At 38.8% G+C, this 119,393-nt stretch overlaps 1 protein-coding gene across 2 annotated transcripts; it reads right to left on the bottom strand.

Annotated features, from left to right (window-relative positions):
- Positions 1 to 12,205: 12,205 nt before the first annotated feature.
- Positions 12,206 to 71,764, bottom strand: LOC132776998 (melanopsin-like). 2 transcript variants are annotated; one of them, XM_060779222.2, is made up of 11 exons: positions 71,472 to 71,764; positions 45,927 to 46,063; positions 36,816 to 36,949; positions 33,780 to 33,983; positions 26,635 to 26,806; positions 23,875 to 24,033; positions 22,971 to 23,078; positions 19,386 to 19,560; positions 16,765 to 16,785; positions 14,338 to 14,490; positions 12,206 to 13,588 (listed from the first exon to the last, which is right to left on the bottom strand). In XM_060779222.2, exons 1-11 carry the CDS (start codon positions 71,499 to 71,501, stop codon positions 13,190 to 13,192), a joined length of 1,692 nt encoding a protein of 563 aa, XP_060635205.2. In that variant the 5' UTR covers positions 71,502 to 71,764; the 3' UTR covers positions 12,206 to 13,189. The 2 variants fall into 2 exon arrangements, with proteins under 2 accessions (XP_060635205.2, XP_060635206.2); XM_060779223.2 differs by lacking the exon at positions 16,765 to 16,785.
- Positions 71,765 to 119,393: the final 47,629 nt, after the last annotated feature.

Here is a 119,393-nt window from a genome sequence, read left to right as displayed (position 1 = left end):
GATATGTATGCACACATTTAAGAAAAGGAGAGTATAAGGTATTTTCTGAAGAAGTGTGTAGAGATGCAGAACGAAAGCAACAAAATGATTTCATTGTCAAAGAAAGCTACCTAACTCTATTGTTTGCAGGTCACAACCTGGCAGCAGCTCTTAGTATCCTCCACCTTGTGCGACTGTGGAGCAGAACAGACAACTCCGTATCTGTATGCTTGTTCGCAGTGTCCTGCCTCATGTACAAAATAACTGTTTAATGCTACAGACAATGTAGTCACTATTGCCCGTTTTTGGTCAAAAGATATTTAGCCGGTTGTGCTCCTTCTATTTTTATCAGTTTTATACTAATTTAGTTCTAACGCAGAAATATTTGATTTATGTTCTTCCCTCTATTATCCCCCACTCTTCTCATTCTACTGCCACTGTCACCTACATGAGCATAGTCACTCTGACCAATAGTGTAAATTATATCTGAAGTGGTTAAGATCCTTTCATAAAAGTCCCCAGACAAATTGAATCGAATCATGTCTCTGAAGTAGTCTAATACGGTAGCCTTCTTTTGTTTTTAAGATATGAGTTTTTATGTGGACATGCAAAATTGGATCTTCTTTGTCTTGCCTGAGGAAGGTTGAGAATTGAATTCAGATTCTATGATTATTTAGATCAGAATGAAGAACCCAGTAAGATTAAGAAAGCTATCAGTCAGATATTTTAGGTACCTCCCAGACAATACTTAATATTTCTCTATTTTAAAAAACCTAGAATTAATTTTTTTTCAAATTGAATCTGATTAAATTAGATATTTAGATTTTTGGTGAAATTCTGAAAAACTTTGCACCACTTTATAACTGATTAGCAAATGTTGGCTTTCATGAGAGCTGTCTTTGGTCTTTTTTGCATGGATATTTGTGTGAAGTAAATTTGACATATGAGTCATATATTTGTTTTATTCAAGCCATAAGTGAAATTGTCCACATTAAGTAGAAATGCAGCTAAGCTGCCTAGTAGAGAGGTAGACAGTAATGGAGAAAAGGTTATAGACCATTTCCCCCATACAGACCTTTGGAAAGAGCCAACGTACTGGAAACAAACTATAAACAAAACAGAAGCTATGCCCTTCCCAACTGACCTTTCCTAATAGAAAGCTCTGGAACGGTAGTTCATCCCTCCTAGATCTGGAACGGTAGTTCATCCCTCCTAACACAAAAGGAGTCCTTGAAACCATGAAAGGTAAAAACAATAACATTGTACCTGGATTATAAGATTTGGGAAGACCATCCTGATGATTGACACGGCTCTTGTTTGGAAAGAAAGAGGACACGGCAGTAATAAATGAACCATGACTGCATTGTTTATCTTATAATTTTATAGCAGCTTTGTTAACTTGGAAAGAATTTTTAGAATGATTGACATACTGCAGCTAGTCTCTTTGTCTTCCAAGTCTTCTCTTGTTTCTGTTTGACTCATAATTAACTTTTTGTTTATTCCATGCTTAATCCATAGGTCAGTCTCGTGCAACTGGTGCCACAGAGATCAATGCATCCACAACGGTCTTGTGTTTGCCAGTAGACTCCAGTCAAAACAAACTGCTGCAGCCTCTCCTGGCTTGTGTGCTTTTTGCCATCTTGATCACATACTGATATACCTCAACCACATGTTTCATGATCCCCCACCCCAAATCCTGTTGCAGCTTTATGTCTTCATAGGTTTACTTATAGTTGAGCTGCTGTTATGTCACTGTGTAGCAAGAGCTGGCAAAGTGCCCAATTTGTATAGATGTGCAATGCATTCAGACTGAGTATGCACACTGAATATTCTTGCCAGTGTACTTCGTATCCCTTCACAATTTAGTAAAAGGGTTTCTTAGCACTTCTTCTATTTGGCTAGGTTTATATAAAGTTACATAATATAAGAGGTCATATAGGATTCTGGTATTTACCTGTGAGATATTGAAGGTTATGAGTACACTTCCATGGTCATTATTCATTCACTTGAGAGTAAGCCTCAACAAACACAATGAGTAAATATTTACACAATTGGCCTGTTTATTAGGTGCTGTTTACTGTGTGGGTCTTTAAGTCTTGTTAATAAACTTTGGATGATCCCTGAATGAAATTTGCCACTCTTAAACTCTGCCCAGCTTTGCCACCTGAGATAATCCTGGCTCATGATTGATCTGCCCTCAGGCACATGGAGTTACTGAAAACAGTTGGTTTGAATTGTCCTGATAGCAGCATTCAAGGCACACCCTTTACTCACATCTGACTCTGCCACTCCCAGATTTCTGTGTTCATCAGGAACCCGAGCTGGTCAAATCCCAATGCTTTATAAAGATTTGAAATAATGAGTGCCAAGTTAAGAAAGCTCTGGTGCCTCTGTTGCTGGTACCCACACCCAGAATTTTTATTCAGGGTGAAACGAGTCCTTAGTGATTTGAGTCCCAAAACATAAACAAACAGAAAAGACACTCCCATGGCTAACATTTCAAATATAGGAATCATCTTTCTTGCCTTGCCAAAGAGTAATCTAAGTGAATCAAAGTTATTATGGGCTCCTAGAGATCATGTATAGTGGAGATGTGAAAACAATCAAAGGTTGGTTCATGTGACTATTAATGTACCTTGTATCTTTGATAACCTACATGACTCCTGTGGTCCCAATTACAGGTATGTTTACTCGATCCTAATGACATGTGATGGGCAAGTCCATTCTTCTTTGTAAAAAGTAGTAGCAGGACATAAAAACCGCAAGAAGAGGATTGAGAAAGAATTCCTATTTTATTGTAATTTATTGAAGAGCTATATTTTTATATATATATATCTTATACAGTTTTAATTGTATGCTGTATGATGTCTGATGGTTTGATTTATATTACCAGCCAATGTCTTTTAATCTGTTTCAGTTTAGATGCATAATTGTTTTAATGTTGAGTTGATGGCATTGAACATTTGCCAATTTTATATTTTATGTTTGGAAGCTGCCCTGAGTCCCTTCGGGATGAGAGGGTGGGTTAAAAATAAAATAAAATAATATTTTAGCAAAACATGCAAAATGATAATAAACTCATAATGAGGGAACATTATGAGAAGATAAACTCTCTCAACTTGTGATATGGGTATGGGCCCTTCCATACAGCCCTATATTCCAGAATATCAAGGCAGAAAATCCCACAATATCTGCTCTGAACTGGGCTATCTGAGTCCACACTCAGATATGTGGGATTTCCTGCCTTGATATTCTGGAATATAGGGCTATGTGGAAGGGCCTAGAGTTGATCCCAGCTCTGCTGTCACATTTTTTATCTGCTTTTAAAATCTTCTGGTTCACACTTCCTCTTTCATTCTGGCTTATTTAACTTGCTGCAAACTAAATTCCTAGTGGAAAAGTAATTTGCATTGAGTTAACTCAGCAGGAGGGAGAGGAGCTGAGTGTGTGAAATCTTGCCAGTTTATTCAGGCAAAAGCAAACTGCTGCATGTTCTTCTTGACTATGTTTCCTGTTGCATTAATAGCTTTTGCAACTTTGCCCATGGTGCTTGGAACATTTGCTTGTACTTTTCATCTGTGAAATGGAGCTCCTGGTGGTACAATGGATTAAACCCTTGTGCTGGCAGGACTGCTGACCGAAAGGTCAGCGGTTCAAATCTGGGGAGCAGGGTGAGCTCCTGTCTGTTAGCGCCAGCTTCTCATGCTGGGACATGAGTGAAGCCTCCCACAGGATGGTAAAATATCTGGGTGTCCCCTGGGCAACACCTTTGCAGACAGCCAATTCTCTCACACCAGAAGCAGTTTCTCAAGCCGCTCCTGACACAAAAAAAAAAATCTGTGAAATGTTGGTAGGTATGAGAAGCCACGATGAGAAATTATTATGCAGTTCCTCAACTTGTATCGCACACTCTTAAGCGTCTGCTTCTTATTTTACCAGTCTACCTATGTGCCTCGTTTCCAAAACAAGATCAACAATAAAAACCTAAGTAGGAATACCTGTCTCTCATATGCTATTTGTTCCTGGGTGAAAACAGCCCTATGAATAAATAACATAAAACATCATGAAAAATAAATATCAACCACAAGCTAAACTTACTGTATATTTATATCCAACAATTAAATGGCTGTTGAAATAAAAATTGCAGCAACATACTGCATGGTGTTCATATGGTACATTTCCTAACGTGTTTCATAGCTATAAACACAGTAATCCTAACTGCCATCCTGTAAAAAAAAAAAGGCAGTACTCTAAAGATACATTCTAAAAATAGTAGCGTATTCCCTATCATAAGTTTAAGTAGTACAGTCAGTTCAGTGTACCAGGATTCTGTTACCTCATCTTATTGCCTCATTTTAGAACAGGGTTGAATATTGGGCTACACTTTACACTAATCAAGGTTGTGTGTGTGTGTATGTGTCAGGAGTGACTTGAGAAACTGCAAGCCGCTCCTGGTGTGAGAGAATTGGCTATCTGCAAAGACATTGCCCAGGGGATGCCTGAATGTTTGATGTTTTACCATCCTTGTGGGAGGCTTTTCTCATGTCCCTGCATGGGGAGCTGGAGTTGACAGAGGGAGCTCAAACCACTCTCCTCGGATTTGAACTGCTTGCCCATCGTTCAGCACTCCTGCCGGCACAAGGGTTTAACCAGTTGTGCCACCGGGGGTAACTAATCAAGCAGAAAGCAAAGAAATTTTTGCAGGTGAGAATATAACTGTTAAGGTAACATTAACAAGTAGTGACAGCTAGGTCTTTATTACACCAGTCTGTAGTGTCATTGCAATGATGTCATTTAAGCAAATGGAAAGATACTGTATTGGAATGATCACTTTTACACCTCACTGATACTGTGCTATGCTGGCATTTTGGTAATGTGAATCGAATCCCCACTATCAGTCTTTTAGACAGCTCACTTTCTACCCATATTAACTCTATCCAGGTGTGCTGTTTTTCTATTTTTCCGCAACTGCACAGTCATGCAATTTCAGTGTTCTTGCGTGGTATTCCTCTGCTTCGCAATATCGGGACTGCAAGTGGAAGGAAACCATCCCACAAGAAATAGTGGCAGAGCAACATGATATTGGATTAATTTATAGTTTTTTTTTCCCCTGTCAATGAAAAGAGATGATCCAGTCATGATTTTAGTGCAATGCAACTATGGGAAATGCATGATGTTGCGTGATAAGCTCCGACCAAAGTTGTTTTTAACCTGCCATCATTGTGTGTTATCGGCCCTGTGAGATAAAGTCTTTTGCAAGGTTTTTTCCCTCTATGCTTGTGTTCTTCACCAGCTATAGGTCAATATTCACAAGTTTAATTTCACTTTCTTCCAACCACTTCTCATAATTCCTTAATCAGAATTTCTCTCTCTCTCTCTGATGGGTATTTCCTTCTAATAGAACTGTCTTCTCACATCCATTGGCTAATAATTACAGAAACCAGTTTCTATGACAGGCTAATGCCATCTGGCTGTATGTGTTGAAACAGCAGCAAAAGGAAACTGGGAAGCAAAAGGCAGCAAACCCATTACAAACAAAATTACTTTGGTTATTCTTGTTATCTCTGCTATTTTTGGTAGAAGTCCAGCCACTTAACATCTCAGCACAAGAGAGATGGGTATCACTGTATCATCATTGTATATTATCCACTCTAACGTATGGCAATCTTCCTTCCCGAGTCAATATGCCATCATGCCCTTGTCAGGAGTTCAGGAGTGAAAGAAACCCACAATTGTTGTGCTATGGGATTCCAACACTGGGGCTCTCTCCTTGAAGCAGAGATGAACCCTGAAACCCATCCAATGTTGTTGAACTGGAACGCCCGGCATTTTTCACCATTAGCCGTATTTGGCAAGAACGATTGGAAACTGCTGCTCAACCATACCTGGAGAGATGCTCAATCCACACTCCTGCATTACAGCAATAGCTCATTTAAACAAATGGACATCTGTAGAGGATTGTGTCTTCCAGGCTAAGATCTGGAAATAATATTAAAATGACTGTAATCTAACCCTTTGCCTCTCTCTCTTGCCAGACGTTTGCACAGGCATTTTTGAGAGATTCAGCCTGCACTAGTAAGTGTGGACTTGCATATGTTTATAGGTGGATACACGCCATGATAGAGTAGTTTGTATAATCTCAATTGCAGTATTGTTCAGTCAAATCAATTTTGACTGTTGCAAACATTCTCAAGTGTAGAACAATGTTTGGAGAAATAAAGTGCAATATATGTGTGTTAACTACGCTTTGCTTTGTTGTGTTCAAGAGATTCCAACTATCCATCTTGCTAACTTCCCCTTCACCCAAATGCGCCACATAACATGCACGACAAGTAACTGAAAAAGCTTTTTAAAACTTTTGTTCTACCTGTGTGAGATTGGTTATACTTATGTGAGATTGTCAGCTTAATTTAGATTAATATCTCTTTCACTGAGTTCTGGTCTGTTCCATTTACATTTTTTTTTTGAAACTATCAGCACTTCCAGACAAAGTTTATATTATCCTAGCTCATTTATAGAATTTTATGTGGGGTGCAAATATTATTGTCTTCCACTTGTCACTTTCCTACATCTGGGGAAGGCCTGCTCTCGGTCCCACCGCCATCGCAGTCGCGTTTGGTGGGGACGAGAGACACAGCCTTCTCTGTGGTGGCCCTTTGGCTGTGGAACTCCCTCCCTAATGAGGTTAGATGTGCCCCCTTCCTCCTGACCTTCCAGAAGAAAGCTAAATCCTGACTATGGGATCAAGCATTTGCAGAATAGACTGGTGAAAATAAGACTTTATTTGACCACAATGGACTGATTTGGATGACGATTTTAACCTGGTAAACTGTTTTAATGTATATTTATAGCTGTTTTAATATATATGATTGTATTTTATGATATGTTTTATATTGTGCTGGCACTGAATGGTTGCCTGCTGGAAGCCGTCCTGAGTCCCTCTTCAGAGGTTGAGAAGGACAGAGTATACATGTTTTAAATAAAAAATAAAAGTAAATAAATTTTTTATCTGCTCCTTCCCACTACAAAAAAATAATAATTAGAATATATAAAAGCGTGAAGAAAGGAAAGGAATCTTCTTTTGATTGGAGGAATGACCCTTCTTTGAATAACCCTTGTTGCATTGGTCTTCATGATGTAACACAGGAGTTGGATTATCCATGCATATAACAGCTCAAGCAAACAGACAGCTATGGCAACATCTCCCTCCACTGGTTTTCACTGTTCACGTGAAATGGAAGGCAGCATTGTGCATTAGAATACAAACTGTTTATGATTTTTGTCAGATGTCTGAGAAATATGTTTCAATGTTTTCAAAATATTTTAGAGAATGAGAGAGAAATGAAATGACCAGCAAGATTGGTACTCTCAGAGCAAAACCAGAATTAAAACAAACTCATTTATGACATCTAGTGGCTAAGTCATTTCAAGCTTTATTATGCATCCTGATGACATAATTCAGTGGAAAAGAGAGGAATGCTCTGTGAAGTGGAATTCATTAGGAAAGGGGGAAGACCAATAACACAGATGGATTGGCTCAATAAATAAAGCCACGGGCCAGAACTTGCAAGGCCTGACTAGGACTGTTGATGAAAAGAAATAATGGAGGTCTGTCATTCACAGGGTTGCCATAAATTGAAACTGAACTGACAGCAAAAAATTACAATCCTATAAAGACTAACTGAGCAGATAAGATATACAGTTCTGGCCCTGCTTACTTGTCCAAACGTATCTCCCACTACATCCCACTAAAGTTTAAGATCATCCGGGGAGACCCTGCTCTCGCTCCTGTCAGCATCACAAATATGTCTGGCAGGGACGAGAGACAGGGCCTTCTCGGCTGTAGCCCCCCACCTGTGGAACTCGCTTCCCAATGAGGTAAGATCGGCTTTATTCCTCCTGTCTTTTAAGAAGAAATTGAAGTCGTGGTTCTAGGACCAGGCTTTGGGACAGCAGGCATAAATAGCGCTTGGGATATAGAATAAAACTGTTTTTATTGTTTTAATTAATGTTCTATTTATTGTTTTAATTGTTGTTATATTGCTCTGTTATATTTAATGGCATCAAATTATGCCAAATGTAAGCTGTCCTGAGTCCCCCTTCGGGGGTTGAGAAGGACGGGGTAGAAATGCTGGAAATAAATAATAAATAAGTGTATAAGTATTGTTAAGTACCTGAAGCAGAAGACAGAGGAAGCTTGTTTTCTGCTTCTCTGGAGACTAAATCACAAACCAGTGGATATAAACCACAAAAATAGATTCCATCTAGACATTAGTACCTTTTACACTTAAATTGCTGTTTGATGGTGAAATAGGTTGCCTTGGAGGGTGTTTGGATGGTTGTCTTTCAGGAATTACTTGTGTTTTTTCTGCACAGCAAGGCAGAATAATGATGTTTTAATAATTGTCATCATCAATATTATCATGTATTTATTTATACCCTGTTTTCCTCTCTTGAGTGAAACTCAAAGGGGTTGGACTAGTTGCAACTTGTGATCCCTTACAGCTCTATTATTCTATGATTTGATAAACATTAATGATCCAAACTTTCCTTTCTGTCATATTTAGGCATCAACTAAACTGTTCTCAGACCAACATTATGGGCAGTACAGTAAGACCTGCATAGCTGTGGAACCCATTTATGTAGTTTCACTTATCTGTGCCTGAAGAAAAAAGTATTTTGATGAATTTGCTAGTTCCACCAGTTAATTTTTTGGGATACCTCCCCCCGAATGTACCATAGAGTTGCATTGGCTGACCAAGCAAATTCCTAGAGAGGATACCTTTCTAGGTATTCCTAGGTTCTCCAGAAGAATTCTATAGTATGCCAGGACCAGAAGTTATGTTATTAAATGGTGTTCAGTCGCACCCATAATTTCAAATAACCACAATCTGGCCTGGACCCTATATCCATCAGATACAAGGGTTTTAATGTATTTGAAAAAGGTGAGAACTATTATGTAAAGGTGTGTTCTTTGCAATACTGCATATTCATACTATATTTTCATTATATTAAATCTCAAGTGTTGTTAGGAGGAAGCTTCCTTCTGTACCACAGATTGTAAAAATATTAGGACAAGCTGTGGTATACAATATAGAACATGCAAACGTAACATGCACTATGTTATATTGTCCTGGTACATTCCCAAAGTACATTTTGGAGGAGCAATTAGATACAATTTATAGTAGGGCAACACATGTAAACATGTATGGTATGGCTTGCTAGGGAACAATTATCTGATTTTCACCACATAGGGGATAGCAGGTGGGAATGCTATATTCACTTTTCTTAGGGCTTACATCCAATTATCCATCTCCCTCCCACTCTTCACAACCTGGTGTTTGATAGCAAATATGAACCAGATGGTAAAAAAGTGTGATGCTTTCAGAGAAGAATGATAGCTATAGGTAGGAGAATCATGTAGGGAATGAGAATTCAGACTCCAATTGTATGATTGGCTGTATAATTTTGCTCCTTATACACTGTTGTCAGAATGCCCACTAACTAATGCAAGGATGGAGAATTTGGGGTAGTCCAGATGTTGCTGAATTAACTTCCATCATCCCTTTCCCTGGGCTATACTAAGTAGAGCTGTTAGGATCCACAATCCAACATCTGGAAAGTAAATTTTCCCCAATTTTATGCACACTATCAGAGTGTGGATTAACTGATGAGAGATTTTAGCCTGGAAGATGACAAAGAGTATGTCCTTTTCCTGTAAATTGGAATAAAGATACCGTAGCTATATTTCACAAAGGTCATGCAAAGACCAGTAAGATGAGAGCAAAGGTATGCAGACTTGCAAGATTGCATGGAAAGCTTTTTGGCTTTATGGGCTGTTTGCCATATCACAGTAACTGAAGTCAATAGAGTAGATTTTCTACAGCTACATACTGTAGTTAATACACATGACCAAAATGATAACAAAGCAAAGCGAACAGATCTGAGTTTGAGGAGAGACTTTGTAATCTTTGGCACCATTTAACCAGTCATCAGTGAATGCACCTTTACTGTATTTGACATCAGAAATCTAGGCTTGGTTGCCTTTTGGTGAAACATTGGGGAATTTCTTGGAACATAATACTTATCTTATTGTACTTATTCTGCTTTCCAGGGAACTTTTTCTAGCACATATTTCAGAAGGCCTTGTGTTTAATTGAAAATATGTGTTACTGACACACACACACACACACCCAGCTATGTTCTACTGAAAATGTAAATGGCCAAGAAAAGAGTTCAAATTCTCAGTCAGCCATGGATTTTTCTTCTGCATGGCTATGCAAGTTCTACTCTCTCAACCACAAAGGAAGCAATGCAAACCCACTCTGAACAAATCTTGCTTAGAACTCTTATGATAGATTTGCTTGAGGATCACCGGACATCAGAAATTATTTGAATACCTGCAAAGACGGTGAAAATCAACTTTTTGGACATCCAGTTGAAAGTGTCGAAAGATTCTAGGTGGGGTCATGTTTCATCTTGAGTTCAATGTCTACACATTGACCCACAGACAAGCATTATACATTCATGATACCACATTGACATCCACGGATTTGATAGTTATATATGTGTGGTGCTGGAGTCAATGTGTATGCAAAGGTTTGAAATAAGCCGTAGAATGGCTCTGATCCAAACAAATCCAGATCAGCTGTCCAAGCTTATCCATGATCAATTCTCTTTAATTAATCTTCCTCTGTCTCATCCCTACTTACAAGGGATGATGCAATCAGTTTCAACCTCCAGGGAACTCTTTAGGAAGGATTTCCTCATCAGCATTTAAAAACAAAATTAAATTAGGTTTTGTAGTTGGCTTATACCACTATAACAGCAGGATAAATAGAGGACAGAATCATTGGCAAGACAGGAGCAGACAGAAACAAAAAAGGGCTAGTGATGTTTTCTTACCATTTAAGGTGGAATGGATTAGAGACAACAAATGTTTATTAGGAGCATCCTTGAATGTTTGCCAAAGCAGACATTCCCCATCTGTCCTTGCTTCCTCTTCCTTTTGGGTATGAGGAGTCAGGTGTACATCTGACTCCTTTGGGCTCCGCTGCCGGCATACTACCACCACAGAGCCCCACAGTGTCCTGCTGATAGTAGCCCTGCATCATGTGATGGACTTGGAGGGGGACTCCGTGCCAGCAGAGTAGAGAAGCAGGGAGAAGACGCCGATTTTCTCCGTATGATAAGGTTAACAGGGAGGTATATCGGCAATGGCAACTACATCTCTTCAATCCATGGCAAGATGCGAAGGATGGATTTTCCATATACCAGTTGAGCATCCCCTATCCAGAATTCCATCTGATGGTTTAATGTCCAGAAACTTTTTTTGATGCATAAAATTTTTAAAAATATTGTATAAAATTTTCTTCAGTCTAGACGTAGAACTTATTCATGAATTTCACATTTAGGCTTGAGTCACATCTCCAAGATATCTCATTATTACATTGATACAAATATAGATATCATTTTTAAAAAATCCTAAATCCAAATATTTTAGTGAATGGATATTTAACCTGTTCTTTCTTTTCTGCCTCCTTGAATACTAAGATGATTTTCTTTTTCAAAGAATAGATTTTGTGATGATATGCATTTCTCATTTTTACTATTATGGCTGCATTTCAACCAAGACAATCCATGTCAAAGCAGATTAGGAGGAAATGCAACTCTTTCAAATGACATTTTCTTTCAGCCTTCAAATTTCTAGCACTGCAGAAAGTGAGACACTGAAAATCATTCACACTTAGACTTCATATATTTGCTTTCTTCACACTCTCTTGGTTAGTTTGCCTGGCACTTTTGTTTGGATACCTAACCTGTATTTCTAAATGTTCAGCTGAAGCTGTAAGTTGACAAAATGCTAAAAATTTGGAAACTGAAATATTTAATTCAGGGACAGCAGAATTCTTATGCAGGGGTGGGGGCAATCTGTTCAACCTTGGCTTGCACCACAGTTTGGGCATTATATCACATTTCTCAACCCATTCAGAGGCATTCGTTCTAAACCATGCCATGCTCAATTCACTCCCACTTCCAATTTTTAAAATGTTAGAATTGCACCTAATTGCAGCTATTTTGCTTCTTCTTCTTCTTCTTCTTGCAACTTCCAAGAAATGCATAGACTGTTGTCACAGCTTTGCCTCTTACAACAAAACATGCACACAATAGGTTTTAACCTCCTAAGGGAAACATGAAAAGCTTGCAATCAACCCCAAAGAGACAGTTATGTTATAACAGTTAAGTGTTTTTATTGTCATTAGTGAATAAAGCCTTAAGTGAGAATTCAACAGTGATTTCATTACTGTTCCCACATACTGTGAACCACAATCTAAGATTGTTTTATCCCCTACCAGTGTTAGTATTCCATTGGGAAACCACGGGGTGGGAGACTGCACTGGTTTTGCTGAAGTCCTACTTTCCCTTATTTCTGCTAAGGAAAAAAGAAGCATTTAAGTATCAGTGATTTTTATTTGTAGATGTGAGAGATATTAAACTATATATTGCCTGTCTAGAGTTATGTACTTTTCCTTCCTGGTAACAATTCTATCAGATTAGGTTTATTATCCAGTGACAAGCTAGGAACTTTGTGCTAAATAAGTCATTTCAAGTGACTACCTGAGGTTTACCTATTCTCTTGCTATAGCCATTCTTCCTTCTCCTAGTCACAGCCTCAGAATGGGTGACAAATAGCCCATTCTTACTAAGTTCATAAGATCCTGGTTACTAAGCAATGGCACATTGTATTCTTCATCCATATTTACTTGGATTCATAATCTTCCACTTGGGGAATAAAATGGGGAGTGGGCAACTACTGGAGATGGTATGTTTAAAAACATGGAGTAAGGTACATTTCCAAATCTTTCATGAACTAATTTTTGCATTTGTAGACACGTCAGGGCATATCCTTCTTTGACATTCCAGAGATGACACTGCACATGATTTATCAACGATGGAAAGATCTGTTCCAAATACATATGTTGTGAAGTACTAGGTAGTTTGAGTGGCAGATTCTTATTACTTAAGCAACATATACTTTGGGCCTTCAGCATCTATTATTGTAGTTGACTTTTGCAAAATTCAGGAACGTCCTATAGACTGTGTAAAAATATATAAAAGTTCTCTGTTTAATCTACAAGGCTCTTTCAGTTTGTTTTTGGTATATTAATGCAAAGAAGCAGCCAAATCAGATAATTGCTGTCTTCTGTATTTATGACAGAAGCTTCTCAATTGCTTCAAGGAGTTCAGTAGAGGAACTAAGTCTTCCTATGTCCAGGAGGTGATTCTTCCCTTGAGAAAAAAATAAATCTATATTTTCATCTTGTGCATTTTCTGGTTCGGCTTGCCCCTCAGAGAGAGTGGTCTCTGAGGTAGGAATTATAACAATTTGTGGAAGAATAGGGCTTGTGAAGGAATCCAGGCTTCCATTTATTTGGTTTTCTTGGCCTTCCAATTGAGAAGTATCAGTACTTTCTCCTGTGCTGCTACCATTCAAGCCAAATGGAAGAGAAGATGTTTTCAAGGAACTGCTTAGGAGCAACAGTTCTGAGCTGTTCCCTCTGAAGGATTGTGCATGTGATTCTTCTAGACTGATGGAGGACAGAGCAATCTATGGAGAAAGGCAGAAGGAGGAAATTAACATTCCATAAACTTCTTCAGCAAGAATCACACACTCTGAGTTGCCATGTTTTTTACATACCAACTATCTCTAATCCCTGAATTAAGACTCTTAGTTACAAGTTTTAGGCTTCTAGGGTGGTTTGACTACTGGCTGTGGTTATGCACCATTTACTATAGAATTATCCAAATTGGATTTATAGGGTGTGTATGTATTAATGTCATTACCAGAAGCTTCCATATTGGAGAAAGGAAGACTTCTGACAATGACACTGAACTTGTGGCTAACTGGCCACCAGTCCTCTTCTGCATCAGCAAAGGATGCAGTCAGTACTCACCATCTTAAGTTTCATGCCAAAGGTCTCCCACTGTTAGTAGGAAATGGGAATGTCTTTCTCATCTTCCTCCTCAAAGACAAGATATTTTAGCTTTTTAAAGGTTGAGCCCACAATTTTGTATCAGTTTTTGAAGTGGGATTAAAGCAGATGGAGGCGATGTAATACTGAGATGGGGAAGAGGAAAATACAGAGAGCAAATGGCTCATTGCTGCAACCTGAGTTGCATTTTGCAGGATCCAGCTTGCCTTTCAGATGGGATAATTCTTTTATTCTTTTGGGCAGGACAAGACAAAACCATGTTCAAATCTATAATGGTGAAGACAATTGTGATCATACAGGCATAAATCAAGGAAGATTTGTCCCTTTATTATAAGGAGTATTAGAAACTGATGCTGTTTTTAACCTTTTTTCTTGCTGGTACATTGCAGTAATTTGTCTTGAGAAGCAACCCACTCTCTTCTTCTGCTACTCCTTTGGCTGAAAAAGAATTACTTCGGTAGGCTTGCAACATCTTGTGGCCTGACTCAACAGGGTCAAGCTCTACATCACACCAAGTCTAAAAAAAAATGAAATGATTATTAAAGTAAACAATTAAGATGCAATAAGGTTGCACTATTTTTTGTACTGTGACTGAACTACCGATCATGAACTAGTAACTAAGGAAACACAGAACCAGCAATTTGGAGATTTTAACATCATGCCAAGAGCCTATAGAGTTATCTTTAAAAGGAAGGAATATAACAGCACACTAAAGTCAACTATAACTAGATAAGAGTAGAATAGAATTCATACATCAGAGAAGCATTCTTCCATTGCAGTTTTGAATGGCTTCAGCATGTCACTATATTAATTTTTCTTAAAAATAATTGTACGAGTAAGAAAGTGTGTCTGTTGCTGGATGCAGGAAATTCAAAAGTACAACCAACACAACAAATGCCCATTTAGACTTTTTTTTTTGCATACTTCCTGAAGAGATCTTGTAGCACCTTTGAGGCTGAGAAAAAGAAGTTTGTAGCACAAGCTTTCATAGACTAGATTTATTTCATCAGGTGCAAGTAAACCCAGTCTATGAAAACTGCACTACAAACTTATTTCTCACGATGGATCTAAAATATTAAATCTATTTGCATATTGAGGCACATTAACATAATAACATCTCTGCATACTTCTTAACACATTAGCAACCACTGGGAACATTGGCTTATATAATAAGCGCTAATTGTTAGAAACAGAGGAAGCTGCCTTGTGCTGAATTAGAGCATTTGGGCTATTTAGCTCACTTTTGGATACTGGCACCAGATGTATAAAGATCATAAATGTCTAAACTGAGCCATGATCTTTCTTCCAATAGGAAGAACATGGAATGCTTGACTTAGAAAGCAGTGGTCTACTTCCAAATGCTGGTTCCATCTAACACAAAACCATGGAATCAATTAGAGTCTGTCAAACCAACTCCCATGTAAACTACACTGATTTAATTGGATGTACATAAAGACTGATTTAATGAATCATTGGTTCAATGCATCTACTCTAGTTGGGATTGGGAAGAACACCAATAAAAACAAAACAGCACGATCAGATACAAACACTCAAAATCACAGTCATGTGGTTCAAAGAGGCTTACTTCCAAATACATGGAAATAAGATGTTAGACTCAATCTGTTTTCTGCCATTTCAGAAGCAAGGATAAGAAAAGGCTAAAGCTATTAAACATCAATTGGACTGAAAGAAAGTATGTTTTAAACGGATTCATTAAATGCCATTAAGTGTACTTTAACACACCTGAAAATCTGGTGTTTTCTTTTTAATTTAGAAAAGACTTCTGAGTGAGATTTTAGAAAGACAGACAAAAAAAGGTAAATGCCTGTTTCCTTTCTGGTTATTGTTCAAACATCCCATATTTATTACTGGAAATTGGTTTCAGAGTGGAAACTAAAGGTTGAACATCCCTTATCTTGAACTCCAATATTTAAAATATTCAGAAATTGTCCACGTGGGTGAGCCTTTTGTGTTCTGATCTATGGAATGTATGCAAATTCTGTTTCCTGCACAAAAGTATTAAAATATTATACATAAAATTGTTTTCCTGAAAAGTATACGAGATGTATGTGAAACACAAATGAATTTCACATTAAGGCATAATGAGATATCCAAGATATAGTTGGCCCTCTCTTTGCTGTGGTTAGAGGCAAAGATACCCATAAAAGAGAAAAACTGCAAATAAAGAAATTGCTATTTTCTTTTACATGAGGGAACAACTCTCTAAGAATTTCGAGACCTTCTAGCATGTCTCTAAGGTCAACCTCTGTTGGAAGAATAACACTGGAAAAAATAAAGATGCTTACAAGAAGTGTCCTGTCTAGAAATCTCTGGGTCCTTCAGCATAATTGCGGAAAGCTGATCATAGGATCACTATGGTGGTCCTAGAGATTCCCAGAGAGAACATTTTAATCAAATTTATGAGTAATCAAATCCACAAAAATCAAATCCACATATGTGGAGGGAGAGGTCTATATACAAACACTTCCAGGCCCAATAAGAGATACTCAACCTGTACTTAGCCATGCTTCTCTCACCAATCATTTCAGATAAGAGATACTCAACCTGTACTTAGCCACACTTCTCTCACCAGTTCCTAAGGTGAGATTAATCACTGTAGATAACTGACTGGTTTTTGCTGCCTGAGTACCACTACATAGGATCTCCCATTCATTATATTTAGAGAATCTAACCAGGTTGGCAATGGAAAACATATGAAGGCAGCAGGCTAGTTTAGACTGTAAAGAGCAGGCCATGTGGTCCTGTCCTACAGCTCCTATCCATTACTCACCTGGTTTTTGGTTTCCGCTTGCTAAAAAACAAAACAAAAGCAAACCCTGAAATGCAGCAACATCAACAGATGACTAAATCAGTCAAGGGCTATGCATTATACCTTCTTCATGTAACTGGGGACAGAGATTGTTGGACTGCAAACCTTAGTTAGCATAGCCAATGGTGAGTTTTAGTCCAAAAGCAGCTGGACATCTACATGGCATCCACCGTGACCTATATGCACACATGTGTTCCCAACCTGCCCATTTAGTTTAATCAGAAGCACTTGAAGTTTTGCATACAAAGGAATAAAATGCCAAGTGTTCCCCACTCCATAAAAAAAAGCAAGGAACATTTTCCTAGAGGGAGATTGCTTTGTATGTTGGAGAAACATCTGAAACAAATGCTGTGTTAAGGAAAAATTTAATCAGCAACTCTATGCAGGAAGCAGTTTAGAACCCAGTTTTTATGACAAAGTGGTATCCCATTTACAATTATGGGGAAAATTATTGTATTTTTGGCAAGAAAATTCAAATATTTTTCCATGTGACCAACCTCTTTTAGGCAGACACAGCTGTGATAATATTAAAAAACCTAGCTGTATTAATAAGGGCTCCTGCAGCTGTGATAAATCCTCACTATATTAGTCTTTTTGAAAGACAATATTTTATATTTCTATTGTATCAGTAAATGCTGAAGAGATTTTTTGCTTCAATTGGTATATTTAAACAGTGTTTCTCAAAACTCTGCTTCTCCAGGTGTTTTGGACTTCAGTTCCCAGAAATCCCATCCAGTTTACAATTTTTAGGAATTGTGGGAGTTGAAGTCCAAAACGTCTGGAGGAGTACAGTTTGAGAAACACTGCTTTAGAGTCTAGGATTGAGAAGCTTTGATTGTTACTATCTACCTCAGCAATTCCCAAGCTCTAGTCCTCCAGGTACTTTCCACTTCAGCTCCCAGAATCATCAGTTTCTTTGGCAATGATCAGAGATTCTGGGAGCTAAAGTACAAAACACCTGGAAGACCAGTGTTGAAGAAATACTGATCTACATTATAATCCTCCACTCAACTACACACACTGCAACTGAAGCACCCTAATCTGTCTTTACTCACAGTGCAGAATAATTTAAAAATCTATTCATTATACATGAACTAGCCATATGTTTAACATTTTTTCAAAGATTTTTTTTTGCTTCGTTCTGCTTGTGCATTTTCTTTCATGTACTCAGTTTTCCTCTTTATAAAGTGTCAGCTGTATTTATACAATAGTCTTTTCTCCTTCCTTGATGAACTTCCACTGTGGTATTTTACTGGTAATTCAGTAAAGGCCAGGCACAGCTTCCAGCAGAATCAAGCTGGTTGGAGGGGTTGAATGAATGGTTGTTCTGACAAACATTTAACCAGTTTCCTCCCAAAATGAAGCAAAATATTAGCTTTTAAAAATACATGCCAGATGATTGAATGCTAAAGGGAAAGAAGGTTAAGCCAATGCAAAATATTATGGTAGAAATGTCTATTTGTATTTAATCAGGATTAGATCAACTGAGGTGAGATACGTTTTAGCAAGCCCGCAATCCAATTCCAACAGTGGCCAACAAGATAGTTCTTGAAATCCCATGAACAGGGCACAAGCTGGACAGCATTCATCTACTGTTCTCTAGCATCATAAGACATAACACTTATACTCCATGAATTTGTTAAATCTCCTCTTAAAAGCCATTTAGGTTGGCATCCATTCCTTCTAGTTAGTTGTAAATGTCATATTAAACTATGCAATATGTGAAATTCCTCCCTTCTGAATCATCCTGTACTCGGTTTCAATTAAGTTCAAGATTCAAATATTATGAAGATGGACAAAATGTTTTTGGGATGCTATCTTCCCACTTTCTTCATATTGTGCAAAATAACTTTATACATTTCTAATTTGTCCCAGAGTAGTTCAGTGGTTTGAGCATTGGATTATGACTCTAAAAACTTGGGTTGAAATCCTCACTTGTCCATGAAAACCCTGAATAGGTGGTACTGGACAATTCACACACAATTCAATCAACCTCAGAAAAAGGCAAAACCAAACCCACTCTGAACAAATATTGCCAAGAAAACACATTAATAGAGCCACCTTAAGGTTGCCATAAGTTGGAAATGACTTGAAGGTACACAGTAACCACAATTATGTTCTAGACAAGTTGCATGTATTTTTGTTTCTGGAAGAGTCATAGGCAATTGAAGAACAAACTTGCCCACATTAGAGAAATATACCAGCACCAGTTTTTATATGGCATTTTCTTTTTTGTTGGTTTTGTGTGTCTCTGACTTATGGTGATTCTATTATAAAGTTATCTTGACAAGACTTACTGCCTTCCTCTGAGGCTGAGAAAATATGTCTTGCCAAAGTCCATGGCTGAATGGAGTATCAAACCTTGGTCTCCTAAGTCCAATGCTCAGCACTACTGGGAGTTGAGGCCTTGAGGATTGTATAATTTTAACTTGTTTAACTTTCCATCTTTTGTTGGACTGTAGCTTCCAGCCTTCATTGGCACTGGTTTGGCTAGGCTAGATAGAGCTTATGGGAATTGACTTTCAGTAACATTTATTCTGCACATGATTTTGGCACTCCACCTTTATGGAAACCAAACTTACTGCTTCTTTAGCAGAAATGGAGGAAATATAACTGCTTTTGTTCCTGGAGCTGAAAGAGTGACGGCTAGATACAGAAGCCCGGAATGATGAATCACTTATAGAACTTGTTGAAAGATCACTTTTAGATATCGGTATAAGAAACCTCAAGCAAGGAACAGCACTTCGAATGGTTCTTCTGTAAAGCATAAGAAATAACAAAGAGTAACTCAAAAATATACATAAGACAATGCAGTTGCCGGAGAGATTAGAGAATCTATTGTAAGATATATATTTTAATATTTTAATATGGGATAAGAGTAGGGACTCATATCCCATAAGAACTAGCCAAAGTTGGGAAAAGTATGGTTTGGACTATGACTCCTTGAACCTTCCACTGGTCATGTTTGCTGAGCGATTCTAATTCAAAAATTGCAGCAGTGATGTACCTGCCATGACAAATACTTGTTTGGTTGTAATGCTTTGGTGAATCCCACATACCCAACAGTTGCTGGAGGAAAATGAATTTTCCCATACAATGTATATCAGGCCTGGCCAGGAGGGCTGGGGCAGGAAGGGGGAGGGCTGGGCACATGCTGGGTGGGGTGGGCCCAGGAGGGGGCAATGCAGGGCCTGGGTTATCCCCAGGTTGTCCTCCCAACATAAGGATGGGGCTGTTCACCCTATCCTTAATGCTGGGAGGAAGGTGGGACACATGGCGACTGCACTGATCTCCCTCAAATCCCCCTCCCCATCCTCGTTCCCTAATCCTCGAGTTGTCCTCTTGGCATTATGCTGGAGGAGAGCAAGATGGGCAGTGGTTGAGAGTGCTCCGGAGGGCTCTCAGTCATTGTGTGCCTTCTTTGAGCTGACCTCCTGTCATAAAGATGGGGCTGCTCATGCCATCCTTATGCTGGGAGGAGGTTGAGTGGCTGAGAGTGCTTCAGTGGTCTTTCAGCTGCTATGTGCCTTCTTTTTGGCATAAGAATGTGGTGGGTTGCTGTTTCCTTCTGCCAAATGGACAGGGAAAATGAGGAGAGCCTGAGGTAAGCACCCAGGGGGCTGCATCTGCCCCTCAGCCTTAGGTTGCTCATGCCTGATGCATATGAACTAGGGCTGGTGTCTAGAACGTTAGTAGGGTGTTAAAGAAAAATGGCTATGAATTAGAAAAGCCAATTAGATCTAGAAAGTGCCTACTTGTGATGGATGAGAACTGCTAGAAACTGGATATTTTAAAAATGCAGATCAAACACAGCTTCCTGCACTTTTGGATTCTCCTTGTGATCATTCTTGGACACAATCATGATGTGGGCCTAGCTTTCCAGATTTATTACTGGAGTCCATCTTGCTTGTTATGTAGATATTTGTCTTTTTATGAATGAAGTGAGTGGAAGGTTTAATATATTGGAGCAACAGAGACCCAAGGAGGAGGCAAATGCCTCAAATTCGTCATGTTTTTCCTTAGTCTGCAGTGTTGAAGAACCAAGAGGGGAAAAGGAGGATAAGTGAAAAAAATTCCAAGCAAATGAAAAAACCTGTCTGCTGTATCTGTATCTATAAGGCAATGCTACAAGCTTTATACTGCTTTCTAAGATTGTCTTTCTAATAAGCCACAAATGTCTAATTATCTATATGTTGATAGTTTATGCTGCCACCTTGTGGTAAAGTCACATATCAATCTTTTAAAAATGTACAGCATTTCCATTTACTAAAATCAGTAATTTATGCACCAATTAGGATCCACAATGTAATTATGTGTGCTTTAGTCTAGCTATTGTAGACATAATAGACAACATTGCTATTTATAAATGATAGTTTCTGAAAAATTGTGAAAATTTCGTATTTTTTCTTTCTTATACAAATTCTGTCAAACACAAAACCAATCCTACTAAAAATAAATGGCAAGAAGTACAAAGTCATTTTTTTAAAATTCCAGACTCCAAAAAGTATTATTTAACTTTTGTTTTGATTACATACAGAAACTAAATTATAAAAACATTAGATGATAAAAGCAATCTGAATTTTGTAATATCCTAAATGACCACTCATTGAAAATAATGACTGCAGATAGAAGGTCAGCTGATGCCCTCTCCTTCTTGCCTTGTCCTGTATTCGTGTTGTATTTTGAAATGGTCATATGACTAATCAAATAAATTATATTGTGACGCAGCTGGCTGAGTGTCAGCTGCATTAAGATCACTCTGACCAAAAGGTCATGAGTTCGAAGCTAGCCCGGGTTGGAGTGGGTTTCCAACCAATTGTGTAGCCTGTTGTCGACCTTTGCAACCAGAAAGACAGTTGCATCTGTCTAGTAGGAAAATTAGGTGCCACCTTAAAGTGTGGGGAGGCTAAATTAACTGATTTATGAGGCCATAAAGAAGACTCCAGCAAAGCATTCCAGCAGGGAAGCATGCGGGGAATGCGGAAGTGCTTCATCAGCATCGCAGATGGACGATGAAAGCAACAGCTCCCCTGGCGGCCAGAAAAAAGTTAAATGGCCTCTGTGTATGTCTGTATATGTTTGTACGTCAAAATTGGCATTGAATGTTTGCCATATATGTGTACACTGTAATCCGCCCTGAGTCTCCTGCGGGGTGAGAAGGGCGGAATATAAAAACTGTAAACAAACAAACAAATAAATAAATAAATATAAATATCTCACTCACTGAAAATGGCTGAAAAGCCATTCCCAATTTTTATTGCCATAATAATGATCATGATCATAATAAAATAAAAAAGAAGGAGTCAAAGGACAGTGAACTGAACAATCTGCTATTTGTCACGGCATTCTGTCCTGATGGGAAACATGTTCTCTTTTATATTTTGTTAAGCTTTCTTGCTTGTTTTCATCTTAGCCTTGGAGATAAACCATGATGTAAATAGGAAGTGAATGTGCTCAACACTTCTTTGAGATTAATAGATCTGAGACTAAACAGAATCAATGATGGCATACATAAAACAAAAGCTGGCATTACCTAGCTCAGCAAGGCCTTTGTCAAAGAGATAGGGAATTGTTAGAGATAGGATTTATGTATGAACATGCACATAAACATCATTTCTCCCTTTCAACGATAATGTGCTGCAGTGCTTTTATGATGTTCAGACATAATTGGCACACAGCAACGATTCTGGGACTCAAACCTGTCAGTCATTATTAGTGGATCTCTCTTTTCAGTGTCAATATGATTTGATAATGTATGTTCAGATGTTCACAGTTTCAAGGACACCTGAGTGAATATGTCCAGCCAAAAAGCTATGAAAGCCAAATGCAGAGTACTGACACAAGGCAGGAGAAGGCTGAGAAGTCTACGAACTTTTTGAACTGAAGCAAGATCAAAGCTTGCTTGCGGACTATTGCACAGATTAAGAAAAATCAAAATCACATGTAGACATTTGCCAAGATTCTACATCACCAACTTAGATACTTAACTACGCTAATTGCATAGCAAAGTAGTGTCTCCCAGCCCATTCCTCCCAATCCTCATTTATTAAGCAACAGTCATTGAGATGACAGAAGTCTGTTCTCTTGTTAGCTGTGAAGGTATTTTCTATGGTAAAGGAAACATACATTTCTTTAAAGTCACTGCCATAAGGTTGCATTCACTGTACCTGTATCTTGGGTGAATGATTGCATAGATAATGGGATTGTAGATTGCAGAAGCTTTGGCAATAACAGCAGGCACAGATTTAGAATACGGAGTTAAGGTCCTGGCATAACTGGAAATAAGAACAAGAAAATTATGTTCATGAAACTTTGATTAGCTAGCCATGGAATTCTTTGGATGTGAAGTTTCATAGGTACATCTGTTGTGTGTGTGTGTGTCAGGAGCGACGAGAAACTGCAAGTCTCTTCTGGTTTGAGAGAATTGGCTGTCTGCAAGGACATTGCCCAGGGGATGCCAGGATGTTTTGATATTTTACCATCCTTGTGGGAGGCTTCTCTCATGTCCCTGCATGGGGTGCTGGAGCTGACAAAGGGAGCTCATCTGTCAGCTCTCCCCAGATTCGAACCTTCAACCTATTGGTCTTCAATCCTGCCAGCACAAGGGTTTAACCCACTGCACAACTGGGGCCTCCTGGAGATACATCTGGTAGGAACATGCGAGACATTACACTGGCAGCTACTCTCTTTCTATTACCAGATGAATGCTTTTCTGTTTTGATATGCCGATGCAGTTATTATTTAGATAGGCCTTGAATGATTTACTGAATTTTCTATCTGTTATTATTTTGTATTTTAATGGTATATGTTTTTAACTTCCGTTTTTTAATTGCACAATCACTTTTTGAACTTGTGTATTTTGTGAATTTTTAATTACGTTTATGAAATCCATCTTTTCCATCAAGTTGGAAAAACAACAATCTTGTGTCTGTATTATAGCTAAGTCTAATTTAGAACACAAGTTAAGGCAGCAAGGATTTTTTTCTACATTTCTCAAGAGAACCAAAGTTCCATTGGATTGATTTTATCTGCTTTTGATTAGGATTATTTCATTTGTGGCTGAATACTTACCCTGCCCATGAAATCAGAGTAACACAAGCATATGGAGACCAGGACAAGACATACACCACAATGGCCACAAAGGCAATTTTTGCAAGCTTCCATTCACTTTTTATAGAGTGTGAAACAGAGGATTTCCGGTTATAGGTTGAACCTAATTTTTGAACATTCCTGTGAGATGCAAAGAGAGAGAAATAAAATAAGAGACAGGCAGACAGATCAAATAGGAAAGGAAAACACACAAAAGTAAATATTGTATTTTAGTAAGAATTTTGGCATCTAGCTTGGTGGGACTAGTATCAAAGCCAATGAGCTGTGCAATACTTACTGGGACCAATGCCAGCCTCCTTTCAATTTTTTATGGTCCAGTATTCAAAAATTGGATTAACATCAGGTGGCTATAGTCACAGTTAACATCATTTGCCCCAATTCCTCTATTCTCTGCAATGAGGTAAGATAATTGAGGGCAAGCAGCTTCTTTCTACAACACTGGGCTAGAGGAATAATAGGCGTCCTATTTTCAACATTGCTACCCATTCCTTCTGCTGCTTATAGCACAGTGGAAACTGCTCCTTAAAATATTAGTAAGGTGTTGGATTTGGTTCAGGTTTTCATCCTGACTTTAGGTAAGCTGCACAAGGCATTGAACACTGCCCTGTAAATAAATCCAGAACCTTGGCTAGCTTTCCACTGCTATCATAGCCAACAGCATCTACTGTCACTCGCTTATCCTTATCTACTATCTTGCACATGGAGGAGAGGCTGACCATAGGACAAAGATCCTAACAAATCTGGCCATGGCCCTGAATTTGGTATAGGATGATCATTATGAGTAATACATTCATCCCTACACATTTTTGGGTTAAAACATTCACAGATTTAATTATTCACAGATTACTGTATTTACCCGTACCTTTGCTGTTGTCCTATACATGACAGAAAAGCATGCTCTCTCTAGACATTTGTTGGTCCTCTGGAATGATTCCATGGTCAACTTATTTATGTATGTATTTATTTGCTTCATTTATACCCCGCCTTCCTCACCTCTGTAGCGGACTCAAGGTGGCTTACAACTCCGGCAAGATTCAATGCCGTTTAAAACACAATAATAAAACATATCCCGTCAACTAAAACAATTAAAGCAAATAAACACATAGAATAATAACTGATTAAAAATGTATCAAATACATGGTACCATTCATCTATAATCCTTGCTCATAATCCTTAATCAGACTGTGTCAAAACTGTGCAGGTACAGCTGTACCAGGAGCTCCAATTTTGTTTGCTTTGCATTGAATGTTTGTTTATAGTCCTAAGTTTCAGGGACTCTGCAGATAGGTGGCTTCTTTTGGCTGCAATCATAGTTAGGTTTCCTGATCCCTCCCCCTTTTTGGGTTTTGGAGGGAATAGGAGCCATTTTGGGTCAGTCCACACAGAGAAGCCTTTCATACAGGACATAAAACCAAGAGCTCCTGTAGAAAGCTTTGTCTTCTATGGCTTGGCCGGGAGATATACAGCCTTACAGCTCCTCTGCTGAGGGAATCTGGTGTCACAGCACTTCAGCCAGCCATCACTGAAACCTGAACTCCTTCTTTTTTCCTTGCAGGTCTACAAAGCTCTGCTTGGTAAGGATCACTCGCAGAATCCAGAAGCAGTTGGTACAGGGGCTCCACGCCAACAGAGGCAAAGACAGACTGCCCAGATTAGAAGTTAAGGATTTCCCCATTAGTTGAAATTCAGTTGTGAAGATAGTGCCTGTTCCCAGTGGAAAAGATTGAGAGAGCCAATAGACTATTAAGAAAGCCTTAAAGTACCTGTTTGTTTTCAATAATAAAGAACTTTGTTAAACCGTTGAGCAATCTAAAGACTCTGTTTAAGGAAATCCAAAGGCCTTTAATCTGAGGCAGCCCCAGCATCCCGTTGGGCACACAGAATGTATGTCCTGTCTACAGTCTTATGTACAGGCCCAGCGTGCGACAGCACAGAAACTGTAATAGCTTATTCTTTAAACGCTTGAGTAGAGAGCCATGTCACTAAGCTTTTCCTGAAAACCAGAAGAGATGGGGCCTGCCTGATGTTGCTGGGGAGGGAATTCCACAGCCAGGGAGGCGCCACTGAGAAGGCCCTGTCTCTCGTTCCCACCAATCGCGGTTGTGAAGGAGGTAGGACTGAGCGCAGGGCCTCCCCAGCCGATCTTAAAGCTCTTGTTGGCTCTTTGGAGGAGAGCATATACCAGAATGTATAGATAAGTGTTTCTGATTTTTATTTATATGTGTGCTTTTTTTGACTTTCTTAGGGACCCTCCACCTTTAACCCCAGCAAATGTGGAGTGACTAGTGTAAATGGAATAGGAAAGAGGGTGAAAACAGGGTGAGGCACCAAAATGTATGTTGGCCAGTGATTTACCCTGCATCTTTATGCTTTTATACCAATACAATAATGAATATCCAACTATTTATTACAAAATATGACAACAAAACATGTTTAACAAAAAAATTCCCACTAATATGACATTCTCGATTTAATCTCATCTCATTAAGATAAAATGATAGAAAGTAAAAGCAAACAAAATGGAATCAGTGTCTTGGGCCCCTTCCACACAGCTGAAAAAAATCCCACATTATCTGTTTCGAACTGAAATATATGGCAGTGTGGACTAAGATAATCCAGTTCAAAGCAGATATTGTGGGATTTTCTGTCTTGATATTCTGGGTTATATGTCTGTGTGGAAGGGCCCCTGGAGAATATACTGTCTTTCAGACCTCTGCTTACCTTCCAGTACTTCTTATGGCCAGAAACATGAATATATAGCAGTGGAAGATGATGATGAGGGGGATGAAGAACACGCAGCAACACAACATCATGGTATAACTTCGATTTGATGGAGAATAGGTCACATAGTCCCATGTACAGGATATCATCAAACCCTCTGGTATATACGAACCTAAGAACAATAAACATTCTTATCATAGAGCACACAAATAGAGATGCATGTTAACATCTGACAGTACAGAAGGAAACAGCATTACTACTCCAAATAGTCTTGTGATACCTTTTTCTGAAACAAACATTTGTGAACTAGACACCACTTTGTTAGATACAGTTAAGTGCATATACAGTAACTTGGCCTCATTCTTGTCTCTTCAGAAGGAAAGTGAAATTGCTCCAAAAATAGGGCGCCAAAAACTCAATTTTCATGTTGCCCTTTGCAAAAAAACAAAAAAAGAAAAGAAAAGAAAACACAAAAAACCCCCACTTGAATCCCCTGCACTTAGACTACTACATGCCATGGAAGACTAGGGTATTATTATTATTAGTAGTATTACCCTGCTTTTTCTCTTCAACAAGAAGATTCAAAGCAGCTAAAGCAATATATTCCCCTGATATTTAGTTTATTTAGTGGTGGGTGTCTAACTGAATCCATAGAGCTTTTTGATCATGAGTCTCATAATTATGCATTCCCCTTCTCAGTGTGATTTCCCTTTTCCAAGCCTCCATTTCATAGTTATCAGACTTAGTTTGAAAATATCTGAGACTGATTCTAAATTTATTTTTTAATCAATAGAGGTGCTATTAATTGTTATGTGCTTTATCATTAAGTTTCTGTTGTTTTGTTATCTTCATTTCTGAGCCATCTTGAGATACCATGTTCTTAAAGGAAAGATATAAATAGTCTAAGAGTGCCATCTAGGATCCTTGGAGGCTCTCTTGGGATTCCATACTCCATATAAGTGAAGAGGAAGATCTTCCCTGGAGATCTTTCCTTCGATCTATCATATCTAATTTGTTCATATCCTACTTTTGTCCCAATTCTGGGACACAATGCAGCTTAGAACATGATTAAAAGGCAGAAGTGACTGAAAACAATGTTATAATGAGAATACAATTAAATAAATTAACATAATAAAACAAAAACAAATTGAAAACAATTTGCAGCAATTTAGTAAGCCACTGAGAAAAAGTCCTTGCTAGAATCACAGAGACCCAGAGTAGGTTCATATTGAGAAATATAGTTCTTCAGGTTTTATAGGTCACAATAGCACTCCGAACTGATCTTGGAACTGGAACAATAGTTCTACCATTGGAGCTGTCAAATTCTTAGGTACATTCCTACTCTACTTTTTAAAAAAAAAAAACCAATAATGGTTTGTTTAAATCCAAGTACTAGTCCCAACTCGAGTACAGTTAACTCTCCACATTTGCTGGTCTTAGGGCACATACACTCACAGAAGTGAAATACCATGGATAAAGAAACATGGTCTACTGGATAAGACAGTAATGCTTGATAATGTAGAAGGCAGTGGAAAAAGAGGAATAAAACATTACAGGTATATTGACTCAATTAAGTCACAGCTCTGAATTTGCAAGACCTGTGCAGGACATTAGTAACAAACTCTCTTTGAGGTCGCTTATTCATAGAGTTACTATACATCACATATGTAAGTCTGCAATCCATTATATCATTTTATGAGGTCCTCCAGATGCAGGACTGTATTCCTCATCATTAAACATCATGACTAGGGCTGATGGGAGCTGTGATACAGTAACATCTGGAAGACTGCAGTTGGTTCAGTCCAGTCAGGACAGTGGGGTTTCAATTTAGACGCAAGGCATATAGATATAATGTCTAGCTCTAAAATGTCCCCAATCTCAAAGCTACAAGTGCTGTTGGGTTGCAATTCCCATTATCCCCATCCTACATGGCAGACAATCACAAGTAATGGGAGGCGTCGTTCAATAAAACCTGTGGACTCAACCTGCATAAAAACTAAAGAGCAACAAACACTATGTTATATATATATATGAGTTAGTCCTCTGTATTCATTAATTCTTCCTTCATAGAATCAATGGCCCCTTGAAGACAACCATAAGGCTGATGTAGCCCTCGATGAAAATGTGGGCCACCACAATAAAGTTACACCCCACTGATTCTATGGCTGTGTCTTGAGTTGGGACAAGCAATTGAAGCAAAGTCAAGTTTCTCTTATCCTGTGAAAATGAAAAAGAATAAAATTTGTCTTGTCTGGAGTAAGATCTCTGCTTAAAATGCTTCCTCACAAGTTGTCATAGGATTTCTGTTCTTATACATAAATGATGCAGCAATCCAATTGAGTTCAAAAACATTTACTCCTTGACTGTAGGGTTATTGTTAGTCTGGAAGTTCCTACACGGAGGTTTCTTCCCTCTCTCCACAGGGAGAAGTAGGGGATAGTGTTTGAAATTTCAATAGTTGTGCAATTAAGTTCTGTCCCAGAAACACAAACTATTGATTCTACTGTTTAATGCTGGGACCATTTCACACAATATCGATATAGCACTGTAAATTAAATTCAATGTTCCCATCCTATGAAATTTTGGAATTTAAAGTATAGGAAGGAGTATTAATAATTCTGCACCAGAGAATTCTAGTGCCTGACAAAACGATTAGGTTTCCATAGGATGCACCCACATCAGTTTAAGTGGAATCTTAGTATTATAATTATGTAATATGAAAGGCCCCTGGTATATGTAATGTCACGCAAGTGGTCCTAACATATTAAGAATAAATGTATTATGCATAAGCAATCAGGTAACTGTCAGTTTTCCTCAGGTAACCTTTTTAGTCTTCAGTACTCATGCTGAATTCTTCCTGGGATGCAAGACATACTCTAGAAATGATGGTGGCAAAGAGAAGATATATGGTTAACTTCCTCTACACAGACAAACTTGCTAACCTTTATTAATATAAGTACTTTTTGCAACAGGTAATGACATTTTCAGTAAGTCACTTCTTCTAGTAAGAAATCTCTTCTAAATGGAATTATAAATCAGTGGTTCAAGTTTCTATCAGAAATGAACTTTGAAGCAATTATTCTGGTGAAGCAATTTTAAATAACCAATTAATTTTTTAACAAAACATAAATCTTATTAATATATTTCAAAAGTCTACATACATTTAGTTCAGGGGAGATTAATCTAAGAGAGTCTGTTTCAAATCTTTTTTTTAGATCTGTACAAGGGATGTTGATAACAGGGTTCACCTACAATTATCGGTGAACTACTACCATCATGCTTCACCAATGGCCAGGCTGGCTATGGCAAATGATATACCAATTTATGGAGAGTCACAAATTCCCCAGCTTTGGGGTATACAAATGTAGATTGCAGGAGGAAAAATAAAATGGAGATTGCAAATAACATTAAGAAGCACTGTGTGGTAGTTCTTCCTGATACAATAGAAGCAATTTCTCATGTGCCTTCAAGTCACACACTGACTTATAGCAAGTTCATGAATTTCACAGACTTTTCTGAAGCAAGGAATAGGTTCAGCACTGCTCTTCTCCGAAATGTAGATGACAGCACCAGGTACTCCTTGGTCGTCTCCCTTCTAGGTTCTAACCACCCTTGACTTTGTTTAGCTTCCAAGACAAGATTAAGGAATATATACATTGTTGTTGTTCATTCGTTCAGTCGTCTCCGACTCTTCGTGACCTCATGGACCAGCCTACGCCAGAGCTCCCTGTCGGCCGTTACCACCCCCAGCTCCCTCAAGGTCAGTCCAGTCACTTCAAGGATGCCATCCATCCATCTTGCCCTTGGTCGGCCCCTCTTCCTTTTGCCTTCCACTTTCCCCAGCATAATTGTCTTCTCTAGGCTTTCCTAGAGAATATATACATACTTAAGATTAAATAAACCTTCATATTCCTAGAACAAAGCAGAATGAGGGCACTGCTCTGTGTAAACTGGATGTCTAAAATGGAAGTTTTAAGGTACAGTACTGCAATGATATAAATGATGTCACCAAAGGAAAAAAAATCATTCAGGTGGGAAGAATTGTTTATTTGGGACACAATGACCTTATTTCTCCCCTTTCTCATAACTGTACTCCTGAGTGCTACTATTATTCCTCTACAAAAAATCTATGCCAGGCTTCCTCCCTTAGCCTGACAACCATGTAGACCCCAAGGACTTTTGTGTGACTTCAAGAGTCCATCACAGACCACCACCACCACTTCCAAAAATGTATCCTCAAATGGAATAGGTTGCCTCTATTTGTGTCTCCTGGAAGTGAAATTCACTATTTAAATCAGGGTTGGGGAAAATGGGGCCAAAGCTGTTTTTGCAACTCTCAACTTCTCTTACAACAATTTTTTTTAATGGAGAAAAGAATAAAACTTAAAATATTAATATGAAAAAGGGAAATGAATGAACTATATATATTTTTTTATTTTTGGAAGCCTCCAGGAGCACCAAACCAACCTATAAATATGTTACATTCCTGTACTGTAACAAACAGGATGGCAAGTTGTCATCTAAACCCCAGTATTATGCATAGTGATTCTTGATGCCTGAGACATTAATATGATACAGTTGGTTCATCTTGAACTAATATGAAAGTATGGTTTGACTTGAACTGCCATGAAGAAATCCTGGGAATTGCAGTTTAGGGAGGAATATTTAGAATTTTAAAACAGAGAGTTATAGCAGTTCACCAAATTTCAATTCCACAGAGTGCAGACATTTTACAGTAGCTTACTGCCATTGGTTGATAAGTGCTGTTTTGATTGAGTCTTAAGTTGTTGTCTTATATGCCTATATGTTTATTCAATTGTATTTTATATGTTGTTTTATTTTATGTTCTGTTTTTAGGCACTTTGTGCCATTTGTAAGCCTCCCTTTGGGGAGATGGTGGCGGGATACGAGAATAAAGCTGCTGTTGTTGTTTGATAGACAACAAAATTAGTACTCAGCAAACAAGATTACTATGCTGTATTTGATCACACATCGGACACTTCCCATATGTATAGGACTATGTGATGTATTGGCGAATAATGCATGCAGATCTAAGTAGGGTGGCCTTTTGCAGCTGTCCTGGTGGTTTTTGTTGTTGTTGTTGTTAATGTGAAATTATAGTGTTATTTCTATGACATGTGAAAGAATCTTGTGGGTAAAATGAAATTGTTTCTTTTGAGCTCTAGAGGGAGAAAGGAAATAATATCTTAAATGTCATCAAAATATAGTAAGATGAGCTCCATGGATAAAATGATACATGGCAGATGTTCCTTCTATTCCTTAAGGGGGTTAAATGATGACTTTAAATAGAGCTGAAGAGCTCATTGACAGATCTAGTGCCACAGATCTCATACACTGCCACACCACATTTCATGCTTTCCCAACGTCTCAGAATTTATAGGGAAGAGAAGAGTGAATCCTCCTGAGCTGCTGTTTAAAAAAAATAGTAGAAAACACTGGAGAAAATCCCCTCTTTCAATCTGGGACCAGATGCTTTCATACTGAAAGGGACAGAATTAATGAATCTTCTAGTAAACCCAGCATTCTCCTTTAGCATTAAGCATCCAGAACTGGGCCTTGCCACTAAAAGAGGTAAAGCCAAATATATTTTTTTTGATTTGCCAATTTCTGCTAATATTAGTGGATACCATGCTTAGTCAGTACATAAATCAGAAGCCAGGCTGCAGTGAATGTCTTCAGCATTTTTGGTGGTGATGAAGAGATGTTTAATTTATCTTTTAAACTTTTAATTTTTTAAAATTCATTTTAAAAGGTTTTTAAAGTAGTTGAAATTGTTCTCACATTTTATTTCGAATATTTTTAATGTACTTTATTTGGAAGCCAACTTAGGTCCTGCTCTGGGAGAAAGGCAACATATTAGGTAGATAAATAAGTAGATCTATAAATAGATAGAAGAATTGGAAGAATGGGATGAAAATTAGTATTATGTAAGAAAAAAAAAAGGTATCGATAGCCAGGATATAAATCTAAGACAAAATGTCTCATTCTGCTTAAAATAATCATTTTCACTAATAAAAAGGGACGTAGCTGAAACGTTTAGAGTACAATTCTATACAAGTTTATCATGAAATAAGACTCACTGTACTTAAAGAGACTTGCTTCCACATAAGTCTATAAAAGATTGTAGCCACAGCCTTACAATTTCCTCTTTGCTAGATCAATTAATTTTTTTATCATGTCAGAATCGAATTGGAGTCACTTTTGATGTGACAGAATTGGCCATCTGTAAGGGCATTGCCCAGGGAATGCCCAGATGTGTTACCATCTGGTGAGAGGTTTCTCTCATGTCCCCGCATGGAAAGTTGGAGCTGACAGATGGGAGCTCACCCGATCTCGCACATCCGAACCACCAACCTTCAGGTCAGCAGTTCAGCTGGCACAAGAGTTTAACCCATTGCGCCACCGCGACTCCACTAGCAATTAAATTAATGTGCCTATATAGCGCAATAGATAAAGTTTAAGAGATAAGCTAACAACAGATGTAAAATCTTAACAAAACCTCTTTTTCATATTTATGTGATCCAATTTTATACTTTACAACCACCCCCAAATAACACTAAACAAAACAACAACAAAAATAATCACAAATTATAAAACTTTATTGCTACATTTAAAAAAGCAGGTGTGTGCTATCTGTTATACTTATTACATTATACAGAGAGAATGTTCTGTAGCATTCTAATAGAAAACTACATTTAAAACAAAGATCATGTTTATGCTGTATAACTATTATAAAGCGGCTTGAAAATAACAAATAGAATTATGCATTTTTTCATGTCAGGAGCCACTTAAGAAACTGCAAGTTGCTTCTGGTGTGAGAGAATTGGCCGTCTGCAAGGATGTTGCCCAGGGGGGTGCCCTGATGTTTTACCTATGGGAGGCTTCTCTCATGTCCCTGCATGAGAAGCTGGAGCTGACAGATGGGAGCTCACCTCGCTCCCTGGATTTGAACTGCCGACCTTTTGGTTAGCAGTCTTACTGGCACATGGTTTAACCCAATGTGCTTCTGGGGGCTCCATAAAATTATATTAAAACCAGATATAACAATAGTATAGAATAAACCATGTATGAGTAAGCAGGTGTAATTAGAAATAAAATTCCACAGTATTTAGTAAATAACATACTCCACCCAAAGAGCGGACATACACTCCATCCAAGCGAGTAGAGCCAGACAAAGAAAATGATGATGCAGGTGCGCTTTTTTGATGTCCTTTTTATGGATTGCAGAGGCTTAGTAATCACACAGTAACGATCAACTGAAATAGCCAACAAGGTCATCATCGAGGTTATTCCAAAGAGTGCCCCACAAAAAGCATACAAGTTACAACCTAAAGCAGATAAGGGAGAACATAAGATTTTTTAGTTTTCAAGTTAGGTGGTAGGAAATGAAAGAGAAGAGATCATAAATATACAGTATTTCTGCTGCAAACATATTAAGGGGTTATTTAGTTATAGCGGTGAAAAACATATTATTGTTCAATTTATGATAGGATTCCTTCTATATAAACGACTTTGGAGTTTATTGTACAAACCAGGCAAATTGGAATTACAGCAGGACAGCAGTGTCTTTGGATGGGAAATTGCACTCTTCTTGCTGCTCTCTCAGCAGGTGTAGAAGGATTTATTTTTACAAACACAGTAATACATTAATGATCTCCTTTTGTAAAACAGACACACTGCAGAGACCCCTGGAAATCAACAAAAGAGGACAACTTTTGTGATTGGCTGATTACTGTACTGCTGTAATTGCAATTTGCTAGCCTCGCGTGATACACTCTTTGATCAATGTGGGATTTTTTTTTCTGTGTCAGCAGCAACTTGAGAAACTGCAACTGGTGTGAGAGAATTGGCCACCTGCAAGGTCTTTGCCCAGAGGATTCTTGGATAGTTTACCATTCTGTAGGAGGCTTTTCTCATGTCCCCACATGGCTGGAGCTGACAGATGGGAGCTCACCCCATCTTGCAGATTCGAACCGCTGACTTTCAGGTAAGCAGCTGAGCGAGCACAAGGTTTTAACCCAGTAGTTCTCAACCTGTGGGTCCCCAAGTGTTTTGGCCTACAACTCCCAGAAATCCCAGCCAATTTACCAGCTGTTAGTATTTCTGGGAGTTGAAGCCCAAAACATTTGGGGGGACACAGGTTGAGAAACACTGATTTAACCCATTGTGCCACTGCAACTCTAATTAATGTGGTAATGTTTGTACTATCACACTAAACCAATATATATAGAGTATTTTTAGTGTGCACTGCACCACTGCATAAGTTAGGAAGTACTAACTAATAGTAATTTGACTGGGAACAAGTCAGATTATAAACCATGGTTTGAAGTTATGGCTTGTTCTGAAGCCGATAACCGTAATATCCCAGTGCATATTTAATGTAAACCAAGAGTGGTACATTTGGCTAGATCTACTGATATTTTGTCCCGCAACTCAAGCTCCAGCTGTGAAATAAATGCATTTACAATTAAAGGGATGAACTTAGAAGCAAAAGTCTCCCAACATATTTTGAGTCCAGGAATTTGACTGCAGTAATAATTACTGAACTGAGCACACAGTTCTTTTTAGATGAATAGACTGTTGTTCAAACCTGAGTTTCCAGTAGTCTAATTCAGCTATTGCTGTTTGCTGTTTTTCTTCTTAAATAACTGAACACACTGCAAATCACAGACTGAGCTTCCATTAACCTACTTTCAGCCAACATATAGGATTAAACATATATTTAAACATCAAAGTGTTCTATATCCTACCACAGACTGTGAGCGAGCATGCTTTGTTTATGGAAAAATGCCGCAAAGAAAATTCAATACAATTAAAGTTACATTTTCCCTGGAATGTTGCCTAGTATAGAGACTATAACCATTTTAAAGCAAGCATTTATCATTCTGAAAATGGAAAAATAATCTTAACCTAAGGTTTGATGTTTAACCCCTACACAATTTTAAATATAGTGAAAGTAAAAAAAGCAGTTAGAAATGTTATCAGTTGGCTCTAAAACAAACTCCCCCCAGCCTAGAACTATTGGGCAACAACTCCCACCGTTCCTAATCAGCATAGACAGTCTGGGTGGGCATGATCTAACACAGTGTTTCCCAAACTTTGGTCTTCCGCGTATTTTGGATCATGTCACTGAATTTCTGATCATTGACCAAAGGCAGCTAAGTGGCTCTCGGCTTGTGTGTTCCCAGATGTTTTGGCCTTCAACTCCCAGAAATCCTAACACCTGGTAAACTGGCTGGGATTTCTGGGAATGTTAGGCCAAAACACCTGGGGACCCACAGGGATGGCCCACAAGGTATTTTCCAACTCTATGATTCTATGATATTTGTGGGTTTCCCTTGGAATATCAAAATAATAAAAAAGAAACACATCTCCCTGGTGTCAAACATCAAAGGGTAGAAATAATTCTGTAGTTAGCCTAGCAAAAAGGAAACTCTGTGTCCATCAACACTCATGATAATTAGTTTTGCAGAATTCCCTGTGTTTTTGTTGCTATTGTGTGTCTTCAAGCCATTTCTTACTTATGGCCTTAAGGCAAATCGATCATGAGATTTTCTTGAAATGATTTTTTTCAGAAGGGTTTTATCATTGCCTTCCTCTGACTCTGAAAGAGTGTGATTGCCCAATATCAACTAGTAGCTTTCCATAGCTAAGTGGGGATTCAAGCCCCAGTCTCCAGGATCTTAGTCCAACACTCAAATCACTAGATCAGTAGTTCTCAGCTTGTGTGTCCCTAGATGTTTTGGCCTTCAACTCCCAGAAATCCTAACAGCTGGTAAACTGGCTGGGATTTCTGGGAGTTTTAGGTCAAAACACCTGGGGCCTCACAGGGCGAGAACCACTGCACTAGAACACAGTGTCTCCCTAACTCAGTGTTTCTCAAATTCTGCTCCTCCAGTTGTTAGGAATTGTGGGAGTGCTGCATAACATTTGTTTAAAGCTGGACAAGGATTCCTTTTATTGAAAAGAAGCAGAAGGAGAATCCAAGTTACTGACACAAGGGAAGAGGTGTTAGATAACTGTTAAACATGACCTGCTTGTTGATCATAGCAGCCAATTTTCCAACATTCTTGTCATGCTACAAACTGATAATATCATGTCTAGGACAAATTTCATGCAACCAGGAAATTCCTGGGGAAATCTGAGTATCAGAAAAATACCTATATCTCCAAGTACCCATTCCTTGTGCATGCTGTTGAGAAAACAGATTGGAGCCTGAGTTGCAGACATCAGGAAATCGCTTGCTGCTAAATTCATTATGAAATAGTTTGGTGGAGTCCTCAACCTCTTGTTGCTTAATGAGAGTCATCATGATGTTTAAGATGAGGTTTTGAGAGAGAGACAGAAGGAGAGAAAGAAAGTTACCCAATTAGTTTCTCTTTTATTATACATGTGAAGCTATATTTGAGTATTGAGCAGCCATTTACCAGAACTAAAGAGATACATGAATGTTTCAGAATAAAGGTTATACAAAAAGTAATTATGGGACCATTTTCTCCTTGTTTTACAAGTGGATCCAAGAAACTATGGAATAAGGAATGTCAGTATAGTCCCTTCCCACTGAAAGATAAACTATGCTTGGAAAAATAAGAAACTTCTCTAGGCAATTATAGAGGAAACCTCAACCACATTTGTAGTCATTTTTGAGACACAAATAGCCAGCAAAAATAAAATTAATCAAAAGATTAAAGTTTGACATCTGCTTTAAATATGTTTACCTGCTGAGTTTTTATAGGAAAATGTCACCAAATAAATCTTTTTCTCCTTGTTTTATATCTATGTTATATTTCAACTCTACAAAATGTAGAGTCCCCCTCGGGGGTTGGGAAGGGCGGAGTAGAAATGTTGGAAATAATAAAAAATAATAAATAAATAAATCAAACCCACCAGGAGATAACTGTAAACATTGACTCCAAATATTTCCTGTGCCATGAGTCAATTATATATCACTTCCTATATATAATAAATGATATTCTGTGGGATTACTGGAACACAAAACGATGGAGAAATGAGCCCCAGAATTATTCCCATTGGTGCAAATGGGTGGAATAACAAAACAAACAAACAAACAAAAACAACAGAATTTCGAATTCAAAACAAAACAGACCACTCAAGATAGTTTACAAACTCAGAAGAAAACACTGGAACAGTGATGCTACATTGGCCAGGTTCCAATTGGATACTTAAATTGATGGAAAATATATTTTTTCCATGTACTTTCAACAACTTCAGAAGGCTATGTAAGTGCACAAAGTCTTTTTTCAGGAAAGAAAGGGTTAAACAGAGATGACTGTTTTACAATGATCTTTTGTACAGGAACAAGACAGATGGAAGTTTAAATCAAGAGATGGAAGTTTAAATCTCACAGAGGCTCCTTCCATACAGCTGAATAAAATTGCACATTTTCTGCTTTGAATTGGAATATATGCAGTGTGGACTCAGATAACCCAGTTCAAAGTGGGTAATGTGGGATTTTCTACCTTGATGTACTGGTTATATGGCTGTGTGGAAGGGCCCTTAGTGGACTTATAAGAAAGCGTAAGACTGGTCTAAGATCTACCTGCTAATTCAAAACCTCTAAAAGAAAATCATGCAGTGTCATCAGAAAACATTTTTGTTGGACATAATAAGAGTGGCAGTAATATTCTTTGATCAGATTTGGAGGCAGACTGATGTATTAGCAATATACTGTTAACTGGCCAAGTTAACCCACTTGCCAAATTAACATGGGTTTTAATGTACAAGCCAATTGAAGACTTCTTGAAAGACGGGAAGTTGCTTTTGTACTTTTTGAACAATATGAAAACTAACAATTTAATAATTTGCGGCTGCAGTTAGCTGCAATTTGTAGTAGAATATGTGCAATGTTAAAATACTATCATTTTGAATGTTGGGGGGGGGGGGGAGGCTGGAGGAGATTAAAATGTTGTTTCAGTGTTTAGTGTCCTGATTAGATAGCATGTAATGTTTCAGTTTAGTGTTTTGAGCTTTAGTTTAGCATTAGTCTTAGTTATACATACAGTATATGTCTGTCTATCTACACCTTTGCATGTAACTTCCTGAAAAAAATTATATATGTTGAAGGCATGTGAAATATGTGTGTGATTATTATGTTAAACTTGTTATTACCAAAACCTGCAAGGACTAAATATGTGCAACACTTTTTTTGGCCACAAAATGGCTAATTAATTCCACATTGGTTTTCATGTGGGGTTCCTTCAAAGACTCATTCATAAAATTGATTGGAATGGACAGAAATGCACTGCATAAAAGAAAACAATCTTTTAAAAACCACTAAATCTTTTCTCTGTGTAACTGCATCTGTTGTCTATTCCAAAAGCAAATCTCTGCAAATATTTTTTTAAATTGAAAGGTTAGAAAATTCTCCAGTATTATCTGTACCCATTCTATATCTGCTGAAAAACAGATTCTAGGGGTATGTGAAATGTCAAAAATCCATTACGTTTTGAAATATGAATTTAGTATGTCCCATTTCATTTCATAAGTGTTTCTAAACTATCTGTTTTGTTTTGAATTCAAAATTCTATTATTATTTTGTTTCGTTATTCTGCCCATTTGCACCAATGGGAACAATCTGGGGCTCGTTTCTCCATCATTTTTATGGCAATCAAAATTGAACTTGCTACACTTGTAGGTCATAGTTACTACTGTAAGCTCCCTAGGTTTCAAAATGTTTCACTCATGCACTGATTTGGGGGATTTAAAGTATTTTTTTACAAATAAAATTTTAAAAAACTACAAGAGCTATCACTTTGAATTTCTCTACAAAGGCACAACATAACATGGGCATTACTCCTGCAAAGTATCAGTAAGATTTGCATAACCACTGATCTTTAGGGATTTTTTTTCCAATTTCAGCACCCTGGCCAAGTCACTCTCTCTCAACCACAGACAACTTTTGGCTTTTCCATTTTATATGGCTATCATGATGAAACTTGGCAGTTGCCACGCTTGTAGTACACTAATACTACATTGACCCCAAAATATGGTAATGGAAAAGGACTGGTTGGTTGGTAGACTAGAATTGTCAATTGACCCCAAAATATTTGTAATATAATCCTGCAGCAACACCCTGGCAAGGGATTTTCCTCCCAGAAAACAGAAAATGAAGCAAGCACTGCACTTTGTGGAATTATACCTTTGAACCAAAAATATTTTAATATGGGAAAAGAAAGCCAAGAAAGAGGTTGGCAGTTGCAGCTGCTACTTGGTAGTACGACAATTGCCCCAAAATATGGCAAATGAAAGGAACAGGTAGATTGGTTGGTAGACTAAAATTAAAACAAATTAGAAAACAAAAAAGCAGTTTGTAGAATTAATTAATTTTCAATTAAAGAAATCCAAAGGAAAAAATTGACCCCCACCCCCAAATGAATCCTTACTAAACATGAAAACTCCCATATTTGCAAAGAAAAAGGATCCTAAAAATATCCTAAGCTGTGACAGCAGTAAACTACTGCTGGCTGCTGCTAAAACTTCTCAAAGTATCCTAAGCTGCTAGGCTAAAAAGCATTTGAGAACAGACAAATTGAGCTCCTGCACTACCGCCAATCTTCCTCCCAACTTCCACAATGGCGAAAGAGGGAGTGTGGCTCCTGCATTTAAGGGAAATGCCATCAGCACTTCCTCTCTTCCCTTCTCTCTCAGCCCTGGTAAGTTGCAGAGAGTATGTCATAGCAATTTTAGCTGCACCTGCCAGGAGAGTTTGCTTGCCCTGAAAAACAAGGTGACTCACAGAGACTTACAAACATTAATGAACTTCTTTGTAAATGGGTATTATGATTTATTTGCATTTGGTGGGGTTGTGCCTCTGGCTTCATAAAATCGAGTTGTAGGTACGGATTTACTAAAATGCTTACGACCTGCACTTTAAGATGGTGGCATTCTTATGCTAGTCCCTTGTGTTTACATATTTTGAAGTATTATTGGACAAATGTAACATGGACTAATCCAGAAACTAAAAGAAAGAAGTTCAAAACTGAGTACTGAATCTTCAGGTCATTGGGATAACGCCATCCCTATTTAGCGTGATTAAAAGTCATTATTATCTGACTTATGTTTAGTGATCCATGTAGAATTACTTAACAATTTCCATCCACCTAGAACAGAAAACCAATGCTGGCAACATGCATGGAAAGTTCAACAGGAATTTTCCTGAGACATTGAGTATATGTCCCAAAAGCAATCTGTGCAACTCAAGTGAAAATAATAACCCACAGCTTCTCTTCGAATAAATACTTGTTTTGATAACAACAATATCCGAAGCACAAGTTCTCTCCCTGCATCCCACAATTTTTTAAAAAATGGAATGTGTGACATGCAGCTACTTTAGTCTCTAAGGACTTTTTTATATCTGTCTATCATATTTTCAAAAGTTGTTTTTCTTATTGTTATCATTTTAAAACACTGAAAAACAAGAACTGCCTGAAGGTTTAGAAACTGTATTTAAAGCTGTTATGTAACATAAGAAAAATATGTAAAACCAAGCAAGTTTTTACTTTAAGTGAAGAAATTCAGAACAAACTGAGATATGAATTGTTAAATGTATTGTCGAAAGTTTTCATGGCCAGAATCACTGGGTTGTTGTAGGTTTTTTGGGCTGTATGGCCATGTTTTAGATGCTTCTAGAACATGGCCATACAGCCCAAAAAAACCTACAACAACCCTATGAATTGTTAGTTTGGCTTCACCAATTAAATAATCATACTTATATAAGAAATACAGTAATGAATCCTAATTCACATGTTGCATGAGATCACAGGACTTTGTTTTTAAAATAAAAATTAAATTCTGTTTACAAAGTATCTGTATATACATGTTTTCTTTTCTGACTTCATCTTGCTTACACTAGTAATGTCACACAGATGTGAGATTTTGCATTTAGTGGGATAAATTCCATGTTAGTCTTGAGAATCGACTCACTGAAATTGAATGATAGCCACACAGGGCAGTAAGGAAAACACGTATCCCCTACTGCGATGGGGTTTCCTCAGAGATACCTGTCTCAGCAATCAGACTTCCAAATGAAGGATGTGTTTTCTTTCCTTGTGCAAGCCATAAAAGATGGCACACTGTGCAAAGGATATAAGGTGCTCTGACAAACAGACATCCAGGGGGTATTGACACATTTAAAAGAAACAGAACACTGTCACTCTCCTTTACTCAGATCTGTCTATGGGAAGTGAAATGATCAAAATGCATGGCCTGTGACAAAGAGATTATTGCTAAAACCTCAATAAAATAGAATTCTACTTCATGATTTGTAGGGTAGGGTTGACATTTTTAAAATGGGCTAGAGCTTGATAGGTTTATTTCTTAAATGTTTTGCTTAATACTTCTTTTTTGTAAGCAAAACAGGCAAGAATTTCAGTTAGCAGCTGGTCCAAAAAGGTTAAAATCGTAATGGCATAATGCCCTTTGCCCTGCACTGTCGGCAATAATTTACTTCAATAGGAAGAAGCAAAATAGGAATGTAAACATTTTCATTCTGTGTTGCTGTATTTATGTTTTATTCTGACTAGTATTGGCATGGAGGGTCTATGAGCAACACAGGTCAGTTTTGCAGTAAGAGTTACTCTTACTAATATTGTACACATAGCTGTAGGCTATTTTTTTCTTCTTTTCCAGAATAATAATAAGTAACAAAAACTTTATTTATACCCCACCACTATCTCCCATAGGAACTTGGGTGGGTTACAAAATAGTACACAAAGATGCCATACATAAAATACATAATACATAAAATGAAATACATCAACAAGAAAACAATATTACATTAGATAAACCAGGTATATAAATTGGATAAAACAACCTCTATTCAGAATAGAATCAGTTAAAAGATCCATGTAGGATGACTGCTTTGCAAAGCAACGTGCTCTGGTACATTGTCAAATGGAAGTCTTCACTTTTAAAATTCAACTGGGCCTTTTCATATTTCTATGTTGTTGCTTGTAGATGGGAAGTAATGGGGGCTACAGTGTTCCCTCACTTATCACGGGTGTCAAGTGTTCCCTCACTTATCACGGGTGTCACATTCCAGGACCACCCACAAAAAGGGAAAACCTGTGAAGTAGGGATGCTCTCTCTCTCTCTCTCTCTCTCTCTCTCTCTCTCTCTATATATATATATATATATATATTCCAAGGGTGAGGCAAAAGCAAAAAGGCACTACACTTTTTTTTTTTTGCTAGCAATAAGGAAGGGGCTATAAGGCCGTGATTTACATACGGCATTATATCTCCTCTCTCTCTCTTTTTTTATGATTGGCTGCCTCTCTCCCGAGGGGGAGGGCAATAATAATAATCATCATCATCATCATCTTTATTTATACCCCGCCACCATCTCCCCGATGGGGACTCGGGGCGGCTAAACCCCATTCCACACTCCATCATGCCAGGAAGCAAAACCCCCGTGAAACAGCAAATTGCAAAGTAGTGAGGGAACACTGTATAGGAAAAAAGCACAATGTAGCAATACTGAACTGTTGGCTTGTAGCATACTAAATTCCTGCATTAGGTAACTATATATTGTTCTGTTTTTAACACAAGTCTTCATATAGAGACTTACAATGTTTCAACAATTGCAAACATCATTCAAAGCAGTAACATTAAGGTTTTTTTAATGGAAAACAAATTAGAATGTAGTTAAAAACATTTAGCAGGTAACATTTAGTGGCTAAGGTAAAATATCGCACAGCTCTTCAACAGAAAAAATAAAACAAAAGCAAGAGTAACAGTAAGAGGTCAGCAAAGCTCAATAAAATCGCAGTCCATGTGTCTTTGTGTGGTTCAGATACAGCAAACACACACACGTACACAGCCCTGGGGTATTTTGCAACCCTCAACATACAATCCCAGGCAAAATACATCATCTATTTTCACCAGCAGTTATTTCAAAACACATTGAAAGCAAGTATTTGAAATGGTTTGTTGGGGTGTGCTAATACATTTTGGTCAAATAATGAAATCAAATAATGAAAAACCAGTTGAAGAAAGCTTGTCCTTACTGTAAGTGATTTCTCCTCTCCACTTCCAACTCAAATTCTGTAGCAAAGAATACTGGGTTCTCACTGGAAGTATGACAAATTGGTCACCATACCTTCTGAAATTGCCTGCCATTGTAGGTGGCCTTTGAAATAACTCACTCTGAAACTATTTTGTGCTTGACCGTTCAATTCCAACATTTACAACCAAATGCTAAAAACAGACGGGCAACCAATCAAAAGTAGCATTTCTGTATCTGGAATGTCTAGCCCCAACAGGCATCCAAATGGCTACAGCCTGGGTGAACCAGCCTAAGTTCATAAGACAGATAAGGGGGACTCCAAAATAGAAAATTGTATTTCATATGTAGTGAAGTCCCTTCAAAGCCCAGAAGCCAACTTTCATCTGAACTGTTTGACTTCTTGACCCATATGTGTCTATCTTTATGTGAATGAAATTTCTGCTTCTTTGCTCTTCCCCATCTCAAAATCTCCTCCAGAATTTTCAAAGCCTGCTAAAAGTAGTAGAAAGAAAATGAGAGAGAGAGAGAGAGAGAGAGAGAGAGAGAGAGAGGAGTATACCATCTGCATTTTTATTTTAGCTAAGCCTCTGGAAAACCTCTTCTAACAATTTGATGCAGATGACAGAAAAGTAAAACAGATGTCCAACGCATCCTAAGGGTCAATATATGAGGTATAGCAGTAGTCGCCAGCATGAGCTTCGCAGCTCATCTCTCCAGACAGGAGCCATTTTTACATCATGTCTTTGTAGAGTCTCATCCCAACAAGATGACTCAACATGCAACCAAAGTCAGTGGTATCACTGGGGTTCATTTCTGTCCAACTCCCAAGTTTCTATTCTGCACTTCTCATCCAGGATTCCCCATTGCCCAGCTTTTATATTTGCTTCTTGGAAAATTTCCAGCTCTTTATACTGGCACACAAAAGCTTCAGTTTTCTCCTGACAATCTGCTGTACTCTGAATTCTTGGTACAAGCTCAGCTACTCATGTTCCCTGCAGTATCTTTTCTGCATTCATGATAAACATTCACATTATCCTTTCAAAGCTTCCTTTTGCCATTATAATCATGTATTGCTTTGCCACTGGTAATAATAGAGAAAAGTGTCTGAATGGGCTGTTATGAAAGAATCTTGACATGGGATGCTGTCATGATGCTGCTATGAAAGAGTGTTGACATAGGGTTAAAGTAAGATATACAACATTACTATATTGAAAAAACTTTGAAATGCACGATATCTGAAACCACATGTTCAGTCTTTTTCCACCATTCTGTGCAAAGATAAAAGCTAACACAATTTGCTTGAAGGCTGTGGATTGTGCCATCTTGAGAATCTTTGAAAAAGTAAATGTTTCTTTTCAAATGCCAATTTGACATTCTATTGCCACATTTCAGAAGGACACATGCTATAGCTGTTTGCTAAAGCTAAGCTCATTGAAGTCTGAATTGTAGAGGGCATTGCAGTAGTCCATCTGGGATGTAACCAAGGTGTGGACCACCATGACCAGATGGGATGTAAACAAATTTATGAGGCTGCCTTTTGGGTATTAGGATATAATGTAAATGTATTAATCTATTTGTAATAATAATAATATTATTCTTTTATCCCGCAATCATCTCCCCGAAGGGACTCAGAATAGCTTACACATGGCACAAGGTTCCTTGAAACAGAACATAAAATGAAAACAATTTTAAAATACAAATTAAATAAAATATATAAGCATGAAACAACAACTAACACTCAATTAAAAACAGTGCTCATTACGAATGGAGCAAGCGATCAAACTGAGAATGAGAGAAGTGCAGCACTGTAACCATGAGAAGAGGGCATGGGATAAAGTTTGAGGCTGCATAACAATTGTGCAGGTCAACTAGGGACTAGGCGTTCCCATGAAACATTCTTGTTCCTGCCTTTCACTTACACTTTAGTTCTGAAAAACAAACACAATCCAAACTATTCAGCCACAAAAGCAAAGCTTTCTGCACTGTATCATCCACTCTTAATTCTTCCATACTTTTGGGAACAAAATGAAATATTTGCAGCAAGCAAAACTAATATTATACCTACAATCTGATCAAACTGTATAACTTTCCTAGATTTTTCCTGGGTGATAAAGAACTCCTATATATCAAGGAGATTCCAGATATGAGTACAAAACATCTCTGATGGTAATATAAATGCAGAATCATACCTTCCCATATTTCTTCATGAAACATGGAAACAAGAAACATACCTCAGAAAGTCATACCTGTAAAATGCATAAAGGACTAGAAGGTTTCCAGTAATTCCAATACAGCCGATTACAAGAACACAAGAACCTACGGTGTAAAGAACATGGTCAGGAACATCCACTTTTGTTCTTTGATGAGGTCCCATACTCTGTATCTTGAACAACAACAATAAAAAGGAGAAACAGAACATTAATACAATAATATGGTTTCATTCAAGAAAACTATGAAAGCAAGTAAATACATCATTACATACAAAAACTTTCTGCAGTATTTCTATCAAACAAATGATTGTGTAAGTGTCTTCAAGTTGCCTGTCCATATGAGGCCATCCTATGAATTTCATAGTTTTATTATGTTAGAAGTATTGTAAAATGTGCAAAATTATATTGTTCATTGTATGTATTTGGTTATATTTGTGTAAGTAAGTTTGTGCCTTTAATTGCTGAAATGCTTGTGGTTTGGGTTTGGTCAATTGGGTGCAGGTGGATCTCATTGCTGCTGTTATAATGGTTTGCATCTGCCTGCAGTCTTTAGGTATTGGTCTTGGATTTGGTTGGAGGTTTTTGTTTAGGGTCTGATGTCTGATTTCTGAGTTTCCACTATGAAGCTATAATAAAGTAAGCTTCTGCTGTAGTATTGTTATTTTTTATTTGATATTATAACTCTGCTGACAGGTTATGGGCCCAGAACACTGCATAATCCATGTGTCTGAGGTGATGTTTGTTTTTGAAATATGTGGTGGAACATTAAGAAGTTTTTTGAAGGCATTTTTGAGTCTTCTGCTCCTGGCTGCTTTGGTGAGCAGCGAGGTTTAAAAGTGATAGCTTGCTGCTGAACACTAAACCTTGGAAGATTTGCCTTCAGAGAAATCAAGAAGATTTATGGCTTGCTATGTTGGAGAATTTGCCTTCTACGTGCCTGAGCAGCAAGGGCCAACTATGTTGCTTTCCTGTCTTGCCTTGCACAAAAGGTTTTTTCAGCAAATGTTTCTGAAGCCAAAAGAAGAAGCAAACAGTTTGTGAGTCAGACCCTGTGTTTGAATTCCAGAGAATTACTGCAAGGTTTTGAAAGATATTGGACTGCTAGAAGCCAATTTTACTTGAAGAAGTGAATATAAATTGGCTGGGCTGAAACCCGGGTATACTGGGGGTCCTTTCTTTTTTGGTGCAGTAAGTATTTGTTTCTGGAACTTTGGGACTTTAAAGTGAAATACCAAAATGGCTTTGCCGCCTCTTCAAGTTGGTTCACTCCCTTTTGATAAACTATCTGATAGTAACTGGCTCAGTTGGAGCATCAGATTTAAAGCTTATCTTGTTTCCCAGAATTTATGGGACATAATTGAGAATTTGCCAGCTCAACTAACTCCTGCGGATCAACAAAAAGATGAAAGAGCTTTGGCGCTTCTTCAGTTGTCTGTGTCAGATTCTTTGTTGGTTCACCTTCATAATATTCCTCATGCACAAACTGCGTGGAATCTGTTTAAAGATATGTTTCAAAGACAATCAAGTGGTTCAAAGATAATTCTTATGCGACAGCTGTTTAACCTCAAACATGAGGAGGGCACTCCAGTTCAAACTCATGTTACAAAAGTTGTGGCTCTTTTTTCGGAATTGAGAGCAAGAGACATTATTTTTCCCCCTGAGCAACAAGCGTTAATCTTGATGGGATCTCTATCTCGCCCTTTTAATGCGTTTATGGACTCTCTTCATGGAATTCCAGACAGGGATCTTACGATACCTTTTATTTCGGGGAAAATTATGGAATTTGAAGCTCAACGCAAATTGAGAAGTTTTGCTCCTATGCAGAAGAGTTCAAGTTCTGGGACTGCTTCTAATGACACTGCTTGTGTTGCTAAGCCAAAGTCACAAATTGTGTGCTTTAAATGTAAAAAGAAAGGGCATTATGCTAAGAATTGCAAACAGAATCCAGGACAATGGAGAAACAAGCAAGTGGAGAGACCTAGTTCTTCAAAGGACTTACAGCATGCTTTCCTGGTGACCTCTAAGAAGGATACAATGAACTCTTTCATTATTGACTCAGGCTGTTCTCAGCATTTGGTAAAAACTATAGAACTGTTGACAAATGTGAGAGACTCTGATATAAACTTTATTTCTTTGGCAGATGATAGAAAAGTTAAAGTATTTTCTTGTGGTGATCTTTATATTGACAGTCTGAAATGTACTCTTGAGAATGTGTACTATGTACCAGAAATTATGTATAATATTCTCAGTGTCAACAAACTTTTGGATGAAGGTTTTGAGGTGTCTTTAAAGAAAGAAAAGTCTATGCTAATTGGTCTTCAAGGTAATGAAGTGCAACTGAGACAAGAAAAGGGATTTTTTGTTTTAAAGTCTGCTACAAATGTGTCTGCTTGCATTAAGCAGATACCTGATAATCCCAGGTCATTACACGACAAATGTATTCATGAATTTCACAGGAAAATGGGTCATTTGTCATGGCAGTATCTAAGACAGACAGCTGAGTTGTGTGAGATTCCTATTCAAGGATGTAAGAATTTTCTAGATTGTGAAATTTGTGCAGCAGAAAATCTTAAGAAAGCTCCTATAGCAAAATACAGTGCTAGAGTTTCAAAAAGGGTCTTAGAGCTTGTCCATATTGATGTATCTGGTCCTCATCCTACTTCTGTAGGCAGGTCAAAATATTTTTTGATTTTGGTAGATGATTTTTCAAGGCTGAAGTTCACCTTCTTTCTAAGAACTAAAGGTGAAATTTTTCAAAAAATTTCTGCTTGGCTGAAGCTAATGCAAACACAGTTTCCTGAGTACGCAGTACAAGCTTTTCAGAGTGATCGTGGTGCTGAGTTTATGTCCAAACAAATGCAAAATTTGCTTGAAAAGTTTGGCATAGTTCACAGGTTAACAAATCCTTACTCACCCAGTGAAAATGGGGTTGCAGAAAGGTGGATAGGTGTTGTAAAGGTTGTGGCTAGAAAAATGTTAAGAGATGCTAGTTTATCTGATGGATTGTGGGCTGAAGCCGTGGCAAACGCCACTTTTGTGCTCAATCGTTCTTTTTGCAAAAGTGTCAATAGTATTCCTTATGTGTTGTTTTTTGGAAAAACTCCTGATTTGAGTTCAATCAGAGTTTTTGGAAGTGACTCATATGTCTTAATTCCTTCTCAACAAAGACATAAAAAGGATTCTATTTGGAAGAAATTGAAATATCTAGGCCCTGCTTCTGAGTCAAAAGGTTGGAGATTTTGGTGTGGTAATAATAGGGTGTTAGTTTCTAAAAATGTGAAGTTCCAACAACACAGTGGTTGGGAAAGGATTCATTCAAATAAGGAAGTGTTTCTGCCTTTCAATACTACTCAAATGCACACACCACTAACCACACAGCCAACTACACAGCAAGTTTCACAGCGGCCTGCTACACAAGTGCAATCAGTTTCACAACAGACTGCACAGCAAAATATACAACCAAGCACATCTCAAGATACACAGTTTGGAACACAAGTGCAAGTGAAGCAAGAATCTGTTTCTAGTCAGTTACAAGGCAGTAGTCCTGTAATTAAAAGGACAGAACCTCAGAAGAGAAAAGCTGAAGCTGAATCTTCTAGTTCAGAAAGTACTAGCTCTAGTAATTCAGAAACTGATGAGACTGATGGAGGAGATAGTACTAGGACCATTCCTAGGCGCAGTTCTAGGACAACTAAGGGTATTCCTCCAAAGAGATACCATTGTGAAGTTGTGAAAATACAAGAACATGACTGGTCTGAACCTCAAAGTTATAAAGAGATGTTGAAAAGAGATGAGACTGAGAGAAATCTTTGGTTAAAAGCAATGCAAAGTGAATTTGATGCTTTGAAAGATTTGCAAGTCATGGAGAAGTCTAAAACAGTTGACAATGTAAAGGTTCTAAGTTGTCGTTGGGTTTATAGACGTAAACAAACAAAGGATGGTGGTTTTTTGTACAAAGCCAGGTTAGTTGCTAGAGGTTTTGAACAGATATATGGAGAAAATTTTAATGAGATATTTAGCCCCACAGTGTCTGGGGAAGCACTAAAAATAACCCTTGCAATTGCCAGTAATAGGAATTTAAAAGTTAAACATTTTGATGTGAATACTGCGTATCTTCATGCAGACTTGGAGGAGAAAGTTTATATATCTGCTATCCCAGGTTTTGAATCTGACCTTCCTGAAGGGACTTATCTTCTTAAGAAAAGTCTTTATGGTCTTAAACAAAGTGCACGTAATTGGAACCTACATTTAGACAAAGTGTTGACAAAGTTGAATTTTGTTGCCAATAGTTTTGATCCTTGTTTGTACTCAAAAGGAAGTGGAGACACACAAATGTTTATTGTAATTTATGTGGATGATGTGTTATGTATTGGATCTGAGGAACAAATTCAGGAAGTATTTCAGAATTTGAGCAAAGTATTGAAAATCAAAAATCTTGGAGATGTTAATAGATATCTTGGCATAAATATTGCCAGAAATGAAAGTGGTTTTGAATTAAACCAAACTGACAAGATTTATGATCTTTTGAGAAGAACCAGAATGGAAAATGCAAACACTGTTAATACACCCATGGCTCTTCAGTTTTTACAACATGTAGATGGAGAAGTGTTTGATAACAATTTCATTTTATCGTTCAGTTATTGGCTCTTTATTGTACATTGCAAACAACACAAGGCCTGACATTTCTTTTTCTGTTGGTATCCTAAGTCAAAGGATTCAAAATCCCTCACATACAGACTGGGCTGGAGTAAAAAGAGTTCTGAGATATTTAAAACAAACTGCTGAAAAAGTTTTCAGAATTTGTCCAGATGACAAAAAGTCTTTAGAAATACATTGCGATAGTTCTTTCGCAAATCTAAAGGAAAATAAATCTGTTACTGGATTTGTAATAAAATACGCAAATACACCAGTGTGCTGGAAGAGCAGAAAACAGAACATTGTGGCATTAAGTACTGGAGAAGCTGAATTCTCAGCGTTGTCTGATGCTTTGACATCAGCAGAATGGCTAGAATCTTTGATTAAAAGTCTGAACATTGATTTAGAATTGCCAATACAAGTTTATGTTGATTCTCAAACCTGCATCGCTTTGGGTAAAAGTCAAAATATGAAAACGAAGTCTAGATACATTAATGTTAGATATTCAAATGTGCAACAATTTGTTAAGGACAAAAGAATTGTTCTCAATTATGTTCCTTCAGTTGAAAATGTTGCAGATATTTTGACGAAACCTCTTACTTGTGAAAAACATAACCAGTTTTGTGAAAAATTGAATTTATGAATGTATAAATATGAACTAATATAATTTTGTGGAGGAGTGTTAGAAGTATTGTAAAATGTGCAAAATTATATTGTTCATTGTATGTATTTGGTTATATTTGTGTAAGTAAGTTTGTGCCTTTAATTGCTGAAATGCTTGTGGTTTGGGTTTGGTCAATTGGGTGCAGGTGGATCTCATTGCTGCTGTTATAATGGTTTGCATCTGCCTGCAGTCTTTAGGTCTTGGTCTTGGATTTGGTTGGAGGTTTTTGTTTAGGGTCTGATGTCTGATTTCTGAGTTTCCACTATGAAGCTATAATAAAGTAAGCTTCTGCTGTAGTATTGTTATTTTTTATTTGATATTATAACTCTGCTGACATATTAGACAAGACATATTCAGATATGATAGGCCCTTGACCTTCTCTGAATATAGCCCAAAGAGGCTGTATTCCTTGACCCTAACATCCAAGTACTAACCAGGCTTGACACTACATAGCTTCCAGGATTGGACAGGATATGGTGCCTTCCATTCTTACAGAAACATGGTACTGACTCAAATAGTGTTGTATAATGATATGCCAAGAATCTCCTGAGGTATATAGTTAGGACAGCAGCACAGCTCTTTATTCCTTTAAGGTATGAAGGAGGAAATATCGGGGCTAAGAAGAAAACTATGGGATCTTTTCATGTGGTCATTGCTTTCCGTATATGAAAGGAAAGAGATGAAGGGTTAAGAAAGGAAAGGAATGAAGTAGTATGCAGCTTAAAGAACTGTGAAATTTTGGCCTGGAATAACTCCTAACCAACAACACAGACTAAAGAAAATCTAGTATACTTGTTCAATAGGAATAGATTGGAAACACGATATAAATGAAGTTGGCCTCTTTCCCAAAAAGTAATAATGTAATATGCCTCAAGTCAATTCAATAAATATCTTTAGTTTATTCATTATTTAAAACTTCTGTACACAACATACATGTTTTGTTGGACCTAAATGAGAAGAGTTTGGACCAAAAAAAAAATGTTGCGGTTACTTGTTTAGAATAAGGAAAAACTATTGGCAAGTAAACAGAACAAGCCTGAAAAGGTATATCCAGTATGCCTCGTTCATATGAGTGCACAAATCAGCTTTTCCCAACAGTATAGTCTCCTGGTATTTTGATTTTCCATTCCCATCAGACACAGAAACAATGGTTAATGAGTGGAAATAGTGGGGGCCGTGTTAGTCTAAAACAACTGGAGTGAAAATTGGGGAAATTGGTGTAAACTATTATGTTAATAATAGGGAAATTACTGTACTGTGCTAGTTTGCATGGCTATCATGCTCTACACGAAAGTACTGTATGCCAGGTTTGCATTCTATTCAACAGTTAAATATATGGAGGAGGAGAAAAAAACTGCATAATCAATCAATCAAAAAAATATTGTATCCTGCTCCCTCTCCCCATGGGGACTCAGGGTAGCTAAAAACATGAAAAAAAATGAAGCAAATGGGCAATATAAACAATGAATCATAAAATAAATTATCATAAAGTCAATAAAGCACAAGTAACATGCTATCTCTAATTAATATATAGTCAGCTCTCCACATTTGATGGTTTAGCTTTTGTGATCGTTCATGGATTTCAGTAATATGATCTCTCTAGGTCAATGGTTCTTAACATGTGAGCTCCCAGATGTTTTGGCCTTCAATCCCCAAAAATCCTAACAGCCGGTAAACTGGCTGGGATTTCTGGGAGTTGTAGGCCAAAAGACAAGTTGAGAACCATTGCTCTAGATCCTCCATGGAGATCCTATGGTATAGCTTGGAGGACCAAACTATTCCTAGAGAGAACATTTCTTGCGGAATATCTAGTTTCTCCATTGTGATTCTATGGCCATCTTCCACTGGATGTTGACTATAGAATCATGGTGATGAACCAGTTTTCTTGAGATGTGTTCACTCATGTAAAAAAAAGTATTTTCTTTTGCAATTTTCCCACGTTTGCAGTGGTCCTGTACCCCAATCCCTCAGAAAGTGGAAACATACAGTTTATATCTAAATATATATGATTTCCATGTTTCTTCCTTCTATAATCATTCAGAACATCGATAGACAGAATTAAGCACACAACACATTTTCTTTTCTTGAAAAAAAAGAACTGAACCGTGTTGGGGGGGGGGCGCAGTATGGGATGCAGAGATGGTAAAACATGTAATCAGTTCCATGAACTGCCGCCTTATGCTCAAATGACTGTATTAATGGATATAAGCTTTTGTGTGGACTGTTGCGTGACAGAAAGCTTTACTTTCTCCAGTCTGTCAAAGAATGATTAAAATGAGGAATGCTGTTTTGCTAACAGCTGCACCAAGTGAAATGTTTAGATGCAGTGGCCACCCTCAAGCTTTAAGACCACAAATGGAAAACTCATTATATTCTAGGAATACAATAGTATTAAATCTGAGGCCAGAATGCATGATGTTACCAATTTCACAATTCTTTCTTTTTCAAGTTGTTCTCTTATCATGTAAAGCAGTTCAAGGAGCAGAGTGATTTGAACCAAGGAAAATGTTATCTGGGTTATATGGCCATGTTCTAGAAGCATTATCTCCTGTGTTTTGACTGCATCTGGGGCAAGCATTCTCACGCTTGAACAACCGCTGAGGATGCTTGCCACAGATGCAGGCGAAATGTCAGGAGAGAATCCTTCTAGAACATGGCCATATATAACAATACACAGCAGCTGAGCAGTTGAGGGAGAGAAGATTTTAAAATAAAATTCTTATACGGGAAAATGTATATATGAAATAAATTCCAACCAGTCGTTGCTTCACCAAAATGTAACAATGACACCACCACTATAGACTCACCAGAAATATAGAGGGAGTATGGTTGTTGAACCAACTGTCTTTTTAAAAGTTAGGAACTGGGAAACACCGGAACTGAGAGACTTGAAATGATTCTTCAAAAGATTTCCGCTGTCACCATATTGTTAATAAACAGGCTGTATTTATGTTGAGAGATTTTTCAGTAACACTCTCTGTGTCACTATAGTTTTCTTTGAGGCTGTTAAAAGTTGACTTGAGTAATGCTTTGACCACAAAGGTATTCACACTGAGGTTGGTATAAGTTGATAAAAAAATAACAAGAACATTTATTGAACAGGCTTGAATAATTCAGGTACAAATGCTTATTGGTTTCTGGTTACGTTTAAGTAAAGATCTTCTGGGTTATAAGTCTTAAAGGTTTCAATACAGAAAATGAATCTCTGAAAGTAACTCCCACAAAAATCCCCCTTAGGAATCTAGCCAAATCCCTGAACTAGACTTCCTTAGGAAAGAACAGACCACTAACGGGGTTCTGCTCCACACAATATTCTAGCTATATCTCTCCATAGCAACTCTGAATACTAAACAAAAGACTGACCCAAAGTTCTTCTTCAAAAAAATTCAAACTGCTCTCGAACATCTTCGCTCTACTTTTTACAAGCTCCAACTCCCAACCGGCAATCTGGGAACTCAAGCCTCAGTTTAAAAGTCACTTTTTTCCTTTAGATCACTTAGGCTCCGCCCCATCTTCCTAACCAATCCTAGCCTTCTAATTTTCCCTCCAAGACTAGAACACGTCCCTTTAAGGCAAACCTAACCTAAGATGGCGTCTCCTTGTCTCACTTCTCTAACACAGATGTTGTGCCTTTGCAAGGTCACCTCCCTTAGGCTTAAGGTAGCCTACCAAGGTAAGGGATTCATTACACCACACAAACCCAGTGATTCCGGACATTAAAGCCTTCGACAATAAAATGAGATCTGTTTATTAAGAAAGGGAGTAGGTGTTTATGCACCAAGCTGTCCAAAATAGGAGCATCTGCATCTTTTAACTCATTGAAAAATGTAGGTGGATCTTGATTTTTAAAAATGTCTAGGAAGGAAAGGGTTGAATAGCACTCAGTATCAAACACTTCATATCTCCAGGGGAGAATCATAGCATTACACAGACTATTTAGTTCTACCTGATTACTTCATTTTTCTAAGTGTAAGCAGAATTATGTGGTTTGAAACAATAGGTTCTTGCTTATATAATAAAACAGAGTGACACTAACTTCATGGATAGACAGCAGCAGCTAGGGCAGAGTTTGAAAAACTTTCTTTTAGAGCTACAACTCCCCAGAATCCCCCATGAACCACTGTTCACTTCTGTTTATTAGTATTTACTTCAATTATATGCTGCGTGGTTTTCAAAATGGCTCACAGCAGAATTAGTAAAGTTATCCCTTCACATTTGCAGTTTTGACTTTTGCAAATTTAATTATTCACAGATTTGATTAAAAATGTTCTCTCTAGAAAACTCTCTCTAGAAATCTCTAGTGTGACTCTATGGCAGTGGTTATCAAAGAGTGCTCTGTGGAGCCCTTGGGGCTCAGTGAAACATACTGAGGGGCTCTACGGTTTCCTCCTCCTTCTCCCTCCTCCTCCAAGCTTTCCCTCCTTTTTTCCTGCTCCTCTCCCTACCTCCATCCCCTTGCCCCCAAAAGCCATTTTTCCTCACCTTCCTCACCACCCAGATCCTTTTCCCCTTGCTTCCTTGCTTCCAAGGTTCCGGCCCAATTTACCTATCTGAACATGTCTCCTCCTACCAACCTTCCAGGAATTTAAGATCTTCTGGGGAGGCCTTGCTCTCGGTCCTGCCTGCCTCACAGATGCATTTGGTGGGGATGAGAGACAGGGCCTTCTCAGTGGTGGCCCCTCAGATGTGGAACTCCCTTCCTGGGGAGATTAGATTGGCCCTCTCCCTCCTGACCTTTAGGAAAAGAATGAAAACCTGGCTGTTCGAGCAAGCTTTTGGAACCTCATTGTAACCAGATAACTCAGAATTGTGAATGAATATGGAATGGCTTAACGATGCAAATGGACATGGATTTTAACCCGGAAGTCATTGATTTTTATAGTTTTAAACTGTTTTATCATGAATTTTTTCATGTGATTTAATCTTTTTTAATTGTTGTATTTATGTGTGTTTGACATCTAATGTTGCCAGTCTGTAGACCACCCTGAGTCACCTTTGAGCTGAAAAGGGCAGGATAAAAGTGTAGTAAATAAATAAATGAATATTTCCCTCCCAAGACTCAAGGGGTGCTTTGATTGTGCTTTTCCTGCATGGCAGAAGGGAGTTGAAGTGGATGGCCCCTGGAGTTTGTTGATGGTGTTGGTTGTTGTTGTTATCATCATCATCACAAAGGCTGGGTAGCCATCTGTTGGAGGTGCTTTAATTGTGCTTTTCTGCATGGCAGAAGGGGTTTGGACTGGATGGCCCCTGGGGACTTCCACTGAAATACTGTTAAGTTTATGTTAGTAAAAAGTGTTCTTCATTTTATACTACTACTGCTGCTGCTGCTGCTGCTACTACCACTACTAGTACTACTACTACTACTCTGCCACCATCTCCCCAAAGGGACTCAAGGTGGCTTATATGGGAACTATGCCCAGCAAAACAAAATAAAATGTGGCACAGTTAATATACATTGCATTACAAGAATTAAAACAATAATTTTAAATATTGCATTGTTCTCTGTTTCCTTTTTTTGCACTACAAATGAGTTATGTGCAGTGTACATATGCATTTTTACATTTTTTAAAATTAGTTCACACAAACACTCTCCATCCATCTGCCACTGGTCTGGCACATCTGTCAAATTATATAAATATACATTATATATAATATATAATGTGATATGTAAACATTTCTTGGGGCTCCAAGAAGAAACGTTTGCTTCAAAAATGGCTCTGTGGCTGAAAAAACCTTCTCTGGTTATGCTGGAGGATCTTGGGATTTTGAAAGTGAATACCTCTTGGAATCTCTATGTACTACAATATGATTTAGTGTTTAGCTTCCAATGGTAGATGACCACAGAATACTGCCAGATGATCTAAAAACTCCTAAAGAGGTATTCTCATATATAAAAACATAGTACTGTCGGAACCTTCACAGTACTGTCGAAGGCTTTCAAATAGCAATTTCTTTATTCACAGTTGATCACTTTCATGGTGGTCCTGTGCCCTTAACCCCAGTGGATGTGAGGGTTGGCTGTGATCCAAAAGTTTAATTTTCCAAACACTGTTAGGGTTAGAATTTGTGACAGATGTCAGTATATATCTTATACTGTCAATAATCTTTAATCTCATTGTATATACTAATCTTTTTTCACATGGAATAAAACACATCAGACTGATTCATGATTTTCATTTAAAGATTTAGAATGGTAAAACAACTAGGTTATTAGTTAGCATGTGAACAAAACTACACATGCAAGCAAGATCCACATCACATTAGTATACTCGCACACACAAAATTCACAGTAGCATATTTAGAAATATTAACACATGTTTGAAGAGATCAAAAAACATAAATAGTGAGGAAATACAGCTTGAGACCTTTTGAATACAGTAAGCTGGATCATTAGGGTGATGAAAATAGCAGTTGCAATCGTTTTGTACTTTAATAGTTTGCTTTGTTTTCCATTCCTGGTTTAACAAAGGGATGGGAGAAAATATGCACCAATTGATTCAAGCAACAAGGATGCAGATCTCAAGCTGTACAAAAGATCAAAACTGCAGCTGATCAGATATAAAAGTTTCGCATAAAATGTGTGATATTCTTAGAAAAAAGCATATATGAGCTCTCTCTTCTTCACTGAGAATCGGTATAGTTCAATGAATCAAACGCTGAGCTTGGATACAGTGGAATATGGAGGTATTTATGACAATGGAGTAGTCAAAATGCTCTGGGGTTTTTCCTTTGACCTTCAAAGGAGCTATCCAAAGTACTGAAATAGGTTGTACACCTTGCGTAGCTCCCTTTAAAAGTCAAACTAAGACTTAGCTGGATTCATTGCACTACTGACATGGAAGTCAGGTCTCACACACATGGAAGTCAGTAAAGATGAATGCATTTTTAGAAATGAAGACACTGATATTGGTCTCTGTGCATTGGTCTGCTGTGTTTAACATGTTCATTAATCTGCCATTAGTTTGGAAAGGTGAGATCAAAAACACTCCATAATAAATTACAGTGGGCACTTGGAATATGCTGGAGTTTGGTTTCAGGACCTCCTGTTTGGCATTAAACTCTGTGGATGCTCAAGTCCCATTCTAGTCAAATCGTGTAGCTTATATAAAACTGAAAATCAAAAACTTGCTTTTGGGGGGAGGGGGTTGGGGGGGGGGTTCAAGCCATGGATTGTTCAATCAGTAGATGCAGAATCCATGGATACAGAGGGTTGACTCCTCTGTACACTAATTCCTATCTACAAAACAAGAAGAGTGGAGTCTCTAAGGCAGGGGTCCCCAAACTAAGGCCCTGGGGCTGGATACAACCCTCCAAGTCATTTACCCGGCCCTCACTCAGGGTCAACCTAAGTCTGAAATGACTTGAAAGCACACAACGGCGGCAACAACAACAACAACTCTATCTCATCAGCCAAAAGCAGGTCCACACTTCCCATTGAAATACTAATAAGTTTATATTTGTTAAAATTGCTCTTCATTTTAATTATTGTATTGTTTTAAAGTGTTTTTGCACTACAAATAAGATATGTGCAGTGTGCAGAGGAATTCATTCATATTTTTTCAAATTATAATCCAGCCCTCCAATAGTTTGAGGGGCTGTGACCTGGGCCTCTGTTTAAAATTTTTGAAGACCTCTGCTCTAAGGTATGTAAACCACTATCTCTATTTTGAAGCAAGTAAAGGGATATAACTGATTATAACAACCTATACAATGTAATGCTACCTTTCTGCTTGGCAGTGCACAAAGGGAACAGTTCAATTTAACATCCAATGTTACCCAACAGTAACCCCAGGAACTCTGGTATATTGACTCTCATGAATCAATGTGGGAGTTTCTCCATGAATTCAGCTGTTTATATTTAATAGAACATGACAGCTATAATTGTGGTTTGTACCAAAGCATGAAAGTGCATAGCACTGATCAATACAAATAAAAAGGTACCTACTGATAGAACTTATATTGGTGTTCTGCTGTTTGCTGAGTCTCCCCCCCCCCCCACCCACCCACCCCCACCCCCGTTCTTCCAAAATTTAATCTTTATATTTAGAGGTCTAGGAAAGGGGTGCTCAATGGCATGTCTATAATAAGGCCCCCTCCCCAGTTAAAAGCCTTTAAAAAATCCTCAGCTGTGAGCCACAGTTGTTTGGGGCTCCCTCCAGCTTGGAACAAAAATGCTTTTAGCACTTTTTGACGTTTGGCAAAAGAATAAATGGGAGAAAGAGGGGAAAAACAACTGTAGCAAATTCAATGTTCAAAATGTATTAAGGTAACAGATCCACTGAAATATTCCATGTGATTCCCAAGCCAGTTCCATGTTATACATAGTTTAGAGTAAAATGCTTAACACTGGGGAACAAATGAACATGCTGTTAATTATACAAGACATTCTACCATGACATTACAATGCCAAAGAATTGGCAATTCCAGAACCTACATAGTCAGCTTGGATGAATGAACAGGTAGATAGTAAATAGAAAAGGTCCTGGACAGTTTTGAAATCAAAATACTGCAAGGCCAACAACTGTAAGAAACACTTAACCCAATACAATTGCGCTCATACTTTGTAATTTAATGAGAGTCTTGTGTATGTTTCAACAATTGGAGGGTATAACCCTTTTCTGTCCATTCAGCTTCCATTCACTTTTCAAGACTTTTTTAAAAAAAGATGTCAAACTATTAATTAATCAAGGGAGTTGAGCATTGGACTAGGGTTTAAGTCCAGAGTTGAAATCCCTCTGAGCCATGGAAGCCTACTAGACTACCTTGGATAAATTAGACTGTATTAGTCTCAGAGGAAGGCAAAGACCCTCTGAACAAATCTTGAAAATAGAATCTCATGAGACAATTGCCTTTGGAAATAGAAATGACTTGAAGACACATAGCAACCAACTTTTGATAGGCCACATGAGTAAACAATTCCCTTTTGGCTGGGAATCAAGTGCACCTAGTAGCTTTGATGCAAATCTGCTCAGAACATTATGTTAAATTTGAAAAAGCTGTTCAACAAGCTGAACCCTTTCCCCAAATTGCATTCAGCATTTTGGTGGCTCATTAAAAGTTGAAAGTAAAACTCATAGGAGATCTGTCAAAATGGAAGCCACCAGCCATGACTGGAAAGAGCAGAAACAGCTGGTTATTTTTAGTTTGCTCTGTTCAAGATTTGTCCACATTCAGCAATTGAAATGCAAGCACAGAAACAGATGACTCATTTGAAATTCAGAACAGACCCATTAGATGCACTAGACTGCTATCATCACGTCAGAATGATACTATAAAGTGGTCATAAGAATCCCATCTTTCACTTCAAAAGAAGTGTTTCCAAACTTTGCAGATGCACTAGGAATTGCATTGGAAACAGAAACGATATGGCATTGAAAAGAAAAGTCATCTAAATGTGTAGTACTCTTGTGAGGTGTGTGTGTCTGTGTATAACAATTTCAGGGAACAAACATTGTAAAGGTATGTCAAATAGTTTGACCATATGAAATTATATGAATTTTAAAATTACTTGCAAGCTAGTCATTCCCTGGGGCTTAGTGATCCATAGTATTGAAAGGACCCTTGGTATAACTGTGCATTGTGTCAAAAACCTTCAAATTAAGCCAGTATAATACTATTTATATGAATCAGCAAACATCAAACAACATATTTTCCAAAATGTTACAAATACAGAAAATATCTCCAATGCTAAAATGTACTTTCACCATTTTTAAATGGTCAATATATTTGTACTTTTCATTCCTGTGTACATTTGTACATTTACACATGAATGCTAAATGACTGCTTAAAAAGGTAGGGAAGTGTAATTTGTATTTTGAATCTGAAATATAGCCTTATTGTTCTCTTCAGCTGTGAAAATGCTATTTATACTCTTACATTCCTGGCTGAAATTTAGAATTGTTTACTCTTTTATGCCCTCCGGTCATTACATCTTCCTAACATAATCTCCAACAGAAGGTATGAATTCATGAATTTTTATTATAGTGAAAACAAGCATTTTGTGGTCAGCAAAATGCACTGCAAGTAATTAGGGTCATTTGTTTTCCATGTTTTTGTTCTTTAGACCATGGTCTAAGTATAGCTTGTTAATGAACTATAAACACAAAATCAGAATACATTAGTAGAAATTTAGCAAATATCACATACATGACCTTTTCTATTTGAATGTCAAATACTCAAATCCACATTTCTGCAAATAAAGCGCATGAAGTATGCCAGGAACTCAATGAACATATAATTACAAACTGAGCATAAATATAATTGTGAAATAAATTCAACAAAGTTCAGGAAGTTTTAATTTTCTAGAAAAAAAACTTGGAGCAAAATATCTTATGCCGTAATCCAAACCATTAGATGATATAGATCATGAAGAAAGATTAGCAGCAATGGGGACTTGAACCAGTGCAAGACAACAAATGATGGCACTGAAGGAGCACAACAAAATACCATACTTGATGAATTATATCGTATTGTTGTGGCTGCTACCATATGCACTGCTGTGAAACCGAGGGCCCTTCCCCACAGCCCTATATCCCAGAATATCAAAGCAGAAAATTGCACAATGCCTTCCTTGAACTGGGTTATCTGAGTCCACACTGATATATATTTCAATTCAAAGCAGAGAATGTGGGATTTTATTCAGCTGTGTGAAAGGGGCCTCAGATGTAGGTCAAAAGGAGGGAAGCAACAAGGACTGGGCAGTGAAGCAACAGCATGACCCCAATTCTTTCTCTGTCAACAGCTGGCAAATGCTGAGTAAGTACCTTGCCTTGGTTAGTCAGCGCCAGCACACAGAAGGGCAAATGAGTCCTTGAAGACTGGCTGGAGCTAAGCAAAGATGAACAGAAAGTGGCAGTCAATAGTGACCAAAGCTATAGTCCAGTGGTTCTCAACCTGTGGGTCCCCAGATGTTTTGGCCTTCAACTCCCAGAAATCCTAACAGCTGGTGAACTGGCTGGGATTTCTGGGAGTTGTAGGCCAAAACACCTGGGGACACACAGGTTGAGAACCACTGCTATACCCTAAAGTTGAAAATGGATATAATTTAGAAAGCAGTAACAGATAATCAGTAGGTCTTTGGTTTTCACCAGGTGTGAGACAACCCAATCACATAACTTCCAGAATAAAACAGAGCCTTAAGCAGCAATCTAGTCCTTACTTCTTTTCATTTATTTCAATGAATAAACTACTCCCACTTTATTACTACTAAACTGCTAATACTATTATTCATTTCATTAGTACTTCAAGCATCCTCATAGTAATTCAAAGCGACTAACTCTGTTTAAATCATAACCTACAAGTATCTAAAATAAATCAGAAATGCTAGCTTTTAAAAAGCCAATAAAAATAATATAAACTAGTAGCATAGAGCCCCCAGTGGCACAATGGGTTAAACCTTTGTGCCAGTAGGACTGAAGACCGTCAGGTCAGAGGTTCGAATCCGGGAAGAGCATGGATGAGCTCCCTCTGTCAGCTCCAGCTACCCATGCAGGCATGAGAGAAGCCTCCCACAAGGATGGTAAAACATCAAAAAAAAAAACATTTGGGCATCCCCCTGGGCAATGTCCTTGCAGACTGCAAATTCTCTTACACCAGAAGCGACTTGCAGTTTCCCAAGTCGCTCCTGACATGGAAAAACAAACTAGTAGTATAACCTCATAACATGGGGTCTCAACTTAGAACTTTTTGGGAATTCTAAAGGTAGCAAGAAAAAAAGGAATGAATAGGTACAGAGGCGGCCCTAGGTAATTTTCAACGGTAAGCAAACAGTATTTTGGCGCCCCCCCCCCCCCCAACCAATCATTGATATATATTTTCTGTTTGTCGTGGGAGTTCTGTGTGCCATATTTGGTTCAATTCCATCATTGGTGGAGTTCAGAATGCTCTTTGATTGTAGGTGAACTATACATCCCAGTAACTACACTTGCTGAATTTGCTCCCTTGCCTGGCCCGCTTTGGGTCCGGAGGCATGTGCACCAAAAGTCACCTCTTCTCCTGACTTTCTCCTCAGTCATTGGGACCGACAGAGAGAGAGACAGAGAGAGAGGTGGAGATGCCCACCTTTCAGGAAGGTAGGCGCAAAACAAAGGAGGGAGCGGAGGTGGGAGATACCTCCAGCCGGAGGAGGTCTCTCTCTCTCTCTCTTTCTCTCTCTCTCTCTTCAGCCATTGGGACCAATGCGCCTACCTTCAGGAGAAGAGGCGACTTTTGGTGCGCATGCTGGGGTCTTCAGACACACCTCCGGACCCGAAGCAGGCCAGACGTGGCAGCTCCGCCCCTTGGTCCACCCGCGTATTGGGGAAAGGAGAGGAGGCGGGTGGAGCGCCGGGGGATCGGGAAAGGGAGCCGGTCATGGGGAAGGGATCGAACGCTGAGAACAATTGAGCGCCGGCTCTGCTCGCACACCCGGTGGCCAGGTGGAGCAGGAATGAGAGGGGCTAGGCGAGGCTCAAGGGCCCGGCCCCTTTGGGAAGAGGATCACCTGGCAGCGAGGCAAGAAAGCCGAGGCTCCCCCCGGACTGCTAGGGCTGTTGTAAGCTGAGGGGGCGCTCCTCAAGTCGCGGTCGAGGGGCATTTACAGAGGCGCCTCTGCGCCCCTGGCAAAAAAAAGTGTTCTGCGACCGCTTACTTCGCGTAATGGACGAGCCGCCCCTGAATAGGTAATCTTTGGCAACAGGTAAGGGGTCTACTTGAAAAGCTTAAGCTGCTTGCTCAGGCCATTTGTTCTGCTGGTTGCTAAGTCTAAATATAACAATGATTTAGCACAAGAATTCATTTGCATTGGATTAAAGACAAGGTCTTTAGTCCCAATGGAATCACATGAGTTCTTCTGGATCAGCATTTTATGGATGCTATGAACCAATAAGTCAGTGCATTAAATGGACCAATTATCTGGTGTTCTCTGTAATGTTTAGAAGCTGTTTCTGGCGCTTAACTAAAATCTGCTGTTTCACATTTTCCACCTGTTAGTCTAGAACTGTCATTAGAAGCAACAGGAGTAGTGGTTCATTCAATTTTGCCTGCCAGCTCTTCATATATATGTGGAGAAGACAGTTATCATATATCTCCTTGTTCTTCATTATTTGACTACTCTTCCCATCCTTCCATAGTGGTGTCAAGGTACTTAACCACTCAGAGGCCAAAGTAGCTCATTTTCTATATTTTTCTGTTTTTTAATGATTGCCCATAACAAGGCTATAATGAAAGATGGCATGCAACACTCAAACTAGGTTCAACTGTTGGAATGAGGACTCATTACTAGAATGACAAGTTATCCTCTGGAATTGTGCTATTTGTAAACAACAGGCAAAACATGCATGGCATGAGGCCCACACTTGTAAAGCCTCCTTCCAAAAAAAGCATGGATTTACAAAATACACAAGATGGAAAATCCACTTCAGCCACCCCCCCCCCCCCAGCTTTTCTCTTAATGCAATTACCATAGCAAGTGAATAAAAAAATAACTCAGTTTTTTATATGGTACATGCTGAGAAAAGCGAAGGGATGGATTAGGAACCCCAAATTTTGCATATTCATTATAAAAATGTGGAAGGGAACCATACAAAGGCAATTACTTTTTATATATGCACTGTGTCATCATAACTGCAATATTCTCCTCATCTTCATGTAGAACTTCTTGTTCCACTATGGCCTCTTATAGAATTGTGTATTGTAATACCAATGTATTTGAATAAACAATAAGTATGAAAGGATAGTCACACGTGTCCAAATTATGCTGGATGCAGGGCTAATTAGAATTTTGTGTCCCTTCTTTTGCGACTTTACTCCAATTAGAAGAATGTCTTTAGTGTCCCTCTTACTTTTTCTAGCAATTCTTGAGTGGCTATCATTAAGGTACCCTGAGGAATAATTTTCACTCATTGATGTGTACTTTTCTCTACAATTAGTATTATATTTTGTCTGTAATGTTATAGTATCCACTTAGTTGTGGTAGCTAGAATTCACTGCACAAAAATGCTTTTTTTTTTTTTTTTTGCATCTCTACACACATCTATACAATGAATGCTTTGCATAAAGGAATGACAATTTATCATGAAATATTCTGAAATAGATTATGATACCACCAGAGGTAGTAAGTAAATAGTAGAACAAATGTGAGAAAGAGATATTGACTGGGGAATGCAAAACTCTCTTGTTACAAGAATTCTAGTGGCTGTGTGTCAATTTCTGATAGAGAAGAGAGAAAGAACAGAATTATTATTCTTTCCCATGACACTTAATCATGGTTAATGATAGTATCATTGGTTTCCTCAGCAGATCTTAAAGTGAACCACATGGGAAAAGGATGTTTCTACTGTATATTTAGCTAAGCTATTTGGGGATTTATAATCTAGCTAGCATCTTGCATTCTAATAAGAAGAGAACAGGAAACGGGTGAAGATTTTTTTTGTCTCATCCCAATTTTATGAAGTACCTCTTTCTATGCGAGCAGAAGCTTATGAATATAGTTCAGCTGTGATGTTTTGTTGAGGTTTGCAGAAGTTTGGTCTTAAGATGCTGAAGATGTAGTGAAGATTGTTGTATTCATTACTTCTGCACTTCCCAGGTAACTATCTGGCTGCAGCTCATTAAACCAGCTGAAGTTTCTAAACATGCTTCAAAGAAAGCCTCATATAACCATGTTACAAATAAGCAGAGAACACATCTCACAAACCAAATAATTACTGAATTGTTTTGCACAATGCTCAATCATAACTGATCGCTACAGGAAAAAACTTCCACAACCCCTCGATTTAGACACTTTCCTTTTTACATTAGCAAGAATCCCCCATTTGTACATAATGCTTTGTTCAAACATGTCAAAAAGCAAACCAGGGCCTACTACCTGGCCTGTCAACAAAAGACAGATTAAACGGCCCATGACTCTTTGGGGTTTCACTATTAACAGAATCATAGACTCATAGAATTGGAAGAGACCTTGTGAGCCATCCAGTCCAACCCCCTGCCAAGAAGCAGAAAAATCGCTTTCAAGGCACCCCCGACAGATGGCCACCCAGCCTTGGTTTAAAATTCTTCAAAGAGGAGCCTCCACCACACTCTGTGTCAGAGAGTTCCACTGCTGAACAGCTCTCACAGTTAGGAAGTTCTTCCTCATGTTCAGATGTAATCTCCTTTCTTGGAGTTTGAAGCCATTGTTCCGCGTCCTAGTCTCCAGGGCAGCAGAAAACAAGCTTGCTCCCTCCTCCCTATAACTTCCCCTCACATATTTATACATGACCTTCATTATCAATATAATCTAATTGATATCCGTGCATAAATGCATTAAATATTTAGTTAGCCTCCTTGCAAAAACTACACGTGATAGAGAAAAAATAAACACAGATCTGAATTCAGCACAAAAAAACGCTGTAAGAATGATCTAAAATTATATCTGATGAAAAATACTTGTTGGCTTGTGTTACACCAGTGGTTCTCAACTTGTGGGTCCCCAGGTGTTTTGGCCTACAACTCCCAAAAATCCCAGCCACTTTACCAGCTGTTAGGATTTCTGGGAGTTGAAGGCCAAAACATCTGGGGACCCACAGGTTGAGAACCACTGTGTTACACCAATATGATGCGAAATGTGCAGACTTTACAGTAGTCCACTATAATGTACCATTCATCATATTTTAAAACGTTGATGGGAAAAAATAAAGACATATTTAAAATCAGCATAAAATTGATTTAAACTGTGCTACATTCATTTCTGATAATTACAAAAAGTTTGATTTTGTTGGCTTGTGTTATTATTCCAGCAAATTGGTAGATGCAGAAGAGCTCTGTTATTGGGTTGCTTTTAGCACACAGTGGTTTGTTCAGAAAGGTGAGGAAGAAGGCAATGAATCAAGCCTGCTTCAGATGACCCCACACCAGGTTGATCCTTTGCTCTTGCTTCTTTTCCCTTTCAATGCAATTTAAATAGGCTCTAGATTAAATTCAATGGCCCTTTATTAACCCAATTCTCTATGTCTGGTTTCATTATGCCATAGTTTGTCTTGTTCAACTGCCATGAGAATTAAATGTGATCATTGTAGCAAATGATAGGCTTATGATGCATTGGGTGAAACCATCTAAATTGTTTAAGACTTGATTTAAGAAAGGACTAAAACATCAAGATAATTACTTTGCCCACTGTTGTATATTGCTTGTATTTGTTAAAACAAGTGCTTGTTTTCTCATAGCTTAAAATCTAGACCAGGGGTCCTCAAAACTAAGGCCCGAGGGCCGGATACGACCCTCCAAGGTTATTTACCTGGCCCTCACTCAGGGTCAACCTAAGTCTGGAATGACTTGAAAGCACACAACAACAACAACAACAACAGCAACAGCAACAGCAACAGCAACAACAATCCTATCTTATCAGCCAAAAGCACACAATTCGTAAATGATACAATAATGACAAAAAAGGTTTTTCATTCAGCCAGATTTATAATCCAGTTAAATGAATTGTATGTCATCATCTTGCAACTATTAATGGGATGAATTTCAATTTAAATCCAAATTCTTTGACATAATTGGGGTAGATCTGTTATTGCAAGTTAGAAGATGATCTTGAAGGATTTTAGCCATAGGGATTACAGCAAACAAGTCATGAATTTCAGTTAGCTAACAAACAAACCCAATGATGAAACTGCAGTGTGCAGCCTCACTTTTTAATGATTCAAAAAATCATTACAAATTTTCATGCAAAAGGGAAACTGTAGGTTATTCAAAAAAGGAGTGCATAGATGTTTATCATTCCCTGCTCATGTGTAGAAAAAAAGAATGAGGGAATCACAAAAGCCCAGGGCTCATTACACACCACTTTTAATAATTAAAACTATACCAAGTTTCTAAACCAAATCAGCTGAAAAATTTCTGTCCATTTTTTTGTTCATTTCCAAGATACTATTTTGTGTGTGGGTGTCAGGAGCAACTTGAGAAACTTGTGTGAGTTAATTGAGAGAATTGGCTGCCTGCAAGGACGTTGCCCAGGGGACGCCCAGATGATTTGATGTTTTATCTTTGTGGGATAAGGGGGAGCTGGAACTGACAGAGGGAGTTGGATTTGAACCTCTGACTTGTCGTTTTCAGTCCTGCAGGCACAAGGCTTTAACCCATTGTGCCTCCAGGGGCTCCCCAGATATCATTCTGATAAAGCTTTTATGTTAGAGAAATCAAATCTTTATACAAACATGAGTCACAATCTGATATTATTCCCCCATTTGTATCATTTGTGCATGACTATATGAACACGGAGGTACCTTTCTGTGTTGTTATTAGTCCTCCAGCATGCAGTATTGGTGGGATTGATAATTCTGAATGTTTCAAACACCTGTGTGGGCAAAATACTACTTCTTGCCAATAGTGAGTCAAAAGGTATCAGCATGCAAACAGGTTTGTAAAGGCAATATTTAACATCTATATCAAAAAGCAATTTAATGCACCATGGTACACTTATTAGAAAGATGTAAAATACAAAATGAGTCAGCACAACATAGTGGTTTTGGTATTGGGCCATGATCAGGGGTTAAATCTTTGCTCAGACAAGAATATATATATATCTGCAACTTTTACTAAACCAAACACACTCCACAGACCTTCTTTTGCCCCAAACTAGTTCTTTAGCATACATTAGTCATAAAAATATTGCTCCTTTTAACAGAATTTAGAATTGTTCTAAAATGTAGCTTTTTAAGGAGACAACTTGGGTCATGTGCATATGGGAAATCATCTATTTTGAATTATAAATATCCCCACCCCACCCAACTAGCTGATTTTTATTCAAATAGCCACCTCAGTCAGATAGCTGCTTGAGATATCAACTCAGTGACACCTGTACACAGACACATTGATGCTACATTGCTTCATCATCAACCTACTTTCAACACATCTGAATGCCACTGAAGTTAACATTCAGTCAGTGAAAGACACTGAGATTTGCACTGAAGCCACCCATGACCCATTCACTCCCTAAATTTTCAGGAAAGGATAGATGGTTCCTCATCAGCACAAGGATAAAAGTAGCTGGAATTTCCACATATGTGTGTGTGGGTGTCTTTAAGTCACCTGTTGACTTCTGTGTTTTTCAAAGGGGTTTTTTTTTTTTACAAAGAATGCCCAGAGGTGGATTTGCTAGTACTTTCTTCTGAAATGGAGGCATTTGAGTACTAAGTATCCCAGCCGACCCTACTAAGGGCCCTTCCACACAGCCATATAACCCAGAATATCAAGGCAGAAAATCCCACAATATCTGCTTTGAACTGGGTTATCTGAGTCCACACTATCATATATTCCAGTTCAAAGCAGATAATGTGGATTTTTTATTCAACTGTGTGGAAGGAGCCTTAGTTTCCAAGATCAGACAGGAGCCTCCAGATATTGAGGCCTCATATCAAACTTATACAGCATCTTAAAAGACTGACAAGTCACATAATGTAATGTCAAACACCAGGAAGCTGCAAATTCAAATTCTAGCTTGGGTCAGGTGGTAAATTAGGAGGATAGTGAAGGTGTCTGATCATGTGTAGCCCTGAGCTCTTTGTAGGAAATGCAGAAACATACAAGTCAAGAATACATAACAGATCATGGTTACAGCCCCGTATTTGAGACCAAATCTTATGATGGTCAACTGAACTTACAAGTCAAGAACATAACAGATCATGTTTACAGTCCTTTACCTGAGACCAAACCATATGACACTCAACTGGACTCCGAATAGAAATATAGTGTTCCTCCCTACTTTAGAGGAACATCTTCCCCCCATGTAGACTAGTGCTTTTCAATTGTTGGTCCTACAGGTGTTGAGTGCCTTGAACCCCAAGAAGATGAAACCAGTCCATACTCCAGGAAATAAAGCCCAACTGTTCACTGGAGGGAAGGACATTAGATGAAGCAATTTGGCCACATAATGTGAAGACAGGAAAGCTTGGAGAAGACAATGATACTGGTGAAAATGAAAGGAAAAAGTAAGAGGGGCTGACCAAGGGCAAGATGGATGGATGGGATTCTTGAAGTGACTGGCTTGACTATGAAGGAACTGGGAGTGGCCAGAGTCAACAGGGAGCTCTGGTGTGGTGTGGTCCATGAGGTCACAAAGAGTCGGAAGCAACTGAATGAATCAACAACAACAACAGGTGTTTGAGACTTCAACTCCCAGAAGCTGCATCAAGCTTGGATGACTGTAAGGAATACTGGGAGCTGACATCCAAAACATCTGGGGGACTGTGTTGTTGAAGGCTTTCATGGCCAGAATCACTGGGTTGTTGTTGATTTTTCAAGATGTATAGCCATGTTCCAGAAGTATTATCTCCTGACATTTTGCCTGCATCTATGGCATCTAGAACATGGCCATACAGCCTGAAAAACAACAACCCATCTGGGGAACCACTGGTCTAGGCTTCACACTGGAGAATTAATGCAGTTTGACACACTTTAACAGCTATGACTGAATGGTATGAAATTGTGGGAGTTGTAGCTTTTCAATATATTTAGCCTTCTCTGGGAAATTGTCCTGCTGCCTCCCAGTACTATGAATTTCAGGATTCCATAGCAGTCCATGTGCTCTCAAGCTGCTTCAATGCACCAAAGGGCTTGATATGGGTGCTGCAAAAGTTCCATAGTCTAGACCTGGCATGGGTAAACTTCCAGATGTTTTGGGCTTCAACTCCCATAATTCCTAGCAGCCAATTGTAGGCGTTGAAGTCCAAAACACCTGCAGGGAGGACCCAAGTTGGCTCATGCCTGGTCCAGACAATCCCTCTCCAGCCCTAGCTTCTCTCCCCCAAGGGCTACTCATTGAAGTTCCATGTTTTGGACTTCAACTCCCATCATTCCTAGCAGTAGGTGTTGAAGTCCAAAACACCTGGAGGGAGGATCCAAGCTGGCTCATGCCTGGTCCAGACGCTCCCTCTCCAGCCCTAGCTTCTCTTCTCTCCCCCAAGGGCTACTCACTGAACTTCCATATGTTTTGGACTTCAACTCCAATAATTCCTAGCAGCCAATTGTAGGTGTTGAAGTCCAAAACACCTGGAGGGAGGACCGAAGTTGGCCCATGCCTGGTCTAAACGCTCCCTTCTAGCCGTAGCTTCTCTTCTCTCCCCCAAGGGCTACTCACTGAACTTCCAGATGTTTTCGATTTCAACTCCCATAATTCCTAGCAGCCAATAGTAGGTGTTGAAGCCTAAAACACCTGGAGGGAGGGCCGAAGTTGGCCCATGCCAGGTCTAGACGCTCCCTCTCCAACCCTAGCTTCTCTTTCCAAAGGACCACTGAGCCCACCCTTGGCCTGGGCTCCTTCTCACCTGCTGGGGCCCCTCTGAGGCGTTCGCCATGCCTTGGTCCAGGCGTGGAAGGATCCCTGCGCTCTCACTCTTCGCCCGACTTCATGCTTCCCGGCGGTTCAAAACTCCCGGAGTGATGCGAGCCTCTCCTTGATCTTCGTCTGGAGGAGAGAAGCGCTTGGCTTTGAGGCTTCCCGCCTCGATGGAGAGGAGGCAGGAGGCTCTGTGTCCGCCCAGCCGCCCACGACGGGCTATATAACCTCGCCGGCGCGCGCGGGTCATCCTGATCAATGAGTCCGGCAGGCGCGCGCACGCGTACTCGCTCTGGTTGGGGCTTCCTCCGGGATATTGCCCCCCCTCCTCTTCCTCCTCCTCCTCCTCCTCTTCCTCCTCTCTCCCCACCAGGATAAGCCATTGGGGGCAGAGTCAGCAGGGAGGGAAAGCGAGAGGGCGGAGCAGCCATCACCCTTTCCATAAGCCACAACACACGTCCCTAACCCTAACCCTTTCCCCAGACAGAGCTGGGGTGTTACTCACCGTGATCAAAGTGGCTGTGACACCAGCTCCGGGCGAAGGGTCCCCGCCGGGAAGGAAGGAAGCCAGCCAGCGCGTCAGGGGATGAGATGTAAGCTAGGCTGCTTGTTCTGCTTACTGCAGCCCAGCTTCCCTTTTGCAACACCAGCCCAGCTGGAAGGAACACCAAAGGCCATCCAGGCTGACACTCTCTCTGCATCCCTAGGCTTCATTTCAAGCAGTCTTTCTCAACCTTCCCTTAATACAGTTCCTCAACACAGAAGGAATCCCTCTGGAGCATTGCAGCGCACCCAAATACCTGGGAGTCACTCTGGACCGTTCTCTGACCTACAAGAAGCACTGCCTGAACATCAAACAAAAAGTGGGTACTAGAAACAATACCATACGAAAGCTGACTGGCACAACCTGGGGATCACAACCAGATACAGTGAAGACATCTGCCCTTGCGCTATGCTACTCTGCTGCTGAGTATGCATGCCCAGTGTGGAACACATCTCACCACACTAAAACAGTGGATGTGGCTCTTAATGAGACATGCCGCATTATCACAGGGTGTCTGCGCCCTACACCACTGGAGAAATTACACTGCTTAGCCGGTATTGCACCACCTGACATCCATCGGGAAGTTGCAGCCAATAGTGAAAGGACCAAGGCAGAGACATCTCCAGCTCATCCCTTGTTTGGGTATCAGCCAGCACGTCAATGACTCAAATCAATAAATAGTTTTCTTAGATCTACAGAGACACTCGCTGGAACATCTCAGCAAGCGAGAGTTCAAAAGTGGCAGGCTCAAACCCAAAACCTCAATCCGTGGGTGATACCAGATGAGAGACTCCCCACTGGGCACACAGAGGACTGGGTGACTTGGAAGGCGCTGAACAGACTGCGCTCTGGCACCACGAGATGCAGAGCCAATCTTAAGAAATGGGGCCACAAAGTTGAATCCACGACATGCGAGTGTGGAGAAGAGCAAACCACTGACCACCTTCTGCAATGCAACCTGAGCCCTGCCACATGCACAAGGGAGGACCTTCTTGCAGCAACACCAGAGGCACTCCAAGTGGCCAGATACTGGTCAAAGGACATTTAACCAGCTACCAAGTTTGCAAAATTTGTGTTTTTTTAAATCTGTCTGTTTTGTTCTGTTAGAAATGTAATACAATGTTCTGGTTGCAGATGACACGATAAATAAATAAAAATAAATGTGACCGACCTCAACCATCAAATTATTTTTGTTGCTACTTCACAACTACTACTACTGTTATGAATCACATAGATGCTTTTGAGCTGTGGTGTTGGAGGAAAGTGCTGAGAGTGCCTTGGACTGCGAGAAGATCCAACCAGTCCATCCTCCAGGAAATAAAGCCCGACTGCTCACTGGAGGGAAAGATACTAGAGACAAAGCTGAAGTATTTTGGCCACATCATGAGGAGACAGCAAAGCCTAGAGAAGACAATTATGCTGGGGAAAGTGGAAGAGGGGCCAACCAAGGGCAAGATGGATGGACGGCATCCTTGAAGTGACTGGACTGACCTTGAAGGAGCTGGGGGTGGTGACGGCCGACAGGGAGCTCTGGCGTGGGCTAGTCCATGAGGTCACGAAGAGTCGGAGACGACTGAACGAATGAACAACAACAACATGAATCACAATGTAAATATCTGATATTAAGGATGTATTTTCATCCACTGTACCAGATTTGGCATAAATACCCAATACACTCAAATTTGAATACTGGCGGGCTTGGGGGGGGGGGGGTTGATTTTGTCATTTGGGGGTTGTAGCTGCTGGGATTTATAGTTAACCTACAATCAAAGAGTATTCTGAACTCAACCAATGATGCAATTGAACTAAACTTGGCACACAGAGCTCCCAAGACCAACAGAAAATAATGGAAAGATTTGGCGGGCATTGGCCTTGAGTTTTGGAATCACAGAGCTGGAAGAGACCTCATGGGCCATCCAGTGCCAAGAAGCAGGAAAATTGCATTCAAAGCACCCCTGACAGATGGCCATCCAGCCTGTTTAAAAGCCTCCAAAGAAGCCTCCACCACACTCCAGGGCAGAGAGTTCCACTGCTGAATAGCTTTCACAGTCATAGCTGCAAGGCTATTAAATGCTAAACAAAGTGGTCAATTGCAACATTCACATTTGCCTCAAACAGACAAGACTTCTTTCTCCCACCTTGGGCATTATTCCAGAGATCTATAAACATCACTTGCCTTGTTTCCAACAGGCCTCTCAACCTCTGAGGATGCCTGCCATAGATGTGGGTAAAATGTCAGGAGAGAATGCTTTTGGAACTTAGCCATACAGCATGGAAAACTCACAGCAACACAGTGATTCTGGCCATGAAAGCCTTTGACAACAAATAGAGAAATTATCAATTTATAACATGAATAATTTATTTATTTTTCTTATATAAAGTAATCTGCTGATCCCAGGTTGTAACCAATTCAATTATTGTAATTGTTTCTGTAGGTATTTGCTGTGAGTTGAAAGAGCTCAAAAGGTCTCTGACTTTTGAATAAAAGTGCATCTAAATTACTTCAGCTCTTACGTACAAAAATATGTGATAAATCACAGTCATTCTAGTCAAGATCTTGCATAAGGTTTATCATGAAAATTACTTTGCATCCATAGCCTTACTACCTTTTACATTTCTCCAGGAATTTGGATTCTTCTCTTGTGTCCATCATGGATGTATTGCTCTTAGCTTTTAGGAGATTACTAAGATCCTCAACTAAAATCCAGATTATGATTAAATCTACAAAAATGCTTTATTAATCAATACAATGTGTTCTCTGCATCACACAAATCCTATTCTAGCTTTTTCTACTATTTGGATACAAATACATTGTATTTACTGGTAAGTGCAATATCATGTTCATGACAATTTTGCCCCGGAAATGCTTTTTTAATCTGCAAGGCATTTGCCTATAAATAGATAAGTCAAAGCCCACCCGCAAACATTTAAGGTTATAAATACCTCAACACTTCATCAGTATCCCAAAAGTTCAGAAAATGATAATGTTCTGATTTTTTAAAAATGTATAAAGAAGGAATATAGAACCTGTTGCTCTCCACTCAATGCCACAATAAAGCTTATTTCTTTTTTGACTGATGATCATAATAGCTGGGGATGATGGAAAGGACTGTCTAGCAATGTCTAAGGTAGGTGTGGGCAAACTTTGGCCTTCCAGGTGTTTTGGACTTCAACTCCCATGATTCCTAATAGCCATGCCTGGTCTAGGGGGCCACATTCCCCTCCACTGCTGTTTTAAAGACTGGCAAGTATGTGCATGCCTACTTGGAAGTAGGTCTACTGATTTCAGTCACACTTGCTTCCAGGTAAGAAAGAATAGGATTGCAGCCCAAGGGTGCATCCATGCTGCATAATCACTGCAGCTTTTCACCACTTTTGTGCTGGTACGGCTGTACCAGGAGCTCCCACTTTATTTGCTTTGTATTAAATGTTTGCTTGCAGTCAGGGATTCTGCAGGAAGGTGGCTTCCTTTGGTTGCAGTTATAGGGCAGGCCACCTGTCCATCATCGTTGAGTTTTGGTTACACCCCTTGCTCAGGGCAATTGGGAAGAGAAGGGAGCCATTTTTTAGTTAGTCTCAGCAAGGAAAGCTAATGTACAGGACGTGTGCAAGCTTCCCCTGTACAAAAGCTTCAACCCTTAAGACTTTCCAGGGGAAAACAGTCTTAAGAGCATCCAAGGATTCCCAAAGATTCCCAGGGAAACAGCCCTAAAGCTCTGAGGAATTTCGGAGGGAAAAACAGCTTTGAATATCAAAGACCTCCAGCTGAAGAGACTACAGGCCTTGCTGGTAGGTCCACTCGGTGCTTTGAGACGCAGTTCAACCCGGTAGTGGTGCCCACATCAGTTAGGTTCAGGTTCACAGTCAGCCTGGGAGAAGTTAGAAGTGGATTTTCCTTTAAAGTAAAGTAACAGTTAGTAGCTACCAGTTGCAAAAAAGCCTGGAAGCATTTGTTTAACATTTTGAAGACAGGAGAAGTTTCTGTTTGACTGTTCCTCAATAAAAGACTTTGTTATATTTCACAAGCCCTCAAAAGACTGTTTGAGGTGGAAAATTCCTAAGAGCTTCTCTTTGGGGCCCCTGGCTTTCCACTGGGCAAAGGTTGCACGTCCTGTTTTAAAGACAATTCTTTACAGGCCCAGCATGTGACAGAACAACTTTAACGACCATAATTCGATGCAATGGAATAATGGAAGTTGTAGTTTTACAAGAGCTTCTCTGGCAAAGAGATTTGGTGCCCCATCAAACTACAAATCCAAGGATTCCATAGCATAGACTCATGGCTATTGAAGTGGTGTCAAACTGCATTAATTCTACTGTGTAGATGCTCCCTGTGGGCCTTTTATCGTCAGATCCATGCAATTGATTTGAGAACGTGTGCTTTGATGCCTCTTGCAGCTGGGAAAAGACTACAAAATGGTGTCCCTCCGAGTCAACAGCCGCTTCATTGATCTGTTTTGAAGATACAGACGCTGGTATATTATTTCACAAATATGACACTGATCAAGAGTGAAGTCATGCAGAATGTGATTGTCAATATGTTCCCACATTTGTAATCCTTATCTAAATTGTTGACTAAGCAGCTTATGATTTTAAAATAACATTTGGGCCATATCATTTACTGGCAACATTACCATATTAATCTGCTTTAGTTGTAGTAAGGCAAATACTGGATTGTGCCACCACAATTATCTTGCAAGTAAATTAGAAATGGAATAGGTAAAAGGCCAATTTCTTCTTTTTCTGTCTGAGGAAAATGGATGTTAATTTCAAGATACTGCAGAACTGAATTAGACTGGAATACCTTATTTAACGGATGTGTACACAGATTAATAAAGCAGCTGTTCACCCTGGGGGACACCATATTAATTTCTTCACAGATTGATGCCTTCATCTTCAGTACTTAATTCTCCAAATATAAGTACAGTAGTTTCATATTAATATTATTATACATACAATTAGACACATAATTTATATTGCCAAAACAACAAAATCATGCCTCTGCATTCATGTGTCCTTAAATTTAGTGTACTTTATTCTTAGGTGAATGGACATGGATAAAACTGAATAAAGTTCCTTGCCTTTGTCATTATTTACACCAGAAAATGCACACAAAGCTTGCACATCCTAAATAACCAGGAATCAAGATATCAAGAATACTGAAGTCTACTGTAATTGTCTTGGAATAACAGCCATTAAAAACAAAAGGGACTACATTTTCTCAATGGAAGAAGATGGTTGATGTGCAATACATTTGCTAATACTATTAAGTTCACAAATGTTCCATGTGCAAATTAGAATTATAGAATCAAAGCGCTGGAAGACATCAAGTCCAACCCCCTGCCATGCAAGAATCAAAGCACTTCTGAGAGATGGTGATCCAGCATCTGTTTAAAAATCTTCAAAGAAGGAGACTCCACCACCCTCTGAGGCAGCATATTCCACTTTTGAACATCTCAGGAGGTTTTTCCTAATATTTAGGTGGAATCTCTTTTCCTGGAGTTTCAGTCTGTTACTTCATGTATTCTTCTCTGGAGCAGCACAAAAACAAGCTCATTCCATCTTCAGTATGACATGCTTTCAAAATTTCAATGTAGCTATCATGTCCCCTGTTGTACTAGGGCCCCAAAGCCTCTTTTCACCACAAATCACACACTGTCCAGATAATCCAGTGTAAGAGTTTATGAAAAGCAGAGTGTAATAAAAGCTGGGTATATGAAAAACAAGCAAATATAAAAAAAGGAATGCAAGTTCAAAAGGTTATGTCCATAGAAGCCAAAAGTCCCTTTAGAGAAAGTCTCTAAAAGAACTCCAGTGCAATATACAAAAGCAAGGTTCATAAATCCCAGGCAGGGACAACTATGCCATTCAAAGACAAGGTACATAGATCCAAGACAGGCAAAACTATGCCACACATGACCAGAACGCAGGAACTGCTTGACACTTGGTTACATGAATTTCACGAACCTTGATACTGAGAGCTCTATACCTGAATGCAGAGTTGCTCTCACAAAGATTGTGAGAACAACTTTTTAAAAGCCGAAATCCCTCCCGTGAGATTATTTTGTTGGCACCTGCTTTTCTGGGCTTTATTTCTAAACCATTTGGAGAAGTGAGTCCTTAATTATAGGTCCTGTTGTCTCTCTAACCTTGACAAATATTCGTCTCCCCTATTTCCTTCAGTCTGCACTTCTGGCAGGTTCCCATGGGAATGGCCTTCACCATTCTCTTGGGAACTGCCAGAATATTCAAAAACATTTTTACTAGGAGATTCTAAAACATTTCCCTCAGCGCCCTCCAAATCTCTCCTAGCACCCTCAGCCCCACTTCTGAACACCCAGAGTCTGACCAGGTTACATCACACCCTCTCAGCCTTTTTTTCTCCAAGGTAACATATTCAGCTCCCTCAATCATTTCTCATATGGCCTGGTTTCCAAACCTTGTTCACTTTGTTCTCTGTTTTCTGGACACATCCTATCTTGCCAATATCCTTGAATTGCAGTGTCCTAGTGTGGAGATTTGGTCATAAAAATAATAGATTTGTTGGGTTTTTTAAATATATATATATATAACAAAAATGAACTTCAGAGTTGGACTGAAGTTTTAGTAGGTGGACTGCCTCATCTAGATCAGGCATGGTCAAACTTCATTCCTCCACATGTTTTGTACTTCAATTCCCAAAATTCCTAACAGCCTACTTGACTATTGGCTGTCAGTTCCCCAATCTAATAACTGAGCAGAAATCTGAACACAGAAACTTCTAAACTTATAGTTTCAATTTGTTCAGGTGAACAGATGGAAGTTTTAGGGGTGTCTATAGGGTGAGTTTGATTATGACGGAGAGTCAAAAAGTCAGTTTGAATCCCACCTTAATTGAGTGAGAAGGAATGAGCTCAAAAAAACCCCATAAGAATCAAAGGACACCATTTATCCCACTGATAAGAAAGCATCTTGCAGCATTGTGTAACAATTGTATGATCCTTCTTAAAATCTTAAAATCTTTTATGCCACCAGAGAATTCCCAGAAGATATTCCACTAGCATCTAGAAGCAAAAATGAAGAGACTTTGATAGTTCAGCAGTTCTGCCTACAACTCTTTGGTTACTGGGAAGATCAGAAATCTAAGAGAATTACTGTTCAGCCATAAACAGTAGAAAATATTTGCCTCAAGATAGGAGAAAACACAGGACACATAGCGGTGAAAGTTAAAAATAAAACAAGTAAGAACTACTGTGAGTGGTTCAAGACCCACAAGGCTTAATACTCAAAAGGTACCAGATCATGCTAAGTTACCACTGAGCTATTACCATATACACTCAAGTATAAGCCAAGTTTTTCAGCTCTTTTTTAGGCTTATTTATTATTGTATATTATTATTATTATTACATTTATTATTTGACTATATTTATTATTATTCTTACCTTTACATTATTTTACTCTATTATTGTTACATTTATTATTTTTCTCTATTTATAATTGTTATTATTACATTTATTATTTTACTCTATTATTATTATTATTATTATTATTATTATTATTATTATTATTGGAAGGATACGTAAGCACATTTACATTGAAGAAGGTTAGAATAATGGTTTAATCAGAGTTGGACAGTCTTATCTTAAATTAGTTTTATGCAAATATTAAAAAAAACATTCAACCTACTGATGCCTCAATTAATCTATTTTATTGGTATTTTTATTTTGAAATTTACCAGTAGCTGCTGCATGTCCCACCCTCGAATTATACTCAAATCAATATGTTTTCCACGTTTTTTGTAGTAAAATTAGGTACCTCGGCTTATGTTTGGGTTGACTTATACTCGAGTATATACGTTAATTCAAGCCTTTGCGGTTTGCTAATTGCTGCTTAGTTTTGTTTTATTTTCTTGGGTTTGCTAATATTGATGATAATGCTAATATTGATGATAATGGCAATTCAATAAAACTTTGTTTTCCATTTTCTATCTTGAATTCTTTTATCAATTGTATCTTGCCCTGATGTATGATCAATTAAAAATAGTTTAAAAGAAAAGAAAAATTCAAACATCTTCGCAATGCTGCCTCTAACATGTTGTTATAGTCACACACAAAGTAACACTTTGAGTTACTGACAGAAGAAAGAGATCTCAGTTAATTGATGGCTACCTCCAAGTATTCTAAAGGCTATTCCTTTTAAAAACTTTAGTGCAAATGCCACAGGAAAGAAATAACAGGGGGAAATAGGCATCCTAAACCTTTACCTGTGCCAACCATGCCATATGTTACAATAAATAAATAAACCTAATAAATTGTTTTGAAAAATTACTTGTTAGCTAGACTCAAATGTTACCATTATAGCTAAATTATTTTAAAGGTCACTCTTTGCTATTCTGCTTTATCAAAGTGGTAAATGGAATTTTTAGCTATTTTTAAAAAAGAGGTAAACCTTTGAAAGTTTCAAATTGGAGTACAGAATGTACCCTTCCACAACAGAACATGACTTACAGCACCAAGTGTCTTTTGAGCCCCTACTGTTTAATGAAGTCATATGCCTATAGGTATAAAATAACAAAAGTGTTATAAGAATACCACAAAAACAGCTATTACTTGTCACATTTCAATAGTGATGTGATGTTGTTATTATACCTTTGCTACTGGAGGTTAATTGTGAATAGCATTGCATGGGTGTAGAAGATTGCAGGACCTCACAAAAATAGTGCAAATTTGCAGTGTAAGATTTTCAACAGCACCTGAGGCAAAAATACATGTTAAATGGTATCATTTTGGCATACTTTTTTATTTACGAAATATAACTCCCAGGGCTGCAGTTTGAAGGAAAGACTGAGTGGGGAAGGTGTCCTGTATACTATTTTCAACACCTTATTTCCTGGCAAGAAACATCAGACCATGAAACCAGAAGTCCTGGGAAAATAAAACAAGTCCCAGGTGATTCTGAAGTTCGCAGATATTGTCTAGAACTATGAGATATAAGACATAAATGGAAAGTTCCTTTAAAAAAAAGAGCAAGATAATAATGTTGTTATTAGCACCTGTCTCGCTTTTTAACCCAAACGTCCTATAAAGTTTAATGACAAAGTATTTTTAGTTGGAGAGGTTAATCTTACCCATTATCTAAAATAATAGTCAGAACTGTATTTATTATAATAGTAAGGTAAAGGTTTCCCCTTGACATTAAGTCTAGTCCAGTGGTTCTCAACCTGGGGTCCCCAGATGTTTTTGGCCTTCAACTCCCAGAAATCCCAACAGCTGGTAAACTGGCTGGGATTTCTGGGAATTGTAGGCCAAAAACATCTGGGGACCCCAGGTTGCGAACCACTGGTCTAGTAGTATCTGACTCTAGTGTGTGTGTGTGTGTGTGTGTGTGTGTGCTCATCTCCATTTCTAAGCTGAAGAGCCCACATTGTCCGTAGACACCTCCAAGGTCATGACTGGCATGACTGCATGGACTACCATTATCTTCCCGCAGAAGCGGTTCCTACTGATCTACTCACATTTGCATGTTTTTGAACAACTCAGTTGAAAGAAGTTGGGTCTAACAGCGGAAGCTTGCCCTGCTCCCCGGATTCAAACTGCCAACCTTTCAGTCAGTTCAGCAGCTCAGTGGTTTAACCCACTCCACCACCAGGGAGCTCATTTATTATAGTATTTACAGAATATGTTCTGACCCTTTTTTAAACTTCCATTTTGCTTTGTTGTCTTTTTTTTTTTCTCTTAGGGACTTGAGAGAGAAACAATTCATACTGGAAATCTGAACTGATCACTTACAGATAGCATTTGAAATTGTGCAAAGGGCAAAATGTTGTTCATCTTAGCTTTATATGTGTGTATTTTTTATAGTATTTACATATAAAGCTAAGATGAACAACCTGTTGCCCTTGGCACAATTTCAAAAGCTCTCTGTAAGTGATCAGTTCAGACTTCCAATATGAATTGATTCGCTCTCTGTAGGAGAGAAAAGGTGCTTGAGCATAGCCTGTGCATGTCTGCTTAATGAGCTGATTATCATTTCATCTCAAGTTGCAAAGAGAGAGAAAAGATAACAAAGCAAAATGGAAGTCGGACAAAGGGTCAGACCAGATTCAAAAAGTTGCCAGGTTGTTTTGGGGATTTGGAAAATTGTGGTTCAAAGCAGTAATTTAACCAAACTTTGGGGCAAGGAGGTTGCCCAGAAGGAGAAGGAAAGATGCTGTAGAGATTTGTACCTAAGTACTTTTACCTCAAGCTTTGCCTGAGAACCCCAGGTGATGTTGATTCCCACTGATACATATCACCTAAAAGAGTACCCTTCAAGGAAGAGAGCTGGAGAGGAAAAAATGTTTCACTTTTGATATACCATATCAGGCCAGTGATAGCAAACCTTTTACAGACAGAGTTCCCAAACTGGGAGAAGAGGGGCTGGGCACTTGGGAGGAGGTGAGAAAGGGGGTGGCCAGACAAGGAGGAAAAGCAGGGGGAAGTGGGAGGTGAGCGAGCAAGCAGGCAAGCAAGCTAGGGGTGGGCGGGCAAGTGGACAGGCAGGCAAATGGGCAAGCGAGAGAGCGGGAGCAGGATGGTGAGCAGGGTGGGTGGTTGATGCTGCCAGGAGACGGCACTATGTGCTATAGGTTCGCCATCACTGTCATAAGCTATCACTAGCGGCCAAGTAGGATTATCTTCCAAGTGTAGAGTCTTGGGTCTGTAATTGACTGTAAAGACCTATTTTGGAATCTTATGTTCTTTTGCAGATGGAAGGCAGTCCCAACAAGGGTTTGCTTGATGTGCCTTCTTCTTGGCACATTTCTTCTTTTCTCCTTCTATTTGTGCCTCTTCAATATCCACAGCACTGGATATTGAAGAGGCACAAAACTGGTAACAGCTGATATTTAGTTAGAATGCTCGAGGGCCAAGCCAGGGCTTCCCAGTTCTTGGTGTTCATTTCACATTTGTTAAGGTTAGATCTAAGCCCATCTTAAAATCTCTTTTGCTGTCCAAGCTGTTTTCTGTTCTTGAGCTGAGAGTAAAATAACTGCTTTTGGAAACAGTGAAGGGCATTTTGGACCACATGGCCAATCCAGCAAAGTTGATGGTGAAGAATCATGACTTCAGTGCTGGTCATTTTTATTTCTTCCAGAACGCTGGATAGTGATATATATTCCAGTACATTTACAGAAGATCAACATGAATGAATATGGTGTAATGCTAATTAAACCTCTCTGGGAAGAGAGGTTTAGTTAAATAAAAGTGTAACCAGGACTGTTCCTGCCAAATTAGAACAGTTGAAAAGTATTGTATTAGATACTGACAATTGCTATTAACATGACAACTATTTTGAAGATAATTTTCATTAATCCATAGATTGTAACTTGGCAGATGGGAGTGACCGAAGTACTTTGAAGGAAATATCATGCCCAAGGAAGATCTAAAAATGTGTAAAAATGTTAAGACAAATTAAAATCTTCAGCTTGCCTGTTTTTCTTAGTTATTTGCCATGCTTGGACTTCTCTCCCCCCTCCCCCATCGAAATCAGTTATTAAACAATCTCTTCTTCCTGAAATACCAATATTTCTACAACAACAACAACAACAACAAGAAGAAGAAGTTTATTTTTATACCCTGTCTCCATCTCCCTGAAGGTACTCGGGGTGGCTTACAAAGGGAAACGCCCAGAGAGCACAGAGTTAAAACATAATGCAATAAAATAAAAACAAAAACAAATAGAAACATATCACAACAAAACATAACATCATGAAAACAGTACTATGGGAGCAATAAAAGTGCTATCTCCCAAAGAAATGGTTAGAAATGGCAATTAAATATAAGTGTAGAAATACAAGTAACAGAAAACAGGTTTAAAATAAAAGAGGGGATAGCAAAGAAGGAAAGCAGGGTTTGATGAAATATTTGGAAGCTTATTTAAAACATTTGGTCCAGAGCAATTCAAACTAATGAAGCTGAACAATATCTAGTTTAGATTACATAGATAGATCTCCAGAATCACAATCAAACATTTTAAAAAATTGCTTTCTGTACATTCACTATTATTAGTAGAAGTCTGGCAATAAAAGCCAGTGAATCGGGAAGTTTTCACCATTTCTATAACACCTTTTGCCCCCAAAGACATCCAAAGTGCTTACAAAATTTTACAAGTTGACACAAGAATACATAAGGTGCCCACAGTGGGATGCGTTTTGGCAGACTGGAGATTACTCTGTTCAATAGAAATGAAAGAACTCTTTGCAGCAGTCAGAAATAAGAGGATGAATACTTGAACTAGGTTACCAGTTCTCGTTTTGCAGTACTATTATAAAATAACATAACAGTCAGCAGTGTGTGTTCCTAGGTATGTCTTCACAGTGTCTGTCTCTGTAATGTATGGTGTGATGGTTTTTCCTACTTTTAATTACTTTTCTATATTGGAGAAAGAGGCCATAGGTTGTATAGCAGAGATAGAGCAAGACCTAAGTATGGCCAGTTCCCTTGCAGTTCTTTCTGTCTTCAATGATCCTATGTACACTTTCTTGCCAGTAAATTCCACTGAGTTCAGAACGTATGTGTAGGGTTGCATTTAAATACAACTGTTTGTTACATAAAGGGAACCTAAACCATAGAAAACTGACTCCTCAAGTTCAGTGGTTCCCAGTCTGTGGTCCATGGACCACTACTCCGCAAGAACGAAAATATGGTCTGAGGCCTCATCATTATGACACCATTGCCTTTAATCCATGTGGCAACTAGAGTGCCTGGTCCTGAGAAACCCTCTTATAGTGCCGAGGCAACTGGAATGTCGGAAGGGGAGAGGCTGATTACCGATGAAAGTTTTCTACTACCACATCAGCTCTAGATTATTAAATATGATTTTCTGTGGGTGACCAAATGGTGACTACTGGATGGCATATGTTCTGTATCAGAAACTAGAGCTGATGTGATCTATCCAGTGCAGTTTTCTGAATCAGCACCCCAAATAGCTAAACTGAATCTAAAGTTGACAAAAAAAGTGCTTTGTAACCGTTTTGGCACTAATGTTGGAGGGTGGTCCCTGGTCAAAATGGTCCCTGTTCAAGTGATCCCTGGTCAAAAAAAGGTTGGGAACCACTGCCAAGATACACAAAGCATATGTTTTAAAATGAAATGAAGGCTAGAATGAGAGCCTAGCACTATGTCTGATATAGCTTACAAACTCATCTTTGTGTCAATGGACATCAGATTGTATCTTGCAGAGATCTCACTGAGACGTGGTGAAATTCAAAGCATTTGAATTGAAAATGGCAAATTTGACCAAAGTATAACTTTTGTTATACTTTTGTTATAGCCATTAATGCAGCTTTGGACAATACAAAAATAGTAGGCTTTCACTGGAGGTTATATACAGCTTTCCTAACCCTTAAGTAGTGGTAGTTTCATCCACTGTAAATGTAACCAGTTCCTTTCAAATAAATATCAGCTAAAATGGTAGGCTTCACCACATTTTTGTGGCAATGAATTTCACTATGTGCTTTGTGAAGGCTTTCCTGAATCTGCCCCTATTGAGTTTTAGGGGATGACGTTGGTTTCTAGTATTATAACAAAGGTTCTCTATATACTTTCCTCATGATTTTATGTTTACCTGCTTTACTGGCCTTTTTTGTATGTAAACTAAACAGCCTGGGATATTGTGCACTTTCCCTATAGGCAGTGTCTGGAGTTCATTTTCTGAATCTATAGGAGATTTACATGGCTTGTGGTCCTGATTCCAGGTTGGATTAAAAAGGCATGTAGGACTCAAGAGGACACAGATTGGTAGGTGAATAATCTCTGATGAAGATGGACCAGAGCCACAGTTTATAGTTACCACTTTTTTACGTGCAGTGATCTTTCTTAGGTACCGTGACTAGAACAATGCAGAATATTCCAGGTGTGCTTTCACCATGGATTTATATAAAGACAATATGATACGGGTGCTTTTCCTCCTAACATCAGCTACAGAATGGGTTGACATTTTCACTGAACCATCTAACTCAAATCCAAGAAGTTCTCCCTATCTTCTTTACACCATGCATGAAGTTATACCATAATGAGTCCTCTCCATGACATGCCTATCTTTTCATGTGATGCCCAGATGTTATCCTTCCTCACAGTACAACAGAAAAATAACTTCTCTTTAACTTCTCTTGCTATTGGGAGTTGAAATGGTATTACCTGTTTGTTTGGTTTTTTTTGCTCTTTGCCTCTAGGTCTCGTGTGTATGAGCTGTATACTACATTCTTATTGTGGCCACACCATGGGATGGCATAAAAATTAAAATGCAACCAGCAGCTTCGATTTATGAATGGATGTAAATAGACAGTTAATATAGATCAAATTTAATAGTGTAAATGAGCCACCTAATGCTCCAGCATTTTTTTCTGGTTGTCCATCTTGATAATAAGAAGAGAGTAATGATTATAGATGGAGCTTTGCCAAGATGCATTTATCTAAATCTTCTGGGGGAAAAAAGTCCCTAAGCCACCTTTAAATGAGAAGCTTACCTATTCATAATTTTCAAGTGGTGACACAATTTCTTGGTCCAGTGGTCCTTGCATTAGCAACAAGATGAGTAATTGCTAGGAAGACAAAGATAATTGATGAATGATTTCACTTTACAACCAGCTGGAGTGTTTGCAATGGGCACTAGCAGAGTATGGCAGCAGCAGCAATTTCAGTCAATAGGCGTGAGTGCTGTGTGTTTGTGTTAATATACAACTTCACAGCATGAATAGCAGCATACTAAAATGCTGCCTTTCTTTACATTCTAACAAACATCATCTCGGAGCACAGTGGCAGTGAAAGAAGGAAATTTCATGGTAGACACAATTCCACATGAGGAGGTGAAAGGAGATTAACAAAAACAGGTAGGATTGCATTTAGGTGTGTGGTTTCTGGGCTTTATGGCCATGTTCTAGCAGCATTATCTCCTGATGTTTCACCTGCATCTGTGGCTTTAAGATTGCATTGCCTTTATATAAATTCATGGCCTGGCTGCATTTGAAATACATGTGCCTTTTTTGGTCATCCTATCTCTGAAAAAGGGAATATCATGAGAAAGAAAGATGCCTGTGTATTCTGAACCCCATGAGATGCTGACTGGTAGAAAATGTAGCCAATCCTACCCACATTCCAGTGGCATGTTTGAGTGGAACACTAAATTAACAAAACTGTCCTATAAACATGTTCTATGTATATGAATAAAACAAGTCATTGTTTTCTCCAGCTACTCAAGGGCCAACAGGTTCTATTTCAACTAAGGACCCTTCCAGACATGGCTAAATCATGGGATGAACTGGGATATTTAATCCCAATTCTTCCTGGGATTTAGTCCCCACACCTCCCTCAAAACCTTCACCTTCCCTGTGGAGGTGGCTACATGCCCTCCCAGGTCAACCAGAGGGGTTTGGTTTTATGGACGGGCTCCTCAAAGACAGCTTTGGGAGGTTGGAGTGGGGGGGGGGATCTGAGAGCCCAAAGAACCAGAATGGCAATGGGGATTGATTCCTGGGAACACAGAACATGGTCTCATGAGTTAGTTCTCACAGGCTCACACCTGGAAAGGTCTGGATCTTTTCAGGTGTCCCCTTTTTGGGGAGAAGTGTCATCCATGACAGAAACCTGGAGTTACTTATGAGACTTTCATAACTCTTCCAAAAAGTCATAAGTCAGTCTTTTGAATCTTAAGGTTTTTTTTTCATTTCTTAATATTGCATTATATGTTCAAATTTTATGGAATAGATCTGACACACGAGGTAAAGATGACGTTTACATATCCCTAATAAACAATAATAGTTCTGTTTCTTTATTCCTTTAGTTCATGTTAAAAATAAGGGGTATTTTAACTTACAAAACAATAAAGGGTAATCTTGCAAAACTGGGGCATGCTTGGGAACTGTGATGAGCCAAAAGATTTGGATTTTATGTTGATTTAAGACCAAAATGAGACAACATTTTTTTCAAACTAGGAGCTGAATCCAAATTAGGGAAGAGTCATAGGACCATAATGCAGAAGAAGGTGGGACATAGAGCAAGGTAAAGTATTGATCTCCACTTTCTACAAAAAGAATCTGTTAATACATAGATGCACTACATGTGCGTAATTTCAATCATTGTCCTAATGGAGCTCTTGATGTATTATATTTTCCAGGTTGAGGCCAAGGCTTGCTGATATAATTTCAGGCAAGAAGTTGGAGGTAAGTAGAATAAATCAATCACTTGATTGGAAGCACCGAGAAGGCGTTGCTATGCAATATGGTCTACTTTCTGCTCATCATAAATAGACCTATCAATGGACCTGGTTTTAGCTGGTTGATTTTTGAAATGACACTTAACTTTTTGTAGCCGACTCTCATCATTGCTTTACAGTGGTGATTACTGATCTGATTATCCTTTTGAATTATCTCTTTGTCTCCAACCCAGCTTCATGCAAGCAGACATACATTGATTTGTTTTAAGGCTAAAGGCTAATCAGATGAATGTTAATCACATACTTCTACTAAGTTCAGTTTCCGACTGTGTTTCAGATATGTAACATATCTGAAACTTTTTGAAGGTGGCAATAGGCTTTTTAAAATTATGTATAGAATGCAATATTTTGGAATAAAAGCCAGAATAGGAGCATTCCATTTTTTTTATCATTGTAGGACATTATGTTCTATCAGCTAAAAAGATATATTTCGCTGGTTTTTATTTCATGTTTCCATAAAACTGAATTACTAAATGTAAACTCCCTGGAAGCTTATAGTCAATTAAAATTTAAAATTACAATAATTTCTCCACACTTGTTGGAGTTAGGCATTCAGGACCTGTGAAAAGGGGGAAAACATGAGATTTTAAAATGCTTTTTATTTTATGTGAGAGCAGACTTCTCTAGGAATCTAGAGATCTTCTGGTACAATTCTATGGTCAATCTCTAGTCAAAGCTGACTTTAGAGTCACACTGGAGAACCTAAAGACTCCTAGAGAAACCATATTAATCAAGTCTAGAAATAAACAAATCTGTAAAGTGAAACCCACCAATGTGGTGGGCTGACTCTAATATCATAAATACAAATTACAAATTGAAATAGGACAAACAGAAATAAGATAAAGCAGCAACAGGTACAAAGTAAATATCTAACTAAATGACCCTTTAACAAAAGGGGGGGACGGGACTGTAGCTCTTCAAATGTTTTAAACTCAGAGTACTTTTCCTTTGATTCCTTATCAACAGCCAGGCTAGCTTTGGCTTCTGGAAAATGAAGTCCAAACCATGTGAATCGCGGAGAGACCATGCCCAATCAATGTATGTAATACTCACTAGAGAGACTAAGGGCCCTTCCACACAGCCCTATATCCCAGAATATCAAGGCAGGAAATCCCACATTATCTGAGTGTGGACTCAGATAACCCAGTTCAAAGCAGATATTTTGCGATTTTCTGCCTTGATATTCTGGGATATAGGGCTGTGTGGCAGGGCCCTAGTTTTATGTCTCAGTACAAAGCAGCTTCACATGTTCAAATTGGTTCAAAATGGAAGTCAACTGAGTTTCCCTGGAGACGCTTGATTAAAGTTTAGCTACATAAAAAAGTTAGATGCATCACAGAAGGACATCTAAAAATCCATTTCATTCCTGGTTATGAACATCTAGGAAAAGGTGGTCCTTTGTGAAAAGTGCCATTGATGGAGCAACAGCTCCAAGGAGGACTAAGCAATCTTTATTTCCTGATGAGAAGAGAATTCCCTTAGAGATATTCCATCAAAGACTGCAGGAGATTGCATTGCAGGGATTTATTTTGCCCAAACTGTTATCTGAACAATGACAGTAAAAACAACTATCCTACAAGTTATCTTTCAACTTCTCAGTATATAAATCACTGTCAATTTAACACTAGGGATTTTTCTCTAAACCAGTTTTTATTAAAATCTTATTGGGTAACATTTAGGGCAACAGCATCATTTTATGCAACTGCTTTCTATGCTATCAATTTAGCATCCCAGCAGTGTATTGGGGAGTCAGAAAACACATTGCACAAGTGTTCTGAAGCAAACAACAAAATGATAGAATTCACTGTTTCAAAAATTACAACCCAGTCTTGCCATCAACCCCATGCTATCTCCTCCCAGGGGTGTGGACTTTCAGAAAACTAAAGAGAAGTGCTGTTGCAGCTGAAGTATCTTTATGCATGCATACTGCAGGCTTCAGAAGTGTAATGAAAGCTGTTTTGAAAACTAATATGCAATGAATAATAACAGCTCAGTCAAAGTAGGTTTCACGATTTGAGGGCAAGAAACAAGAACTGTAAATTTCATCCATTGATGTCCTATCAATATGTTTCCTTGTGTCTTGTGTGCTCCCAAATATTAAGACATCTCTTGAAGAGGTGGCAGAAATTATTCCATCATGCACCTTCCTACATTTTACAGATAAAAATGGGACTCACGTGGCTTTAACACATTAGAGTATGGTCAAAATAGTGTGAACAGGCAGTGATAGGACAAAAATTATTAATGAGGAAGATCACACAAAACTCAAGGATATCCTCAAAGAAACTCCCTCTTAACTTGTAAGGCTCTCTGCTGCTTTTAGAAGAAATTTTGAATTACACAGCACAAGATGTTCTGCTCCAAATTTTTAAGAGCCTACAGAAGTTTGCTTTTGCCTAAGCCTACTGGAAGAACAAACATCTACCCTCTTCTGTCCCCACTTTTGTGGTTATTTTAAGCAAACTATCTTCAACTTTGAACTTAGTTTGCAACACCTTCAAACTACAGGAAGGGAGGTTCCATCTGAACATGAAGAAGAACTTCTGAACTGTGAGAGCTGTTCAGCAGTGGAACTCTCTGCCCCGGAGTATGTTGGAGGCTCCTTCATTGGAGGCTTTCAAACAGAGGCTGGACGGCCATCTCTCAGGGGTGCTCTGATGCAATGTTCCTGCTTCTTGGCAGAGGGCTGGATGGTCCACAATGTTTCTTCCAACTCTATGATTCTACGATTCTACTTGAAAGAAGCTGAAGAAGGTGTGGGAAAGTGGAAGTATGAGAAAGACTGAATGAGAGTCTGTATGGACTTGTCAAACCTAACATTTAGGGAAATTCACTTACCCTATTAGCATGTGTTTATTTCTAACAATTTCTTTCCTTGAAGCTTCATATCTCAGTGATCAAATTTACTCTGTGTTGACTTTCTATTGACCAATAAAAAAACAAAGCATCCCCCTGCTTAAATAATCAAAATAGTATAGGGTAGGGCCAACTCTTAGGTTGTATCCACAACATCACTGTTGTTTTATTTATGTCAGGTGGCTATTCCAATGCTAATATTCCTTACATGATTCTTCCCAATCCCACCATAACTGTAAACACGTCTACAGCCGTCACTTGGAAGACAACAATATACACTTCATTGCATGGTACCAGGGAATGTCTGTAATCAGAAACAAAAATCATTTGCATAGTCAAATTTTGGTTCTCTGTCCATTGTCTAGCAATTTTTAAAAATGTACAAAAACCAATATTGAAGGGTAGCTTGTATCTTTTATACAAATCTATTTATGCATGACTGTGAGCCCTTGAAATGTATATAGGCATTCTTAACTATGACTCATTACATTATTTCTTTTTGAAAATTTTCAGGGGACAGATTAACCATTATTGCATTGACCAAGCTTTAAAAGCTATTACAAAGTGTCAGTTCCAGTTGGTATTATTTTCACTGTCCCAAATACTTAGCTGTGCCTTTAAATTATTTTATTCCTAATACATTGATTCTAGCTGTGCTGGTTAGAGCATTAAAGATTGATCAAAGGAGCAGGTCCTTGTTAAATTCAAGACAGGCCTGTGTTAATATTTTATCCATTGTGAAGTATAATGGAAATAGGCACTAATCTCCACAGGGTATCCCCATCTGGGTTTCTAGTTAATACTGCCCTGCAAAAAGAATAGTTTGTAGACTGCAGAGAATTCATACAGACCTTTGGTGTTACACTTGTTCCTGGATACAGTAGGCTCTTGTGCATGCTGAGTGAATACCCACACATGGAGAGCTCAATAAACTGATCTATAAAGCTTGGAACTTGGCAATGATTTTGGTGCTCAAAAAGATTGTTTTGAAAATAACCATAGCTCAACTATGACAATCTTATGTGTCTATGTGCTTTCAAGACACCTGCTGACTTATGATGACTCTATTAATTTTATAGCTTTTTCTTATGGTACAAGGTTGTGGGTAGCTAATAATCAACCCAGGAGCTTGGTTTGCATTGTCCCTTAGTTGCATAAAATAGCATCCCTTTGCATTTCCCCCAGGGTTGCTACAGTCTTAGCAGCACCCTAATAGTGAAACATTAACAGAGGCTGGAAGCCAGCCTGCAAGGCTTTTACAGCTATTGGTTTAAAAAGTATCCTTTTGGTCTAGAGACCACCCTTTTTCCTGGGGATGAGACCTCCATTTTGGAAAAGTTCTCCTGCTTTCTTTAGTATAGAAAAAATCTCAGATGTGCTGGTGGCCAAGCTAGGCAGCTCGGACAAGCCATTGTGAGTACGGTTAAGGTTGACGTTAAGGTTTAGGTTACCCTCTCGCCTTTGAAACTGGTGCTGAGCTCAGATAGAGAAAGACCTATTCTTTCTAAAGGACAGTAGCTCAGTGCTGGGGCAGGGAATGTCTCAGGATTTCTTTGCCATTGAGAGAGGTCCCATTACTTCATCTCCGAAACTAATCTTGAGCTTAGATAGGGGAAGACCTGCTCCTTCTGAAAGATAGCAGCTCAGGGTTAGGGTAAAAGATCCCAGGATTTTTCTACCGTTGGGGAAAAGTTAACTCGGTAACTGAAGGAAAAAGGAAAGAAAGAACGTCTATATGGTTTCCCAAATTGACTGTTTGTGTTTGTAACTTCATCAAGCTGTGCCACGTCTGTCAAGGACTTTGAAAAATAAATGTTCTGTTGATGTTCAAATCTGGACTGGCCTCAGTTACTGAGAATCTTGAGCTTCTAAGAAAGGCACCCAGATAAAGAGAGAAGCACATCTTAGTTTTAACTTTATAGTGTCTGGGTGTGACGGCACAGTTGTTTTATATAGGTTGAATCTCTTTTATCCAACAATCCCAAAATATCAAACACTTAAACTGCCAGATGCTGATTTCAATCTTTGGGGAAAAAAATGGCTAATCACATGTCCAACATATACTTTTTTCTCAAAAGCCTTGGTCAGGAAAATAGCAGAGGGGAAATAAAAGAATCAGACACACCAGGTGCTATTGTGCCTGCCTTCCCCCTGGCCACTGGCAGTGTACAGTGATGCAGTCTACCAGGAAATGGCCAGAAGTGTGAGCTCAGAGTGACCCCACTGGCTGCCGCCTGTTTCCAGCCTTGAGAGCATGGAAAAGTCTCACAGAGGAATAGTTTTCATCTTCTCTTTCCTTCCCAGTGACTTTGCCAAAAAGGTAGAAAGTGTGCTATCAGCCATTGAGAAAAGAACTCAGTGGGCACTGGACATGTGATTAGCCCCCTTTCCCTCAGTCACTGTGTATTTGTGTATGAGGGCATTCTAAAATATGGGAGAAATAAATCTAAAAAAACCCTTCTCATCCCAAGCTTTTTGGATATAAGTGAGAGTCAACCAGTATTAAATTTCAATATCAGAGGCAGAGTGTTTCTGGGAAAGAATATTTACATCCTGTTTGGATCACCTCACTGTATTATACTCCGAGTGAGATCAATGTTTCAAATCCCTGTTTGGCCATAGAAGCCCACTCGATGAACTTGAACAGGTAGCATTTTCTCTGTTTCAGAGACAAACCTCTTCTAACCAAATCTTGCCAAGAAAACCTGAGATGGGTTTGCCTTAGGGCTGCCATAATTTTGAAATGATTAGAAGGCACACAACATTGTACCTAGAGCTGTTTAAAAAGGCTGTGAAATTTTCAATGGATCCTGAGTGCTACTGTCAAAAACTGTAGAATATAACTGGAATCTGGTTATATGAACTCAAGTTCTTTGTTATGAAAGTGGCTACTAGTCTGTTTCCAGGCTTAGTTCAAACTGAACTAAATTCTAAGTGACTTGAGTCCTGACTATCTGAAGGATCACATCTCGCTATATGGACCTGTCTGATTTTAACGTTCTTAAGGTCTATCACCTGCACAAAACATGTTTAGCAAAGACATGAAAAAATGCAAGTAACTGATTCTAGGGTGATGCTAGACTGATTTTTCCATTTGCATGCAGAAAACCTTTGATTCAGACAGGCTTTGGCAGCTGATGGGCCATTTAAGAGGATGCTTATAGAATTTTTGTCTTGTTTATTTTCTCTCTTTCTCTCTCGTGCTTTTAAATGGTTTTGACTTCAGTGATGTTTTTATCATGACAAGTGTATTTGGCCATCATAACATTTTGACAAGAATCATGTGTTTTATGTATTTATAAATGCCTCTACTGAAGTGGTTGGACATTTCTGCCTGATGTAGAATGTGTGTATTCTGTTTCAAGAATTACACTTCCATTGCCATTGTGTATGTAGAAACATATACAGATTTGCATGTGTAACCAAATGCACATGCTCAACCATGCAGCACTGTCATTCAACACAAGAGTTGTATGGCTCTGTCAATGCACAACTCCACACATGGAGGTTTACATAAAGCACTCCAATTGGAGTTGATTGGTTCTATTATTATTATTATTATTATTATTATTATTATTATTATTATTACTTTATTTGTACCCCGCTAGCATCTCCCAAGGGATTCGATGCGGCTTACAACAGGCCGGAGCCCAACACAATACAACAATACAATACATAGCAAATAAAACAGTTAAAGCAGAAAACAATAACAATAGCAGTACAACAGGATATTATTAAAAACTGAGCCGGCCAGAGTAGGGTACAGGATTAAAAGTGCTGAAGTGTCGGAGGGATATGGGATTAAAATATAAGTGCAGTGTGCGGTGAGGGTGATCTTGACTCTACTAAAGTGCTTCTGGGCTTTGGTAGTGGGGTTCCTAATCTGAGAAGGCACGTTGGAACAGCCAGGTTTTCAGGTTCTTTCTGAAAACCGCCAAAGCAGGGGCCTGTCTGAGATCTTTCGGGAGGGCATTCCAGAGGCGGGGGGCCACCACAGAGAAGGCCCTGTCCCGCGTCCCCACCAAATGCGCCTGCGACGCGGGCGGGATCACGAGCAGGGCCTCTCCTGATGACCGGAGTGAGCGTGTGGGTTCGTAGACTGTGATGCGGTTCTTACTCATACTATGAGTTGCTTTGGGCCCCAATAGTAAGAGAAGAGTGGGTTATAAAATAAACAAAATAAACTATCATGAATATGAGGATCATATTGCTCTCATGTCCTACCATGGTGTTCTCAAAGCTAACTTCTGTGACAATAGGATGTGTTTTTGGGTGTGATCAGCTTAGAGAAAGGAAGGCTGAGGGGGACATGATAGCCAAGTTTGAATATTTGAAAGGATGTCATGTTTAGGAGAGGACAAGCTTGTTTTCTATTGCTGCAAAACTAGGGCATGGAGCAATGGATTCAAACTCCAGGGAAAGAGATTCTACCTAAACATTAGGAAGAATTTCCTGAGCCATTTGGCAGTGGACTATGCTGCCTCAGAGTGTGGTGGAGTCTCCTTCTCTGGAGCCTTTTAAGCAAAGGATGGATTACTATCTGTCAGAAGTTCTCTGATTGTATTTTCCTGCATTGGGGAGAATTGGATTAGATAGCCTTTGTGGTCCCTTCCAACTCGATGATTCTATGACACTGGAGAAAATATTTCTTTACTTTTATTCAATTATGTGATATTTTTCACATTATTTAGTCTTATATAACATAATGCAATTGCCTTGAAGTTGCCTATTGATTTATGGTGAACCCATGAATTTCATAGTCAAGCGGGTTTCCTCAAGCAAGAAATATTGTCTTTACAAATTATTTGCCATTGCCATTGTCTGAATATTGTTTACAGAACATAGTTTTCCTGACAATCTCACTTCAACATACAAATCCAGCCTGACCTTGCTTAGCTTTAAAGATCAGGTGGAACTGGTGCCTTTAGAATATTTAAGTGTCCTTTGGCACTTTGGCTTGTTGTGGAAACAAGGATTGTTGAGAAAACTTCAGTGGAAAGCCCTTTCCCCATGTTAAGTCTTTTAGGAGTGAATTTCCCTTCCAAAGGGTAGATTTCTCTCACTTCCTGTTGTCTCACCCCTGTTCTTAACTATATGTCATTTGTAAGTTGGATGTTTGTACCTCGGGTACTGCCTGTAATGTATTACTTTGCTTGAGAAAGCCAATATCGTATCACTGTTTTTCCAGCTGTTGTGCACAATTAGACTTTGCTGCATCTGTAAATTAAGACTGGTTAAATAAATTAGGAGTTGATTGGAAATATTTTGAGGAAATTACTCCTGTACTTAACCTTGATGGGGTCTTTAGCTTCTCTTCCCTGAAATCTGAGATCCTTGCCAATGTGAATGAAAACAGGGATGTTTCTTGTCCTATGCTCAGACATTTATCTTGTCCTCTTTTTCTGGCTGCTGATTCATCCTGCCCCACCGGGACACCCTCCAGGATATCTAACTTAGCCTCCATATGCCCTTTTGCAACCAATAAGAAAAACTGAAGTTGATGCTTCAAGAATTCATGCAGTCAGAAAACAACTGAGTAATAATCATCCCAGGTGATCATATTAAGGAGATTCAAGGTTATGTGCAGAGCTGTGAATGTTAAAGGGCATGAATATACCCAAAATGGTCAAAATATGGATACTCTTTATGCTGACCAACCACAGGAATAAAGAGACCAGACATAAGGTATTAGATGAAAAAAGGGCAACTTTTTATTATTACCTATTAAATTGGGTTTTTATGATGAGCAAAACTGAGGGAGGAATAAACTGGTGTAGGAACATCCAGTGTAGGTCTAATCCAAACCACACACTCCAGCCTCCTGGATGTAAAAACATCATAGCCTCCAAGAGGTATCCCTGAAATTGAAGATTACTGTCAGGTCAACTTCAAACTGGAAGGAAGGCCAGGTGGTGTAAGCCCTCAAGCCATGTGGACCCTGGAAAGGCCAAAGACCCAGAGACCCACCTCAAGGACAGCAAATTTCTTCCAACCCCCAGATCACAAGATGCCAAGGAGCAGTCCCAAAATTCCATTCTTCACAAAAACTGTGCCAGAAAGTTCTCACCAACTCAAAGCTCCCCCTACACTTGCTATGGGAAGCTCCTTAACATTCCACTGAGCCAGTTTCCTTAGCTTAGGCAAAAAACCCTACCCTTGAATCGAGGGGCGGGGGGTGATGGTGGAATTCTTGTCTGCCCCCAAAGCAACCAGTAACATGAATGCCACAGGAATAAAGAGACCATCACACAAGATAACCAGTAATACTTACCTGGCTAATGAGGTGGAGGGTGGGCTGTCAAAGGTGGGGGGGGGAGTTGGGTGGAGCTGCTTTAAATAGGCCCTGAAGACCCTGCCCCTTTCTCCTGTGTCTCGGCCCATGGTCTCAGGAGAGCTGCTGCTAGTCTCTTTCTGTGAAGGCCAGCAAACTGATTTCCCACTAACATTACTTCGCTCAGCATTGCCAAGGAGAAACTGAGCCTAATACAGAAAGTTCCAGCAGGTATTAAGAAGTAGAAGTGTCCAATCTTTCTTGTCTGCAGAAGCACAGATTGAGATTCAATCCACAAAAGTTTCTTGTTGTACAATTGACCTTCTGTAGTCATGAGTTCTGCATCCATAGATTTACCCATTAATGGCTTGAAAAAATTCCAACTAAAAGTCCAAAAAGTGTATATGTTTATTTTGCCATTTTATAAAAAGGATATAATTACATCATTGTGTATAGGGGTCTTGAGGATGTTGGTATCCATGGAGTCCTGGAAGCAAACTCCAATGGATACCAAAAACACACTATATTTCACGCTGCTGCCCCACAAATCCTAAAGACCAATCCTGCTAGCAAGAGGGGAAATAAAGTTTTTAAATATTATTTTTCTGATATAAAAACACAGTATTACACAGCAAATGAGATATATATGCTGGATTTCATATCACAAGATCACAAGTCAAACACTTCCCAAACATTTAAGACTGTGGATGTTCCCCTAATGGTGAGGAGGTGGTGAGAGAGCAGTACTTCACCCTTCCCAGTGAATTCAGGCAAAAGCAACCTGCTATAGCCTTTCCTGTCATGTGCATTCTTTCTCATTAATGCCTTTCACCATCTGATCACACTCTGGGGTTTCTTGGCTAGACGTGGTCCCAATGTTCATCTGTGAAACTTGAAGAATATGGCCAAGTTGGCTAAGAGGCAGAACAGCGCTGCAGTCGAGACATATCTTTCTTTCTTTCTTTCTCTCTTTCTTTCTTTCTTTCTTTCTTTCTTTCTTTCTTTCTTTTGTTTTTAAATAAACCCACACTTGTATCAGGATGCAGTCAAATTAAAGCTAACAACTTACTTGCAAATTGCTACTGGTCTAAAAACAGGCCATGGCATTGATTGTAATTACATCAAACACGGTTTCTCTTAAAACTATTGAATTTCTTTGATTTCATGGTTGCTTGTATAATCAATCTTTTGTTTGTTTGTTTTTTACTTGAATAAATTGTTTAAAATGTGTTGGATCTGATAAGTTAAAAACAACATCACCAAGGCCTTTGCTGCTATTGATTGATTCTGTATTTTGGCTGGTTCCATGATAATATAGACAAACGACCTTGGGACCAGTGCTTAGCATAGTTATTTTTGGGATATGATAAAATGAACTGGGGAATATCTCATAGTGATTACCCTTAGGGAGATGGTTCTGTCTTTAACGTCTGAGGTGTCATGTACAAATATGCAGTAATTTTTTTTCAGAGCACATTAGTTGTTCATCTTCTGATAGGAGCCCTATTCAGTCATTCAAAATCTTCATTAAGTGAATTAATGCTTGGAACATTGCAGCAAGAAAGTCTATTCAAGCCTACATCCTATTTTCATCCCGACTTAAGTAGACCCATTGAGTCAGTGAGGTTTATCCATGTGTATGATTCATGATTCCATAACTGATTGAATAAGTCTAGTCTGGCTAACATCAATACTATGCAATTCTGGGAGTTGTAGTTTGGTGAACTGAATTTATTTATTATGGTCTCAGACCAGAAGTTGTTGTATTTTGGTGAGACACCAGCATCCTTTGGCACAGAAGGCTGAAGAGCTTGCAAAACTACAACTTCTATGTTTCCACAGAATTGAGCTATGACAGTTAGAATTGTGTCAAACTCCATTAATTCTACAGTGTAGATGCATTCTAAGTTACATACATGCACCTGAATTGCAGGAGTTCTGTTCAGGTATTCAGTGATCACATATAATAGAGGTGAAGAACTTCCCAAGGTAGGGGGGACACAAATGCTCCCGTTAGACATGGGAGAGTTGCATATCCTATCACACTCTCAATTACTATTTATTTATATGCTTTGAAGGGGGGGGGGGGAGGTTAAATGAAAAAAATTGTTGATGTCTCTAGTATCATGGAAAATGTCACCATGTTTTCCTATCTGATATGATCAGAGGGATGAGGAAGGAACTTTTTTTCAAATTTATACAAATGCAAATTATCTCAGGAAGGAGAACACAATAACATTTGCAAGTCAGAAATACAAAATGTTTAAAGGACTTCCCGAGTCAATTGGCCAACTTTGCTAAAACTATGATTCATAGTTTAAATAGGTCTTTGGTTTTTGATAGTTCAAGGACTATGAGGTCTTCTGAACAGACAAGTCTTGCTCAAGGATTTTCAAGAGTCATCAGAGAGATGTTGGGATTTAAGTCAACAAAAAGGGGAAAACAAGAAAGAATAAACTATACACATTTATGGAACAAGTTTTATTGTCCCTGATGGACTACATTTACATTATAGTACATTAATGGAGTGACTTCATAGTTCAGATAGAGTTCAATACACACAAACATATTATAATATTTTTGAACTACTCTGCTTTCATATTGGTTCTATTGAGTCATATAAAATATTATTGGCACCACAATTTAAAAGAAATATTGACAAACTGAAAGGTGTCCAGAGGAGCGCAACTAAACTGATCAAAGATCTGGAAACCATGACCTATGTTTAGCCTGAAGAAGACAAGGTTGGAAAGCATGTCATAAGAATGTGGGAACAGGCTTGTTTTCTGCTGCTCTGGAAATTAGGACTCGGAGCAATGGTTTCAAATTACTAGAAAGGAGATTCCACCTGAACATTAGGAATATCTTCCTGACTGTAAGAGTTGTTCAGCAGAGGAACTCTCTGCCTCAGAGATGGTGGAAGCACCTTCCTTGGAGGCTTTTAAACAGAGGCCAGATGGTCATGTGCCAGGGGTACTTTGTGCTTTTCCTGTATGGAAAAACTCCTGGAATCCCTAATCACTGGTCATGCTAGCTAAAACTCTGGCCAGCATTCTAGATATCAGAAACTGAGAACATCTAAATACTATCTGATTTTTACTTCCAAGCAGGACATCATATTGAAATTAAAATGATATGTAAAGCAGTAGTGCAGCCAAGGGCTTGGCACTCTGTTATATTACTTCTTTGCTTTCTCTCTCTGACTAAAGAAGCTTTCAGTCTTTATCTGTTGGCGTGGTATTCCTCTGTCCCAAAGCATTTACCTTGAGGTGACCTGTACATATTTTTTTTTAAAAAAATTAAATTCATTCAGAGACTCCTGAATCCCACCATTGCTAATCAGGATTAGGGTAGGCATTCAATCCATTTGCAGAATTTGAATATATTATTCTGCTGGTTGGGCAATATAAGAGGGATATTCTGAGAACAGGGTGTTCTCTCCCAAAGACAGCACCATTCAGCTATCCAAATAGGTACTCTTCCATTATCTGGGCAGAGGCCACTACGAGGCGCTAGAAAGAGAAGGGTAGTCCATTTTATGGGTGTGGATGGTCTAACGTCCCATAGTGGCCTCTGCCCAGACAATGGAAGAGTGCCTATTTGGATATCTGAATGGTGCTGTCTTTGGAAAAGGGGAGGGAACACCCTGCTCTCAGAATGGATTGTCCCCTGTTTTCCTTTTATTCCCTGCAACTATGTCTCCATCATGGAAACAGCTCTAGTTTATGATGTGGGAAAGGGTGGGGGGGGGGGGATAACCAGTAAAATGAGGAAAATTGTTTTCCTCCTTCAACTTCCCCCTGCCCCAATAAAATGGACTATCCTCTCTCTAGTGCCCCCTGGAACTGATTTTGTTTATTTTCTGCACTGTTATTGTGTGTAAACCACTTTGAGTCCCTTAGAGGAGATGGTGGTGATCCCACCACAAATAAATCATCATCATCATCATCATCATCATCATCATCATCATCATCATCATCATCATCTTCATCATCTCCTGTGAAGAACACTTTTATAAGCCGAGTGGTTACAGAAACCAAAGAAATTTCATTGCTTTACATGGAAAATGGCCATGTTAGGTACTCAGACTTTGGTTATATATATATATATATATATATATATATATATATATATATATATATATATTAGGCCTGGGTAACAACGGAAAAATTTGTTTCTAAAATCGATTCGTTTTTTGGGGGGTTTTGCGTTTCGATATTTAAAATAATTACAAAATTTTCCTTTTAAAAATTTCGATATTTACGAAATTTCGTAAATGGTAAAAAATAACGAATCGATTTCTGAAACAATAACGAATCGATTCGTTAATGGCGGACGCGACCGCGAAATATGCTAAAAAACCTCCAAAAACTTCTGAAGCTTCCCTCTCCCTCTGTTGTTGACTGTTGGTGTGATATTATATTTTTTTTTTCACTAATTAAACCATAAAACTGGCCCAGACATGCGGAAATAATAACGAAACGACCTCAGAACAATAACGAAACGAATACAATAACGAAATACGAAGCATTTACAAAACGTCTTTAAAAATTCGTTTTTTTAAAAAATTGCTCCAGAATGGTTCGTTATCGCTTCGTAATCAACAAAATTAACGAATTATTAACGAATTACGAATTAACGAAACGAAACCGCCCAGCCCTAATATATATATATATATTCCCCAACCTTGCTATACGGTATATATATACACACACATACCCACACCGTATAGCAAGGTTGGGGAATATCCCTTAAAATAAGGACTACATTTAGTTCCAAAGAAAATTATCTAGATTAACAATAGGATACAGGATAAGGTGTTATTCTGCTTCTACAGTCTCAAACTGAGCATGGATTTTCTGTATCCAACCACTATCATAAAGGGACATAGGAATATTTAAGACACCCTTAAGAGCCTTATATGATATATAAATATTACATATGAGGAAAGTCATCGAATGGCTTTTTAAATAGAGTAACATGTAATCAGAATCAATAATAATGAGTGTGTTTTGATGATGTAGTAAGTTCAGGAGATGCTCCAACTTTGACCTATTCCTACCCTGCTCACAAATACACATATTTCTCACTGGTGGGCTTTCTTCTGTGTTGGTGGACAATAAGCAGTCAGAGAGGAGTGCTTTCAGTTTACTCACAATTCTCCTTTATTCGGAGCACTTAAAAGTTAGTTGCTTGCAATTTCTGCCATAAACTGAACCCTGTCAGATACTCAAGCACACTGCTGTTAAAACCTTTCATCACATGCTATATGGATGGCATATGAGAATGGTATGATCAGTAAGAAAAAATAAGTAACACTAATTACTTGCCACTAATAAGATTTCCAGGCAAAGTACAAAGTGTTGGTTTGGTTTTAGATGTTTTGGCCCTGCATAGTTTGGGTTTAGAAGTTTTCTCACTAGCGTTATAGAATGGAAGCTATAATCTGCCCATCATCTGATCTGCTCCTGCAGAATTCTAGGAAATGTAGTTTATGATTCCCCCCCCCCCCTCTTCTCTCCAAAGCTCCCAATACAATATTTTGATGAGTCAGGAGCTTTTTTGGAGGAGCCTGAAGATGCAGCTAGACCCCTCTGGTGAGTTTAAAAGGAAAACGGGAGGTTGGGTCAACCTCTGGCGGCATGCAGACACCAAAAACATTCCTGGGGTTTGGGTCTGCTGTGGTGCCTGAATCCTGAGAGGAAGTGGTATTTAAAATCCCAGTTCCTCTCAGGTTTGGACCTGTCTGGAAGACCCCTATGGCCCCTTCTCCACTGCCATGAAAAATCCAGATTCAAATCTGATTTGAACTGGATTACATGGCACTGTAAACTAGGATAATCTGGGATCAGATCCTGGGCAGTGTAGATCCAGCCTTAGTTACTTCCACAACCTGGCATTTTCCACAGACTTGGAAATCACGCAACCTGTTTGATGGCTAGGGATGAGGGAAGTTGAAGTTCAGAACAACTGGAAAGTGCTGCATTTGGCATTTGTCCTATTATTTTGCATTGAGCAACCTGAAATTTGTCTCTGTCACATCTTAATTGCTAAAATAAGAACATAATTTGTTGCCAGTGATTATTTAATTTTGTTACTTCTAGTTTCCAGTGTACATTTATCTCACTTATTTTTTACAACAGTTTTGTGACACAAAGAAGGAACTATCTCAAGGTCATGAAGTTAATTTTGTGGGAATCTGGGGAATAAGACCAGAAGCCATTAAGCAGTACAACACACTTGGTCTCATGTTTGCCTCAAAGTTGAGCAGCATGTCATTTCTGAAAGGGGACATTATCCACATTTGTGTTTACAAGGCTAGATAGAAAAGTAAGAACACTGTGAGCAGAAAGAGTAGGTGCGAAGTCACCAGGTTTACAGTCATGCAAAAGGGAATTGACTTAATGCTACAGAAAAAGCATCAATCCCCCAAATCCAGTAGCACAGGTGTCTTTGGTATCATGCGGGGAAGCTAATTTCTCATATGTTAGTTTTTATTGCATGCAGAAGCTGTAATATTATGTCCTTCTTGACTAATATATGGCATTCTCTTTTTAAAATTTCCAGAGGTCAGACAGCTTAGTAATGAATTTTAAAGGTGAGAAAGCACATCAAGACAATATGTTCTTCAGAGCCTTGTGCCAGAGTGAAACTCTTAGCATAACATAACAGAACCTAAAAAGCATCCATTAGAGAGCAACGGGGGAATTTACAGCTTGTTCATAGAATTAGCAAACAGAACTGTAGCCTTAAGTCCTTTTCCTTCCTGCAGTCTTAGGTTGGATCCCACTTCCCAACCACCGCTACTCTACCAGTCTGTAAGCTGTGGATGACTTTAGCACCTCAATCTCATTTCCTTACATAATTTCCTTACATAAATCCATTTGGTCAATGAACCCTGCTTCTCTTTGTCTTTTTAAATTAACACCACATTAACCTACAACATTTTTAGGGTGGGAGGGAAGCAGAATAGCAGCACAAGAGTGCCTTTTATATTGCAATATGATTCTGCTTCGTCTGCCATGGCCACATCATATGGAATCTGTTGGTCTGTGGTTTCTTTCTAAACTGCAAATTAAAATGGATCCATAGCAAACAAAATGGTACCGCAGTGGTGCCAAGTGTGTTGTAAAGGGGCAGTGTGAAAGAATTCCAGATATTGTTGTCTATGGCTCAACTATTTCTTACCATTGGTCATGTTAGCTAGTACTAGATGGTCCCATTGCTTGCTGCTTTTGAAAGGTAGCTTTGTTGTATCCTTCTTGCCAAAACCCCATAATCTGTAACAGATACTTGCTGTACAAGTAATACATTATTTTCAAGACATATGTAAGATTCCATATAGATCTCACATGAGAAAAAATATCAAAAATATATTTATTGATCTGATTTATATATTTCTCTCTCTCCAAGTATGGGATCCAAGGCAGCTTGGGTCCCATAATTGGCAACAAAGTATAGCTAAAATCTTATTAATGCTCAGGTCCCCTCCCTCCAAAAGAAAATTCCATAATTAATGGAAGAAACTGATCAATTTACCAAGTGTTTTAAGGTGCAAATATGATTGAATACAATTGAATGAACTAAGTAAGTAAGTAAGTAAGTAAACTTTATTATGGTCGATGACCAGAGCATAAAAGGGGGACCCAGTCCCATACATCCACATCAAACCCAAAGGGTTATATACTTCAAACTTCAACAATTTTTAAAATCTAAGCTAAAAACCAATACAAGTAGTTATTAAAACCTAACTTAACCCACACAATCATCCGAAGGCAGTCTAAAGAGAGGTAGTGGCGATGGCACTGGGGAGGGGGGAATATCCAACACTATCAGTCTATATCTGATTTCCCATCTATATTCCAGAGGTGAAGCTTAGGTCTTTTAACCCTCAGTCATTGTCCACCGAATTTTAATTGCAGCCGTGCAGAACTTTGCAACATTGTACATTACAGCCGAGTTTGAGCAGAACTACATAGAATTGTCCAGAGTGTCCTGGGTATTTAATTGTCCATGGCGAGATGAGACGAGATCGAATGTCTGTATTAAAAAAGGCACTGCAGAAGCATGTGCTCCTTTGTTTCTATGTGACCTGAGTCACAGGGACAGAGCCTCTCAGAGTATGGGGTCTTCTGGTAACAACCTTCCAGTACGGCAGAAGGAAGCGCATGGCATCATGCCAAGGTGAAGGCTCTCCGATGACTGGCTACCTCCGACACAGTATGATGAACTGTAGATTCCAACATACAGCACTGGCATAGTCATTACAAATGATAAAGCTTGTTTTTGTTTCAGGAGGTGCGGAAAGGAGGGTGACCTGAAGGTTAATATAGTGATTCAATAATGTTTACAGGCCTATTGAGAAAAAAGGTTGTCTAGAACTATACCATGATTTACTGATCCAATAATAGCCCCTGAATCTTCCAAAAGAGACATCTGCCAAACTAAATCTTGGATTTAGTTTTAATCCATCTGACTTCCACTGGATTTAGTTGGTGCTTTCAAATAAAGAGGAGAGCCTCGGAATTCATCAAGAAAGTATGTCATTTAATTAATGCTCTCATCTTCTCTTATGTATCCCTCCTGCCCATTTTCCAAGAAAAGAAGACATAACAGAGGCTGTAGAAAATGGCTTTGGTAATGGCTAACTAACCTCAGCATTGACCCATGCACCCAGTGAAAGTCAGGATAATGAGGATTTAGTCTGAAGCAGACTTGCACTGGTCGGTTGATGAATGAGTTGCATTAATACTTTTAAAAACATTTTAATCAACTAACCATGGATTAGTGTAATTCATTGCATGTGGCATTGCCTTGGAAAATGATCCAGAAATGTTAATTAGTTCAGAAAATTACTATAAATGTATCTACATCACTAGTAACAACAATGTAATACCACTTTAATTGTCTTGTCTCCAGCCCATGAATGCTGGGACATATAGTTTGGAAAGAAAATTAGAATTCCCTGTTAGAGACTATTAGTATTTCAGAAGAGTGCAATCAACCATTCTAAGTGACTTAGTGAACTATACATTCCATCACTTTATTTTTGGCAGAACATCCTACAGCACATTTTGCTATAGTTTTTCAATGAATATCTCATAGAGTTTCAACAAATTCAGCAACCAATTCAGCCCAAAAATGAAGTTTCTGGAGTATAACAACTACTTTCAAAGTAAATACCACACAATTAAACAGGAAATTACACTTTTATATTAGGAACAGAATGTTTTGCAAATTTTGTTACATTGTGTTATAAACAGGAGCCAGAAGTGTGTCTTTCAAGGTTTTGTAGGTTTATTTTATCTGCAAACTGCCGCAGGAAGGCTTAAACTAAAGTTAAAATACGTTCGGTTCTGTGCAAATAATAATCATGATGATGATTATGATGATGATGAGTACACATCTTTGATCCCCAGAAAGGGCAATATTAAGAAATGCAGGAGAGAACACTTGAGCTTTCCAGAACACTGCTGCTGTTCTTGAAGTCAGCATTCCTAAACGAAGAATGCTGAAAGGAAAGCTTTAAGGGAGGCAGGAGACAGGGAGGCAGGAGACATTTTTGGCCATTTTTGGTTAAATTTCACATTTAATTACTGTTTTTGTCTGCAGTCATTTGACAATCATATTGTGCACTCACACAAAGTTTCAGCCTCAACAAGAATGTTCCAATAACAATTCTAAGACTGTTTTTATGTTTATTCAGAAGAAGAAAAGGTCTACAATAATAAAGCAGTATTTTGTTTATGCAGTGACAGAAACTGGCTATGTAAATGCAGCAGAGTTTGGGAAAGAGTTGGGTCAATGCATTATAATCCCAACCTACTGAAGATACCTAAGGAGAACAAAATCATCCTCTTGGGGGATTTTGATGCAAGAGTCGGATGAGACTTCAACCTGTGGCCAGGAACCATATAAAAAGACGAGATTGGAAACAGCAACTTGAATGGCATCTTGCTTCTCACCAAATGTATGGAACACAACCTTGCCATCACCAACACACTCTTCTGTCAAAAACAACAACAACAACAAGCTCAAGACATCATGAAAGCACTCCTGGTCAAAGCATTGGCACCTCTTAGACTATGTAATTACACATGCCAGAGACTGCCACAACATAATTCTCACAAGAGCAATGATAGGCGCTGATGTCTGCTGGACAGACCACAGAACAATTTGATCCATGATGGCCATCAAGATTGCCACCACATGAAGACTCCAAGGAAGAAAGATAAGGTTCAAAATGAACACTGGAGCCCTTCACGAGCCCTCCAAATGATCCCTTCTCCAAACAACAGTCAAGGATCATCTACCCATAGAACACCCCAAAAATGTTGAAGAACATTGGAACAAACTGAAGACCTCCATCATCACAGCCTGCAAAGAAACAACTGGCTATCAAACTAAGAAAAAACAATACTGGTTTGACGAAAATGACAAGATCCAATGGTTAATTGATAAGAAAAAGAAGGCCTTCCAAACATGGCAGAGACACCAACTGTACTGCTAAGAAAAACATCTGCACTATGCTAGTGCAAAAGCTGAGGTCCAAAGAAGGACCAGAGAACTCAAGAACATCTGATTGACAAAAAAGGCTGAAGAAATCAAACACTTTGATGCTCAGGGATTTTTTAAAGCCACAAAGGTAATCTATGGACCAAAAAATCATGGTATACATCCTCTATGCTCATCAGATGGAACCAAACTTCTGAAGGACACACTACCACACTACCACAACCTCCTGAATCGCAGCTTTAACGTGGCTGAAGAGGTTCTCTTACAAATCCCACAACAACAAACCAGGGATGTGCTTGTAGCACTGCCTAGTTTGGAGGAAGTCAGCAATGCCATCAGCCAACCACAAAACAAACAAACAAACAAAGCCAGCAGACCTGACGATACCGATATTTCCCCATCATTGGGTCCATCATGGTCAGGGGATTCTGGGATCTGAGGGCAAAAAAATAACTTTTTCAAGATCTGATGGACTAGCAACAGATTTCATATTTGTTCTATATTGTCCACCCTCTTGAAGCATTCACTGTTTCTCTGATGAATGTGCAGCTGTGATTTGTGAGTCCTATGAGTGCTGTGTTTCAGTTACCTGGAAGGGTTCTACACACACACACACACACACACAAAGAAGACATAGTCATAAAACTGAAATCACCTATTGAAACAAAGACAAATTGTCTGCACATAAATGCATCTGGGGAAAAAAAACCCCACAGGAATTTAAGGAAATCAGACAAAGCTGTTATCAACGGAAACGAGGTGAGCAGGAATTTTATCTGCTCGTACTTAGTTACTCAGAATTAACCACCCATAGTTAAATGTGTTTATGCTTAGGGAAAGAAGCTGCTAAAAACTCAGAGAAAATAGGTCTTAATAGCAAGCTGTTCTAGTAACCTATACTCTCACTATTGTACTCCTTTAGTTGGCTAAAGTCTGATTTAACAAAAGACAATGTCCACAACAAGTTTCTTATCCCTTTGTTCATCACCATATTAAAATATGTGCCTGTTTCTGTATCTGCAGCATTGCCACATAACTGTGGTGTTTCCTTAGAGCAGCATACAAGTACAGGAATGAACAAGACACTCAAACAACATTCCAGTTGCTTCAACCTTTCTATTACTTTGTTGCCTCATGACAATTTTCCAGTTATGTCTCAGATGAGAAGGTGACATTGTTATCTCTAATCACAATGAATAGGAGTTACATACTAGCATTCATGTGCATTTTGACACATGGAGTGTGAACATCCCTCCACTTTGTTGAGAATTTGAATGCTGTTAATGTACTTTCTTGGAAATAATTTAGAAAATGACTTTTAAATTAAACCAATATTTATTTATTTATTTACAATATTTATATTTTGCACTCCTCACCCTGCAGGGGACTCAGGGCAGATTACAGTACAGTGTGTGAGTGAAGAAATATCACATCATTTTCCAGCAGTAAGAGACTTTTTGACAGGACCCTGTAAGTGTTCCTGTAGCTTAGCGCCTCGCTGCTTGGAGAGGGGTGGGCATTTTTTCACTCATTGTATTAATGTATGTAGTGTGCCATGAAACCATTTTCTCTGTTCATGCCTCTGCTAAGGGATGGGAATTTATGAATATATCTCAGTTCACCATACCTCTTTTCTGCCTTCTTTTGAATTTGTTTGTTTGAGAACCACTATTTGTAAGTCTATATTTTACCTCCAGGAAGATTGAATGCTCTGCAGCTGACATTTAGGTTTGCTATTTCTAATAAGATTTGTATCCATTTTCTTCTTTTGTAGAGGCTGTCCTGTTTGTCAAATATATAATGCAAATTGTTCCACCCCCTACGCTAAATCCATGGCCAAAGTAATTAAAAATACATCTATTCACTATAAAGACAGTAAATTCCTTCTCCCTTTTTGCAGTCCCCAAGTTCTTATAAATGCCACCAAGTCTGGGAAAAAAAGCAGCTCTTTAGTTCTTCTGACAATTAGAGAGTTTTTGTCCCCAGTAGTAGCTACAGCATAAATAAACATGGTTTATAGGAACTAATTTGCAAGACCGGAAAAAATGCAATTAAAGGTGACACTTTTCACCAAAAGGCCTACCCTTGGCTGCAGAGAAAGAAACAGAAATAGCTGATTCAGCCTTGTCTACCTTTTCTTCACAGCCTTAAGGAAAAGCCTGGCTGTCATCTTAGATCCTATTTTCTTCTGTTAATAAGAATCTCATTAGTGTGGTGGCATGGCTGTTGTTCCAGTCTATTTCTCTTGTTCTTTCAAAATGCAGCCACTATCTAACCTCCCCTTTCTGTTATCTAGGTTAATTCTCTGAACTGAATAATGTTTTTTGGTGCTTCTTGAAGTCTGACCAATTAGATTCAGGCGGCTTTAGCCCTGAAGCCAATGGTAAATAGCAAAAAATGGAAGACTTCCGGTGGATATTCATGTTGTGATTGTATTCTTGGTTTGTCTTCTAAACTGAAGAATTATTTCTAGTGTTCCTTGAAGTTTGACCAGTTAGATTCAGAAAGCCTTAAACCTGAAGCCAATGAAAAATGGAAAACTTCAAGTAGATACTCACACTGTATAATAGATACCCTATTAGAGATTGTATTCTGAATAGCTCAATTAGTAGCTGTTGTAACAGAAGACTTTATAAAATAATCTGTTTATGTCTCGAGGACAACCCTTGCTCAATATCCACATTCTTTAGTCACAATCATTCCTCGATTGAAGATTTACCAAGAATATAACAAAATCCTCAGGAACAGCCACACCAACATTTTAGTAAACAGAGAGACAGTATTTTGAATCCTACCACTTGGGGATAAATATTCTACTAGATATTTTATTGGATCTTTTCCTTAAATTGTTAAGGTCAGCCACATGTTACAAGAGTATATATGAAAACAAAGGAATGAACCAAATCCAAGAGCATACAGTAACACACAGTGGGAAATGGAGGAGAGAAACAAAATATTTTTTTTAAAAAAACCTGACTACTGGCTTACTATTATTCAGTGGGGGGGAAATGCCATAAGTAAAACAAATTGAATGCTTAGAAGATAAAACTAGATAAAAGAAACAACAGAGCTTACATAATTTTAGTACTCCCTGCACCATCTCTACCTGAGGTCCTCTCCAATACGGTAGATAGTCCTCACTCCGCCTGAAGCAAACAGGCAACTCCATTTAGTGTTGCATCTTCAGTGATGGCCCTGCCACCAAAATAGCCTCTTATATCAGGCAGATGATGGCAATATTGTTGACCGACAACTAAAAAACAAAAGCAAGCACACTTTACCTTAGTTCTTTCTCATTACAAGCTTTTGCCATCTTTAACACAGTCCCATCCTACAGAGTTCAGTATGCAAGTCGTCTTGAAAAAGATGGGAGCCAACTCATCCTCATCACACACCGTGCGCCCCTTCCCATTTTTAAAGATTGAACTTGGTTTCAACCTCATCACGCAGTCATTGCTTATCTCTTCCTAATTCATTGGGAGAATGCCCATGTCACAGCTTCAAATCTGCTGTGAACATAGCACTGTGTAGAATATCATGGGAAAAATAGTTCAAAGTGCCCAAACATTACATAGCAATCTCAAAGTGACTACTCTATGATATTCCTGCCATGGAAAAATAAGAATTAAAAACTAATTTATCCCTCCCCACCTTTTATTGAGGCTATGACAAAGGGGTCACTAGACTTGCCCATCAAGCATGGCCACACTGAACATGTCACTATGACATGTCAATGAAAATGAAATGGGTCAAAACTGGTGATTACTGATTCCCCAATCCACAAGAAAGAAACTGCCTTGAGTCGCCTGAGGGCTGAGAAAGGCAGTATACAAATACAGAAAATAAATAAATAAATAAATGCTTCCAGTGTGCCTGGAGATTTATTTATTTATCATGCCAGGAGCAAATCAAGGGTACAGTTGTGATGTATTTGAGAAAACACAAAGTTTTAAAACTTAGCATTATATTAAATGTTTAGAGATGGTTTTGCCTTTGTTTCTTTTGAACCAAGAGGGTGTGACTTGCCCAAGGTCATCCAGTGGGTTTCCACGGCTGAGCGGTAGGGCTGTGTGATCAATGAAAAAAATGTTTCAGAACTCATTACAAAATTAGGGAGGACTGACGTTTAGCTTCTAAACTGTTTCTCAAGTATCATTAGTGAAAATTGCATTACTATAACTAGACTAATTAAATTTTGTTCCTTTTTTGTTATAGTAATTGTGCACATGGGGAAACTCCAGGGCCTCCTTTCTCCCCCATTTTTACAGCTATTGGGGTAGAACTTGCTACAATGGTAGAACACATTTACCACTGTTAGCCCATCAAGTTTCAGAATGCTTCACTTATCCACAGATTTTTGGGGAATTTTCAAACTTTTTATAAACAACTTTAAAAAAAGAAAACCTATAAGAGCAATCTCCTTGAATTTTCTATACAAATGACACAAGATAACAGGGGATAATTCCTCCCAACTTTCAGAAATATTCATACATCTACTAAATCTAGGATTTTTTTTTAGTTTAGGCAAATATATATATATATATTTTAAAAAAATACACACACACACAAAAGCTATTTCATTTAATGCCTCTCATATTAACCAATAGAACTTCCATTTAGGGATCTCAGCTCAGCTCAACTCAGTCCAGCCCAGTTATTTACTTACTAGAAGTATTGTTTAGTCCTCTTCTTTGCAGATTCAACAATTTAGTGGAACTCTGGCTGGTTGCTGCTATTGAGGGACAAATCTCTCCCTATCCTGATTGAGGTTTTCTGATGCTGAGCAGAATTCTAAGAAATGTAGTTTAGGGCAGGGCCTTTAGAATTCTTCAGCTCTTTGCCTTCCCAAACGACATTTGCCAGGATTCTGTGCTTTCTCAGTCTCTTTCCCAGCAAACTCTGCTTTCTCCCTGCTGCTTCCCTCTCCTAATGATGAGAGACCATTAATATAAAGAGGGATGGCAGCCTCTTTGGCTTTGCTTTGCTTGCACTGAAAATGAAATTAAATTTGGGAGTATTGGGTAAGTTTAGTTTTTGGCACAGGCTATGCCCACGCATCAGATTTGCACCATAAGTATGAATTTAACAAATTGGATCCAACTTATGAGGACTAATGATAATTCTGCACAACCCTACTGAGCAGGGATTCAAACATTCAAACCACAAGGCTGCATATAACTAAAATATAGCTGTCAAGATTTGCAATAGTTGAAACTTTCCACCTTCTAAGTTTCAGACTGGAATTTGTCTTTGCCATAAAACTGCCTTTAGCAATGACCGTTTAGTATTCACACCCTGTGGCTCTTAAAAGGGAACCTTCCCAAAGGCCCACTCTGCACCTGCGAACAACCTGAAAATAAAAGAAAGGAAATGGGGCAATGTGCCTTTGAAGCCCAGTAGACTTAAACAGAGAGACGCAGACACCAGATGATTTAAAGAGGGATGTGTCCGAGGTCATGAGTCAATAGGGAAATGAAAATGGTTAAAGTTTTCTTGGTGTAAGCCACATGGGGCCATTCTGGGAGGAAATGAGTAAAATCTGTAATATCCGAAGACCTTATTCATAGCACCACACTTGTCTATAATGCCTAAATCCATGCAGGAGAAACAAAAACGATTTCTGATTTCATTTCCAGTAATTAATATTTTAGACATTTTAATACATAAACTGTGCTCTTCTAATGCCATTGCCTGAGGTTTTCTTCTTTTTGAAATGACAGGCATGTTCAGGAACTACAGAAGGTTTGGCAAGTGTGCTTGATGTGCCTAGAAGCAAATTGAAGAGAAGTGCAATTACTGTGGTGATCATTCATCCACGCTGGCAATTCTGGACGGACTAAGGGAGCCAGTGTAGTGAATTGGGGTAGGCGTTGAAGAATGACTTTGGACACCAGAGTTCGAATTGGTCATGTTGACCCTGAGCTTCAAGTTTCAATGCACAGCATCTCCAGAAACTGGACAATCTAGCAGTAGCAGATGGAATATGAAATGTCATGAAAGCTGCTACTCAACACAGCAGCCCCCAATAGTAGGAAAATAAGACAAATAGAGCAGCTTTCTCTCTTTATAACTTTTCCTATGACTCCTCGCAATTTCAGATTTCATAGAATCATAGGATTGGAAAAGACCATGAGTGTTGTCCTGTCTAACCTCCTAGCATACAGGAATACAGAATCCAAACACTCCCATAGATGATCATCCAGCCTCTGTTTAGAAACTTCCAGAGAAGGAGACTCCACCATCCTCTCCCTCCTCAATATGGCTGTCATATTAAGTATGGCCCTCTCAACTGTCTCCTCTCCCGCTCCCCAAGATGTTACCCATAGGACCTGTCTTCCAGACCTTTGACCAATGGCCACAGTATCCCAGGTGAGGTCTGACCAAAGCAGAATAAAATGGTACTATTACTTCCCACAACAGCCCCTTGGTCCAGCTGGGAAGAGGCCTTCCTTTCTTCCCTTCTGAGCCTGGGATGCTCTGCTTTATATCTTGAAGCCACCTGCCAAGAGCAAAGAAAAGGCCTTCTTCTTGGACACCTGGGCTTGACTCTGCCATTGACCAGAGCCTGAAATACTTAAGGAGAACACAACCTCAGCACAAATGGAACAATTTGCCAAGGAGCTGAAGCATAAAAGGATCACAATGGGCTTCACCCAGGCAGGCGTGGGATTGTCCTTGGGAATGTTATATGGGAAGATGTTGAGTCAGAACACCATCTGCCACTTTGAAGCTTTACAGCTCAGTTTCAGGAACAAGAGCAAGCTGAAACCACTCCTCCAGCGTTGGCTGCAAGAAGTGGACAGGAATGAGAACTTGCAGGAGCTCTTGGAAACGCACTTGAGCACTTTGGTGCACAGAGAGGAGGAAGATTAGGACATTTCAGTTCCACCAGAATACTGACTAACCTATCTGTAGTCCACTGTTGCTGTGGTACATGAGAAGAACAACCTTTATAGAAATTTTAATGTATTTTAATTACTTTTTCTAGGCTTTATGTTTAAATGGTTAATTGATGTTATTAGTATAATTAGGTTTATTTGATTACTTGTATTTGGTCCTCATTAATTTCTCTTTTGTCGCATGTTTATGGTTATTATTTTTGTATTATTCTGTTCGTTTTAAAAATATTTGTATTTGAATTTGAGCATTGAATTTTTGCCTTCTTTGTGTGTAAACCGACCTGAGTCCCCTTGGGGAGAGAGGGCAGTCTATAAATTAAGATGTTACATAGACTCTGTACTCCTATTGATGCGATCTGGAATCACATTGGCTTTTTGGCTGTTGATAGTTCTGCCTCAAACTTTATGAACCATTTCAAGGATGCTTACAAAAGTCCTATGCAGTACATCTGAATATGAATTAATATCAGCCTTGTGTATATTGCTGTTCCGGTAATAATCAGGTATATGCTTTTTATGGGTTGTTCTAGCAACCATTAGGTGTATAAATACATACACATACTTTCTTCATGCATGCAGGAAATTATGGCTTCCTAGAGCCTGCACATAAGGAAGTGGGGTGCAGGGGAGATCCAGAACTATTTCAATGAACTAAATGCAATGATTTCTTTCCCATTTTTAGTCGGCTGGGATTGTCCCATTAGCAAATGAGGCTTTGGGGTCCACGTGAGGGCTTGATCACTGACGTGACTTCTGCCAGCTTAACCTCTGCCCACTCTATTAAAACGGCTTTAATGTAGACAAAAGGGGAATGGGGGGCACTGCTCCCACGTCAGGAGGAGAGCAAAGATCAAAATCACAAACAGGTTGCAAGAGAGGGAAAAGCTAGTAAACTGGGGCACCAAAGAGAAACAGTGACACAAGAGAAATGGGAGCAAAGGACACAGGAAGAAGCAAAAGCAGGAGTTGTCTCTAATTGTGAAGTGTAATTTATTCATTCAGGATTTGTTTGTTTGCGGTATATGAATCATTTTCTTTTTGTAACCCCCTCTTTGTCCAAAGGCTTATAACAGAGAAATTGTGTATTTCAAATGGCTCCATGCTAGAGAGAAAAGATACAGCCCAAGAGCACAAACTTTATATAGATAATTAGTTGCCCATTTTCATAAAACAGTATTTCCGTAAACATGTCAGAAGAAAAATTGGTCTAGAGCCATGAGGCAGTTTTTGAGTTTGATAGCCTGCTTGCCTTGAAGACATGGTAAGACAGATGCAAAATCTAAATCATGTGAAAAAAAACTTGTTTTTTGTCAGAAGCGACTTGAGAAACTGCCAGTCGCTTCTGATGTGAGAGAATTGGCTGTCTACAAAGACATTTCCCAGGGGACGCCAGGATATTTTGATGTTTTACCATCCTTGTGGGAGGCTTCTCTCATGTCCCCACATAGGTAGCTAGAGCTGACAGAGGGAGCCCATCCACATTCTCCCTGGATTTGAACCACTGACCCTGCTGGTACAAGGGTTTAACCCACTGTGCCACCGGGGGCTCCAGAAAAAACATGACTGCTAGTAAATATGTATTCTGCTAAATTCCCATGAGGGAATGGACAAAAGTAGCAGTAAAATTATGTGATTTTAAGTTACATGAGCATCCAAACCCATTTTTGCCCTGTGAAGTAACTGCACCGTGTAAGAGTCACTGCATGAAGTGATCTAATGTGCTTTGTGGTTGAGTAAATATTTGAACTAAGATCCTCCTAGTTGCAGTTTGACACTTAATCGCTTGCCCACAACTCCAGCCTTTTCAAATTTTATGGACATAAAGCTCCTTTCCTCAGAAAATAACAATTATCCATAAAACAAACAAACAAAAAAGAAATCATTAATAACAATCCTTAAGCATATATTTATAGAGAAACATATTTTAAAACATACTGGATTAAAATGATCTTCATTGTCCTCCAAAATGCTGGCAGAAAGGTCCCAAGCAAGATGTTTTATACTGCAATTTAAACATGTACCTGGCCAGACACAACTTGGCGAATGTACACAAGTCAGAAATTTGTCTAGTCCAGGCTTTTGTTCATCATGACTACTAACTTATCTGAAGGAAGCATTTCTATAGAAAATTTCTCTCTCCAGCAACTGACCAAATACAAAAAGATAAGTATTGTCGAAGGCTTTCATGGCCGGAATCACTGGGTTGTTGTAGGTTTTTTTGGGCTATATGGCCATGTTCTAGAAGCATTCTCTCCGGACGTTTCGCCTGCATCTATGGCAAGCATCTCACAACCTCTGAGGATGCTTGCCATAGATGCAGGCGAAACATCAGGAGAGAATGCCTCTAGACTATGGCCATATAGCTCGAAAAAACCTACAATCCACAAAAAGATAAGCTTTGAGACATTCATGATGAGTAGTCATTCTGTTCTACTAAGCAATAATATTTTCATTTTCATTTTCATTTTCATTTAATTTATCCAATCCTTTTAAGACACCCAAATTGGCAGTCGATTCCACAGGTTCATTATACACAATTAGTAGTTTTATTTGTCTCGAACTTCTTAGCAGATGATCCCAGGTACTACTATTTGGGAGGAAGAAAGGAATCTCTCTATTTCACATCATGGTTAACTGCCTAGGCCTCTACCATCCCTTATTTGCTTTTTTTTTTTTCAATGGAATATACACTCAGACATTCCAAATTCTCATTGGTGAGTTAGCTCAAGTGCCTCGATACGTTAAGTTGCTTTTTCTGCATGTGTCCCACCTTTATAATATCCCTTTTAAAAATGCTCTGAGCAGACCTGTATAGACTGACAGATGTGCTTCCACTTTTGGGTTTGTATTACAGCAGTGTGATATTGGTAGTCACAAAATCGAACTCATGAGCAAGTTTGCACTGGCTCTAGCAAACTCCATTGATTGGTTTGTGTTGCATTAAATGGTGACTGACTCGTTTTTTTGTTTTTTTTTTACAGGTTTATAGTTATGGTGCACAAACCTTTGTAAATGGATCTTTTATTTGGCTATCCTTTCCTTTCTTCATATTAATTCCATCTTCTCTCATTGACCTTGTGAATTTTTTAAAGTTCTAATGCTGCCACCTTGTGGGGGAAAATGTGCATGTCCTGTAACATTTCTCAAACTCTTTTCACAACAGACCCTTTCCTTGATGTATTTTACCAATTATCTGTTCAGCAGCTGAGCTCACCTTAGTAGATCAAGAGAAAAAGCTATTAAATTTCTTTTTCCAAATTTTAACATAATCCCTCTCAGCGGAGTGCCTGGTTTTCATATGTAATCGCCCTCCTCCCTACTTGTTTCCATCCCTTTCCTACTATTTCACCCCTCCCTCCGGGAACAGTCATACATTTACTTTAGTGCAGTTTGTTGGATCATAAAGATAGTCTGGTTTAATTTCTTTTATTTTCTGTTGCCCTAAGCCTTGGCTATCAGTTCCCCTATTTCCCTTCCCATTGCCCCCTGGGCAGGCATGTAGCCGGGGGGGGGGGGGCTTGGGGGGCTTCAGCCCCCCTCCCTGAAATTCTCATGGTGGTTCGCGAAAAGGCCTTACTGGTGCATTATTTAAATTGTTATATTTATTCATATCATGATCCGATCACCATACTCAATATATCCCATATGCATGGGGGTATTGGGGTAACGATACAAAAGGTTTGCTAGGGTAGACCCTCTTTCACTCGGACTCAGCCCTCCCCGAAACAAACTCAGCCCCCCCCCCCCAAATCGAAATCCTGGCTACGGGCCTGCTCCTGGGTATCCATTGGTATATTTATTTTTCTTATCCACAATGTTAACTTACATATATGAGGAGCTGCTAATAAGTCTTTGGCTTTATGTCCTTTTTTTGTTTCTATGGTAACGAATGTTACATCACATGAAAGCCTTATGTGTCTAATATGTTTTTGAAATTTTGTGTTTTGTAGCTTATGGCAACAGTGATCTCGGCGCATGGGAAAACAAAATGGTAGAGTCTAAGGCGATATTCACAGCAAATAAGAGCAGAGGAATGATAAAATTCTTGGGTTGTTGTAGGTTTTTTCGGGCTATATGGCCATGGTCTAGAGGCATTCTCTCCTGACTTTTCGCCTGCATCTATGGCAAGCATCATCAGAGGTAGTGAAGTCTGTTGGAACTAGGAAAAAGGGTTTATATATCTAGACCATGGCCATATAGCCTGAAAAAACCTACAACAACCCAGCAATTCCGGCCATGAAAACCTTCGACAATATGATAAAATTCTTGTTTCTGCAAAGAAAGTCCACAAAGGATATTCATGGTGATATGTCACAGACACTGGGGGATCAATGCCCTTCATATTCTACAGTTAAGAACTGGGTTCCCAAATTTAAAATGGGCTACTTCAGCACCAATGATGAGGAACGTCCTGGATGACCGACGGTGGTTGTTGTTCGAGATCGTTGATGCTGTGCACAACCCCATACTGGAGAATTGGCGAATATCCACACTTGCTTCAAACAGAATGCCCCACCCTGGACATTCCACAGATATATACACACCCCACTTCGCTCATTCCCATAGACCTCTGAGGATGCCTGCCATAGATGCAGG

This window comes from Anolis sagrei, chromosome 5 (assembly GCF_037176765.1).
Source record: "Anolis sagrei isolate rAnoSag1 chromosome 5, rAnoSag1.mat, whole genome shotgun sequence".
Classification (NCBI taxonomy): domain Eukaryota; kingdom Metazoa; phylum Chordata; class Lepidosauria; order Squamata; family Dactyloidae; genus Anolis; species Anolis sagrei.
The sequence above is the reverse complement of the archived record's forward strand: the minus strand, read 5'-3'. Positions and strand labels throughout refer to the sequence as shown.

Excerpts from the sequence above, each read along its gene's own strand:
- LOC132776998 (XM_060779222.2), bottom strand. The coding sequence starts at position 71,501 with ATGGCGAACGCCTCAGAGGGGCCCCAGCAG. Across the intron at positions 16,786-19,385 it reads CCATTTCTGCTAAAGAAGCA|CAAGCGGAAACCAAAAACCA; the intron begins GTAAGTTTGGTT and ends TTTGTTTTTTAG. Across the intron at positions 14,491-16,764 it reads AAGCGGAAACCAAAAACCAG|ACTTGGTGTGATGTAGAGCT; the intron begins GTGAGTAATGGA and ends ATTTTTTTTTAG.